General features: G+C 38.7%; 3 protein-coding genes across 9 annotated transcripts; 1 reads left to right on the top strand and 2 right to left on the bottom strand.

Annotated features, from left to right (window-relative positions):
• Positions 1–47,827: 47,827 nt before the first annotated feature.
• HELQ (helicase, POLQ like) lies at positions 47,828–89,113 on the bottom strand. 4 transcript variants are annotated; one of them, XM_029235008.1, is made up of 18 exons: positions 88,794–89,113; positions 87,059–87,776; positions 83,243–83,421; positions 82,488–82,688; positions 81,574–81,646; positions 79,551–79,648; positions 78,316–78,414; positions 76,874–77,019; positions 73,620–73,859; positions 70,312–70,453; positions 69,824–69,928; positions 61,134–61,392; positions 60,096–60,253; positions 58,929–59,027; positions 55,966–56,139; positions 52,997–53,110; positions 52,011–52,145; positions 47,828–48,052 (listed from the first exon to the last, which is right to left on the bottom strand). In XM_029235008.1, exons 1-18 carry the CDS (start codon positions 88,977–88,979, stop codon positions 47,945–47,947), a joined length of 3,234 nt encoding a protein of 1,077 aa, XP_029090841.1. In that variant the 5' UTR covers positions 88,980–89,113; the 3' UTR covers positions 47,828–47,944. The 4 variants fall into 4 exon arrangements, 3 of the variants coding, with proteins under 3 accessions (XP_029090841.1, XP_029090842.1, XP_029090843.1); XM_029235009.1 differs by having other exon boundaries at positions 61,134–61,332; XM_029235010.1 differs by lacking the exons at positions 81,574–81,646; positions 82,488–82,688; positions 83,243–83,421; positions 87,059–87,776; positions 88,794–89,113 and having other exon boundaries at positions 79,538–79,609.
• Positions 89,114–89,208: 95 nt separating this feature from the next.
• MRPS18C (mitochondrial ribosomal protein S18C) lies at positions 89,209–94,265 on the top strand. 2 transcript variants are annotated; one of them, XM_029235006.1, is made up of 6 exons: positions 89,209–89,499; positions 90,261–90,313; positions 92,211–92,294; positions 93,345–93,402; positions 93,942–94,001; positions 94,086–94,206. In XM_029235006.1, exons 1-6 carry the CDS (start codon positions 89,400–89,402, stop codon positions 94,160–94,162), a joined length of 432 nt encoding a protein of 143 aa, XP_029090839.1. In that variant the 5' UTR covers positions 89,209–89,399; the 3' UTR covers positions 94,163–94,206. The 2 variants fall into 2 exon arrangements, with proteins under 2 accessions (XP_029090839.1, XP_029090840.1); XM_029235007.1 differs by lacking the exon at positions 93,345–93,402 and having other exon boundaries at positions 94,086–94,265.
• ABRAXAS1 (abraxas 1, BRCA1 A complex subunit) lies at positions 91,672–114,346 on the bottom strand. 3 transcript variants are annotated; one of them, XR_003795563.1, is made up of 10 exons: positions 114,180–114,346; positions 112,016–112,106; positions 107,510–107,546; positions 103,741–103,807; positions 101,621–101,814; positions 100,738–100,857; positions 99,672–99,756; positions 96,930–97,044; positions 96,018–96,551; positions 91,672–91,700 (listed from the first exon to the last, which is right to left on the bottom strand). XR_003795563.1 is itself a non-coding variant. In XM_029235004.1 (9 exons), exons 1-9 carry the CDS (start codon positions 114,264–114,266, stop codon positions 96,115–96,117), a joined length of 1,233 nt encoding a protein of 410 aa, XP_029090837.1. In that variant the 5' UTR covers positions 114,267–114,346; the 3' UTR covers positions 95,828–96,114. The 3 variants fall into 3 exon arrangements, 2 of the variants coding, with proteins under 2 accessions (XP_029090837.1, XP_029090838.1); XM_029235004.1 differs by lacking the exon at positions 91,672–91,700 and having other exon boundaries at positions 95,828–96,551; XM_029235005.1 differs by lacking the exons at positions 91,672–91,700; positions 114,180–114,346 and adding an exon at positions 113,988–114,056 and having other exon boundaries at positions 96,065–96,551.
• Between the last annotated feature and the right edge of the window lie 23,241 nt (positions 114,347–137,587).

The following is a 137,587-nucleotide window of genomic DNA, read 5'->3' as shown; positions in this document are numbered from 1 at the left end:
GGCTCTAGAGCGCAGGCTCAGTAGTTGTGGTGCACAGGCTTAGTTGTTCCATAGTATGTGGGATCTTCCCAGACCAGGGCTTGAACCCGTGTCCTCTGCATTGGCAGGTGGATTCCCAACCACTGTACCACCAGGGAAGTCCCAGATTTATATTTTAAAAAGTAAACTATAGATGTTCTGTTTCCTCTCTTGTGTGTATGTCTGTTCATAGAACATGGATGTGCATTTCTCTATAGCTCTAGACTGGGTTCCCAGTATTTTTCTATTAAGTTTATGTCTATGTATACCTTATAAATATGTATTTCACTCTGTGTCTGTAGGAAAGTAGGTACTTGGGGCCAGGAAGTGAGCCTGGGGGTGTCAGAGAAAGCAGGAAGTGTCTCTAGAATAAGGATTTATAAATCCCAGTGGTCACACACAGTAACCAGGTAGGTTACTGTGGTGCAGGCTGAAGGATTATTCAAAGATCGCCGGAGGAGAGCTGACAGCTCAATTTTGGTCACCTGTCTCTGGGATGGTGAAGGCCCTGGAAGACCCTGTTAATTATACTTATGCCAAAAAAAGCACAATAAAGTGAGTTAAGTGGACATTATTTATTATTATCTCCAGGTTCTATAAACAGTATAAACAATACAAACATGGGCAAAGAAGGAAATTTCCAGCAAATGCATTGGAAATAAGTAAATGGTTGGGAGATAGGGAGGAGGTGTCCTACCCCCATACTATATGTAAGACAGACTCTCTACTATGTTCTTGACTTGGGTCCAGGCATCAGGTAGTTTGGGGCCCTCTCAAGAAATAAGTGCTATGAAGTGGGGTGAAAGTATTTCCTGCTTTGTTGACTCCAGATAAACAGTTAATAAGGAAGGTGGCCTGTGTAGGAAACTGTCCTTGTGATGGAACTGATTTAGTGCTGGTGACTTAGGCATTGTAATGGCTACTGTTTGCGTCCAGATTGTGGCCAAAGTGCATGTTGGAATGCTCCATGAGCTGGGCGGGCAATGGCTTCTACAACTTCCATTGAATAGTTGGTTAGGGCATGATTGTGCAATTATTTGAATATTGCATTAGATTTTGTCATTATTTTATAAAAAGAATAGAAAATGGAAAATACTATTGCTGAGAAGCATGCATCTCATTAACTTACTTCATTTGCAACCAGGTGGGAAATCGTTAGGTGTGCTGATAGAGAAAAATCTTTTTTTTTTGCATTTTTTTAATTGAAGTATAGTTGATTTACAATGTTATGTTAATTACTGATGTACAACAAAGTGATTCAGTAATGCATATATATTTATATACTTTCTTTTTTTTAATATATTCTTTTCCATTATGGTTTATCATAAGATATTGGATATAGTTCTCTGTGCTATACAGTAGGACCTTGTTATTTATCCATTCTGTATATAAAAGCTTACATCTGCTAAACCCACCCTCCTACTCCATCCCTCCCCCAACCCCCTCCCCTTTGGCAAGTACCAGTCTGTTCCCTATGTCCACAATTCTGTTTCTGTTTCATATATAGGTTCATTTCTGTCATATTTTAGATTCCACATATGAGTGATATTATATGGTATTTGTCTTTCTCTTTCTGACTTACTTCACTTAGTATGATAATCTCTAGTTGTATCCATGTTGCTACAAATGGTATTACTTTGTTCTTTTTTATGGCTGAGTAGTGTTCCATTGTGTATATGTACCACATCTTCTTTATCCATGCATCTGTTGATGGACATTTAAGTTGTTTCCATGTCTTGGCTATTGTGAATAGTGCTGCTATGAACATAGGGGTGCATGTATCTTTTTGAATTATAGTTTTGTCTGGATATATGTCCAGGAGTGGGATTGCTGGATCATATGGTAATTCTATTTCTAGTTTTCTGAGGAATCCCCACACTGTGTCCCACAGGGGCTGCACCTAGATACAAATTTTTATCCTCAATCTGAAGCTCTTCAGACATACTCAGGCCAAATGTGCATTCAGTTCTGAAGGAAAAATTTATATTAAAGACTCTATTCAAAAAATGCTAGAAATAACCTGATTCCAATCCCAACTCAAACAAATAAACTTTGTTTTAAAAAATTTATGAGGCAACTAGGGAAACACAGACTGAATATTTAATGATACAAGACAAGTTATTGTTAATCTTTTTTAAGGTGGGATAATGGCATTGTGGCTGTTTTTCAAGAATCTTTATGTTTTAGAGATATACACTGAAAGTGTTTATGGGTACAGTGATATGACGTTTGGGATTTGCTTCAAAATAAACTCAGCAGGAGGAGGGAAGTGGGTTTGGGTATGGATGAAACAAGAGTGATGGGACTTCCCTGGTGGTTCAGTGGGTAAGACTCTGCACTCCCAATGCAGGGGACCCAGGGTCAAGGATCTAGATCCTGCATGCATGCCACAACTAAGAGTTCGTATGTTGCAACCATGAACCTGCGTGCCACAATTAAGACCCAGTACAGGCAAAATAAATAAATAAATATTTTTAAAAATAAGATAAAATCAAGGACAAAGAATAATAAAAAAAAAAAGATTGTGAGTGAATGATTATTGATGCCGGGTGATGGGTATGTGATTTTATTTTCTAAATATGGAAGTAACAGCATTTCCCAAACCACATATTCTTCTGTAATTTGACCTATCCAACCTCCCATAGAAAGGTGGGGATCTATGTTTCTTCCCTTTGAAAATTAGGCAGGCTTATAATGACTTTGATCAATATGGCATAAGAGGAATGACACAAGGTGACTTCAAAGGCTAGGTCATAAAAGCCGCATGGCTCCCACCTGATTCCCTTGGTACACTTGCTCTGCAGACACTCCCTCTCAGGATGCTCCATCTGGGAACCCAGTTGCCATATTATGAGGAGCCCAAGTCAAATGGAGAGGCTATGTACAGATGCTCCAGTTGACAACCTCACCTAAATTCAGCCTCGAAGTCACCCCAGCACCTGGACGGATCTGTGAGTGAAGAAACCTCCAGATGATTCCATCCTTGGTGATTCAAATCACACCAACCATTCTGTTCTTTTCACTTGAGGCACCAGACATTGTGAAGCAGAAATAAGCCATCTCTGCTGTGTGCTGTCCAAATTCCTGACCTTTAGAATCCATGAACATGGTAAAATGGTTCTTGATTTCTATCATAAAATTTGGGGTTATGCAGCAACAGAGAAATGAAATAGAGGGGCATTTTGTTCTTTATCTTTTGTATATATTTGAAATTGTCCATAATATAAAGTTTTGAAAAGGTTTGTATGGACATTAAAAAAAAGAAAAAAAGAAATACACCATCAGGTTGTCTAAAAGGTGAGATGCAATGAAGGATTTTACAATGGTTTTAGCTCTCTGGGGACAGAATCCCCCTTACGGTACGGTAAACTCTCAGACCCCTTGATCATACACGTGCAGCCTGTGAGAAAGTCAGAGACTGTCTAGATGAGATTTCTTGTATTAAATTGGAGAGGAGAGAGTGTGGGGAGATAGTGGGAAGGGTAGACTCCTGTATTCAGAGTGAAAGGTCAAATTAGAGTAAATTGCAGGTTCTAGGTAGATTTCTTTTTTTTTTTAAGATTTTCTTTTTTTGATGTGGACCATTTTTAAAGTCTTTATTGAATTTGTTACAATATTGTTTTTATGTTTTGGCTTTTTGGCAGCGAGGCATGTGGGATCTTAGTTCCTCGGCCAGGGATCAAACCCACACCCCCTGCACTTGAAGGTGAAGTCTTAACCACTGGACCGCCTGGGAAATCCTAAGCTTCTTCGTAGATTTCTATATTTTATGTGTCGAGAAGCTGTCTAAGCCCTTATTTCTTCTTCATGAATATTGAGATTGTGAAGTAAAGTTCATATTTTATGGCAAGACAAGAAAAATTTAAATATAAAAAATGTTCTCTGCCCTTTGCCCTCTCCTCTCCCCGCACTGTGCACTGTGTATCTGCATTATGCAGTGAGCAAACCTCTCCCGTAGGCAGAAATATCTGCTCAACCATAAAAGAGCAACATTCTCCCAGCACCAATAAGACAACACCTTAAAAGACAACATTCCTTCTTGATCATGTAAGGGGTCACGATGACGCTTAGATCTGGACTGTGTGAACTGTCAATAATATGTCATTTGATGGACAGCCCTTGGTCTCAAAAAACTGATGTAACTCTGCCTTGACTTCTAAAGTTCTCAGAGCTTTCTGAGATGTTTTTCCTGAGTTATAATCCTCAAATTTGGCTCAAATAAAATATTCCATTTCTTGCTTAGATCGACTGCTTAATTTTTCATTGACAAGATTATGGACAATCTTTTCTTTTCCTTCATAGTTGACTAAATTCCCAGGAGTCCTGCACAATAGGCTGATCAGCTAAGTTAAAGACCTTTATACCTCCCTTTCCTTCTCTTTGTTACCTGTGCTTTTCGAGGGACAATGTGTTGTCTTTTTCCAAAATGGATATAGCCTTATTTTATTTCTATTTATAAAGTGAATTCATGTTCTTTAAAAAATTAGTATGTTTAGAAGCAACTCAAATGTCTATTAGTTAATAAATATGTAAACAAATGTGGTATATACATACAATAAAATGTTATTGTCTTAAAAAGGAAGGAAATCCTGTCACATGCTATAACATAGATGAAACTAAGTGATATTATGCTATGTAAAATAAGCCAATCACACACACAAAAACCAAATATTCTATAATTCCACTTATATGAGGTTCCTAAATTAGTCAGATTCATAGGAACAGGAAGTAGAATGGTGGTTGCCAGTGGCTGGGGGCTGGGGGGAACAGGGAGTTTTTGTTTAATGAGTATAGAGTTTCAGATTTGCAAGGTGTAAAATATCTAGAGGTCTGGTTCACAGCAATGTGAATATACTTAGCAGTACTGGACTGTACACTTGAAGAGGTTGAAATGGTGAATTGTATGTTATGTGTTTTTTACCACAGTAAAATGTTTCAAATTAGTATATAAAGAAAAGGAATAAAGAAAATAAATATCTTCATAATCTTATAACCTAGAAATAATTAGCATTAATAGACATGTATCCTTCCATATATTTTTCCCTATGGGTATACACACACACACACACACACACACACATTTATTTTAATTAAATATGGGATCACACCATACCCATTTAACAATAAAGAAGATATCTTTTCATTCAATAGATATGTTTCCATGCTCCATTTCAGTGGTTGCAGAGTTTTCTGTCATACTGGATGTGTGGCAGAATGAAACTTTGGCAGTGGTACTCAAAGTTTTTGCTCGTAGGAACTCTTTACACAATTATAAATTATTGGGGCCTCCCCGCCACGTCTGCCTCCCTCTCCCTCCTACGTGGGCATTGCTGTATCTCCCGTAGAACAATGAAGGGCTACCAAGTTTGCTAAGACTCCCAGGCACATTCTTTGGACTTCTGTGATAGTCTTCAAAATGTTTTGCCACTGACGTTTACAAGAAGCTGTTTTTTTAAAAGCCCTTCCCTTCATGGATTGCTTTGTCTGAAGATTACTCAGGGTGACCATGGCTCAGCACTTTAGCCTCAGAAGGCAGCTAATCAAGAGTGTTTTTGTGTGTGTCTATCTGTTGAGACTTAGGAAACTAGCCACAAATGTTGGTCTCAACAAATTCTCTTTGGGAAAAATTGAAAATCTGACCGAGGCTATTCAGTATCTAGTGCCCAAAATGCAACATCCGGGAGCAAAGTTTCACACTTGGAACTCTGGTCTGAAGTACCAGGTGGAGGCCTCTGCATGCAGCATCCTATGAGCAAGTGAAACTAGATGAAGCACAAAGGAAAACAAACAAACAAACAAAAAGATCTAAGGAAACCAGAGGCTGGAGATGTGGAGTAATTGTCCCAGCTCTCAAGGTGATAGAGTGAACATAAGTGTTTGTATTTCCTGCCTTATGCTCTTCTGGGTATTGTCAGAGCCTAAGAGCTGGATTTAGAAGAGGCAGCAGTTCAAACCCTAGTAACACCACTTCCAAGCTGGGAGACTGGTCTTTGTGCTCTGGCCCAGTGGCAGGCCTGAGCCTCTGAGGTGGGAGAGCCAAGTTCAGCACATTGGTCCACCAGAGATCTCCCAGCCCCTCATAATATCAATCAGCAAGAGCTCTCCCAGAGACCTCCATCTCAATGCTAACACCCAGCTCACTCAACAACCAGCAACCTCCAGTGGTGGACTTCCCATGCCAAACAACTACCAAGACAGGAACACAAACCCACCCACTAGCAGAGGCTGTCTAAAATCATAAGTTCACAGACACCCCAAAACACACCACCAGATGTGGTCCTGCCCACCAGAAAGACAAGATCCAGCCTCATCCACCAGAGCACAGGCACCAGTCCCCTCCACCAGGAAGCCTACACAACACACTGAACCAAACTTGTGCACTGGGGGCAGACACCAAAAAATAAAATGGAAACTATGAACCTGCAGCCTGTGAAAAGGAGACCCCAAACACAGGAAGTTAAGAAAAATAAGAAGACAGAGAAATACACAGCAGATGAAGGAGCAAGGTAAAAACCCACCAGACCAAACAAATGAAGAGGAAATACGCAGTCTACCTGAAAAAGCATTCAGAGTAATGATAGTAAACATGATGCAAAATCTTGGAAATAGAATGAAGAAAATGCAAAAAATGTTTAACAAGGACCTAGAAGAATTAAAGAGCAAACAATGATGAAAAACGAAATAAATGAAATTAAAAATTCTCTGGAGAGGGGGTTCCCTCGTGGCGCAGTGGTTGAGAGTCTGCCTGCCGATGCAGGGGACATGGGTTCATGCCCCAGTCTGGGAGGATCACACATGCCGCGGAGCAGCTAGACCTGTGAGCCATGGCTGCTAAGCCTGCGCGTCCAGAGCCTGTGCTCCGCAGCGGGAGAGGTCACAGCAGTGAGAGGCCTGCAAAACACACACACACACACAAAAATTCTCTAGAGGGAATCAATAGTAGAATAACTGAGGCAGAAGAACGGATAAGTGACCTGGAAGACAAAATGGTGGAAATAACTACTGCAGAGCAGAATAAAGAAAAAAGAATGAAAAGAATTGAGGACAGTCTCAGAGACCTCTGGGACAACATTAAATGCGCCAACATTCGAATTATAGGGGTCCCAGAAGAAGAGAAAAAGAAAGGAACTGAGAAAATATTTGAAGAGATTATAGTTGAAAAATTCCCTAACGTGGAAAAGGAAATAGTCAATCAAGTCCAGAAAGTGCAGAGAGTCCCATACAGGATAAATCCAAGGAGAAACACACCAAGACACATATTAATCAAACTATCAAAAATTAAATTCAAAGAAAAAATATTAAAAGCAGCAAGGGAAAAGCAACAAATAATATACAACGGAATCCACATAAGGTAAACAGCTGACCTTTCAGCAGAAACTCTGCAAGCCAGAAGGGAGTGGCAGGATATATTTAAAGTGATGAAAGGGAAAAACCTAAAACCAAGATTACTCTACCCAGCAAGGATCTCATTCAGATTCAACAGAGAAATTAAAACTTTTACAGACAAGAAAAAGCTAAGAGAATTCAGCACCACCAAACCAGTTTTACAACAAATGCTAAAGGAAATTCTCTAGACAGGAAACACAAGAAAAGGAAAAGACCTATAATAACAAACCCTAATGATTAAGAAAATGGTAATAGGAACATACATATTGATAATTACCTTAAATGTAAATGGATTAAATGCTCCAACCAAAAGACATAGACTGGCTGAATAGATACAAAAACAAGACCCATATATATGCTGTCTACAAGAGAGCCACTTCAGACCTAGGGACACATACAGATTGAAAGTGAGGGGATGAAAAAAGATATTCCATACAAATGGAAATCAAAAGAAAGCTGGAGTAGCTATACTCATATCAGATAAAATAGACTTTAAAATAAAGACTATTACAAGAGACAAAGAAGGACACTACATAATGATCAAGGGATCAATCCAAGAAGAAGATATAACAATTATAAATATATATGCACCCAAATTAGGAGCACCTCAATACAGAAGGCAAATGCTAACAGCCATAAAAGGGGAAATCAACAGGAACACAATCATAGTAGGGGACTTTTAACACCCCACTTTCACCAATGGACTGATCATCTAAAATGAAAATAAATAAGGAAACACAAGCTTTAAATGACACATTAAACAAGATGGACTTAATTGATATTTATAGGACATTCCACCCAAAAACAACAGAATACACTTTCTTCTCAAGTACGCATGGAACATTTTCCAGGATAGATCATATCTTGGGTCACAAATCAAGCCATGGTAAATATAAGAAAACTGAAATTGTATCAAGTATCTTTTCTGACCACAACGCTATGAGACTAGATATCAATTACAGGAAAAAAACTGTAAAAAATACAAACACATGGAGGCTAAACAATACGGTACTAAATAACCAAGTGATCACTGAAGAAATCAAAGAGAAAACCAAAAAATACCTAGAAACAAATGACAATGAAAACACGACCACCCAAAATCTATGGGATGCAGCAAAAGCAGTTCTAAGAAGAAAGTTTATAGCAATACAATACTACCTCAAGAGACAAGAAACAGGGCTTCCCTGGTGGTGCAGTGGTTGAGAGTCCACCTGCCAATGCAGGGGACACAGGTTCGTGCCCTGGTCCAGGAGGATCCCACATGCCGCGGAGTGGCTGGGCCCGTGAGCCATGGCCACTGAACCTGTGTGTCAGGAGCCTGTGCTCTGCAACGGGAGAGGCCACAACAGTGAGAGGCCCATGTACCGCACAAAAAAAAAAAAGAAAGAAACAAGTAACATCTCAAATAAACAACCTAACCTTACACGTAGAGCAATTCCAAATAAGAAAAGAAGTAAAACTGTCACTGTTTGCAGATGACATGATACTATACAAAGATAATCCTAAAGATTCTACCAGAAAACTACTAGAGCTAATCAATGAATTTGGTAAAGTAGTGGGATACAAAATTAATGCACAGAAATCTCTTGCATTCCTATACACTAATGATGAAAAATCTGAAAGAGAAATTAAGGAAACACTCCCATTTACCACTGCAACAAAAAGAATAAAATACTTAGAAATAAACCTACCTAAGGAGACAAAAGTCCTGCATGCAGAAAACTGTAAGACACTGATGAAAGAAATTAAACATGATACAAACAGATGGAGAGATATACTATGTTCTTGGATTGGAAGAATAAACATTGTGAAAAGGACTATATTACCCAAAGCAATCTACAGATTCAGTGCAATCCCTAACAAACTACCAATGGCATTTTTCACAGAACTAGAACAAAATATTTCATAATTTGTATGGAAACACAAAAGATCCCAAATAGCCAAAGCAATCTTGAGAAGGAAAAACGGAGCTGGAGGAATCAGGCTCCCTGACTTCAGACTATACTACAAGGCTACAGTAATCAAAACAGTATGGTATGGGCACAAAAACAGAAATATAGATCAATAGAACAGAATAGAAAGCCCAGGGATAAACCCATGCACCTATGGTCAACTAATCTATGACAAAGGAGGCAAGAATATATAATGGAGAAAAGACAGCCTCTTCAGTAAGTGGTGCTGGGAAAGCTGAACAGCTACATGTAAAAGAATGAATTTAGAACACTCCTTAACACTGTACACAAAAATAAACTCAAAATAGATTAAAGACCTAAATATAAGGCCAGACATTATAAAACTCTTAGAGAAAAAAAAAGACAGAACACTCTATGACATAAATCACAGCAAGATCCTTTTTGACCCGCCTCCTAGAGAAATGGAAATAAAAACAAAAATAAACAAATGGGACCTAATGAAACTTCAAAGCTTTTGCACAGCAAAGGAAACCATAAACAAGACCAAAAGACAACCCTCAGAATGGGAGAAAATATTTGCAAATGAAGCAACTGACAAAGGATTAATCTCCAAAATATACAAGCAGCTCATGCAGCTCAATATCAAAAAAACAAACAACCCAATCCAAAAATGGGCAGAAGACTTAAATAGACATTCCTCCTAAGAAGATATACAGATTGCCAGCAAACACATGAAAAGATGCTCAACATCACTAATCATTAGAGAAATGAAAATCAAAACTACAATGAGGTATCACCTCACACTGTTCAGAATGGCCATCATCAAAAAATCTATAGACAATAAATGCTGGAGAGGGTGTGGAGAAAAGGGAACCCTCTTGCACTGTTGGTGGGAATGTAAATTGATACAGCCACTATGGAGAACAGTATGGAGTTTCCTTAAAAATCTAAAAATAGAACTACCATATGACCCAGCAATCCCACTACTGGGCTCATACCCTGAGAAAACCATAATGCAAAAAGAGTCATGTACCACAATGTTCATTGCAGCACTATTTACAACAGCCAGGACATGGAAGCAACCTAAGTTTCCATTGACAGATGAATGGATAAAGACGATGTGGCACATATATACAATGGAATATTACTCAGCCATGAAAAGAAGCAAAATTGAGTTATTTGTAGCGAGGTGGATGGACATGGAGTCCGTCATACAGAGTGAAATAAGTCAGAAGGAGAAAAACAAATACCGTATGATAACACATATATATGGAATCTAAAAGAAAAAGAAAAAAAGTGTTTCTGAAGAACCTAGGGATAGGACAGGAATAAAGACGCAGACGTAGAGAATGGGCTTGAGGATATGGGGAGGGAGAAGGGTAAGCTGGGACGAAGTGAGAGAGTGGCATGGACATATATACACTACCAAATGTAAAATAGATAGCTAGTGGGAAGCAGCCACATAGCACAGAGAGATCAGCTCGGTGCTTTGTGTCCACATAGAGGGGTGGGATAAGGAGGGTGGGAGGAAGACACAAGAGGGAGGAGATATGGGGATATATGTATGCATATAGGTGATTCACTTTGTTATGCAGCAGAAACTAATGCAACAGTGTAACGCAATTATACTCCAATAAAGATGTCAAAAAAAATGATTAGGATCCCAAATAATTTTTTTGTAGTTATATCTGTGATATATGATGTACTAGATATTAAAACTGAGGAAGTTAAAATATCTATTCATTTAAAAATAACTATAACAAACACATTTTAAATTAATATAAATAACATTATTGTGAAAAATAACTATATTTTCTAAAACGACAATTAGTGAAAAAGGTGGCATTGTTTTACATTTCTGCAAATCCCTTTCATGTCTGGCTTAATAGAAGACGCTGGATTCTCATATCAACTTCTGCAGTCAATCTGTTAGCATATCACATATGTAGCTTCTGGAAAACTGCACTGTTCTCTCATGAGAGAATGAAAATGAAAAGAGCAAATAACATTTTAGTATTGTTATGAAAAGTGCTTTGATCTCACAGACCCCCTGCATGGGTGTCTGAGACCCTTTATGGACTGTGGACTACATTTCAAGAACAGTCTTTTTATACAATAGATATTACCATATGTCCAGTTCAAAAATTTTTTGAAAATTTCAGCTTTATTGAAGTACTATTGCCAAAATTTTAAGACATTTAACGTGTACATGGGGACTTCCCTGGTGGCACAGTGGTAAAGAATCCACCTGCCAATGCAGGGGACACGGGTTCAAGCCCTGGTCTGGGAAGATCCCACATGCCGCGGAGCAACTAAGCCCGTGTGCCACAACTACTGATCCTGTGCTCTAGAGCTCGCGAGCCACAGCTACTGAGTCCCTGAGTGCCACAACTATTGAGGCCTGCGTGCCTAGAGCCTGTGCTCTGCAACAAAAACAAGCCTCCACTATGAGAAGCCCGTGCACCGCAATGAAGAGTAACCTCCGGCTCACCGCAACTAGAGAAAGCCCGTGCACAACAAGAAAGACCCAACACAACCAAAACAATAAATAAATAAATAAATAAATAAATAAATAATATTAAAAAAAAATAAAGTGTATGTCATGGGAATTCCTTGGTTGTCCAGTGGTTAGGATTCCACGCTTTCACTGCCGAGAGTGTGGGTTCAATCCCTGGTTGGGGAACTAAGATCCCGCAAGCTGCACAGCGTGGCCAGAAGTAAAGTGTACATCATAGTGATTTGATACATGTTTGCACTGTGAAAGGATTTCCCACTCTAGTTAATTAATACATCTATCACCTCAGGTATTTATTTTGTGTGTGAGAGAGAGAAAACATTTAATTTCCACTCTCTAAGCAAATTTCAAGTATACCCTACAGTGTTATCAACTATAGTCACCATGTTTTACATTAGATCCTCAGACTTTATTCATCTTATAGTTGAAAGTTTGTACCCTTTTACCACCCTCTATATGTTTTGTTTTGTTTTTTCTTTCTAGTCTTCCCTTTAGAACAAGTAACCAGCCAGGCTCATTGCCCCATGGTAGGGATGTGACAAGGCAAAAAAATAAATAAATAAGAAAGAAAAAAGCTTTCATTTCTAAAAGCATATGCCTAAATCCTCTAAGGAGCTTATATGATGTGCATCAGAGGTAACATGTCACCGTAGTGCAGCTGCCCAACCTCGTACTTGTTTTGACATACACAGGAAACTACAGCATTTGTAGGGCACTCTAGGGAAAGCTAGTGCTTTGGAGGGAATCTATATATACTTGGTGAAAAATCATTCCATTTTGTATATTATATAATTATGATAAGAAAAATAAAATACAGAGCATATGCTTCTTAAATATTTTATTTGTACACAACTTCCAAATACTGTCTCTTCCATTTTCTTAACAAAAGACTTGAGCTTGATTCCACGAACAAAAATTTTTAACATCCAATGTTGTGCTTGAAATGGCTGGCCACCATCTTGGTCAAAAGCTTTAAATGATGATCTCTTCAAATTCTTGAGAAAAACTTTACTCACACAGTATATAATAAAAAAAAACAACTTTTTTTTACTAGTTGTAATTCTATTACAAGAACCTTACAGCAATTCCTTTTCTTTCATGACAAAGATAATGTTGAAATTTCCTGTGATAAAGTGAATAGATTTTTAGATATAATTTAACTTTTCATAGTAAGTATTTCAAAATACTGATGAAGCTGTAATTGGCAGAAAGGGCTTGCTGATGACCAAGAGGCAGATGGGCCAGTAGACGTTCCAGCTGACACCAGAGTGGACGGATGCCCGGAACCTCAGTCCCATCCATCACTTGCCTGCTCCCTCCAAATACCACACCTTGGCACTGTGCAAGCATCCCCAAACTCAGAATAATCCTACAGAAGAGGGAAAATTCTTTTTTTATTTTTCTTTTCCATTATGGTTTATTACAAGATTTTGAATATAGTTCCCTCTGCTATACAATAGGACCTTGTTGTTTATCCATTCTCTATATAATAGTCTGCATCTGCTCGCCCCAAACTCCCTCCCCCTCACCCCACCCCACCCTACCAACTTCAAGTCTGTTTCCTGTGTCTGTGAGTCTGTTTCTGTTTCATAGATATGTTCATTCATGTCATATTTTAGATTCCATGGATAAGTGATATCATATGGTATTTGTCTTCCTCTTTCTGACTTGCTTTGCTTAGTATGATGATCTCTAGGTCCATCCATGTAGCTGCAAATGGCATTATTTCATTCTTTTTATGGCTGAGTAATATTCCACTGTACCACATCTTTTTAAAAAAATGCCATTTATTCTATAAGTATTATTTTTTTGTTTTGTTTTTTGGCCGCGTGGCATGTGGGATATTAGTTCCCTAGCAGGGATGAAACCTGCACCCCCTGCATTGGAAGCATGAGTCTTAACCACTGGACCACTTGGGATGTCCCACTACATCTTTATCCATTCATCTGTCAATGGACATTTAGGTTGCTTCCACGTCTTGGCTGTTGTAAATAGTGCTGCTATGAACATAGGGGTGCATATATTTTTTGAATTATAGTTTTGTTTGGATATATGCGCAGGAGTGGGATTGCTGGATCATATGGTAACTCTATTTTTAGTTTTTCGAGGAATCTCCATACTGTTCTCCATAGCTGCTGCACCAATTTACATTCCCACCAACAGTGTAGGAGGATTCTCTTTTCTCCACACCTGAAGAGGGAAAGTTCTTAATTGACTGAGATTGTGTCTACCCTTCCTATGGAATGGGCTCAAAATAAAAATTAAGTTGTCATAGAAAATGTGTTTAACTCTCATGTTCTTTTTTTAAAATCTTTATTGGGGTATAATTGCTTTACAATGTTGTGTTATTTTCTGATGTATAACAAAGTGAATCAGCTATATGTATGCATATATCCCCATATCCCTCCCTCTTGAGCCTCCCTCCCACCCTCCCTATCCCACCCCTCTAGGTGGTCACAAAGCACCAAGCTGATCTCCTGTGCTATGCGGCTGCTTCCCACTAGCTATGATTTTACATTTGGTAGTGTATATATGTCAGTACTATGTTTAAAGTTTTATACTTAAGGCACACCTCAATTTGTGCTCTGGGATTCATTTCTGTCACAGTATTTGTTTAGGATATTTCCAAGTGTTTTGCTATGATAAACAACACTTTGGGAAACTTCTTTCCACATACATTTTTTTCAGTTAAGATATGATTATTTCCTTAGATTAAGTTGCTGAACAGACTTGCTGGGTCTAAAGTTTGTGGTATCTATCTATCACCTATCATCTATTTATACTCTGTTTTTTTATTTTTTAAAAATGTCCTTGATATATGTTGGTAAAAGCATCTTAAAAGTTGAATAAATTGATCATTTGGGTTTTTTTTCATCATTTTGTTATAAAAGCTGCAAATATACAGAAAAGTTGAAAGAATCATACAGTGAACACTCATAGCCACCACCTAAATTCTACTATTAACATTTTGCTATGTTTGTTCTGTCACGCGTCTATCCATCTAACCATCCCTCTATCCCATCCATCAATCCATTTTATTTTTCTCATTGAGGTACAATTCTCATATTATAAATTCACCCTTTTAAAGTGTACAATTCAGTGGTTTTTTAATATATTCACAATGTTGTGCAACCATCATCACTATCTAATTCCAAAACATTTTCATCACCCCTGAAAGAAATCTTATACCCATGAAGCAGTCACTCTATGTTGCTATCTACTTCCTGTCTCTATGGATTTGCCTATTCTGGACATTTCATACAAAAGGAATCACAATCTGTGGCCTTTTGAGACTGGCTCCTTTCACTTAGCACAGTGTTTCCAAGGTTCTTCATTGTTGTTGCATGACTCAGTATGTTGTTCTTTTTATGGCTGAATGATATTCCATTGTATGGATATATACCACCTGTATTTATCCATTTATTGGTTGACAGACATTTATGTTTTTTCCATTTTTTAACTATTATGTATAGTGCTCCTGTGAACATTCATGTACAAGTTTTTGTATGGACATATGTTTTCAATTTTCTTAAGTATATACCTTAGGAGTGGAATTGCTGAGTCGTATAATAACTCTGTGTTTAATATTTTGAAGAATGTTTTTCCATGGTGACTGTACCACATTACATTTCCAACAGCAATACATGAGGGTTCTAATTTTTCCACATACTTGCAAATACTTGTTATTGTCTGCCTTTTTTTTTCATTATACTTATCCTAGGAGGTGTGAAGTGATATTTTATTGTGGTTTTCATTTGCATTTCCCTATTGAAAAATGATGCTGAACATCTTTTCATGTTCTTATTAGGCACTTGTATATTTTCTTTGAAGAAAAGTCTACTTAAATTCTTTGTCCATCATCTTATTTTTTTTGATATTGCAATGTAAGCTGCAGATAGTATACTTTAAAGACTTCAACATGCATATTATTATCTATAGTTCAATATTTGTTTATGGCTTTTTCATTTTTAGGAAAAATTTACATACCATATGTTAAAAACAACAGTCCCCAAATGGAGTCATTTAGGCTAAAACCCATGTCACTAAACCGAGATAGATATAGTTTCAGCATCTCCCAGAAATGGAATCTTCAACCAGTCAATCAGGAATCACTTGATCAGCACTAGTTAGGTAATCGGCCTGCTAGACCCCTGCCATCCCCTAAAGAAAAGTGATCTTGCTTTTTTGCCTGGTATAACTTCCTTGTTCCCACTCCCTTCTGCCTATAAAAGTCTTTCATTTTGTACAGCTCCTTGGAGCTCCTTTCTGTCTGCTAGATTGGATGCTGCCTGATGCATGAATCATTGAATAAAGCCAATAAGATCTTTAAAATTTACTCAGTTGAATTTTGTTTTTTAACAAGTGAAATGCACTAATTCTAAGTGTAACATTTGATGAGTTTTGACAATGCGTGAACCCAAATCTCTATCACTCCAGAAAGTTCCTTCAAACTCTTCCCCCGTAAATCCCTTCTCCCATCCCCAAAGGCAATCACTGCTCTGACTATATTCATCAAATATTAGTTTAGCCTGCTCTAGAACTAAAAAAAAATCACTAGAATCATACATTATATACTCTTGTGTAATACTCCTTTCACTCAGCATAATGTTTTATAAATTAATTCAGGTTGTTGCATGTATCAGAATTTATTCATTTTTTTTTTCTAAGCAGTTTCTTTTTTTTTTCTTTTCTGTACGCGGGCATCTCAGTGTTGTGGCCTCTCCCGTTGCGGAGCACAGGCTCCGGCGCGCAGGCTCAGCGGCCATGGCTCACGGGCCTAGCCGCTCCGCGGCATGTGGGATCCTCTCGGACCGGGGCACGAACCCGCGTCCCCTGCATCGGCAGGCGGACTCTCAACTACTGCGCCACCAGGGAAGCCCTAAGCAGTTTCTACTGTGAATATACCACAGCTTGTTTATCCATTTTTCTATTGATGGGCATTTTAGGTTGTTGCCTATTTGGGGCTATTATGAGTAAAGCTGCTTAGGACATTATCTTAGTCTTTTTGTGGACATATATTTGCATTTCTCTAGGGTAAATAGCCAGGAGTGAAATTGTTGGGTCATAGGGTCATTATGAAACTGCCAAAACTTTTTTCCCAAGAGACTGTACCATTTCACACTCCCTTAAACAATGTTTGGGAGTCCTGGTTGTTCCATGCCCTCACCAACATTTAGTGTTGTCACTTTAAAAAATTGTACCCATTATATGCCCATACAGGGCGTATAATCCTATCTCACTGTGGTTTCAATTTTCATTTCTCTGATGACTAATGATGTTATTTATGTGCTTATTTGCCATTTGAATAGCTTCCTTTATGAAATGATTGCCCAAAAGTTTGTTAACTGTATAGCGTTTTAATATATGTAAGGGTTGTATGCCCTTCAAGGTAGTAAAATTTTAAAAAGAACACAGAATTCTGAGAATTCAGACACATATATCTAAAGAGCCAAGGAAATGCAAAATGCATTTGGCATGAGGGCCCCATCTAGGTGGGATGTCAGAGTTCTGCAGATTGATTTAAGAATTAGGTCCTGATAGAACTCACACACAGGGAAGTGGGCTAAGTGACTAGAGTGCCATTATGACTTCATAGACTCTGGGCATTTTTGCCTTTATGGAAAAAAGATATTAAAATTTGTATTTTACTACTGGGAATAAAGATGAATATAATCCACGCTTGATTTGATATTATATATTCATTACTGTTATACTAATATTTTTCTTCTGATTTTAAAAGATATTAAAATTAGAATATATTTGTGGGCACCTAAAAGTATTGTAGGTCCTAGACACTGTGCCACTCAGCTTAATGGATAATTCAGCCCTGTTGTTCATCGCCCCTTCCTTAAATTATGGCATAAAACACCACAGTGATTACAGATGGGAACTCAGCCTAGGCTGGGATTGTAAGAAAAGCTGGTCAGGTTACAACTTCTGGTTGATCTGCAACCTCTCAAGCATCTGAGAAGATAATTCCCTAAGAGTGTGGAATGACATCATCTTTTCCTTGGTGGGTAAGCATCTCTCAAGCTCAGAAAGCATTAAGTATAGGAGTTTAGGAAAATCACACCTATACATGAATATCTTTGGGTTAAAGAAATTGTACATATTTGATATTTAAGTGTTTAAGGGAATTTGGCCTCTTTTCTTAGTATTTTAGCTTTGTAACTCCCAGTTAAATGTATAACTGAGCAACTGATTTAGCTCCTGATTTTAAGTTGAGGTGTTATATAAATTTAATTTATTAGATTTTAACTCACCTAAGAACATAGGAGGGTTTTGTTTGTTTAAACAGTACGTGAAAGGTAAATCCAATATGTTAAAAGTATAAATATAGTTGGAAATATTTAAGGGAATCTACTCCCTTTAAAAATCCATCTTTAAGGTGAGTGTTAAAATTGTCTAGAAATATAAAGAGAATTATATGTTTTTAAAAAACTGTGACTTCTTGTGTGGCGAATCGGGAGATTGGGATTGACATATATACGCTAATATGTATAAAATGGATAACTAATAAGAACCTGCTGTATAAATAAATAAATAAAATTCTAAAATTCAAAAACAAACTGTGACTTCTTAAAAGCTTAGGAAATAATCAGGTTTTAAATAAATGAGATACTAATTTTTTAAATGAAAATACCTTTCTGTGCACAGAAACTACCCATGAGGACATTAAAAAAAAAAAACGTGTTGACAATATATATTGCCACAGTGAAGGAAACTTGCTTTAGATGAGCGGTGAGGAGAACAGGTTGTATAAAGCGGGGATGCCAGGAACACAGTGAGAATAAGAGCCTGCTCCCTTTACCCAGATCTCAGACTTGCCATTCTGGGGGCTTAGTCCTAAGCTCAAACATGTATCTATGAAGGCATATGTGCTAGATAATGACACCCCAATATCAAAGCCTCGTATCAATCAATTTGTATGGTCACCCTCCCACAAAACACACTTTAAATCTTTCCATCAGTACCCGAGCTCTCAAATATGACTTCTACCTTGGCCCAGACTGTCTGCTTTTGCTTATTTTTCTGCTTATTTATCTAGCTATTTATTCCACCCAGATTCTTCTTTGTACTCCCTGGGTGCAAATTAGAGCTTTTGGAAGCAGCCTCAAATTTTTCAGTCACTAGGGTCCTATTTACCCTCACTTCTCAGAATAATAATTCCTCAAATGGTGCCCTGGTGGCCTGAATAAATGGAGGCCCCTTCCACATGGCCTAATTTGCATTCTGAGCATGATTTAGCCACCCAGCAACATCTAGGATTCTGTTTCTATTTATCTCATTAGTTAACTTTCTACTTACTTTGATAACTATTCTCAGAGTAGCCATACCACACTGCTTGGATAAGAGAAATATTAAAGCCACAGAGCTAATCTGGGTCATTTTAAGTTGCCGTATGTGAATACACATTCATATGCAAAGAGTATCATTTTTTTAAAGTGAAGCATGATATTCCTATATGTGGGCAGTTTAAGAGTTACATCAATTCCACATTAAAGCTACAAAGTCCTTGTTCCCTGGGACATTGTCATGTACATACGACAGTGTGTTTACCTGCTCTCCATCCTCCAAGAGCTTCTCCTCCCACCCATCCACAGCGTTGATTCTGTGCAGTAAATTTGTCCTGTGTGATGGCCACTGTTTCCCGCCACAGTTGATTGACCAGGGATGGGAATGCAAACTAAACGTGGTCATTCTGGGAAATTAAGACTTAGAGAGCCAGGAAAGTGTCTACTGGTCTGCAGACGAGAGGTCCTAGGAACGAGGTTCTGAAGCTATGGCTGTGGGGCAACCATCCTGCACCACACATCTGTAGAGACCAAGGACTCTGTCTGCAGAGTGAGAGAGAGAGAGAGAGAGAGAGAGATGCAGAAGTGCTGAGCAAAGCAAAGGTAGATATGCGCTAGGCAGCATGGGAGAGACACAGAGCAGCTGTCTGATAGCTTTCTAGCTCCTGGTTCCGACCCTTATGAACCTGAGGGCACATCCTGTCCTTGGAGTCTGCAAAGTGACCCTGCATTTTATAACAACCCCCCCCCATTCACCCTACATTACTCTGCTTGGGTTTCTCTTACTTGTAACACAAAGAACTTTGACTAAGAAATAAAGGCCACTTACTGGGACTTCCTTGGTGGCACAGTGGTTAAGAGTCCATCTGCCAATGCAGGGGACACGGGTTCGAGCCCTAGTGCCAGATCACACATGCCGTGGAGCAACTAAACCCGTGCGCCACAGCTACTGAGCCTATGCTCTAGAGCCCACGAGCCACAACTACTGAGCCCATGAGCCACAACTACTGAGCCTGCGCTCTAGAGCCTGTGCTCCGCAACAAGAGAAGCCACCGCAATGAGAAACCCGTGCACCGCAATGAAGAGTAGTCCCCGCTTGCCGCAACCAAGACCCAACGCAGCCAAAAATAAATAAATAAATAAATAAATAAAAAAGAAAGAAAGAAAAGTCACTTACTAAATAGTAGTCACAGAATCTGAATATCATTGTAAAATTAACTTATTTGGTTAATTCATCTTAAATGAAAGAGGTGTCACGGTTTCAACAGTTTAATTAGGTTCTACTGTGTAAGGATTTCCATTCTCAGCTTAAAGCAAATATGTGTGAATTCTGTAATACACCCTGTTCAACAGCTCAGTTCAGACCTTTAACAGACATTTGATGAGCATATAATAGATTGTGCCAATATTAGGGATACAAGATGAATAAGAATGGTCTTTTGCTTCTAGAGGAGTGTCCAACACAGAGGGACTGTCAATAAATATAAGTTCCCTTCCTTCCCCTTCTCTGCTGTCGGCTCCATGGGGAGGTGGGGCGTGATCAGCAACCCACCTTGGATCAGCTCCAACCATCCTTGGAGTCTGATCCAGCAGAAAAGCATTGAGCAGGACACCGGGTTTCAGGCTGGGCTTTACCAAAACTAACACAGCTCTGTGACACCTTCTCCTAAGCCAGTTTTCCTGTTCATTTTCACAACTGTAAATGGGAAAAGGGAGACTAAGAAAGGGGCTCACGTGGGTAGATCACTCAAGATTCAGTTGTGGGAAACAGACGCCACTCCATGTACACTACGCAGAAAGGGATTTCTAAAAGGTAATTAAGCACTTAAAAGTTGCTGCAGGGGCTATAAGAGAGGACTCCAGGCTGGGCCTCTGCAATGAGTCTCAAAATCATGTTGCAGAATTGGCCCACCAGGGAATCAGAGGCTGAAGCAGGACCCATTGACTTCAAGGACACACTTCCCTTGCCTTAATCCATGACCAACTGCCTCAGGACACCTAGGAAGCTAATGATGGACACCAGACCCAGGCTATAGAAAACCCAGGACAGTACTTGGCAGAAAAAGTCAGCTACATAGCAGGAAGGTGGCCTGCACTGCACTTCCACCTTCAAAATAACCACCACAACAAAGATGATAATACAGCTAACATTTATTGATACTATGTGCCAGACTAAGCAGTTTATAGGATTTAATTCACTAGTTCTCATAACAAACCTAGAGGTAGATGCTGTTATTTCTATTTTAAAGACAAGGAAGCTGAGGCAGAGAGAGTAAGCATCTCCAGGTCACGCAGGTAGTAGTAACAGTAGAGGTGCGCATGCATTTTATGGTGTAACCTCTTTCATGTCTAGGACCCTAGTTGCAAAGAAGTCTAGGAAACAAAGCGTGGTTTTTGTTTTCCCACCTCTGGAGCTTTCACGATCACACTACAAGGCAGTCAGGCTATGCTGCGTTGATGTCCACGACATCCATGCCTGTGAAGCAGCTGCAGACCCAGGGCTGAACTTGGTAAAAATGCTGCAGCAACAGTAATTCAGTGCAAATAGATTCAATACACCTAATCTCTTTGTCATCTGTTACCCTAAGATTAGCTCACCACAAAACCCTAGCAAAGCAATACAGACAGCTTCTAGATTGTGTCTGACATGCATTCCTGTTTGAATAAGGCTTAAATTAGTGTGCTGCTTGTGTTTATTTCACTGATACAAAATTACAGCCTTAAGTTTGGTGCTTCAGATTTACACATTTTTTTGGCAAAATATGAAGTGTTTTTCTTTAAAAACAAGCAGACCAACTCTGAGTAATGATTACAAGCTCATTGGGTGTCAACAATTCCCCTTTATTTTTCAGAACCAAAGTCAAAAGTCATCTCTTTTGTGAGGATTTCCATTCTGGCTTTGCATACTTTTATTAATTGTATTATTTTCTGTAAAATACCTTGTACGTGTATGCGTTAGTTTGCTAGGGCTGTTGTAAAAAAGTACAACAGACTGGGTGGCTTAAACAACAGAAGTATATTTTCTCACTATTCTGGAGGCTGGAAGCCCAAGATCAAGGTGTTGACAGTGATGGCTTCTATTGAGGCCTCTCTCCTTGGCTTGTAGACTGCTGGCTGTCTTCTCCCTGTGCCTTCAGGTGTCCTTCCCTTTGTATGTCTGTGTCCTAATCTCCTCTTCTTATAAAAACACCATTCATGTTGGATGAAGGTCCATCCTAATGGCCTCATTTTACCTTAATTACTTTTTTAAAGACTATATCTCCAAATACAGTCATATTCTGAGGAGGAGTTAGGGCTTCAACATTTGAGTTTAGCGGGACACAATTCAGTCCATAACAAATCCTTTGCCAACTAAACTATTTTGCTCTCAGCATTTTTCATACCAAATACATTTTTTTCCAAATCTAATTTTATTCTTCCATGTAGGGGATAAAACATTTTATGTAGTCAAATATACCCATCTTTCCTCCAATTCTTCAATTACAGTTTATTTTTTGTTCCGTTTATTTATATAACTTTAAAGTATCTTGAGCTTATTCAAGTGAGAACCTAAGTTGTTAGTCCTCTAAATTTTTAACTAATTATCCCACCATCACCTTCTGAATATGCCTTCCTTTACTCAGTTGAGTAATAATAACTAAATAAATAATAATAACAAATGAATAGTAAAATAAATAATAAATAAAGTTGTATTTTTATGTAACTCTGTTGTTTTGCACCCAAGACCTGTATATAGGTTCAAACCTTCACCAGAACAAATGGCAGAATGCTTCTTTATGTTTTCAGTCGGCACATCCCTCAGTCTGTCTGGAGGCGGCTGAGGATGGTCATTTGCCAGTGGCCCTACTTCCCTCCTTGCTCTGGTCTCCTCTGCTGCCCCCCCGGGGTGCAGACTCCACCTCGCTTCACTGCTAGCTGCTGGGGTTGGTGGAACCATTTGCTCTTGGCATCTGAGACAGGTAGGATGGATTTTTTCCCCATTGTCCTGGAGGGCGATGCATCCTTACAACCTTCAGAGATCTGATGGGTACGGAGGCTTGAAATAGCCGTTCTGTTGAGTGCAAGAGGGAGTTGATCAGAGAAATGCAGTGTGATTTCTGGGCAGGGCTGAGACTATTTTAGGTTGGTGATCATGAATTTAGAGTGGAAACCAGCAACTCCATCCTGTGCATCTCTTCAGTGGGGACTGGAGAGTCTGAATTCTTTTGTGTGGGGATTGAAAACAAGCGGAGTGGAGAGGTTGAAATCAGAGGAGAGATGGAGACAGTGGACAAGAGAGAAAATACTTCACCCTCTTTGAGGAGGGAGGAGAGGAAAGGGAGTGTGCGTGTACATGCATGTACGTTTGTGTGTGTGTGTGTGTGTGTGTGTGTGTGTCGGGCAGGGGGCATGTGCAGAAACTGAGGGAGTCCCTGCCTGACATGTCACAGTGCCCTCCTTCTGACAGGGGCAGCGGAAATGGGAGGATACCTCTCTCCCATCCCTTTGCAACCAGGGCCAGGTCATATGTTCCAGGCTCCCTCCATCTGATGCTGACCTGGGACTTTGAATCTGGAACAAGCAGCTATTCTTTGCAACTGCGGTGATGTTCTGCTGAGGTGGCAACAGTGTCTGGTGTCACAGTGTCTCTCCCAACTGTCGTGGCTAAAAGATGACTTTATATACTTCCTTTTTTGTTCCCCAGAGCTGCCTTGGTTCCAGCTAATTCTCCAAGTCTGGTCCTCAGGCCTGAAGCCAATATCGTAACCCCCCACTATCCTTCTGTTATAATAGTCAGTGTCAGTTTCTGTTACCTGCAACCAAGAACCCTGACTGTTGCTTGGGGGTGGGCTTTGGAACTAAGCACAAGTTTTCATCTCAGCCCTGGTACTAGCTTTGCAGCCTTGAGCAAGACACTTAAGCATTCTAAGCCCCAATTTCTCTCATTTTGTAAAATAAGAATATGTATCTTACAGAGTTGTTGTTAGATCAAATGAAACAATAAGTGTAAAATAGCCTCAAAAATACCTACATTTCGGTAAGGCCTTGATGAAGAACAGTTGTTTTTTCACAACGTGCTTTTATGTATGTAATCTCACATGACCTTCATACAAGGCAGGGTAGAAATCCCCATTTCACAGATTTGGAAACTGAGTTTCAGAGGGGCAAGGTGACACCCTCGAGCTCACACAAGGAGTGAGTGAATCTGAAGTTTGAGTCCAGGTTTTCTGATTTGTGGCCCAGCTGTCTAAGAGCCCTGGCTGCAGGCTTGTAGATGGATAGGAGAGTTTCATCGGGTGTTCACGGAGACCTTTGGGCAAAGGTAATTTGGGGCTAGGAATTTGGAACTTAGGACCAGCAAGAGGCATTGTAATCCTACAATTATAGTGAAGAGGGGGAGAGTGAGTTCTATCTGGTGTGCACCAGCTCAGAGGGTAAAGAGTCACAAATAGAAGGTATGGAGTAGCGCGCAGAGAAAAGAATCGGCGTCTTTACAAAGCCTGAGAATAAATAAATAAGACCATGGGACTGCTTGACAGAATCAGGCATTTCAAAGAGGTCAAACAGAATGAGGACTGAGAACAGGCCATTGAACGCAGCTACAGAGACGTCACTGGTGTCCAAAGACTCCTCAATGTTCCCTAGTTTACTCACCAGACTTATCTATATCATCAGATCAACAAACTTTTTTTAAATTGAAGTATAGGTGATTTACAATGTTTCCAGTGTACAGCAAAGTGATTCAGTCATACATGTATATTTACATATTCTTTTTAAATGGACATTTTAAAACATTTGTTTCATTCACAAAAGTAGACAGAAATAAATAGAATAACATCAGTGACATCTTTCATTAAATATACTGTATTATGGTTTTCATTAATTACCATTAATCTTCTAAATATTAATGTTCCCAGAAATGGAAGAATATAATAATAATAATTTCTAAAATCACTCCATTTGCTGATTTTCAGTGCATTTTTCTATTGGTCCCTGGAAAAAAATGAACAGCTTTTCTGATACATGTAAGTGCACAATGAAAACATTTTAAAAAGCCAGCTATACAGGTAATGTAAATCTATCTCCTAATATCTAGAAATAGGAAGTATGTAATACCAATGAGCAGTTTGGATTTTTTTTGCAAGGTTCAGGAATACAAATGAGCGCAGAGACTGACAGGTTCACTCAGCTCTAAAGTCATAAGTTAAAGACTGAGCGCAGTATTTGCAATTGAGTTTGGAGGTCAATCAACACAGACAAGCAAGAGGATGTTAAAAAAAACCCTTCTCTGGTGCTTCGCATTGTCTCCTCTATATCTTCTGGGGATAATAATGACACTGGTTTCTCTTTATCACTATGAAAAAGACATTATTTGGAGAATATAGTGTTATTCTATTTTCTTTTGCTAGTTTTTGAAAATCTATTTTCAAATATATTTTAATATAAAATATAAATATATTTTTACGAGAATGTATTACTCCCATGTTTGCATCATCAAAATTTACTATCTTTGGGCTTTGTTTAAGGCCAAAAGAGACATTGGCTACTTTGACAGCCTTAAAACAGACTCCAGGAAAGCCATCAACATCGCGGCCTTTGAGACCAAACACAGCAACCTAACTTCTTCGTTTTCCTCAATACAGTTCAAGCAGCCATCACTGTTAGGTCTGGTAGAATTTGGCTGTTTGGCTTCAACCCTACTTTTCCCAGCACCTCCAAAGGGCCTGGCTTTCAGGGCTGTGCCAGACGGTTTTCTTGTACTGTTTACCATGCCACTTCTGCTCCTGTGGGTGGCTCAGAGCTTCCTAGCAGTGGGAAGACTGCAACACTGGCCCATCCTGCCAGCACTGCAGGCCTGAGCAAAAAGGCGAGGTAACGCAGGCTCTTTTGTGAATTTGAGGGTAAATATTATAAACACTCAGAAAGGACAGAGAGGGCTTCCCTAGTGGCGCAGTGGTTAAGAATCCGCCTGCCAATGCAGGGGACACGGGTTCGAGCCCTGGTCTGGGAAGATCCCACATGCCGCAGAGCAACTAAGCCCGTGTGTCATAATTACTGAGCCTGCCCTCTAGAGCCCGTGCACCACAACGAAGAGTAGTCCCCGCTCGCCTCAACTAGAGAAAGCTCGCGTGCAGCAACAAAGACGCAATGCAGCCAAAAATAAATAAATAAATAAATAAATTTTAAAAGAAAAGGGATGGAGAAAAAGAAGAAAAGCCCAGGAAGGTTTAGTGTCCAAATGTGATCTTAGTGTGTGTGTGAGTTATCAATTTACTGCCCATCAGCTCGAAAGCTACAGTTATCTGTTCTGTGATAATGGGCTCGACCCTTGCATCACTTCTCGTTTGCAGAGTGCGCATTGTCAGGCTTTGTCAAGAAAAGACACACGGGAAGGACGCGCAGGAGGAAGGGGCTGCTCCTGGTTCTGGTTCTTCCATTTTATTTCCCCCAGTTACACATATTTGCTCACTCAGACAGAAGCTGCCCGGACTGCAAAAGGCTCCCTGTGGTGGAGATGGCTATGGGACCCAGATCCGCTTTGCCATCAGGTGCGCCCGCCCCCTGCTTGCTGGCAGTGGTGGCCGATAACACCCCACACTTGCTGCCTTCACCAGAGCATTGCCCTCGGCCACATAGGGCTGCCTCAGCCTGCCCAGGAGGCTCTGCTATCCTCTCACCTGCCCCTGAGCTGTCCAGTGACTGGCTGATGAAGGAGGGTACAAACGGCCTCAAAACGACGAATTCTGTGTTGCCATCTGTGCTCCCGAGCTGCTCTGTGGGATTAGACTGAGCTAGGCTCCAGTGGAGACCACATGCTTGCCTCGCTTTATTCCCCTCTCCTGCCCAGCTACCCTCACTCTGCCTCTCCTGAGAGCATTCCCCCGATACAGCAATTGAAAGTGAATTCGCAACTGAGGTTCTGCTTCTGGAGAACCCAACAAAAGACCCACCTCCAAAGGGAGGTCAGCCCGATACCATTCACAGCCTGCAAGAGCTGAACAGGATGGAGGCTCCCTGAGGGCAGGATCATGCCAAAGAGGAAACTGAGAGAAGAAAGATGTGGGATCCCAGCCCTGTTCCTTATGCCAAACTCAGCAGGGGGAAGAGTGAGTAAGGGGTGGAGAAGGCAGGAGTATTCAGGAATGTTAGAATTTCAGTGCTCCCTCCTTCCACGGGAAGAGGAGACCAGGTGTGAGGAAGAAGCATCAACACCAACGTCATCAAAATATTATTTATTATTATTATTATTATTGGCCTCGCCAGGCGGTTTGCGAGATTTTAATTCCCTGACCAGGGATTGAACCCCAGCGTGGCATTGAAAGCGCCAAGCCCTAACTCCTGGACCGCCAGGGAATCCCCAAACTATTATTTTTTAAATGTTACACTGTTGTATTCGTTTCCTAGGGCTGCTGTAGCTGAGTACCCCAGACTGCATGTCTTAAACCACCATAAATTTATCCTCTCACAATTCTGGAGGCTAGAAGTCAGAACTCAAGGTGTAGCAGGGCAATCCTTGGATTTCAGACGCATCACTCCAATCTCTGCCTCTGTCACAGCGTTCTCCCCCTGTGTCTTCACATCGTCTTCTTATGAGGACATCAGTGATACTGGACTTAGGGCCCAGCCTTCTCCACTATGACCCCGTCTTAACTAGTTACTTCTGCAATAACCTATTTCCAGATGAGGTCACATTCTGAGGTACTGCAGTTAGGACTTTAGCATATCTTTTTGCAGGACACAGTTCAACCCGTAACAACTGTATAGGTCAAATAAGATGCACATGAGGGCCAGATTCAGCCAGAAGGCTGTCAGCCAGCTGACAGGTACAGGTGTTCCTCCTCCGTGTTACTACAGCACCTGCCTGTGTGTGCAGTGTACCTGTCTCTAGCACAGCACCTGGTACACTGTACAATAATCTTCACTCTGCTTTGATTTCCTCTTACACTGCAATGCCTTGAAGGCAGGAATAATTTATTATTTTCATCCTCAGCACCAGTATGAAACCTGCCACATAGGATTCACTCACCAAATGTTTGTTGAATAGAAGAAGAATGGTTCTAAGACCCTCTAATATTACACTTTGGCTCAGATCATTGGGCCCATTACTTAACTTCTCTTAGTCTCTAGTTTGCTATTTTGTAAAATGGGATTAATCAAATCCAACCCGGTAGAACTTCTGTGAGTAAAGAACCCAGCCCAGTGCCATGATTCAGAAAGGGTTGGCGTACATCCTTTTGCTGCTTTTCCATTTCTGAAGGTGTGGGGACCCACTCAGAATGCTCAGAGTTGTTCTAAAGGTTATTTTAGGCTGAAGACATTTGAGATTTAACAGATGTAGAAAGAAGCCTTCTCCAAGCCTCCCCTTATCTGACTAAAAGTAGAAATTTCTGAGAAATGAGGCTGCCCTAAAATCTCTCTTTGGCTGCATAAACAAACAGCACAAACTTTCTTATCTCCCATTTGATTTTTCTCCTAAAAATCCATTTGTCTGTCCTAAAGAAATATATTTGTTCTTCCCATAGAAGCTGTTAGATATACAAGCCTCTAACTTTAACCATTTAACTAGCCAGCTGCTTCTTTTATGGGCTTCTGTGTGTATACCAATAAACCTTTTTTCTCCTGTTAATTGTCTGTCAGTTTAATTCACAAGCCCCAGGCACTAAACATAAGAGGGTAGTGAAAAAAACTTTTTCCTTCCCTATAAAGGCTTTGGAACAGAGCTATTTTTTCATTTGTGGCTGTGTGGCTTGACTATGTATAAATGCAAACATCCCAGCATATTATCTTAACAAGGATGGACGATTCTGCCAAAATAAGTGTGATCATTATTACTCTCATCAGCTTCTAGCAACTGCAAGATCATGTCTGTTTTTTTTTTAACATCTTTATTGGAGTATAATTGCTTTAAAATGGTGCGTTAGTTTCTACTTTATAACAAAGTGAATCAGCTATACATATATGTATATCCCCATATCTCCTCCCTCTTGCGTCTCCCTCCCACCCTCCCTATCCCACCCCTCTAGGTGGTCGCAAAGCACCGAGCTGATCTCCCTGTGCTATGCGGCTGCTTCCCACTAGCTATCTATTTTACATTTGGTAGTGTATATATGTCCATGCCACTCTCTCACTTCGTCCCAGCTTACCCTTCCCCCTCACCATGTCCTCAAGTCCATTCTCTACGTCTGCGTCTTTATTCCTGTCCTGCCCCTAGCTTCTTCAGAACCATTTTTTTTTCTTTTTCTTTTAGATTCCATATATATGTGTTAGCATACAGCATTTGTTTTTCCCTTTCTGACTTACTTCACTCTGTACGACAGACTCTAGGTCCATCCACCTCACTACAAATAACTCAATTTTGTTTCTTTTTAATGGCTGAGTAATATTGCATTGTATATATGTGCCACATCTTCTTTATCCATTCATCTGTCGATGGACACTTAGGTTGCTTCCATGTCCTGGCCATTGTAAATAGAGCTGCAATGAACATTGTGGTACATGACTCTTTTCGCATTATGGTTTTCTCAGGGTATATGCCCAGTAGTGGGATTGCTGGGTCGTATGGTAGTTCTATTTTTAGTTTTTTAAGGAAACTCCATACTGTTCTCCATAGTGGCTGTATCAATTTACATTCCCACCAACAGTGCAAGAGGGTTCCCTTTTCTCCACACCCTCTCCAGCATTTATTGTTTCTAGATTTTTTGATGATGGGCTGGACCATGTCTGAACCACAGATGTCCACAGTGACACCTCTCTCCCTTACACAGGACTAACAGGCAGCACATTCACTAACAGTGTTAAAATGTAGATGCTTGCAAGGGAAAAAGAAAAGAATACATACCAGCATGAGTTATTTCTGGATGAGACCATTTTTAAATTTCCTTTTTTGGGCTTTATTTTCTAAATTTTCAGCAATGAATATTAGTATTATAATTTTAAAAAGCTATTTTCTCCACAATAAATATTTAAAAAACAAAAGTAAGTGATCGGGACTACCCTGGTGGGCCAGTGGTTAAGACTCCGTGATTCCACTGTAGGGGGCACGGGTTCGATCCATGGTCAGGGAACTAAGATCCCACATGCTTCATGATGCAGCCAAAAAAAAAAAAAAAAAAGATAGTAAAATTTTATAAATAAATAAAAACAAAAATAAATGATTAAACATGTAAGATAGGCAATGTCCTCTAGATCACTCTTGTTTGCTGGTTTTTTGTTGTTGTTTTGTTTTGTTTTTGTTTTACCTTCTACCCAGATTTGACATTGTTTTTTAAGCATTTACTGCATATTCAGCACTCCTCACTCTTTGGATAGTTACATTAGTAGTAGAAGGTAAAGTCATTTCCTCTGGGATTTTGCAGTCTATGCAGAGGTTCAACATTTGCCTCCCAAATATGAAACTAGAGCTCATTTAACTTTATTTTATTTTATTTTTGCAAAAAAATACGCCAGCTAATCACTACTTCTTTCTAGAGCTCAGCTATGGGAATTATTTTTATTAAGTATAGTTCCTATTAATAAAGAAAAGGAGAAATTTTGAAAAGAAATGAGTAGAATGATTTCTTGGAAAGGAATATGAAACAGTAAAACTTCCTTTTGAAACAAAGGTGATTGTAAGACCACATATAAGTTATTTGAAAATAATACTAACATTATAATTCGGTTAAGGACAGCTTATAAGAACATTTAAACAACAGAGAACTTAATCTTGAATTGAATCAAGATGAAAAGAAAATCACAATGAATTGGTGTGAAATATCCTTATCAGAAAACCACGGAGAAATGTGTACGTCCACATGTCTGAGTTTTAAAGAGTTTGCCCTTTAATCTCACTAATCAATTGGCATTTATTGGGGAAATATAATTAAAAACAAAATATCTTCACAGCCCAGAAAATCTGTCTACAAAGAAAAGAAAGAAAACAATTGTTATTATTGAATAAGCATCAACCAGAATGCGATTCACATGTCGGGCCATCTGCTAAGAGATGGTGGAGACCGAAAGTCACCTCACACTCACAGCAGAGGGTGAAGCCCATGGTGTTAGGTTGAGTTTGCAATTTGCAGTCGGGGACAGCTGACGTTAGGCCCACCTCCTCCTGGGAAAGTGGGAGATGGGGTGATATCTTCCTTGATGCAACTTTCTTACATATGGCTCCCAGGTTCTTGGGAAATACTCCCGAGTTGTGAGACCAAGAAGAGGTTTATCTAGCCATTAAAAGGATTTACATACAAAGTGTAGTGGAAAAACTGAGGACATGGAAAGGAGACGTGACCCATAGGCCAGAACCCCTCTGCAAAGCAAGGGGCTGGCACCCCTCGGCAAACCGAGGGCTAGCCAATAGACCAGAACCCCTCTGCAAGGCAAGGGGCTGGCACCCCTCGGCAAACCGAGGGCGGGCGAATAAGCCAGGACTGCAGGCAGTCCTGGATACTTTGGGCACTGATCCATGAAATGACCTCAGTATAATCAGAATACAAGGAAACGTCCGTGTGCTACTTTAGTATAATCAGAATGATGGGAACACAAGGAGATGTCCTTGTGCTGCTTATGAGCTCAAGGTCGAAGCACCGGCATGTCTTCAAGAAAGCCCATTGTTGCTTGTATAATAAATAAAAGCATATGTTGCTGCTTTGGCATTTCTGGAATGTTAAGAAAACTAAGTCTTAAGATGTAAACATAGATAATGCTTAAATAAAAGCTACCACAGCAGGACAGATGGCGCTGTTTTGCCTGAGCGAGCGGCAGCCCTCTACTGCTGTGCTTCGGCACAATTCATCTCGAGTGATGAGCTTGCTTTCGGAAACCCTGTCATAAGATAAACTGCAACAACAAAGCAAGACATTTTTAAAGAAAAGGGAAAAGTAGGGGGGTCTTTCCAGCAAGAATTAAGCCTCTTATTTGCCCTCACACATACTATGGGGTAATTTACCAACTCAATTTACATCCAGTAATGAGCAAAAATAAATAAATAAATAATTCAGTAATTCTGGTTTATAGTTTTTCCTTTTTTGGCAAAACAGAAGAAATACACTCTTTTCTGATTGCCCGGACCAGGGTTTTTAAAGTGTGGCACTATTAACATTTGGGGGCCAGATAATTTTTTGTGGTAGGAACTGTCCTGTGCACTCTAGAATGTTTAGCAGCATCCGTGGCCTCCACCCACTGGATGCCAGTAGGACATCCCCTCCCCCCAACCTATGACAACTAAAAATGTCTCCAGACAGTGGCAAATGTCCCAGGTGGCGTGGGGATGAAAACCATCCTCCATTGAAAAGTCCTGGCCTAGACAAATTATCAAGACACACAGCCCAGATAGTTGAGCCCAGACTGGGCTGGGATGCCAATTGAAGCCTTCTGCTCTCACTCCATGAGCCACACCTGTCTGATTCATGTTGCAGTAATGTTTGCTGTGGGCTGAGCACTGCAATTCTTAGAGGAACTTAGTCAGTCCTCTTAGTGGAAGACATCTCTGACCAGCCCAGAGTCAACCTCTTTTTTTTTTTTATTAAAGTAAAACAACACCTTAATTGTCTTTCTCAGTTAGTCCAGGGAGGGAGGTTATGACCCAAACCATTGTAGCTTTAGGGGTTGTCTCGTATCCAAGGCCTAGTCAATTGCTTATCCTTCTAGCCACCATGAAAAAGTGTGAAAGAGGAATTCTTTTTCTTAGCTGTGAGGATGAGCCTGACTGAGAATGGAAGCAATTCAGGGGAAAGCAGGATTAAGATAAAAGGAGACAGTATCCTGGGGAGAAAATTTGAGTCCTGGATCTAGCCATGCCTAAAGGCATCTTCTGAATTGTTTGTTTATGTGAGCCATCAAAGACATGGATGCAGTAAGCCAGTGGCACACAGCACTCACAGACTCTCCATGCTTTCCTCTTTTCCCAAATGAATCAGGGAGGTGGAGGTGGAAGAGCTTGGGTTCTTAACATCCTCTTCTAATCTAGCTCAGAATTGTGCTTCTATCTCTGCTCTGAAGTTCCTCTCCTAATCACTTTTGTTATAGTTATTTACACGGATGGCTTCTCTCTGCTACTGAGCTACATGTTTCTTAAGGACCAGATCCTATCAGATTCACCTTTATATCCCCTGCAGCACACAGCTGCCCCTCAGTAGAAAGTACAGATTGTGTAAAGCAACTTCAGCAGGTACCAAACTCTGTGATCAACATGTATCTTAAATTGATGCCCTTCTGGTTTCCACAGTAAGATTAGAGGGAAATTTTCAGCAGTGTTCAGATTCCGGAAGCTGGGCCTGTTTATTCCCCCTTAGCCCTCTGGACTCCATCTTTCCTTTCTGTCTGTCTTCCTTACTCATAGTTATGGACAGACACAATGGCCAAACAGCTCAGTTGTCACTTTCTTTGCCAGCCAGTCATGTTTCTTTGCATTTGAGAGACCTCCACCATGCATGAAAACTATCAATATAATTTTATGTTGGTTTATAAGTAACACCAAATTGACGTGCTTAAATACCCAAATAACACTTGGAAGCCTCTTAACTCACAGTATGGATGTGACAAGTGGCCCCAGAAAAAAGGAATAGAGCTCATTCTTTTCCAAACAATTTGAGTTACCTATGGAACTGTCACCAACCAGGGTTCTTGGCCTTCCCCAATCAATAGAAATTGATAAGAGGCTGGACAAGACGTACAGGCGAGGCTTAAGTGGGGTCCCTGCTGCAGCAGTGGGGAGCGAGAACAAACAACAGTTTCCCTTGCTTGCTAGCTCCCTGGGGGAGGGGTGAGGCAAGCTTGTTTCTTATATGGGGTGTGGGTAGGGGTGTGTCCAGGGGTCAGGCCAGAGGGGTGGCTTAGGTGTTTTGCCCACCCCTTAGGTGGTGTTGTGTGCAGGGGGCATGAGAAGTACCTTGCTTTTGCTCCCAACACCCTGTTTTTGCTCCAGGCTCTTCAAAAGCGGCAGTTGGGTTTTTTGGTCTCTTTGCATTTTTTGGGTCCAGAATTTGGCATGCACGCAGTTACTTTTAGTCCCATAGAGTTTCTTTGTATTTTGTTGCTCAAGGAGAGGTGTGTCCAGGTCCAAGCACTGCAGCACTGCAGCAAAGGGTCCCAGGTCCCAGGCTGTCTCAGAATCATTTCCCTACAGTTCCAGCAGAGGCCAGTCAGGGCACCTGTTTCCAAGAGTAGAATTCAAGCTTCTCATTCAACAGACATCACTGAAGTTCACTGTGGAGAAGCAGAAATCTGGGATGGGATGCCTTGATCTTAGCCTGCTTGGTGGCCTGCCTCAGACACAGGAACTCAATTGACACTGTGTATGAATGAAACCACTAACCATTATGAATCAGGAACATGCCAAGTATGCATTTGGAATAAATAATGGGAAAGATGCTTTCTCTCTGCTGAATTGACAAGAAAGAGGTTTCAGCAGCATCTGCTAGAATCTGCTCATTTCGCAGGAAAAGATAACAAAAAGGTCACCTCACAAGTCAGCCTCCACCGGAAGTATGCACTGCCCTTGGTAACAGAAGGGCAGACGCAGCCACAGCCGAGCTTGTTCTTCTGCATGTGGGACCATTTGGTGAGGCAGCACATCATGCTCACCTTTTTCTATGTGTGGATTCATGTCCTCCTTATGTGCTTCTCTCAAGAACTTTCAGCTTCTCCTGCAAGAACACGTGTTCCTTCAGTGAACATCTTGGCAAAGGTGAGTCTTTTTGGCAGCGGGGCCATTAACGATAGTAGGTGCCGGCGTAAATCTAGGAAGCCAGGGCACAGGGGAAGGCTGTGACCCAATTACTGACAGCTGTTAGAGCCTCGTTTCTCTGCATTTTAGTTTCCCCAGCAGAGTGGCACAGACACCACCATCATTAACATTTAATTTTGATTTAGTACGTCTGCACAGGCTGGAACAACTAAAGTGCAGCCTGTTGCCTATAAAAGTTCAAGCCCCCTTGAGGTCATTCTGGACCGCACGTGCTCAAACCCAAGTGGTTGGCAGACAAAGCTTTTCAAGGTCACTCCAGTTTCTGAAGGCTTCCTTCTGCTGCAGGAGTTCTGAAAGGTGAACTTAAGAGCTATGTGAAGAGCTGGAATAACTCATGCAAAACCCCCTTCCTACTCCCCTGTGATCACGCTGAGAAAAAGAACCAAGAACTAATATTAAAGACCAAGGTCTAGGTTTCATAACGTAGATTGAAGGAAACCAAATATCAATCTTAGTGATGGCATGTTTTAAAGTGAGCTAAGTGGTGCATGTGGAACAAACCTTGGAAAGTGACAAAGATTCTCTTCTTGACCAAACTTTAAATGGGCTCCTCTGAGCCCTCTTTTCGACCAGGCCTTAACTCTGGCCTAGAAAAACTGCAGCCTCTCAGCACAAATGATTCCGTCCCCCCACTCCCCGCCCAGTCCCAAGCCCCCACTAAAAGATTTGAACAAACACTAACATAGCTCCTAACAGCTCAAGGCTGCACCCCTAGGATGACTCTACTCCCCCCTTAAACTGTCTGCCTGAGAAAACTGCCAGGAGGATTACTGTTTGTTCCAGCCCAAACCTGGTAATAGACAGGCCCCTGCACGGCCCCCATTCCTGTTTAGTAGGCTCTGGGGGGCTTGCTCTGACTTACACCACTACCTCCTGTCATACAGATACTAGAAGCTTGCTTCTCCTCTGGATAAGCACCAATCAATAAACCCAGTCTCTGCTGGAGGGCCCGCTCTTTCCCCTCCTGTCCCCCATTCTTCCTTGAAAACGCCCATCACCTCTGCACTTAGTACTGAATAAATTCTATCCTTAACGCTTTACCTAGTGTCCAGCTTATGTTTGACAAAGCTCAGATCTACATTTTCTATCTGTCCTCGGCAGCAAGGACTAGACAGACAGATCACAGTGCTAACAAGGCCAAGCTTATGAACTTGATCTCCATATGGCTCTGTCCATATTGTGGTCACACGTGTCCACCCGTCAGGTGTTTCACCAGGGCCTTTCATTGATCACAAGGTGAACCAGATGAGCACGCAGAGATGGCTCAGCACAAATCATTTGCTGCTGCTTTTTTGGTTCCTCATTACTGCTTTAAGAGTGCAAATATACAGATGGTGCTTGCAGCCTTCACTCTGTATAGCTCAGCTAGAAGAGAACCTTCCTGTTGTCGATCATGTTCTCCCCTCTCCCACCCACCCTTCTCCCTCTGTCTCAGACATTCCCATCACCTCCCACTTCTGTCTCTAGTGCCTATAAGCATTTATCTCTTGTACACTGTGCTTCATGATGTAACCATCAGTGGCTCATGGTTCATGTATTTATGCTTTACTGCGCCTAAAAGCAACAAGAACCAAATATTCCCTCTTGTTTTCCACCAGCGTCTAGCATCAGGCTAAGCACATCAAAACTATTCACTAAAATGCATGTAAATATTTTCATTGAGCTTTCAGATGACTTTGACAAATTTCAGCAAAATGATATTGAATTCCTTCATCATTTCTAGGATGGGCAGTAGACTCTCAAAGTGCTTACACATTTATAAAGTAAACTAGTGTTATTGTACTTCATGTAGAGTGAGTAGTCTGTAGATTTTTTCCAATTTTATGTGTGATCATACAGTAATACTATATTTAACTACAAAGAAGGATCGTTTAGCATGCAGCATTACAATAGCTAGTTCTTTATACTTACATTGCAGTTAGCCTACATTTTCCTAGTTTTATACATATCTCTTTATCATGATAACATACTTTTATGCCCCTTTGAAGACAGAAAACAAGGTCTGGGGAAATATCATAGACTAGATGGCTCATAAAACTCCTCAGAAGTTAGGGATTCAAACTTCCAATCTCTGTGGTAATTGGATCTTTTTTGTTGTCATTTTGTTTTAGTCAACTAGGGATAGGACTTTTTTACTTAAGTTGTTGAAGGGAAAAATAAAAAGAAATCTTTTCACTGGAGAAAATGCAATTAATAAAAATGGTAGGGGTACTTTCCCTGGTGGTGTAGTAGTTAAGAATCCACCTGCCAATGCAGGGGACACAGGTTCGAGCCCTGGTCCGGGAAGATCCCACATGCTGCGGAGCAGCTAAGCCCGTGCGCCACAACTACTGAGCCTGCACTCTAGAGCCCACGAGCCACAACTACTGAGCCTGAGCTCTAGAGCCTTCGTGCCACAACTACTGAAGCCTGCACACCTAGAGCCCGTGCTCTGCAACAAGAGAAGCCACCACAATGAGAAGCCCATGCACCGCAACAAAGAGTAGCCCCTGCTCGCCGCAACTAGAGAAAGCCCGCACACAGCACCGGAGACCCAACGCAGCCAAAAATAAACAATAAATATATTTATTAAAAAAAAACGCAGGCATTCACCAGTTAATTTCTATAGTTTTCAGGAACACAAAATAATCCTGTCAATGGGCCTAACACATTTAACTGAGATTGCTCATATGCTAAGATCCAGAAGGGGTCCTGCAGAATGGTAGCTCCCCAATTGTGTTCCAGGCTATTTTCAGATGTGTTCGTTTCCTATTGCTGCTGTGACAAAGTATCACACATTTAGTGGTTAAAAGCAACACAAATTTATGTTACAGTTCTGGAGATCAGAAGTCTCAAAGGGTCTCAACGGGCTAACAGCTGGTGTCAGCAGAGCTGAGTTCCTTTCTGGAGGCTCTAGGAGAGAATCTGTTCCCTTGCCTTTCTCAGGTTCCAGAGGCTGCCTGCATGCCTTGGCTTGAGGCCCCTTCCATCAGTGTATTAACTTGTGCCGCCAGGTTCACATGTTTTAGTGCAGCCCTTAGACTAAAGCTTCTACTGCCCTCTCTGTGCATATGGATCATTTTGGGGAGGTTTAATCATCTAATACGTTTGGTTCAGCTGGAGCAAAATCACTCATTTCCTCTAGAGTGGTAGTTTTAATTCTAATAGCAAATTTTTTATACATTACAAACATCCTGAAAGAGATGTATGTAATTCTCCTGAAAGAGAATTATCACATCTTTAAGTTTTACTCCAAGTGACCACATATCACTTGGGTAACCACTTACTGAAGAAAAGGATCAAAAGACTATTTTAAAAATGAAAAATGAAGCATGCTAATTCATCACATCAAATTTGTATTTTTAATCACTTCATAGGATTTTAGGCAGGACGAGGGGCTATTATATTGATATATGCTGTCTGCCATCTTGATCAACTCCTTTCCAAACACACATAGGGTAGCTTATAATGCAAATAAACACAATCAAAGAAAGAATTATCAGCATGACCTAGGTGTGACCTAGGCTCTGTCTCTTATTAATGGAGTGATCCTGGGCAAGCCACACTTTCTTCATTTGTAACATAGGGTAAAAAACAACATGTACCTCAGATGGCTGTAAGGAAAACAGTGTGGAATTAAAAAGCTGTAGTATTCTTGTGTGGGAAGGTTCTTACGAATGGAAGCAGAAAGCCCAGGAGAGTCTTACATTAGTCCTTCCTGAAAGGACTGAAGAAATATCAGTTTTGATATTTGTTGAGAGGATAGCTGGGTTTGAAACGCTTAAACTTGACCCAAAATTTGATGTACCCAATAGAAAAAAAAAAATCCTTTTTTCTTTTTTGGTGGTGGTTATTTAAGCTTATAATGCAAATCCAAAGAAGCCAGGACATTATAAAGATCTTGGTGAAATTAAACATTCTGGAAATGGGCAAGTTTGAAAAAAATACAAAAAGGAAAATTTTTTTCCTTTTTCCTGGACTTGCTGAAATTTTAATGTCTTGAAGCTTGATACAAAGGAACTGTGGGTACACTCCTTGATGCTTCATGCAGTCAGATGATACCATCAAAAAGTCCACATTCAAATCTTTTCATTTACCTAGAATTTAACTTGGTTTAGGAACATAGGTAGAGATTCAGCTTAATATTTTCCTAAAGCATGAGATAACCACTGTTTGAATTCCATTCACTGAGTTATCCATCTTCTCCACTGTGACTCAAGTGTCACCTGTAGTAGCTACTGATTTCTATGCCTACCACCCCTCCCCTCCAGCTTCTGAAAAAACTAACACAAAACAAAAACTCTACACCCTGGCCACAGAGGTGGGCAAAGGACCAATTAGACCAATGAGAATCCCTCCCAGAAGCTTCTCTACCTGGAATGGCAGCAGAGAGCTCATTTTGCTTTGATCTTGAAGCTCTTGAGTCAGTCTAGAGTTGCCTGACAAAGAAGAGGTGGCAAGTCCTGAGGTGCTGAGTCTCTGGCTCCAGTTGCTCCAAGGCCAGTTCTATGGCTGCTATGGTTTGAGAATGTGGCTACTAAATTTTCTTTTTTGTTTAAGCTAGATATACCTGAGTTTCTATCAATCAAAACTGAAAAACCATGTTTATTATATATTATATATAAGTTCTTAAATGTTTTTGAATCTATTTTTACTCTCCACTCTGTTCCCACTAATCTACTTTTCTCTTCTTCTCCTCTACAGCTGAACTGTTTCAATTTCTTTACATTTTAATATCTTTCAGGGCTAATCGCCCATCGTTACCCTTGGTTACAGCCTTTCAGTTGGATTGACCTAGAGAGACACTGATTGGGGGAGGGGGAGATGGTCCCAGACTGCAGGTACAAGTTTTCTAGTTTCCGTAAAGGTACCCCTCCAACTTGCCATCTCGAATCTTAAATTAATAAGTTGGGATTATTGATCAGTCTCTTATAAATTGGTTAGCAAGAATCAGTGCTCACTTAGAGACTTGCTCACTTGAGCAAACTAACCATACTGGAGTTTCTAGATTTTAAAACACCGAAGGCTTAACTATGGACCTCTGGGGCACACCTCAGTGGCTGTACCCAAGCAGCCAGTAGGTGGGCCAGCTGCTCTTTTACAATCTTTTTAATTGCAATAAACGGAATATGTGCAGTACAGCCCAGGATTCTACCAGGACATTAGGATGCCATACTGTGCCTCATATGGAGGGGTGAGGTGTGACAATGTGATGTAATGCTAGGGACAAAATCAAGCAAGGTGAAAGGGACATTCAGGAAGGACAAAATGGGAAAAATTCTACGAAAACAATACTGTATATTGGTTAAGTAAAGAGACTTTAGATTGGGATTGGCTGGGTCTGAATCCCTGCTCTGCCACTAACAGTACGTGACCTTGGGCAAGTTACTCTAATTTTATCGGCACCACTTTTCCAACAGCATTTGCTCACTTTGTGTCTTTATGTCACATTTTGGTAATTCTAACAATATTTCAAACTTTTTCATTATTATTATATTTGTTATGATGATCTGTGATCAGTGATCTTTGATGTTACTACTGCAAAAAGATTACAACTCACTAAAGGCTCAGATGACGGTTAGCACTTTTTAGCAATAAAGTATTTTTTATTAAGATATATACATTGTTTTATTTTACACATAATGCTACTGCAGACCTAACAGGCTACAGTAGAGTATAAACATAACTTTATATGCATGGGAAAACCAAAAAATTCATGTGACTTGCTTTACTGCAATAATTGCTTTTCTGTGGTGGTCTGGAACCGAACCCACAATATTTCTGAGGTGTGCCCATATCATAATGGTCTATAATGGTAAGGCACAAAGAACTTAGACTGTGGATCTATTTGCAAAGTTTCCAATGGATGTCTCTCAGATAGGTGAGGAAAACTTTAACTAAACCAGTTCAGTACTTATAAATATTGCTAGTTATTACTTTTTTTCTAGTTTAACCTGTCATCTACATTTGAACTATTAATCTGAAAAGGGAGGGGGGAGAGCCAATATTTAAGTTGTGTTTAAAGAGAATCTTTAAATTATTAATTTGAGTAGAATTCCGTTTTCACAGAGGTTCTTACTCTGTGCAATAAACTGGGATAGGTGCTGTGTGGATACAAAGATGGTAACAAAGGTCTTGGCCCTCCAGGAGATTTCAAACTAGTCACATTAAAAAAGACATGGGGAAGGAGGAACCAAGACGGTGGAGAAGAAGGACGTGCTCTCACTCCCTCTTGCGAGAACACCAGAATCACAGCTAGCTGCTGGACAATCATCGACAGGAAGACACTGGAACTCACCAAAAAAGACACCCCACATCCAAAGACAAAGGAGAAGCCACAATGAGACGGTAGGAGGGGCGCAATCACAGTAAAATCAAATCCCATAACTGCTGGGTGGGTGACTCACAGACTGGAGAACACTTATACCACAGAAGTCCACACACTGGAGTGAAGGTTCTGAGCCCCACGTCAGGCTTCCCAACCTGGGGGTCTGGCAATAGGAGGAGGAATTCCTAGAGAATCAGACTTTGAAGCCTAGTGGGAATTGATTGCAGGACTTCGACAGGACTGGGGGAAACAGAGACTCCACTCTTGGAGGGCACACACAAAGTAGTGTGCACATCAGGACCCGGGGGGGAGGAGCAGTGACCCCATAGGAGACTGAACCAGACCTACCTGCTAGTGTTGGAGGGTCTCTTGCAGAGGCAGGGGGTGGCTCTGTTTCACCGTGGGGACAAGGACACTGGCAGCAGAAGTTCTGGGAAGTACTCCTTGGCGTGAGCCCTCCCAGAGTCTGTCATTAGCCCCAGCAAGGAGCCCAGGTAGGCTCCAGTGTTGGGTTGCCTCAGGCCAAACAACCAACAGGGAGAGAACCCAGCCCCACCCATCAACAGTAAAGTGGATTAAAGTTTTACTGAGCTCTGCCCACCAGAGCAACAGTCAGCTCCACCCACCACCAGTCCCTCCCATCAGGAAACTTGCATAAGCCTCATAGATAGCCTCATCCACCAGAAGGCACACAGCAGAAGCAAGAAGAACTACAATCCTGCAGCCTGTGGAACAAAAACCATATTCACAGAAAGACAGACAAGATGAAAAGGCAGAGCTATGTACCAGATGAAGGAACAAGATAAAACCCCAGAGAAACAACTAAATGAAGTGGAGATAGGCAACCTTCCAGAAAAAGAATTCAGAATAATGAGAGTGAAGATGATCCAGGACCTCGGAAAAAGAATGGAGGCAAAGATAGAGGAGATGCAAGAAATGTTTAACAAAGACCTAGAAGAATTAAAGAATAAACAAACAGAGATGAGCAATACAATAACTGAAATAAAAACTACACTAGAAGGAATCAATAGCAGAATAACTGAGGCAGAAGAACGGATAAGTGACTGGGAAGACAGAATGGTGGAATTCACTGCTGCAGAACAGACTAAAGAAAAAAGAATGAAAAGAAATGAAGACAGCCTAAGAGACCTCTGGGAAAACATTAAACGCAACAACATTCGCATTATAGGGGTCCCAGAGTTGAAGAGAGAGAGAAAGGACCAGAGAAAATATTTGAAAAGATTATAGTTGAAAACTTAACTTAATGAAAACATGGGAAAAGAAATAGCCACCCAAGTCCAGGAAGAACAGCGAGTCCCATACAGGATAAACCCAAGGAGAAACACGCCGAGACACACAGTAATCAAATTGGCAAAAATTAAAGACAAAGAAAAATTATTGAAAGCAGCAAGGGAAAAATGACAAATAACATACAAGGGAACTCCCATAAGGTTAACAGCTGATTTCTCAGCAGAAACTCTACAAGACAGAAGGGAGTGGCATGATATACTCAAAGTGATGAAATGGAAGAAACTACCACCAAGATTACTCTACCCAGCAAAGATCTCATTCAGATTCGATGGAGAAATCAAAAGCTTTACAGACAAGCAAAAGCTAAGAGAATTCAGCACCACCAAACCAGCTCTACAACAAATGCTAAAGGAACTTCTCTAAGTGGGAAACATAAGAGAGGAAAACCCAAAACAATTAAGAAAATGGTCATAGGAACATACATATCGATAATTACCTTAAATGTGAATGGATTAAATGCTCCAACCAAAAGATACAGGCTTGCTGAATGGACACAAAAACAAGACCCATATATATGCTGTCTACAAGAGACCCACTTCAGCCTTAGGGACACATACAGACTGAAAGTGAGGGGATGCAAAACAATATTCCATGCAAATGGAAATCAAAAGAAAGCTGGAGTAGCTATACTCATATCAGATAAAATAGACTTTAAAAAAAAAGAATGTTACAAGAAAAAAGGAAGGACACTACATAATGATCAAGGGATCAATCCAAGAAGATATAACAATTATAAATATATATGCACCCAACATAGGAGCACCTCAATACATAAGGCAACTGCTAACAGCTATAAAAGAGGAAATCGACAGTAACACAATAATAGTGGGGGACTTTAACACCTCACTTACACCAATGGACAGATCATCCAAAATGAAAATAAATAAGGAAACAGAAGCTTTAAATGACACAACAGACCAGATGGATTTAATTGATATTTATAGGACATTCCATCCAAAAACAGAAGATTACACTCCCTTCTCAAGTGCGCACGGAACATTCTCCAGGATAGATTACATCTTGGGTCACAAATCAAGCCTCAGTAAATTTAAGAAAATTGAAATCATATCAAGCATCTTTTGTGACCAAAACACTATGAGATTAGAAATGAATTACAGGGAAAAAAACGTAAAAAACACAAACATATGGTGGCTAAACCATACGTTACTAAATAACCAAGACATCACTGAAGAAATCAAAGAGGAAGTCAGAAAATACCTAGAGACAAATGAAAATGAAAACATGACAACCCAAAACCTATGGGATGCAGCAAAAGCAGTTCTAAGAAGGAAGTTTATAGCTATACAAGCCTACCTCAAGAAACAGGAAGAATGTCAAATAAACCATCTAACCTTACACCTAAAGGAACTAGAGAAAGAAGAACGAACAAAACCCAAAGTTAGCAGAAGGAAAGAAATCATCAAGATCAGAGCAGAAATAAATGAAATAGAAACAAAGAAAACAATAGCAAAGATCAATAAAACTAAAAGCTGGTTCTTTGAGAAGATAAACAAAATTGATAAACCATTAGCCAGACTCATCAAGAAAAAGAGAGGACTCAAATCAATAAAATTAGAAATGAAAAAGGAGAAGTTACAACATATACCACAGAAATACAAAGCATCCTAAGAGACTACTACAAGCAGCTCTATGCCAATAAAATGGACAACCTGGAAGAAATGGACACATTCTTAGAAAGGTATAACCTTCCAAGACTGAACCAGGAAGAAATAGAAAATATGAACAGACCAATCACAAGTCATGAAATTGAAACTGTGATTAAAAATCTTCCAACAAAAAAAAGTCCAGGACCAGATGGCTTCACAGGTGAATTTCATCAAACCTTTAGAGAAGAGCTAACACCCATCCTTCTCAAACTCTTCCAAAAAATTGCAGAGGAAGGAACATTCCCAAACTCATTCTATGAGGCCACCATCACCCTGATACCAAAAGCAGACAAAGATACTACAAAAAAAGAAAATTACAGACCAATATTACTGATGAATATAAATGCAAAAATCCTCTACAAAATACTAGCAAACAGAATTCAACAACACATTAAAAGGATCATACACCACAATCAAGCGGGATTTATCCCAGGGATGCAAGAATTCTTCAATATACGCAAATCAATCAACGTGATACACCATATTAACAAATTGAAGAATAAAAACCATATGATGATCTCAATAGATGCAGCAAAAGCTTTTGACAAAATTCAACACCCATTTATGATAAAACCTCTCCAGAAAGTTGGCAGAGAGGGAACCTACCTCAACATAACAAAGGCCATATACGACAAACCCACAGCAAACATCATTCTCAATGGTGAAAAACTGAAAGCATTTCCTCTAAGATCAGGAATGCGACAAGGCTGTCCACTCTCACCACTGTTATTCAACATAGTTTTGGAAGTCCTAGCCACGGCAATCAGCAAAGAAAAAGAAATACAAATTGGAAAAGAAGAAGTGAAACTGTCACTGTTTGCAGATGACATGATACTGTACATAGAGAATCCTAAAAATGCCACCAGAAAACTACTAGAGCTAATCAATGAATCTGGTAAAGTTGCAGGATACAAAATTAATGCACAGAAATCTCTTGCATTCCTATACATTAATGATGAAAAATATGAAAGAGAAATTATGGAAACACTCCCATTTACCATTACAACACAAGGAATAAAATACCTAGGAATAAATCTACCTAGGGAGACAAAAGATCTATATGCAGAAAACTATAAGATACTGATGAAAGAAATTAAAGATGATACCAACAGATGGAGAGATATACCATATTCTTGGATTGGAAGAATCAATACTGTGAAAATGACTATACTACCCAAAGCAATCTACAGATTCAATGCAATCCGTATCAAATTATCAATGGCATTTTTTACGGAACTAGAACAAAAAATCTTAAAATCTGTATGGAGACACAAAAGACCCCAATTAGCCAAAGCAGTCTTGAGGGAAAAAAAATGGAGCTGGAGGCATCAGACTCTCTGACTTCAGACTATAGTACAAAGGTACAATAATCAAGACAATATGGTACTGGCACAAAACCAGAAACATAGATCAATGGAACAAGATAGAAAGCCCAGAGATAAACCCACGCACCTATGGTCAACTAATCTATGACAAAGGAGGCAAAGATATACAATGGAGAAAAGACAGTCTCTTCAATAAGTGGTGCTGGGAAAACTGTACAGCTACATGTAAAAGAATGAAATTAGAACACTCCCTGTCACCATACACAAAAATAAACTCAGAATGGATTAGAGAACTAAATGTAAGACTGGACACTATAAAACTCTTAGAGGAAAACATAGGAAGAACACTCTTTGACATAAATCACAGCAAGATCTTTTTTGATCCACCTCCTAGAGTAATGGAAATAAAAACAAAAATAAACAAATGGGACCTAATGAAACTTCAAAGCTTTTGCACAGCAAAGGAAACCATAAACAAGACAAAAAGACAACCCTCAGAATGGGAGAAAGTATTTGCAAACGAATCAACGGACAAAGGATTAATCTCCAAAATATATAAACAGCTCATGCAGCTCAATATTAAAGATACAAACAACCCAATCCAAAAATGGGCAGAAGACCTAAATTGACATTTCTCCAAAGAAGATATACAGATGGCCAAGAAGCACATGAAAAGCTGCTCAACGTCACTAATTATTAGAGAAATGCAACTCAAAACTACAATGAGGTATCACCTCACACCAGTTAGAATGGGCATCATCAGAAAATCTACAAACAACAAATGCTGGAGAGGGTGCAGAGAAAAGGGAACCCTCTTGCACTGTTGGTGGGAATGTAAATGGATACAGCCACTATGGAGAACAGTATGGAGTTCCTTAAAAATCTAAAAATAGAATTACCATATCATCCAGCAATCCCACTACTGGGCATATACCCAGGGAAAACCATAATTCAAAAAGACACATGCACCCCAATATTCACTGCAGCACTATTTACAATAGCCAGGTCATGGAAGCAACCTAAATGCCCATCGACAGATGAATGGATAAAGAAGTGTGGTACATATATACAATGGAGTATTACTCAGCCATAAAAAGGAATGAAATTGAGTCATTTGTTGAGATGTGGATGGATCTAGAGACTGTCATACATAGTGAAGTAAGTCAGAAAGAGAAAAACAAATATCGTATATTAACGCATGTATGTGGAACCTAAAAAATGGTACAGATGAACTGATTTGCAGGGCAGAAGTTGATACACAGATGTAGAGAACAAACGTATGGACGCCAAGGGGGGAAAACCGCGGTGGGGTGGGGATGGTGGTGTGCTGAATTGGGCGATTGGGATTGACATGTATACACTGATGTGTATAAAACTGATGACTAATAAGAACCTGCACTATAAACAAACAAACAAAAAAACAACTAATACTAAACTTTCTTTGGGTTATTTGTATGGAAATATGTTAATATAAATGTTTCAGACAGTACATGAAATTTCTAAAAATCTTATATGTTCTGGTATAATAAGTCATAATTCTAGTTATTACTTTAAAATGTACATCTCAGAAATAACTAAATTTCCTTGTCAGTTGCATTATTATGAACTTTCATCAAATCTTTAACCGTGGTCATTTTTAAGTCTTTTGTCATTTACAGACAGTTCTGGGTGTACTCTGATGCTTTTGCAAAAATGTTCCTATAAAAGGGTTTCATGTTCAAGGAATTCATGGAAAAGACTCTGACAAGTACAGGTTTCTGGTAACTGACTATACTGCTGAGCTGAATGAATAAGCATTTTCAGAACTCTAATGGAAAGCTGATGAATTCATAAAAGTGCTAACAAAATATCAAGATGAAAAAGAAATTAATTACATGGGACTGAGTGAACTGATGATGATTATAATTTTTGTGACTTTCTGTTTGAATAAAAAAAAATGGGGATTAAAAGAAAATAAAAATAAAAAAGACATGGGCATAAATGAGGGACTCACAATACTTATAGGAGGGTAAGAACCCATGTATGGGGTGGGGAGGAGGTTGAACTTGGACAATTTCTTAGAGAAGATAGTATTCTAGCATTCTTAGTTGAAACTTGAAGTATTTAGTACATTTTAAATATAATTTCCCATGCATGGGGAATAGCATAAAGCAGTTAGGAAAGAGAGAGTCTGGAAATCCCAGGGAAAATTCTGGGATTTTAAATAGTCCAGTTTGATGAAAGAAATGGGTAAGAGGATAATGAAAGATCTGGCTACAAGGGTAGGCTGGGGATATGTTGAGAAAGTTGGATTTCATTTTGTGGTAAACCCCAGATTTTTGAGCAGAGAAATAATGCATAATTATGTATGCAATTATGGGTGACAGGAATATTCAAACATCATCCACAGTTCTTAATATATAATTAAAATATATTTTTTTCACTCATAAATTACAGGGAATCTTTAATAAAACATATGTACAATAAATAATTCACACTTAAAAATGTTTCATGTGACAGTTTCATGCCTTTTCAACAGAAGAGGCCACAATACCAGGAAAATCAGAAGGCAGTCTCAATAACTCTTCTACTTCTTCTTGCAAAGCCTCTGCTTTCTCATGCAACAGCAACTACAATAAAAAATCAAGACATGAGGCAAAAACACCAATTTCTAGAGAACTGCTATCATTTTACCACCATCTGTTTGACACCTGAATCCTTACATACCACCAAACTAGACATTAAAACTAATAATGAGATTGAAAAATGGCCACTTAAGAACAAGTGATTACAATTAATGAAGCTGAGACATTTAGTTAAAGCCATTTTAGCTGATCACTGCATTTGGTATACCAAAAATAAGGGAGCTTTAATACTCTCAAAGATTTGTTTTACTGAAGACTCAGCCACTTAAAAATTAACTTTTAATCTATAAAATTTAAGACAATTTTGCAAAAATTTAATTAGTTCTTAAAAATGTTATCCTTTATATATGGATTTTACTATTCCTCAAAGTTTAGTATGCCATCTTTTAAAAGCTTATCAGTGTTTCAAAGAAAAGTTTTATTCAAACTCCTAAAATTAATATGGCTAATTTCAAAAGAAGCATAATGAGCAAAGAAAGTATTTCTAAACCCAGTGCATAGTGGATGTCAATGAATATTTGCTGAATAACGATTTCTCCCCTTTCTTTAAAAAAGCCAGAAATAAAATATTCATATTTGTTGCATCTGGGTTTTGAGTATATTGGTGTGAAATATTTGCACTATTTCTCTTATAACATTTTTATGATAAAAAGGTCAGCAAAATCACACAGAGGAAAAAAACCACTCTCTACCAATTTGATATAAAGCATAGCATTATTTAGCACTATATAAAGGAGTCTAAAATGTAATTAGGATGTATATGTATAACTGACACTTTGCTGTATAGCAGAAATGAACACAACATTGTAAATCAACTATACTCCAATAAAAATTAATTAAAAAAAGAAATTTCAAATATGAAAAAAAATAAAGCAATGAAGTCAAGGAAAAAAAAATGTAATTAGGTAAGCTTTCCAGTAACTGAGGTAATGGTGACCCTGCAAAATGAATCTACCAACACATCCTGTAAGCACTCTACAGATCACAAAGGACAGTAAGTAAACCATACAAAACTCACATGTCAACATTACTAGAATACGGAGAACACCACGAACATCAAATGACTTGAAGTGTTCTGTTTACCCTTTAGAGGCCAACTAGTAACCTCTGTTACTAATTCTTTTTTTTTTTTAATTTATTTTATTTTCATTTTTGGCTGTGTTGAGTCTTCATTGCTGACTAATTCTTTATATTAAGCTTTCCTGTTCAAATTACTGGGTGGTTTCTGTTCCTAATGATTAGACCCTGACAGATACAACCAGAAAGTAAGAAAGTACACCAATAATGATGGGGACACGCCAAAAAGACACAGGAGCCAGTCTGCAGGGGCTCTTCCTGGCCAACTCTGAGACCATTTGAGTATCAAAATAAGTATGAACCCATCATTCACTCTGATATAAATAAATGAATTAAAAGATAAATGAGGAAGGAATAACTTTTCCTCATAGTAAAATGCCAATAAAAAATATAGAGGGAACAATGGAGCTAGAAAATCACCACTTGACAAACATCATAGAAATAACTGAGGCAAAAATCATCAATGAATGCTAAAACAAGTGTGTGAAAGTTTAATGAAGAATAGGATATCTACATAGTCTCAAAGTATCCACTCCAAAAATACTAATAAAAAGGGAAAAATAATAATTTTACAGTGGAAAAGCTTGCCAGATGACATTTCCTTAACCAAATGATCAAAGTCATTATCAGTAATGTGATAAAGTGACATCCTGTGGCTCCTGATCCGATGTACTAAGGACATACAACTTTTTTGTGGCATTCCTGCAAAAACCTATTTAACCTCAGTATAATCCTAACTGTTTTCCTTACTTCCATCCCCTATTTGCAACCTCTAACCCACTCTTCTACTCAAAATCCTGCAAGGAATATCCATTTTACTCTTTCAAGCTTACTGGAAAAGCAGAAGGGATGGTGGGAAGGAGAGCGTGTACCTCAGTCCATAAGATGGAAGCTATATATTAAGACTGGCTGAGCAATTAGACAGGGGCAGTATGGATCCTTGGACACACAACTGATTCCTCATATCAGCTGCGAACACTAATAAACCTTTAACATTTAAAGTCGCTTATTTTGGCCATCGTTACCGCAGCTCCATTTGTATCCTTAATAACATATAGTGTAACTCTATAGTCCTGCTCTACTACTTACTGACTAGCTGTGTTTCCTTGGGTAAATCAATTTCTTTAAATCTTATTTATTTATTAATAGATTTAATTAATTAATTTATTTATTTTTGGTTGCGCTGGGTCTTCGTTGCTATGCACGGGCTTTCTCTAGTTGCTGAGAGTGGGCGCTACTCTTTGATGTGGTGCGAAGCCTTCTCATTGCGGTGGTTTCTCTTGTTGCCAAGCATGGGCACTAGGTGCGCGGGCTTCAGTAGTTGTGGCTCGCGGGCTCAGTAGCTGTGGCTTGTGGGCTCTAGAGTGTAGGCTCAGTAGTTGTGGCGCACAGGCTTAGATGCTCTGTGGCATGCGGTATCTTCCCGGATCAGGGCTCAAACCTGTGTCCCCTGCATTGGCAGGCAGATTCTTAATGACTGCGCCACCAGGGAAGCCCCAATTTTATTTATTTATTCAAGTATTTGCTAAATATCTACTATAGGCTGAATACTGTGCTAGGTGCTACAGAAATGGAAATAACTATAACTTCATTCCTATCAACCCAAAGAACTCCTAATCTAATGGAACAAGTTTTAGTGTCTTCATTTGTAAATTGAATGTAACACCAACTCTGCCCACCTCAGAGGATTGTTGTAAAGATCAATCAAAGCAATACAAACAATGTGAGCACTATTCACAAAGTAAGATGTAAATTTACTTTTCAGCCATTTCTGATCTATATATGACAATAGTATAACGATGAAGTTAAAAAACAAAAACAAAAAACTATGAGATTTCAGACCACAAGGATAGAACTATAGTTGAGATCAAGAAGGAAATAATCCCAAACTGTTGTGTAATGGATTTACCCACATGGAGCAGGAGGGTAATGACAAACTGGATTGCATCTAGCAAAGGGTGACCAGTATAGTGAATAGCCTAGAACTAGGTTATTTACTACAGGTGAAAGAAACAGAAAAGATAAGCCCTTGGAGGCAAGAAGAGCCATTTTCAAGTATGTGAAAAGCTACCAAATGAACAAAGCAACAGTCTAGTTCCACAGGGTAGTACTCTATGATGCCATAGTAGACATTTTAACACAGCCTCATTATATTGGGATGCTCTTTGTAACACTAGGGGTCCAAAAACAGAACTACTTAATTTTTGAGGTTGTAGGTTCCTTGTCAGTGAAGGTGTTGGGGATGCTGAGGAAAGGACTTCTGTGCCAAGAGTAGCGGGAAGCAGAGTTCAGCGAGTTCCAGAGTTCCTCGTACTTCAATGAACTCTTGAAAGTGTCTTTATTTTTTAGGAGATCCTTTTCCTCCTTTTAGCAAACCTTGTATCATAACACGTGTATTATTTTTATCCACATATTGTGAGTATAAACTTTTGCATATATAGTTAAACGTTTTTGCTTTTATATTCTAAAGTATAAGGAGATTACACTACAAAATATCATAAAGATTGGGCTTCCCTGGTGGCGCAGTCGTTAAGAATCTGCCTGCTAATGCAGGTGACGCGGGTTTGAGCCCTGGTCCATGAAGATCCCACATGCTGTGGAGCAACTAAGCCTGTGCGCCACAACTATTGAGCCTGCGCTCTAGAGCCCACGAGCCACAACTACTGAAGCCCATGTGCCTAGAGCCCGTGCTCCACAACAAGAGAAGCCACCGCAATGAGAAGCCCGCGCACTGCAAAGAAGAGTAGCCCCCACTCGCCGCAACTAGAGAAAGCCTGTGCACAGCAACAAAGACCCAACACAGCCAAAAATTAATTAATTAAAGAAATATATATATATCATAAAGATTAAAAAATAGTTTGCTTACCTTGGCTGATGAAACAATTTGCTTGGCCTGGCGTCTTGATAAATGATCAATTGTTTTTATCAGCACTTCAGGATTTGCATTAGCTAAGTGCATTAGACTTTTATAACCTGCATTGTATAACTGTCTTGCTCGACCCTGAAAAGTATTACAAAAATCATTAGGATCAGAATTTGGGATTAGGAAAAAGTAATTAAGTGTCTTACTGAAGGGAAAAAATTCACTTGCAGAGACAGGAATAAACTAAGATAATAAATATGAAGAGATAACACATCAGAATCCCAAGGAATTTTAAAAGATGCATTTGGGTCGTTCCAATCTGACTGCAAGATAGCTAGTTTTCTGTGCAGCTTAAGTGAGCTGATGTGTGCTGCAATCAGAAATAAGAAACCCATTAGGGCACTTAGGCTAGGGGCATCCCCAACCAAATGTTTTAGTCCAGTATCCCTAAAATGTTCTTACCATCTACTCAGGGGACCTCTGAGGTAGGGGTGTGTGTCTGCATTCCCAAACAGAACTCCTCTGATTTAAGAACTGAATAACAGAGGATAAACTGAAATCAAGGGTTGGTCATAAATAGAAAGCTAAGAAACCAGCTGAGGGTACTTTCTCCTCACTCCCTTAGAAAATGTAAATGACCCTCACTGCCACCAAGTCACCACCACCTTCAACAAGCACTGTTTAAACTGACAGAAGGTGATTCTTCACTGGAGTAGAGGAAGGAAGGGATGTTAAGAATGACACATATACCTGGGAAGAGTCACCCCATCCCTACTGTTATTTTTTCCCATGAATGTGATTTTTCATCAGAACTTTTTCCAGATAAACAGGGATTTCTGGGAGACCATGGCAGCAATTAATTAAAAAAAAAAGATACCCATGATAAATGAACAATAAGGCTACTGTCACTTACCCTGTGACATGACAGTAAAACCTGATTTTTCTGTTAGTTGAAATCATCTCAGGTGGGAAACTGGGAGGCTACTAACCTCTAAAACTCCAGTCACTTCCATGAGAGGGATTAGCTCTGCCTTTACACAGTAAGTCAACTTCTTGGTAAGTTCTACCAAAAGGGCTCTATAAACCCAGAACTCCTCAAGTTCCTGCAGAACACAAAGAAATATGCAGAATTTAAATCTGTTAAGTTATTTCAAAATCTAGTTTGCATGGTAGAGGGCTCAGAGAGGACTCTCCCTTCTGTAAATTCTGGAAGTTGGGTTAAGCCAGAGATGAACAATGACTCCAAGCAAAATTATTACAAGGAAACATGGCAGAGACTGAGGAATTTGATGGAATGGTTTTAGGATGAGGAAAAAGATTGAAAATTGAAAAATAAACAACTATACCCCAATTAAAAAAGAAAAAAGAAAAAGAAGTCAATAAGAAGAGTTCTATTCATCTTTATCAAAACATCAGCAAGTGATTGCACAGTTTTTCTTTCCCAAATGATTGAAAACAATTCCTACCTCTGGAAATTTATCCTGAAGACAAAATACTGAATATGGAAGGATTCAAATACAAGATGATGCTCAGTGTAGCAATATTTAAAATAGTATTAGAAACCATGAGTTGGTAATTCTTAAAGCTGGGTGGGTAAATGGGTATTCATTACATTACCTTGTCTTTTTAAATATAGGGTTGAAATTTTCTGTAATAGTAGTTTGGTTTTTTTTTTTTTTTAAGTTTCCTTTCTAACCTTTGGGTATCACTGTGAGCATTTGTGATGCATGGAACAACATTAGCTAGCTACTTTGTGACCTACTACTTTCCTACTATTAGGAAAGTAGTCAATGCACTAGCATGGCAGCAAAAAAAGAAGACAAGAAAACCTTGAATAGAACTACTGAATCAATCAATCCTAAACTGCCTTAGCTCTGGCTTTCCTGCTACATAAGATATTTATTTTTCCTTATTTAAATTTCTATGGAATTTTTCTGTTACTTGCAGTTAAAAGTATCTTAACTAATATGATCGGTATACTATTTTATTCCACTTACATAACTTTTTTTGTTGTTGTTTTTATTTATTTATTTTTGGCTGTGTTGGGTCTTTGTTGCTACACGTGGGTTTTCTCTAGTTGCAGCGAGCAGGGGCTACTCTTCACTACAGTGCATGGGCTTCTCAGTGTGGTGGCTTCTACTGTTGCCGAGCACGGGCTCTAGGTGCACGGGCTTCAGTATTTGCAGCACGCAGGCTCAGGAGTTGTGGCTTGTGGGCTCTAGAGCACAGGCTCAGTAGTTGTGGTACACAGGCTTAGTTGCTCCATGGCATGTGGGATCTTCCCAGACCAGGGATTGAACTCATGTCCCCTGCATTGGCAGACAGATTCTCAACCACTGAGCCACCAGGGAAGTCCTACATAACTTTTTATAAAGAAAAAAATGCTTTAAAATATTGAAAATACATTCATGAGAGTTGTCGGGTAGACTGACCCTAGGATCAACCATCAAATTATAGTTGCTTTTGAAGTTCAACCTATAGATTCTTTCACTTGAACAATTCTGTAAGGCTCACATCCTTATAGTTCTATGTAAAACAAAGGGATAGAATTATCAGGGAACACCTTTTTAAATATGAAGAACAAACACAGTAAACTTAAGAAAATACATTTTAAAGGCCAGCTTCTCCTTATTATCCATAATGTTTGTGTACTGATTAGCTACCACGTAATTAGGGAATATAAGCTAAAATTTAAAAATCAGCATAAATTAAAGGTATTTAAAAGGTAAATTTGCTAAAATAATTATCATTTAATCCAAAGCCAAGTAGTTTTGGATTATTTACTCCATTAACATATATGATAGAACTAATTGCCCTATACACACACAGAATATGGAGGCTTAAGATAGTGCAAATGAAGTAGATTTTAAGTTTAAAAGTAGAATTCATTGTGGAAAAAATAAAAAAAAATAAGTACAGAAAAAAAAAGTACAGAAACAAATATTACTATGCCACCCCAAAATAATAAATTTCAATGCAGCAAAAATGGCTTATCTTATAAACTCATCAAAAAACTGTCTGGGTAGAAAACTCTGGTAAGCTTTGTTGTGTTATTTAAGGAAATTCTGAAAGCTTCTTTTAGTAAAGTCTTAAATATATCGATCTCAAATGCATATGGCCAAAATTAAGTTTTCTTCTTTATTTTATAAAACACACATTTGATGTAGAAACTGACATAGCTGCTTGACACTGGAAGCAAAAATGGGAAATTACTGTGGTAATCAAAAGAACATGGTACTGAGTAGTCAGGTATCTGCTGGAGTATTGGTAACATACCAATCAAACACTTTACACAGTTGCCACTCATGAGAAAGACACTCACACAGAATCTACATCAATGGAGAAAAGTTATTTTAAGAGTTGATTCCAGGGACTTCCCTGGTGGTCCAGTGGTTGGGAATCCACCTTTCAATGCAGGCAACGCGGGTTTGATCCCTGATTGAAGAGCTAAGATCCCACATGCCACAGGGCAACTAAGCCCTCATGCCGCAACTACTGAGCCCTCATGCCACAACTAGAGAGAAGCCTGTGTGCCACAACAAAGAGCCCACGTACTGAAATGAAAGATCCCTCATGGTGCAACTAAGACCCAATGCAACCAAAAATAAAGAAAGAAAGAAAAGAAAAAACAACAACAACAAAAAGAAAGAGTAGAAAAAAAAAGAGTTGATTCCAAATACTTGAAACTATTAATGATAGTTCTAAAAGTAGGGATAACTAAGGACTTCCTACTTGTTCATTATGTTTTAGTTGATTCTGTCATTCTGTAATACCTTTATTACATGCATGTATATAGTATTTTTGTAAGTGGATAAAAACAAAGATATTTTAAACAAATTTTGAGTGCTTTGTAATAACAGAAGAAACAAGAGAACATATTGACTAACTGGTTTTTGAGTTCAGTAACAGTTAAAACAGAAGATGCACACAGCATATATCATCTATTTAATGGAATTACCTCACAGAAGTGTAACACACAAGAGGAGAATGCGGCAGCTCCAGAGAGAAGGTTTTGTATATATCCTCGAGGCATATTGAATTTTTCAGACACACTCCAAATGTTGGTCTCTTTGAGCAAGGTATAAAGAACGAAAGACAGGTATAGTCTGTTGACAATATTCTTGTCCACCTTCTAGAAAGACACAAGTAAGTTTATGTATTGGACCTGCTAAAAAATGTACATTACATTCAAAATGGACAAAAGGTAAAGAGCATGAAGTTGTACCACCGGAGAGCAAGGACAGAATGGTTCCACAGAAATAAATCTAAGTTCTAACAAATGTACTTTAGATTAGTTCAAATTACCATTTTTCTGAGTGTAAAAAAAGAGATATACCAAATTGTTCCCAATTTAAAGTTCCTTCTATAGGGAGTGTAGTGAGTTGAATTGTTCCCCAAAAAAGATATGCTCAAGTCTTAACCCCTGGTACCTTTGAATGTGACCTTGTTTGGAAATAGGATCTCTGCAGATGTAATTACTTAAGGATCTTGAGATGAAATCATCCTGGATATACAGGAGGCCCTTAAGGGCCCATTATTCAATGACTGTCATCCCTTACAAGAGAGACGACACAGAATGACACAGAGTAGGCAATGTGAAAATGGAGGCAGACTTTGGAGGGATGCATCTACAAGGATTGCCTGCAACCACCAAAAGCTAGGAGAGAGGCAAGATGGTTTCTTCCTCAGAGCCTCCAGAAGGAACAGCCCTGCCAGCGTCTTGATTTCAGATCTCTGGCCTCCTGAACTGTGCCAGAATACATTTCTGTTGTTTTAAGACACCTGGTTTGTGCTAATTTGTTATGGTAGCCTTAGGAAAGAATACAGGAAGGAAAGGAATTGGGGAAACCTTTACATTTACTGTAGTATTTATAGGTGGTATATATATGTGTGACTGTGATTATAAATTAGACAAGCTCATTTGTTTAGATAAATATGTTAGTAAGTCTACAAAGTAAACACTAGATTCTATGATTTCCACATGGTCATGGTAAATAATTAATGTTTCCAAAGTTAAAACACTGAAAGAAAAATGCTTCCTGTAGTTGACTATTTCTATTCTGTTATTTGCTTTTGCCTGTGGTGCCTAGTGATTATTTTTTGGGTAAAGCATTTCATAGTTAATATTAAGCTAACTCAGAAACTGAGTAACTCATGCTTAAAATCAGAGGAAAAAAAGATGAATTTTAAAGAGAAAAAGTAGGTTTAAAATATAAAATTATATCCTTTACTACAGTAAAAGAATGTTTAAGATGAGAACTTAGGGTGGCACATTGAAGGATATAAGAATTACAGATTCTGCATGTTGTACTGGATCACCCTTTTAAAAAGCATTAAGCTGAAAAAGCATGATAGCTGAAAAACAAGTAGGAAAAGATTACCTTTTAATTTCCCAATTTTAGTGCATCTTCATTATTAACTATAAATTGAGTCAATGTAGATTTTGCTTAGAATGTATTTTCTAAGCCAAGAAAAACGATGTGATTATATTACATGGCAAGATAAGCCACATCATGCCAATTTCAAGATTTTTACAAAAAATGTTTAAAGGTCTTTTTCAATGTGAAGACATCAATTAGATTCTAAGTAAACATCATGTTCTGCAGAAGTTTTTTAAAAAGACACTTCTAAAGCACTGAAATAGTAACTAACCCATTTGTAATTAAGACAAATCCATGCCCATACTATTTAAAATATTTAATTATCAATTGAACAAACATTTATTGACTATATTTCATAAAGTGTAACAAAAATAAATTTTGATTCAAGTTTTAAAAGATACATTATTCTAATAAGGTTTTATAAATGTTTATTATTTGGTAATGAGTTGCAAACTAATATAATTTTGTTTTTATTTTATATTTTAGAGTTTGATACAAAAGGCTTGTTTTAAGAAATATCTTTAGTCAACATTTTGAAGGCCTAAACAACATAGCCATTTCTGAGGTAAAAGACCCAATTTAAATATTGACAACACGAATACTGAAGTGATATATATTTATAATTTTATGATACATCAATACAGGGGACAGCTGCACAATTCAATTCAAATATAAGTAAACACCACCTTCCATTTTTCAAAATGAAATCAGTAAAATCTATATAAATTTTAAAGATATAGGGGAAATGGTAGGTAAGATAATTAGGTTTCAAGGAAGATTAGATTACCAAAGAAAATGAAAAATGAAAAAAAGTGTATTATGAGGTGGAAGATTATATGAACTTAAGGATTTTGAATGCATGTTTGCCACAGAATTATTTCCACTTCTCTTAAGGTTAGTGTGTACATTCAACACTTGCTTCATGTTTGTTGACTAAACTTTAAAACACAAAAATATAAGATATCACACAAGAGTACTGACTTTTCCACTTCAACCTTCTAAAATGCTTTATGTACTTCAAGTACATTGGGAGTTCTTTGGGACAACAGCAACAACAAAAACAAAAATCCCAAACTCGTCCTATCTTAGAATCCCTGATACCAAGTAGAATGCTTAATAAAAAGTTTCTAGAAGATTTTTTTCTCCCTTTAACTGCACTTATTTCAGGATTCCATAATACTGTGAAAACATTTTACAAATATTTTACAATTTATATAATTTAAGCCATAATAAGTAGCCTAAGAAAAATAGATAAAATAAGGTTTACCTTTTCCTATGATAAAGACTTACATATGCATGACTATTTTAGAAATACAAAGGTACACAAAAATAGGGCCATCACACCACCCAGAAATAAATACTGTTTAAAAAAAATACCTAAATTTCTGGTCCTCAGATGTTTTAAATAGTAAAATGGGAATTATATTAAAGAGAAAAAAAGTGAACCAAAAGTATCAAGTCAACAAAGGAGATGATACAACAGCATTAATTTTGTTTTATGAACTTAAGTTATTTAGGAAGGAGAAAAAGACTATGGTACCTTCCTGATAGCTTGACCTGATGCTTTCTTCCCAATAAAGTTCTCAGAGACTCCAACCAGAACAGCCACATTTTGTTCTGCTGGGCTGAGCTGGCTGAACTACAGAGAAAAAGAGCATAAATATACAGAAAAATTAAATTGTAACTTTAAAAAGTCTGCCATTAATCAAATCCAGTATATAGTCATATCACACTTTCATTATTATAAAAGATATGAAAAACCCACATATTTTGTTTACAAATATTGCAAGCTTAAAAGATATAGTATTAAAATATTTGGGTTGGCCAAAAAGTTCGTTCGGGTTTTCCCGTAAGCTGTTACAGAAAAACCTGAACGAACTTTTGGGCCAACCCAATATAACAAACTTTAGTAGAATGACTTAAAGACACGGCCACAAATACTGTGACCATGGACTATGATTTCCATGGACTATGGGCTCATGTTTAATATGGGAGATGTCTGTGGGAAGAGAGAAGAGGGAAAGCTTTTGAAAGTAACTGCATTGTATAATACCACTTAGAAAAACTTAGAGTAACAATTTTAAAAAACGACATTAAAAAGAAAGTTAATTTCCTGCAATTAAAAGCTGCATATTGCTTCTGCCTAATATGTGTTCATGCATCTAGCCTGTTCACAGTAAAATCATAATAGACTGTACTCTACCACTTGGTTTTGTAACAAGTATGGCCAGTTCCACCTTGCTACTGTTGATAAAGATGATATTCCTTCTCAGGTATTAACATCACCTGGTTTGGTGTGACATGATGTGACATCATGTGTGACTGTAATAGAGCTTTCATGTAATTAAACTATCAATCATCAGGGATGGCTTTCATGGTTTTCTTTATATTCCAGGCATTATAAAATGTAGTGGTCACCAAATCATACGAGTAAACTACCTTTGGGGAAATGGGACCAGGGATGATCTTTTTTTCTTTTCTGCACCTTTCTTTATTTTTTTGATAATGAACATGTTTATATTTAACAGAAAATATTTAAGTGAAACAAACAAAAAATGTTATTGCCATATTACTACTTTAAAAATTCAAAGACAAAGGGCCCAATTTCAAATATATTTTAATAAAGAAAAAATGTGAATAATCACTTGACAAAAATCAAATCCTGATTCATTACTGTAGCCTGTATTGCAGAATCTTATTGTCTCACCTGCCTGAAGTATATCATCCAATCAGGGTGACACTGAGAAGCCATATCATAGGGAGTTGTTAGGTAAATTAGATGAAGAAGGCTTTCAAGCACAAGTCCTTCAAGACCTTTCTTCAAGTCTCTGTAGAGACTGTCACAATAAGCCAAATCTATAGCTCCTAAAAGAAAGACACAAATAGTTCATCTTTCATAATCACCAAAGGGGGAAAGAGGTGACTTTAAAGTAAGTCTAGTTTAGGAGTTAACTACAAAAGTCTTTAAAATCTCTTAATATGTAACTTAACACAACTATTTTGGAGGTCATTTTGATAGTATCCATCAGCATTTAATAAGTATATACCTTCTGACCCAACCCCTCTATTCTTGGGAATCTAACCCAGAGAAACATTTCCAAACATATCCAAAAATACATGAGCAGAGATGCCCAAGCAGCCTTGTTTATAATGGAGAAAAATCAGGAACACAGTAAATGTCCATCAATAGGGGAGTGGTGAAATAAATTATGGTATCCACACTATGGATGACTATTGTAGCAAAAGAAAAATGAGGTAGATTTAAAGGGATTAACATGTGAAGATGCTCATGATATTTTATAAGTGAGAAAAGCAAGCTCTGTGTGTGTGTGTATATATATATACATATATATATGTATATGTATATATACACACATATACACGTACACACAAAAATGTTTGGAAGGATATATGTATCAAATTGTTATGAAATTTACAGATAATGTCTGCAAAAATATATACCAAATTGTTATTCTTGGTAAGATATTATGCTTTTATGACTGCTGAGGGAGGGGAGCATGAAGGAGGGATGACCACCCTTTTCTCCATATACCTCTACAGTACTCTAAATTACTTGTTTCAAAACACTTTTCAACTTTTTAAAGTTGAAGTAGTCCAATAGTTTGTACGATAAGATTAATATTATTAATATGAAATTACAAGTCCAACTTAATATTACATAATAATTTCTATTTTTTCCAATGCATTTCCTCAGATTAGTAATGAGATTTAGGTAAACTCTTACCCTTAAAAGAAGCTCGTCCCAACTTTGTAATGTGAAAACTATATTGGAACTCTTCTTCCGACCCATGAATAGTGTCTTTTTGTAGAAGTCCTTTTTCTGTCAAAATAGTATCGTTTTGTAGGAGTCCTTTTTCTGTCAAGTATCTAAGTGATTCGACAGTTATTTCCCAGAGACTTCTTTCTTTCAACAAAATCTTCTGCTGAACACCAAAAAATGTACCACTCATAAAGTGATATATGTCACCGAGATTTGCTGCAATCTGAAACAATTCAGGACATCATCAGAGCATCTTCCCTAATTCAAGGCAACATTTTGAATGAATAATTAATCAAGATGATGACTCACTTCCATACCGCAAAGCTATTTAAATAAAAAACTATTATAAAATCTACATAGTTGCATAAAGGTAATTTTATAACAACATTTTAAAATCAAAAGAAGAAAACAATTTAAGGGAGAAGATAGTTATCATATTCCTATTTTTTTTTTTTTTTTTTTAATTTGTGGTACGCGGGCCTCTCACTGCTGTGGCCTCTCCCGTTGCGGAGCACAGGCTCCGGACGCGCAGGTGCAGCGGCCATGGCTCACGGGCCCAGCCGCTCCGCGGCATGTGGGATCTTCCCGGACCGGGGCACAAACCCGTGTCCCCTGCATTGGCAGGCGGACTCTCAACCACTGAGCCACCAGGGAAGCCCCATATTCATACTTTTAATAAAAACATCTACACATTTCTCATTCAAAAACCCCTTAGGGGAACACTCTCGCACTGCTGGTGGGAATGTGAATTGGTTCAGCCACTATGGAGAACAGTATGGAGGTTCCTTAAAAAACTACAAATAGAATTACCATATGACCCAGCAATCCCACTACTGGGCATATACCCTGAGAAAACCGAAATTCAAAAAGAGTCATGTACCAAAATGTTCATTGCAGCTCTATTTACGATAGCCCGGAGATGGAAACAACCTAAGCGCCCATCATCGGATGAATGGATAAAGAAAATGTGGCACATATATACAATGGAATATTACTCAGCCTTAAAAAGAAATGAAATTGAGCTATTTGTAATGAGATGGATAGACCTAGAGTCTGTCACACAGAGTGAAGTAAGTCAGAAAGAAAAAGACAAATACCGTATGCTAACACATATATATGGAATTTAAGGGAAAAAAATGTCATGAAGAACCTAGGGGTAAGACAGGAATAAAGACGCAGACCTACTGGAGAACGGACTTGAGGATATGGGGAGGGGGAAGGGTGAGCTTTGACAGGGCGAGAGAGAGTCATGGACATATACACACTAACAAACGTAGTAAGGTAGATAGCTAGGGGGAAGCAGCCGCAAGGCACAGGGATATTAGCTCGGTGCTTTGTGACAGCCTGGAGAGGTGGGATAGGGAGAGTGGGAGGGAGGGAGACGCAAGAGGGAAGACATATGGGAACATATGTATATGTATAACTGATTCACTTTGTTATAAAGCAGAAACTAACACACCATTGTAAAGCAATTATACCCCAATAAAGATGTTTAAAAAAAATAAATAAATGCTTTTAAAAAAAAAAAAAAAACCCCTTAGGTTTTTGAATAATTTTTCACAATACCTCCACAGCTGTGCTCTCTGTTTACTCCTCAATTATCACTAATTCCCACTTAGCCTCCTTCAGAAATCCTTCCTCCACCCCTTTCCAGCCACATGTGAAAACATTCTTTAGCTTTAAAAATTGTATTAAAAAAACAAACAAACACGGAAAACACGACTGAAAGCCTCCACTAAAACAGGATCAGGCAATACTTTCCCTGACATACTACCTAAAAATAGACAGCAGTTTTTTACTGCTTTTTGTCTCTCTCATTCCCATCTCCTTTTCCTGTTCTTTTGCTGCCTTTTTTTTCCTCCCCACTTACTCACTATTTAAAACTTATAATGGCAATCATAAGTAATACTTAACTCATCACTTGGTATTCAGATGTAGAGCTGTCTCTGAATTAGAATAATTTATATTAGCCAATTTCAATGAAATCAGCAAGTTATACTAAAATATAGTCAATCAATAAGCATATTTTTCTCTCTCACAACTCTGACGATATTTCAACTGGAAAACTTAACTAGTAATTTCATATTAAACCATTATAAGCGATAACAGAAAATAAAACGGAGCACAGACATTTCCTATTGTTTCTCCTTTTAATAAAAATCATTCTTAATATAGTATTCATTCAGGCCAAATTGTACTTTTAAGATACTCAGTTTGTAAATTATCAACATACTTAGTTTCTATATTGTTTTTTGGTTGGCCGATTACAGTTAACCGTGGGAGTAAACAAACAAACAAAATCCTCTACTTGATCCTTCTGGCGACCAACAGGTTACCTTTCTAGCCCTCTGTGAAAACTTTTAGACATAGTGGTTTAAACCCACTGGTAGAGCCTCTGCTTCTGGCTTCTCAAAGCTGGGTTCTTCACTGTTGCCCCAACCTGCAAGTTCAGCCATGACCAACTCCAAAGTCAACCCATTCATTAATTCAAGTGTTTACCAAGTGCCAACCACATGCCAGGCACTGTGCTAGTCACTGGGATTCAGTGATAAATGAGAATACATGTGGATCCTGCTGTCACAGGGCTTACATTCCACTGGGGTAAAGTTATTAGCCAAATAATGGCACTAACAAGAATACGACTACAAACTGATAGGTGCTATTAAAGGAAAGAATGTGTTTCTACAAAGCATACAATAGACTGACTGGACTCAGTGGCAAAGGAAGGCTTCCCTGAGGAAGTGGTGGTGAAGTGAAAGTCTCACCGTTAAGTGGGAGTGGGTGAGGGTGAAACTGGAGACGGGGAGGTAAGAAGGGCGAGTCCCAGGCTTACGGAACACTGCAGTAGGAGCAAGTATAGAATGTTTGAGAAATGTAATAGAAGGCCAGTATGTCTGGAGTACAGAGTATATGAAGGCTGGTGAGAGATGAGGATGAAGAGACAGGCAGAGGCCAAATCTACCACAGTAGACCATGATAAGGAATTTGGGCTCTATCCTAACAGCAACGGGAAACAACCAGTGACAAATTTTAAGCAGAAGGGGGTGACACATTCGGATTTTATATTTTGCGAAGATCAGTCTATTGAAGAATTACTTGGAGGGGATGTGGGAAGGCAGGGCAGACAGAGTGAATGCAAAGAGACCAACTGGGAGACCATTACAGTGATCCAGCCAAGACCACAGTAGTATGCACCAGAGTGTGCAAGCAGCCTACATAACCTACCTTTTTGCCTTGGATTCTTTTTTTGTGAAAGCACAGTTATATTACTTTATTCAAAGGTATGCAAAGATCAGAGATAAAACATATAAAGTGTCTAGCAGAGCATCTGAAACATAGTTGTGAGAAACAATAATTGGAGGCTCCCTGTATCCCATGGCCCAACAACTGTTATGATCTCTTATTAATTCCTGGAGTTTCCATCTCTTCCATCAAACCCTGGACCTAGTCTCTCCAGGGATGCCCACCTCTACCTCCTGCCTCCTGACCTCACACTGCCCTTCTTGCCTCTCACCCCTATCCCACCTGGTTGTTCCTGTTCAGAGGACTTGACTTCTGCTTCAGTTCTAACTCTAAAGATTTTTCCACTTCTCCACCCGGTCTGTAATTCCGGCCTCCTTCCACAACTAGAGCCCTGTTGTGAAGCCCTACCCCAAGGAGTAGGAGGAACCCTGATGGCCTGTCCTCCTCAGGACGGGGCCCCGTAGTCTCCTATGGGCAGGCTTGAAACAACAGCTGCCTATAGGCTAATCTCCTGAGCTGACTCTGCCTGGACTTCTTGCTGCTGTACTTCAATTGTTAAAACAGAATACAACGGTTGCATTGCCAGGCCCATAAAACCAGACTTTTGGGGCCAAGTCAGTTCCCCCAGGATTCCTGTACCTGAGTGCACTGGTCTCAGTGCACAGGGAGTGCACTGAAGTCCCAATTCCCTCCTAATTCCACTGCCTTTTGTGGATTCCTCACTCATGACATACTCATATTTGTCAGATGTATAAACATTTTCCTCCGCCTTTTCATTTGTTAAGCAGGGTCTTTTGAAGAGAATTTTAAAATAATGATGAAGCCTATTAAATTGATTTTTTTCTTTCATGGTTTACGGTTTTTGTTTCCCACGTAAGAAATCTTTGCCTACCCCAAGGTAACGAAATTTTTTTCCTAGATTTTCTTCTAGAAGTTTTATTTTAGCTTTTAGGTCTAGGTCTACGATCCATTTTGAGTTAATTTTTTTGGACAGTGGGAGGTAAGAGTTGGGGTTAATTTGTCTGTGGTTGTTCCATATTGGTATCTACTTGTTTCAGCACCATTTATTGAAAAAAAAATCCTTTCTCCATTTAAATACCTTGGCACCTTTGTTGAAAATGAATTGATCATATATGGGTCTAATTCTGGACTTACTGATCTATTGGTCTATATGTTAATCTTTGCACCAATATCACACTGTTTTTATTATTGAAGCTTTACAGTAAAGTCTTGAAGTCAAGTTCTTTTACAAAACTATTTTTGGCTATTCTATTCCTTTGCATTTCCAAATAAATTCTAGTATCAGTGTGAAATTTCTACAAAAAAACCTGTTGAGATTTTGATTGGGATTGCACTGAATTTATAGGCCAATTTGGGAAGAAGTAACATCTGAACAAAAGTGAGTGTTCCAATTCATGAACATGCTATCTCTCTCCATTTATTTAGGCCTTCTTTAATTTCTCTCAGCAGTGTTTTATAGTTTTCAGTGTATAGGTCTGACACATATTAGTTAAATTTATCCCTAAGTATTTCATGCTTTTTTTTAATTTACTGTAAATGGAATTGTTTTTCCAATTATTTGCAGTGAGTATATAAAAATATAATTGAGTTTTGTACATTGACCTTGTATCCTGTGACACCACTAATTACACTCTGGTTTTTTGGACATTCCTTTGGATTTTTCTTGAATTCAATGCCATCAGCAAATAAGATAGTTTTAGTCTTCCTTTCTAAACTGTTTGCTTTATTTTTTCTTCCTGTCTTATTGTATTGGCTACAAGTTCTGATATATGTTGATTAGTAGGGTGAGAGCAGATTTCTTTTCCTGATCTTAGGGGAAAAAACATTTAGTTTTTCTCCATTAAGTGTGATGTTACCTGTAGTTTCTTTTTTTTTTAAATAAACAACCTTTATCAGATTGAAGAAGTTCTTTTCTACTCCTAGTATGTTGAGTTTTTATCATGAATGCTGAGTTCTGTCAAATGGATAATTATCAATACACTGATGAACTTTGAATGTTAAACCAACTTTGCATTATTGGAATAAATTCTGATTGATCATGGTATATTGTTCTAACAATGTATTGTTGTATTACTAGTACTTTGATATGGGTTTTTTTTTTTTTTTTTTTTTTGCAGTACGTGGGCCTCTCACTGCTGTGGCCTCTCCCGCCGCGGAGCACAGGCTCCGGACGCGCAGGCCCAGCGGCTACGGCCCACGGGCCCAGCCACTCCGCGGCATGTGGGATCCTCCCGGACCGGGGCATGAACCCGCGCCCCCTGCATCGGCAGGCGGACTCAACCACTGCGCCACTAGGTAAGCCCTGATATGGGTTTTTATATGTATGTTTACCAGAGACATTGGCTTGTAGTTTTCTCTTCTTGTAATATCTTCATCTGGTTTTGGTATCAGCATAATGCTGGTCTCATAAGATAAGATGAGCAGTGTTCCATCTTCCTCTACTTTCTGAAAGAATGTGTGTATGACTGATATTATTTCTCCTTTAAATGTTTGTTAGAACTCACCAGTGAAGTCAGTTGGGCCTAGAGTTTTCTTTGTGGGAAAGTTCTAAATTATAAATTCAATTTCTTTAATAAATATAGGACTATTCAGATTTTTTATTTCTTCAGTCAATTTCGGGAATTGTGTCTTTCAAGAATTTTCCCCACTGGACTTCCCTGGTGTTGCAGTGGTTAAGAATCTGCCTGCCAATGCAGGGGACATGGGTTCAAGCCCTGGTTCTGGGAAGATCCCACATGCTGTAGAGCAACTAAGCCTGTGCGCCACAACTACTGAGCCTGTGCTCTAGAGCCCGTGAGCCACAACTACTGAACCCGCATGCCACAAATACTGAAGCACGCATGCCTAGAGCCCGTGCTCCACAAGAGAAGCCACAGCAATGAGAAGCCTGAGCACCTCAATGAAGAGTAGCCTCTGCTCGCCGCAACTAGAGAAAGCCCGCGCACAGCAACGAAGACCCAACACAGCCAAAATTAAATAAATAAAATAAGTAAAAAAAAAAAAGAATTTCCCCCATTTCATCCAAGTTGTTGAATTCATTTTTCAGTATTCAAGGATACAGCTATTCAAGGGTAATTCCTTACTACCTTTACTATCTCTGGGATATCCAGTGACGACCTTCCTTTCATTCCTGATATTGGTAATTTATGCAACTCTCTTTTCCTTCTGATCAATTCAATCAATAATCTTACTGATCTTTTCAAAGAACTAGCTTATGGTTTCATTAATATTTTCTCTTGTCTATTTTTTGTCATTGATTTCTGCTTTTATCTGTTATCATTTCCTTCCTTCTACTTACTTTGGGGCTTTTTGTTTTGTTTTGTTTTAGCTTCCTAAGGTGAAACTTAGATCACTGACTTTGGATCTTCCTTGAATTTTAATAAGCATTTAAAGCTATAAATGTCCCCTTAAGCACTTCTTTAGCTGCCTGCCACTAATTTTGATATATCTGTTTTCATCTTCATTCCATTCAAGATATTTTCTAATTTCCCTTGTGATTTCTACTTTGACCATAAAAGTATGCTGTTTAATTTCCAAATATTTGGGTATTTTCCTGATACCTTTCTATTATTTATTCATTTTTAAATATTTATTTATTTATTTGGCTGCATCGGGTCTCAGTTGCAGCACGAGGGCTTAGATGCCCTGAGGCATGTGGGATCTTAGTTTCCCGACCAGGGATCGAACCTGTGTCCCTTGCACTGGAAGGTGGATTCTTAACCACTGGACCACCAGAGAAATCCCTACCTCTCTATTATTGATGTATACTATAATTCTGTTGTCATTAGATACCATTCTTTATAGGATTTCAATCCTTTAACTTTACTGATACTTATTTTATGGCCCAGAATATGGCCTATTTTGGTGAGTTTTCAAGTGCACTTAGTGAATGTTCCACATTCACAATGGCATACTGGAAAGAGTACAGGCCAGCAAGGCAGGAACCTGAATTATAATCTCATCTAAACAGAACACACTGAATGACCTTAAACCAATCACGAATTCTCTGTTACCTTATTCAATATATAAATGTAATAAGACTCAATGATCTTCATGATCTCTTTCCCTTCTTTATTAATTCCTTGGCAACCCTCCAATTGCAGGTCTTTATTACATTATACATGGATTACTACAGTTGCTTCCAAACTAGCCTTGCAATACTTCTGCATACTATTATTCCCATTTTACAGATAAGGCAACTGAGTGAGGTTTAAGAGAGCGTTAGTAATTTACACAGGATAACAAGAGACAGAGCTGTGACCCAGACACAGATATGTGTGATATCAGAGCCCGTGCTCGAAACTACCACAGAACACTTTGACTATTACTCCACTGATAAGTGACTGTGTCACAACTCTTGAGTCTACTATTTAAGCACTCTCTCCTGTCTTCCCCAATCTACAGCACACACTCTGCCCCAACTTTTTCCACCCAACCTTCTACTCTTTGGTATCTTCAGCCCTACTCTACAGCTATAATATCTATTGACTGTTACCCCACATCATCTTAAAGTTTCTCATCTTTCATTCTATTTTAAGTACTGGGAATGGCTCATTCCTTCCCTCTGCTTATCTAAAACCTCTATCTCCTTCAATACCCAGCATTAATTCCTTTTCTTTCTTGTAGACTTTCACTCTTGTAAATGGCCAGGGGATACTGCAACGTTACACCATTCATCTGCAAGGTAATCAAAACCTGTCTCATATCTTTTATTTATCAATTAAATTTTGGATTTTCCCTTAAACCATTCAGGTTGATGAAGAGAAACTACATGATAGGTTAAGAACATTGGTTTTATCATTAAAGAAAGCTGAATTCAAACCCTGGCTTTGCCACTTTCAGGCTGAGTGATTTGGGCACAAAGTTAAAATTTACTTAAGGATAACCCTAAAAAAAAAGGTTTAGCTCAAGAGATATCCTAAAAAAGAGCACCAATTTCTAATCTTAGGAAAAAAAGAGTGTTTTCCCATTATGCCCCACCCAACTATTTTTTTTTTAAATTTTCTGCCTGATAAAGGCTATACTGATCTGACAAATGTTTATGGTCACAGGACTACAATGAACCTTATTCTTAACAATGGCAGAGATGCAGGATTATCCCACATCAGGACCCATGTCTTTAGAGCTCCTTCTATCCCCCACAGTATACACCAAAGTTTCTTACTTGTAATGGATGCCCAGTTATGATTTGCTGATTTTTCACATTCTTTATAATTCAAAGGATTAAAAATGCACATATAAATCCAGACTCAGATTTATCATGTCACAGACTGTTCTTTTCCACATTAGATTAGACGTTAACATTTTTTTCACACTTTGTAGTTTTCAAAACTTTTTAATTTCCATTATCTCAGGTAACAGCAATAAGATATAAAAATATTAAAAAATACCTTCAAACCAATCAAAGAGAGAAACAAAGTTTGGATTCCCTTGGTGAATTCTTGAACAAGTTGGCTATAACAGTTTTCCAATGGTCTGCTTATTAACTCCAATACCTACAAGAGTTAAAGCGTTATTATAAAAAATAAATTTATGTTTTGCATTACTATAAAAAATAAATGGTGTTCCATATAAATTTTATATTTTGCATAGATTGTGTGAAGGCTGGGGGAGATAAAAAACATAAAGACAAAAAAATAAGAATTTAGCAGGTGTTCTCATGAAAATGGAAGAAGATAAATAAGGAAAATACTTTTCATTGTTTGCCTGAAATACAAAAGTATTTGAACTACTCTTTCTAATTCTTAATCATGGGAGAGAAGGAAACATTATTTAAAGGAATATTAATAATTAATTTTTAAAAGACAGTCTCATAAAAAGGCTAGACCAAAGTCCCAGAAAAGACAACAAAATGACCAACCATCCACCAGATTATTACCTGTTGCTTGTCTTTTTCTTGCAATATAAGAATACTCTCCCCAGTAGAATCTATTCCAGCACGGCCAGCCCTGCCAATCATCTGTTTATATTGATTCTTCTTTAAAAATTCTTTAGCAACATAGGGGGCTCTTAAAATAACTCTATGGAATTGATAAAATTAATTAAAAGTGGTACTCCATCTATAGCAATAGCTTCTATTTTTTAAAGTTTTCATTATATTTATGTGATATTAAATTTAGTAACATATTAACTCAAAATAATAGGCAACTACTGTTTACCAAGAATCTATGATGTCCTAGGCTCTTTACGTACATTATTTATAATCTTACAAAACTCTTGGTGATAACATTCTTTCTTACTTATTTACAAAGGAGCTAACTAAAGCATATATATACATGTTAAGTCATTTAGCGAAACTCACAAAATTAGTAATTACCAGAACCATAACTTGAACTTAAGTCTGCTTAGCTGTAAAACATACGGTCAATCCACTAGAGCAATAATCTCAAAATAGTTTTGATTTGATACTCCATAAATGAAAAATCTGACCATGGACCACCAACATATGCATATTCATTTATGAGCTTACAATACTGTCAACATAAAATTGTAGATTTCATCTGATTCTGACCTATAAACATGGTGATTTCAATCCTGTTCACATATACAGAAGTTTGTAGCCAGCTTTCCTATTCAAAGGTGAGAGAAAACCTGTCATTTACCTAAAACAATCCGCCTACCTCTTTATTTATAAATCTCAATGGACAGCCAAGATTACCAAATACACGAAGAAAACTAATGACATAAAAGAAAAACAATGCGAACATACAGAAAAAATGTCTGACAGAAGCAGATAATATGCAGAACAGAAAACAACTTTAAAAAATTCTAATTAGTATCCACAGAAAATTCTAAAGGGTACTGTATTCACACTATGAGAGCAGACTGTTATAAAGAAAGGACAATAAAAGAGAGTTCTTAGAAATAAAAAAAAATTAATTAATTTAAACAATTTAATAGAACTGAATAATGAATGAAACACAGTTAACGGAATACAGTTAAAAACTGATTTTGTTACATAGAAAGTAAAGATGGGCTTCCCTGGTGACGCAGTGGTTGGGAGTCCGCCTGCCAATGCAGGGGACGCGGGTTCGTGTCCCGGTCTGGGAGGATCCCACATGCCGCGGAGCGGCTGGGCCCGTGGGCCATGGCCGCTGGGCCTGTGCGTCCAGAGCCTGTGCTCTGCAGCGGAAGGGACCGCAGCGGTGAGGGGCCCGCATACCGCCAAAAAAAAAAAAAAAAAAGAAAAATGTGTAAGAACAATTAAGAGATGCAAGCTCAATTTAAGAGGTTTTGACTGTCTAACTGAAGTTACAAAAGCAGAGAACAGAGAAAACAGAAGAAAAGAAATAATAAAATAACTGAAAAAAAATTACTCTAAGATGAATAAAGGCATAAAACTTTAGATTGAAAGCATGGACCAAAGGGCTAAGCCCTATGAATAAGAAGTAGCTAAACTGGGAGAGTTAGGATTGCAGAATTAGATTTCTCAGTTTCTTCAGTTTCAAACCTTGGCTTTGAAACTCATTTGTTGGCCGTGAAGTTGGGTAAGTTACTTCATTATTCAGTGCCTCAGTTTTCTCTTCTATAAAATGTGGATAGCAAAATACGACCTTCCTCACAGAGCTGTTGTGAGGATCTATTAAGTCAACGCATGTAAAGCTGTTATGACATAGTGAGGGCGTGTAATAACTGTAATTATTATTATACACTATGACAAAATGTTAAGGTTAAAGAGAAAAGTCTAAAAGCTTCTGGAAAGGGAAAAACAGCAAGCCTATGCAAAAGCAAAAATGACCAACACTAGCTCCTAAAAGACATGGAAGAATACTACAAGGGCCCCAAAGAAAAAAAACTGAACCTAGAATTCTGTTCTTAGCAAGGTGTTCAAGTGTGAGGCTAAAATAAAGACATCTTCAGCTACGCAAAGATTCAAAAATTTTTACTCCCAATGCAGCATTTAAAAAATAATTACCCAAGGATGGCAAAATAAAAAATGGATCATAGAAGGAAGATGTGAGACACAAGAGGCAGTGGTAGGCACACTCACAAAAAAAAGTATAATTTACAGGTAAGTTTAAAGAACTATTGATTATAAGATGAAAGAAAATTTAAAATCTAGAACTAAAATTCCAGGTAAATGCAACAATACATGAGGCAGTGTAGAAAAATACACAAATGCTAAGACTCTTGTTATGTTCAGCAGAGGATATAGTTATTGATTAATTCTAAAATGACAGAAAAACACAGTTGCGTTTTTTAACAGTTTTACAACTGTTAAAAAATTTAAGAGTAACCATTGAAATAAGAGAAATAGGGTACATAACTTCATTTTTTATTTTAACAATTGTCTGAAAAAACAGAAAACTTAACCAGTGACAGAGTTTGAAAATAAAAGAATAGAAAAAAATATACTTGGCAAAAAATGTAGTCCCAGTATTCAAAATAAAATCACTAAATGAGGAAAACAAGGATGTATTCTATTCATAAAAGGTATAATTCAGCAATAAGATATTTGCAGTAAACCTTTATATACCTAGTTTTGAAATACAAAGCAAGAACTTTTATAAATGTAAAAAGGAGAAGTTGACAACTCCATAATTACAGTGGGAGACTCTGAAACTGACAAATCAAAGAATCACAAAGAAAAAGGAGGAGCTGATGACTAATAACTGTTATACACTGAGCTATATGAAACTACATACTCAACAGAAAATACATATTTTTTTAAATCTCATGGATGATTTATAAAAACTGACCATTTATTTGACCATTTATTTGAAAAAATATCACAAATGACAAAGAGTAGAAATCAATTATACTGGTAATAACCAAAAAGATAATCAAGGATCTACTCTTTTAAAAAAGATACTAGACTCAAAAGTCTTTATGGATGAGTTCTCTAAAGTTTCAAGGAAATCTGTTAAATAAACTCTTTCAGATCATAAAACATGGTCAAAAGCTTGCCAACTGTTTCTACACAACCAGGATAATAAACCATAACATCAAAACCAGATAGGGAGAGTAACAAAGAAAGAAGGAATTCTAACAGCAAGAAATCTACTAGTGTTATTTTTCATTAAAATAGTAAAGTAAATAAACCAAACAATCAACTAAGCAAATGCTGAAAAAAACATTTGGTAAATTCTCACCCACTACTGAGAAAGAATAAAACAAAAAAAAAAACTGTTGGCAAGCTAGGAACTGGAAAGTTTTGAGACCGGCCAACAATGACTTATATCTTACCTTCGAGCTGGTAGGTTAACACCTGCTGCTAGGGTGGATGTGCAGGTAAAAAGGCAGAGAACTCCTGCGGAGTAGGCCTCCTCCAAGAGCTTCCTTTCATCACCCGTTAAACCACCATGGTGATAAGCAACTCCAAATGGGATGGTGTGCTTTAAAACAGGACACAGGTTGCCATTGCTGATATTCTTCAAGTTCTTAATCACCTCATGTTTTTCTTTCTCTTTGTGTTTCAGATATTCCCTGGGAAAAAGATGTTAGATGTGAACCCTTGATCTTATAGTGACAAAGTACCTAAAATTTTAATTTCAGTAGGTGCATGTAAACATTCTTTTTTTAAAAGAACTTATTACTTTTATTGATATAAATACATAGAATGTTCTTAGAATTTTGATTTGACTTCATTAGCTATTAGGCAGTTTCTCTGAACCTTTTTGTGGATCACAGAGCCCTGTGAAAATCTGCTTAAAACTAAGGAAAAAAATATTCACATAAACACAACACTTTGCATATAATTTCAAGGATTCATGGACTTCCTGAAGTTCAATCCTGTACCTCCTATGAATACATGAACTCCAGGTGTAGACCCCTGCTCTAGATGTTACAATTATTTTTTCACAAGAACATATATCTTTAGTGAAGATGATTTGTTTTAAGTCACAAATTTTCTTCTCTGAAGATGAAAACATATATTATTAAATCATATGAATTATATGGAAAACTGTCTAAACTCTAGCATTTTAGAAGCCTCAGTAATATCCTACAATGTCTTCTTACCTAGAAGCACCTATTATTTTAAATTCCCTTCTAGAAAAGAAAAAAAGGAAAGAAAGACTAAGTACAACTAACTACTAACTGACTACAAAGCAACAACTTCTGAATACCAGTAGCAAACAAATATAGTCCAAAATATAAATATAATACACACAGCCCTATGTTGTTTTAGCATGCTTCATGGAAAGCATAGAGAGCTCTGGCTGGTGCTAACTGCACAAGGACAGTCATTTCGCACGAAGTTGAGAAATGGGAGGCCAGGAGACAGTGAAGAATTGGGAAGAAAGTGGTCAGGATTCATCAGTGCAAGAACTAGAAGTGGCCGCTGAGTAGGGAGCAGCAGACTTTATGTTACTACTTTCCGGCCAGTGTTTGAGGTCCTGAAAGGGACAAATCCTTCTCAAGGAATTAAGACTTATGGATAATCACCTTATAATTTTAGAGAAGGGAGATATTATTTGTAACTGACCAGATAAGACATAATTATATGGAGAAGGGTTTTGTGGGAGAAGTTGAGATGTGAGCTGGGCCTTGAAGAACAGGTGTTAGAGAGGCAGCAATGAGGGGGCAGGAAAGTGCAGTGTTGGCAGAGGGTAAAGCAGGATTGTAGGCATGGAAATGGGAAGTTCAAGAATAAACAAAGAAGACAAGTAGTTCAGTCTGGATGAAGTGCAGGGTGGATAAAGAAAGGAAGAAATAAGGATGGAAAAGTAAGTTGAGTCATTATCTTAGCATGAATTCTAGGCTAAGAAGCACTGTGGTATCATTTTCAGGGACATTTTTAGGGAAAGTGATATGACCAGAGCTCTGGCAGTTGTCAGCAAATAGTGTTTAAAAGACATCCTTAACTTAGAAGTCAAAGGTGGTAATAGCTATAAAAAAGATAATTTTCCTTGAGATTGAGACAATCACTTGGGAAAAAATCTGCTTCAGTCTTTGCACTTAGACATACAAGCATATTCTAGGTGATTTTACTATACCTGCTTCACATGAAATGTCTGATTAGGAGGCAAATCATTAAGACATAGGCTGATATTCCAGGACTCTCATGAAATTACGTTTTAAGGACAATACTGAGATCAGAAACCATTTAGCCCCAGATTTTACTTCATCTACATGTAAACTATAGAATAATATAAAAAAGTATGCTCTAAACATGACATTTTAGCCAACAGCCACCAAAAAAGGGGGCTAAGCTATACTCAGAACATTCACCTTATGAAAGCAGCAAGTAATATGGAAAATGTATTTTAGAGGAAGTTTTCCTTCAGAAAGAGTTTAAGAAAGTATCAAGTGTCCATAATAATTCATTAACTAAGGGTTCTGGAGAACCAAATTTTTAAGTAATTCAATATTAAACATCAACATTTATGACCCAAATAAACTGTTATCACCAAAAAGCAAAATAAGTCAAGGATATAACTTGACTAATAATAAACCTCACATCTCCCAGTCAAAAGTTTGTCTCTAAATTTCCCCATCACTTAGTGCTACACTACCTTATTCTAAGAAAACAACTGATTTACTGAGAATATCTCAATGATAATTTAATTTCCTTAGGTTTTTATAGTCTACATCACCACTGTAAAGGCAGACTCTGTTACTGAAATGGGAAACTCCTGAGCTTTATATCCTGAACATCTGCATCTCTGTACTAGTCAATGAATTTAACTCTATATTAGATCAATCCATGATGACAGCAGGATTGGGAAGGGAGGTGGAGGATGGCTAGATTAGAATCCATAGTACTGGTCTGTGAACAGTGAGATAGCACTGGCTCAGGGGCCAAAAAGAAGTCTGAAAAATATGATAAAAGTACACATGGGACAAAAAGGTACAGAAAAAACTAAACTGTTCATACTTAAGTTCATTTTATACTTATCTCTATGACATAACAGAACCAACATTAAAATTTTATAGTATAAAATTACAAACGAATACATTTCTTAATTATTTAGGAAATTCAATTCAAATGTCCACACAACCTAAGTGTGAAGTTTACTAAGAAAACAAAGGCAACAGTACTTAATTAAAAAGATAGTTAAGCTGAAGATATGATCCATCCACACAGTGATTAGTGATCAGCCCTCTGATCATGTAGGCCAGCAGCTGACCTTGGCTGCATGTTGGACTCTGCCTAGGAGCTTTACAAAATAATGGTGCCTGGGTCCCACTGCCATATATTCTGATTTGTCTTGGATGTAGCTTGGGCACTGAAATTTTAAAAAGGCTCCAAGACGATTCACTGTGCAGCCAAGCCATTATATTAGTCAGCGTTCTCTTACAGGTAGAATTTTTCTCTGGCCATTTCACATATGTGAATTTCACAGTCCAACTTTCTTCAAGGTCAGGGCCTTTAGAATCTATTATAACAACTTAGTATAATGTTCTGCAAGAAGTAATTAGTGCTTGCGGAATAAACAGAACATACAGCATGTAAATCATAATAAAAATGAAACCATATTTTTAAAAGAGTAACATACTTGCTTAAAATTTTGCATATCATTTCTGCTACATTTTCACAGTTCTTCTTAGTGGGACAAAAAACTAAGCAGGAATAATTGGGAATAACTTCTGTCACCAATGCTATCAAGTGATCAGGATCCATCTTTTTCAGAGTATCAGAATACTGCACAACAAGATTTAGGAACAAAGTAGTTAGCAACCATGAAAGCCTTTCATTTTACCAGTGTAAAAGGTAAGTAAAAAGGTAAGCTTTGAAAGGTAAGTAAACCAACCATAATTTTGAACTTCTCATTTAAAATATGATAATTTAAAAGAAAAGATACAACCTATATTAAACAGCAAAATGTTAAGTCCCACTTTTCTCTTGGGTTATTAGGGTTTTGTTAGGTGTATTTAGTTTTAAATAAAGGAAGTGAAAATAGTTAATGTTATTAATAGCCCCACTGCACACCCATCTCCACTGAAGCAGAAAAAGTCCACAGAGAGAAACACAGATTGATCCTAATAATAGTCAAAGAACTGCATAAATAAGCTAAACCTCCTGCTTTACTAACAGTTTTCAAAAGCATAGATTCAATCATACTACAGGACATATTTTCAGAAATAAAAAATATATTTATCAAGCAGATGCAAAGAACTCAAAGAACATGAAGAAAAATGTATTTAAAATCTCACTTCCTTCGACTTTACTGAAAACTAATTAAGACACAAATTTAGAATAATATACCTTTATAGAATTCTAAAACTGTTGTAAAATCCCTTTCTTCCTCTTTTAATGTCCTTCACATAAATCACAGAACATTAACATAGTATACATTAACATTTTCATACACCAGTATCTGAGCTATACAGCCCACAAATATTTCTTCTTGTTTTGCTGTTGTTGCTGAATGAATAAACATTTATGGGAGAGGTCTCCAAACGTTCTTGGTTCCTGGAGCCCCAAGGTCAAAAGGAATAACTAACAGTTCTGATTCTTAGGTAGTTAGGTCCAAACAACTTAATAAGTATGTATTTCCTCACAAATTAGTAGCCATCTATATAAATAATACACATCAACTGAATAAAATTTTTTTTATTTCATTCTTAAATAACCATCAGAGCCCACTAACAGGATGTGCACACAACTGGGCCCTGCAGTCTTTCAAATCTTAGAAATCCTCATTTCCTGTCCCACATTGATTTTCACATGGTATTTGCTTACAGTAAGTGCAAAAACAACCCCCAACTTCACAAAGATACAATATCGTAGAAAGTAATGTAGTGTGATCTAATGTTGACATAGGAAACTGCCTATCTTGAACCAGTAGTTTGTGTGGTGTCCAAGAGTTGTGAAGCATCAGCTGTTTCTCTGAAACAACTAAACTACCCCATGGTACCCATGCAACTCTTTTGTGGTGCCCCAGGGAAGCTGGGCACAAAGTCTGGGAACCTCACCTTTAGGGATTATCAAGGTTACCTTATAGTTAAGGAGACGTGAAAAAGTCATGCCATTCTCAGCTTTGCTGTCAACCTCATATATTGTGTCCTTTATTTTCAGATATTCTTTTAATTCAACCTCGAATTAAAAGGACATTTGCAATTAATATCACATGTAAATTCCTTTTTCCAGAGTATCAAATTTTGTAAAATATGTTGTAAAAAGGAAAGATATACAAAAATTTTAGCTTTTCTAAGGTATGTAGAATGCTTCAACTTAAAAGTTACTTGTTTCCCATCTAAGTTTATTTTTCCCTTTAAATCAAAACAGGGATTAATATCCTTGAAGAAATACTTATGAATTGAATAGCCACATACCTAAAAGAAAATCAGATACTTGTATGTGTCACAAGAGGAAGTATAAATGAGTCAAGTGTTCACACTCTATCTTTTATTAAGGAGTTATTTATGGTATTCCTCAAGATTTAAAGCTTCATTAGTCATCAGTTTTAATCTAAAAATGACCAAATTATTAATTTAACTATTTGTAGACAAAAAAAGCTTGTAAATACAGCTCATTGAATTTTTAAAAGAACAGCATCTAATTTGACAATTAAGGTCAGAAAATGTCTCTTGAAAATTCTCATATTTGGTGCAAATGTAAAAACACTAAATTTCAAATTAAAATTTGGTGATTCTAAAAAAATTATTTTCTGAAAACCTATTTAGACACAGAAACTTCAAACAGAGTATATGTACATTATAAGTTACTTTCGAATAACTATGAACTACATTTATTTACTTTCTTTCTTTTAGGAATACTATTATTGGGGAGTTTAAATTTAAATCCATGTGAAGTCTTAACTTATTTTAAAAAAGCATTAAAACTACCAAAGCATAAATATTTGAAAATATTTTAACTTTTAAGATAAATTTTTTTATGTGCCAATAACTTGAAACATGAGTCACTAAATTCTCACTGAATGAAAAAATTTACCTTACAGAATATAAAGTAGAAAAGCAGAATGGGTCTGAAAAACTCCATTCAATAAATATTCATTGAAGGCCCATGGGTCACGCACTGTTCCAGGTGTTCCCCATACAGTACTGACCCAAGCCAAGATCCCTGACCTCTACACACAAACTTGCTACCATTTAGCCATGGTGAGTGGCATTATGTTCCTTCACTACTCTTAGAATTTTTATACAGTACATTTGCTACCCTTCTTTCTAAATAGAAGATGATACACAACAAACCAAACCTTAGGTACATACTGGTCTAAACTGACTCGTGTAATATTCTGCTTGCAGGAACTCTTGTAGGTCTTCAACATTGTTTAATGTTGCACTCATACCGATAATTTGAGTTGTTTCTAAAAAAAAAAAAACCCAAAGTATTGAGGAAAATGTGTTACTTAGTATATCATAACAATAATTTTAGCAACCTTTTAGTGTTCTTATTCTTCCTGAGTGATTTGAGAAAGAGGGGGCAGGTAAGAAAACTACCAACACAGTTGACCCTTGAACAACACGAGGGTTAGGGGTACCAACCTGCTTCGCAGTCGAAAATCCGTGTAAAACTTATAGTCGGTCCTCCATATCCTCAGTTCTGCATCCCTGCCTTCAACCAACCACAGATCATGTGGTACTGTAGTACTTACTATTGAAAAAAACCCACATATAAGTGGACCCATGCAGTTCAAAGCTGTGTTGTTCAATGGTCAACTGTATAATACCAGAGTATTAATCTGGCAGATGATATTACTCAGAAGAGAGGTATAAGCTGGTAACACAGATTGGGAGCCATCAAACACAAGGAGCCCTTGAAGTCATGAGTATGGATGAGAATTAGCAGAAATTGTATGAAGTAAGAAACAAGAGAAGAGTCTAAGATGAATCTATGGTAACACCAATGTACATGATGAATACGCTTAGAAAGCAGTGTCACAAAGGAGAACAAAAGGAGAAACTAAAGAGATTCCTTTCATTCAAATATCTATTAAGTGTAAGGCACTGGTGACAGAAGGACAAATAAGTATACAGCAGTAGCAAACACATGTCCATTATGTGCAGGTACTATGCTAGATGCTGTACAAAGACTGACTCGTGCTATCTTCACAGCAATTCAGTGAGGAAGGTTCTATTACTATCATCCATTTTTGATGCATAAGGAAAAAGAGGCACAGTTACTATAACTTGCCCAAGGTCACAGACGAAGTTAAAAGTGAGCCAGGATTTGAATCCAGCTCCAGACTCTGCCCTTAGCCATTATGCTATGCTATCTCTCAATGCTAACACATGATCAGTCTTACAGACAGACAGTAGGGAAACCAAGACAGAATGATGTTTCAGCATCCAAAGGAAAAATGAATGATAAATAATCAAATGCTGAAGAGAAATTAAGACAAGGACAGTCAGTGTACACTGGATTTGACAAGTAGATGATCATTTTCCCCTCTTCCTCTGCTTTATATTTTTCCATAGAACTTGTCACCATCTGACACACCGTATGTTTTCTTGTTTATCTGCTTATTATCTGTTCACTTTCACTAAAATATAGGTTTGATAAAGGCAGGGCCTGATGCACAGGGGGTACTAAATAAATATTTTTTTAATAAATAATTATAAAGTGCTACAACCTGCCTAAATACCACTGTTATCAAAAATTTTTAAATAATTCTTAAGATCTGACCTTTATGATTAATAATTTTCCATGTATAAACTATTAACAATATACAACAACTAATAAGCTATTGCAATAGTATATCAAAAAATAATAGAGAAGATATTTAGAATATTTCATATACATTTAAAGACTATCTGATGTTGTAAAATAGCTCCTTAAAGTGACTATTTATATACAATGTTTTCTTGGTATGATGATCATACTGATGGTGGCAACAACAGCAAACCCTTATTGTGCTACGTGCTAGGCATGGCTACACGTGTTAACTCATATAATCCTCACAATAATCCCATCTGGTTGGTACCATTATTATCCCCATTTTACAGATGAAGAAAGAGAGGTTGAGTCACATGCCTAAGCACACATAGCTAGTAAGTGGAGGATACTGATAGGGGACATCCTCAAATGTTAACTTCATTTATCTTCACAATTCTACTCACTCATCCATTCTTCCAACAAAAATTTATAAGCTTACTTTAGACATAAAAAACTAAGGCAGAAAGCTTAAGTACCTTACTCTAGGTTACATAATCTAGCTAGTGACAGAATGAAGTCTTTTATAGGTCTCTTGATTATAAATCAACTAGTGACCACATCTGAAAGAATACTTACTGCTAGTGTAGAGGATTTTTGCTAGAGTCATTTCCAGTATAGCCCCACGGCTTCCTTCACCAATCATGTGCAACTTCGAGATTTAAAAAAAAAAAGGGAGAAAAGTAAATCTGCATAAAATACCTAAACAAAACAAGCATACATTGGATGAAATGAAGAAGCAATCTTTGCTTTATAACTCAAGCATTTTCGTTATGGCAACCAGAGTACATATACATTATTTCACTGGTATTTTAAGTTAATGAGGTTGTCCCGAGTACAACATTCTGGCATCTGGAATTCATAAATACTATTATAAAACTGAACATATATACATATATTCACTCTTCAAGAAACACTTGACACAAAACTGAATTTAAGACTACCATGCATGGGGGCTTCCCCGGTGGCGCAGTGGTTAAGAATACACCTGCCAATGCAGGGGACACAGGTTCGAGCCCTGGTCCAGGAAGATCCCACATGCCGCAGAGCAACTATGCCTGTGCACCACAACTACTGAGCCTGCGCTCTAGAGCCCACGAGCCACAACTACTGAGCCCGCGAGCCACAACTACTGAGCCCACATGCCACAACTACTGAAACCCGCGCACCTAGAGCCCGTGCTCCACAACAAGCGAAACCACAGCAATGAGAAGCCCGTGCACCACAATGAAGAGTAGCCCCTACTCGCCGCAAATAGAGAAAGCCCACACGCAGCAACGAAGACCCAATGCAGCCAAAAATAAATAAAACAGATACAACATTAAAGAAATAAAAAATGTTAAAAAAGATTACCATGCATGAAATGTCTTTATCTGTGTTATCTATATATTAAAATAAATTACTTATTTTCATAAAGGTATTAAGCAGATCCGCATAATAATAAATGTTAGTATAATAAAAATGTTGATAAATTAATAAATGGAGTAACCAACCTCATCTACAACAACCAGACCCAGACTGTTAATCCTTTCGGTTTCAATCAAGGAGTTCACCAGACTATGTCCTTTTTCAATAGTGGCAATATATAGTGATTTCTTTTCCCTTCTTTTAATTGGAGGAAATTTTCCTTTGCTTCCAGCATATTCTTCAACAAAGAAACCCAGTTCTACACCAAAACTTGACAAACCTGAAATCTAGAATATTAGTTAAAATAAACAAAAAAAATCAGATAAGAACCCTAATTGTTAAGTGTTCACAGGGATTTAAAAAATCTAAAATAGTGTTTAATACTGACAATGGGAACAAGGTCACAGATAATACATACCTACATATATATAAGAAATGTCATAATTAATGTATTAATCTTTGCAAATAAATGCCACTTTTAAACTAGATAATTTTAAGTGTCTCCTCTGCTGTTAAAAAAATCAGAATAACTCATTTATTTTGATAAAATAATTGGTTAGTTTCTGCTTGAAAAAGCAGGCTAAATATCAATACAACATGTAAAATGGAGTTTAATCCACAGGTTTAGAAAAAAATAAAACCGCTTCTGAAACAGGTAATTAGAAGAGATTTTCGATTAAGTACTCCACACTGTATGTGCACATCCTAAAAATAATAATTCTCCATCATTAATAGAGATACCTCTTCTCAGTCAATAAAAAGTTGTTACATTTATGCTAGTTTTTATATCTGAATGTCGAAATTACATTAGCAAATACCACTTGTTAAAAAAAAATCACACCTTTTCTTGAACAATTGCCACATATGGTAGGATCATTAAAACATCTTTTCGCCGGCAAAGCAGTTCTTGCAGCATTAAAATCTCAGCCACGAGGGTTTTTCCACCACTTGTTGGCAAGGAATATATTAAATTTTTTCTTTCTTGCACAGAATTCAATGTTAAGCAAGCATGTTGCCATTCTGTGGAATTGAAAAAAAAAAGCCTTGTTTTCCCCTTCTACAATCTCAAAAGTTTTCTAAGAAGATAGAATCAAATCTTACCCTGTGTAGCATCTTCTCATAGTGATAAATGTAACTATATATCAATGTTAATTGTCAAAATCCCCAATGCATGGTGTGCATTCTAGTTCAGGCCTGGTCAGTGAGGTGGGCAACTAGCCCACCTATTTGCCAGCTGCAGGCTGAGGTCTAAGATTCCACAGGGCAGACAGCACCTGCTGGACAAGAGATGTCACCTGGGACATGGAGGGGCTAACGGGCACTTCAAGGATCTGTGTGAATTCTAAGGCCTTCCTCTTATGTTCTGCAAGGATACTGTGTGAGCTTCCCTTCCTCATTCACCCAAATACCATCTTAGAGAGAAACAGGGCGAGGAGGAATAAAATTTATGAGGTTTTACACAAAGTAAGAAAGACTATTCAACCAGCTCTCACAGGGAGCTGAAGTTTGAATGGCCTGAATACCACCTTAAACTGATTGATGAGACTGTTTAAACCATAAAAGACTAGGATTATTAACTAGGACATCCAGGATTTCTACAACTTAGCAAGGTGGAATGTATGAAAAGGATCACATCAGATCCGAAACAATGTGAAAACTAGTATAACTACTCTGTAGGAAAATTTGACAATGTGGATCATCAAAAGTCTTCAAACTATGCATCATTTTTATCCCTAGAAAACTGGGCAAAAGATATGACAAGACATTCACACCAGGTAGAAATGCAAATGGCTAATAAATACACGAAAAGATGCTCTATTGTTAACTATTAGGTTGGCAAAATAAAAAATGTTAAACAGCTACCAAAAAAAAAGCCCCCACACATAAAATCCAGAGTTTACTAGAGTGGACATGAACAGGCATTTCTGTGTGTGGTTGACGAAAGCATAAACTGCTACAATCTTTTTGGAAAGCAATCTAGCAGCATCAAAAATAAAACTGCACACTGCCTTTGATCTAGCAGTATTGCTTGTAGAACTCTACACCTACAGAAATAAAAGCAAGGGTATATGTGCAAGATGTTCACCATAGCATTGTTTATATATAACAAAGAGCCATCAAGGGGTAAAGACTGAATTATTGCACAATCATATGATGTAATTCTTTGCAGCCTGAAATATTTGCAAATGACTATGTATTTTTACTTTAAAAGTATCTCAATATTTTACAGCACAAGAAAATACAGCCATTATATTGTAATAACTTTATTTACTTATTTTTTTATCTTTTGGTTGTGCTGTGCTGCATGTGGGATCTTAGTTCCCTGACCAGGGATCGAACCTGTGCCCCCTACAGTGGAAGCATGGAGTCTTAACTACTGGACTGCCAGGGAAGTCCCCTGTAATAACTTTAAATGGAGTATAATCTATAAAAATACTGAATCACTATGTTGTACACCTGAAACTAATATTATAAATCAACTATGCTTAAATAAAAAATTTTCAAAAATATTTAAATAAATTGAATGTTTAATACTTAAATATTAAAAAATACTTCAGACTAGTATCACCCACTAGTTATCAAACTGCAGATGTTTGTGTGAAAATACAACTTGACCATATCCACATTTTATCCAACTCAGACTTTTAAAGTATAAAATGACCAAAATAATGAATATTTAGGAATAACATCTATCTTCACACACTAAAAAAAAAAAAAAATGACATTAACTTAGTTCCCAACATTTCTATAAAACAAATTAAGCATAATTCTACACTTAAGAAGCAAAAATAAGTTTAAGGTTGAAGTTCTCTAGCTCAGTAGCTCTCAAACGTTCCACACATCAGAATAACCTGGAGGACTTACTAAAGCAGATTGCTAGGTCCCACCCCAAGGTTCTGATTCAGGAGGGCTAGGGTGGAGCCTGGAAATGTGCATTTCAACAAATTTCCAGGTGATGCTGCAGTAGGAACTGCACTTTGAGAAGCATTGTTTTAGCTCAATGAAAAGTAGCACACATATTTATGCTTTAACTTGGTCATCCTTAAGCCAGATTTACAAATAAAAAGAGATTTTAAAAAGTTATTTACTGGGACTTCCCTGGTGATCCAGTGGTTAAGAATCCGCCTTCCAATGCAGGGGACGCGGGTTCGATCCCTGGTCCGGAACTAAGATTCCACATGCCACAGGGCAAACTAGGCCCGCGTGCTGCAACTAGAGAGAAGCCCACATGCCACAACGAAAGATCCTGCATGCTGCAACGAAGATCCTGAGTGCCGCAGATTAAGACCCAATGCAGCCAAAAAAAAAAATAGTTATTTACTGAAGTTCTCACTTAGAAGCAATCAATATAACTACTGACAGTCATTACCAACGTCTGATTTGGCATGTCCTTGACACAGAACTGGAAAAACAACTATTATTATTATCCCTTTTTAACAGAGCAGGAACTAAGGCTCAGAGTGCAAAACCTGTGTTTAAGTGACATGGCCAGAATTCATAACTAGGCTGACAAACCCCAGCAGTTGAGAATCTACCAGAGTGTACCAGGCACAGTGCTAGTCACATAAGAAAAAGATGAGTTAGATAGAGACCTGTCCTCAGGGTACTCATTCTGGCAGGAGATGCAGATTAGACAAAAAACAAGGTGCTAGGAGAAAAGCAGAGGGAAAAAAGTTAACATCTACTTCAAGGGCAATATACACCTGTAGCTCTTAAACTGCAAACCTTGCAATTTAGAATTTGTTACTCTTGTAGAGCCTTATATTAGACTTTGTTTCCTGTAGTCCTATTTCTCCAACCTGATTGTCTTCTCCCGAGATGCAAACTCATGTTTTCATGTGGTTCATAAGATACTAACTTAGGAGTTTCAGAAATAATTTTGAAGTAATTGGATGATAGGCTGCTCTTCAGGGATGGAAGCAAGTGTCCCTTCTGTCTAAAATGACACATATTTGAAATATATGCAAGGACCCAGGATTTTTGAAAAACGTTACAAGACAAATGAATTATTATTAATACTATTTCTTTGCACTTAAATCCTAATGTTAGCTGTCCTTAAAAATGTTTAGTTTTAATCAAACTAAACAGTTCAGTCAGTTTTACAAATACTGACTTCTTTCACTCAACACATATTAGTAGTCAATGGAATTTCAGCAACTAAGTTTTGGTAGTAAAGTAAGAGCCAGCTAAGGAAGCATTAGCTAAGAAAACTGAGCAGCAGCTAGACAACCAGAGGAAAAAAAACCAAGAGTGGAATGTCAAGAAGTCAAGAAATGGGTGTTTCAAGAAGAGTTTGGTCAATTTTGTCAGGTAAGCAACTGTCAAAGAAGGTAAGAACTAAAAGTATCACTGAGTTGTGACACCCTAGTCATTATATCTTAAGTGACAGCACAGAACCCAGAGTTGGAGTGGACTGGGAATTATCTGAAGTGAGGAAAGGGAGGCAGCAAGGATAACATGTTGGAGAAGTGTGACCACGAAGGGAAGGAAAGAAGTTCAATAGTAGCAGGATAGGAATGGAAGGCTCAGAGAGGACTGATGTTTTGATTTGTTTTAAGGGGAGAAATATGACGATGGAAGCATCGGTTTTCTTTTGATTTGCATCAATATTACAGTGATGATGGTAAATTTTTTTCATTCCAGCAAAAAACATTACCATATAATTTTTCAATTCCCTTGAACTGAACATAAAGGTCTCTCACTTTGCTGGGTAATGAATAAAAAGGACCAAGGTCATCTAATGATGACTCAATTGTTTTCTTAGCAACATTAATTTCTTCAGATAGAAGAGTCTCTTTGAGCTGTTTAGTCCTAGAAAATACTGGTGTTTGAGCCTTGGCATTTCCAGTCATGGTATTTTTTAGATGATCTTTAAGACTTTTTCTCCTATTCGCATCTGAACTAGTTCTGACTTTAGAAGAGGATTCATCAGTTTGCTGTGGTTGCTCTACGTTATTAATGGGCAATTCCTCGTTCACAGTCTTGTGAGAGGATGAGTTCCAATCCCTCTCTTCAGTAGATGGATCACCCAAATCATTTGAAGAGCTATATAAATTTTCAAAGAATAAAACCTGTGAAGAAGGTATATCATACAAAACATCAGCTTCAGGATCAACAGAGACATCTTCATGCCCACTCTGGTTCTTCGTGTGCTCATCTATTTTTAATTCAGTATAGTCGCCTACAGCAGTAATGCTGAGTGTGTTGTGTTTAATGCTTTCTGAACAAAGATCTTCAGTGGCATGGTCTGTAGCATGTTTCCTATGTTCAGGAAGTTGCAAATATTTTTGTTCCAGGTCATCAACTTGAGCTAAAAAAGAGTTTTCAGCAAAGCTATCATAGTCACCAAACATGTCCTCTTCACTGTCAATATTCTGGAAAGAAGACAAAAAGATTTATGGTCAATTCTAGCTTCATTAAGAATAAAAGTTCCAGCTGAGGGCTCTATCAAGCATATAATTATATGGTCACTTATGGATCACAGACCTAAATGTAAATCAGCCTATAAAATAGATACTATCATCCCATTTCACAGATCAAGAAATGGAGGCCCAGAGAGGTTAAGTGACTGGCATAAACTGTCCTCCTAGTGATGCTGGGATCCTAATTCTTAAGCTAGTGCTAAATCCTTTAAAATGGCAGCAAGACCGATAACCATCTACTGGAAGGGGAGAAGTTTCTGATAACCGCAGTGCCGTTTCACCTCCAATACTCCATTCTGCAGAGACTGGCCTGTAATAAAATCATGCTTGTACCACTGGACACTCCAAGTAGATTGTTCTTAGAAATCTGGAATTGAAAGGGAGTGTCTGACTTGGTATGGTCTATAAACAAAAGAGATGGAATTTGGAGGTAGCAATATAGGGGAGTGATTAAGAACCCAAGATTTGGAGTAGGAAATGTAGTTTCTTAACTTCTCAGGGCCAGATTTCTGTTGTAAAATCTAGATAACGTAAATAGTTTAACAAAGTACTCAGCACATAATAGGTCTGCAATAAATGGTAGATTTTTAGTACAAGGAGCAGCAGAAACTTGGAAGTCTAGGTTTGCGTCTGGTCATGCCACTTACTTGCTGCATGTACAACTTCTGTCTCGGGGTTTCGTAACCATATAATAATGGGGCTAACAGTGCAACACCTCACAGGTGAGGATTAACAGCGATAACAAAGACGAGGTAAGCCCACGAAGGCTAGTAGATAATTGGTCAATTGTTTGCATCTGTGAAGGGAACTGCCAAACTTCTTGGCGTTCCAATCACGCCTTCTTCAGCTGGTCTCCCGCGCCTCTTTCAGTGAGCATGCGCAGTGGGAGACCTGGATTTGTATCATCAACACCCAGGTAGGAAATGGAACGTGGAACTCAGGGGAATTTGAGAGGTGACGGGGTTGTACCTCGACCGGCTGCACGTCCATGGTTTTTCGCCGCCGGCTCCCAGCCACCGTCTCCTCGTCCTCCTTCTCCTCATCGCCGGGCTTAAGCTCGGCCGCGGTGAGGGCGGCAAAAACGCTCTCCAAGCTACGACGGTTCCTTTTGCGGACCGACACCCGCCGGCGGATGCGGGAACAACCTTCATCCATGGCAGGGGCTGGGGGCCCTGCCTGGATGTCGTTCCGCGTGACCCAGCTGCCAAACCCCAGTGAAGGGGTGCGCGCAGCAACAGGGGGAGGGTAGCAACAGGCGGAAACTGCTCTCGCCTCTCCATCCACCTTTGGGAAGGATCACAAACCAATTGTCAGGGCTTTGAACCGGAAGCGGAAGCACAGACGTAGGAGCCCGCCTTCTCTTCGTCCAATCTTGCGGCGCGGCAAGAGGGAGAGGAGGAGAACGGGAAGGTACTGCGCAGGTGCATAGAAATCCCCACCTGCTCTTTCCTTGGATTCCCAGCGCTCGCCTTCGGAACCTTTGAACCGAGTGCTTGGGCTAACAGGGGAAGCATACCGAAAGTGGCTTGTCCATCCGATTTGGCAAAAGGAAAGGAAGAGGAGGAGCAACGAACCATGGCAGCTATGGTAGCCCTTTGCAGTGGGCTAGGAAGGAGAGCGTTAACGCACTTCGTAACGGCTGCTGGCTGCCTCACAGATTCTGGGGCTCATGCAGGTAAAGTCTCTATATCCTAGGTTCCTTTATAGCGTTGCAGCCGTTTGGCTTAGCCCTTATTAGGTCGGTGGAGTCGTCACTGTTAGCTAAAGGACTCCGGTGTCTAGGCAGTTTTCTCCAAGGTAAATGGGAATCTGTAGTGGCCCGTGACTAGTATTTTAAAGCTGAAGAGGGCGTGAAATATAGCCCAGTACTTTTTTTTTTTTAAACGTACGAGGAGAGTGATGGGGTGATTCTTAAAAAGAGGCAGGGACTTGCCCAAGATCTTCGGGTAGACTTGGTAAGGCAGGAGCATTTTCAGTCACCTAGCAGCAAATTCCAGATGTCTGAGGGCCCAGATCTGGGCGAAATTGTGACATGGGCCCTGGAATCTATCATTTCTGCACTTTTATCTACTTTGTGCTTGTCTGTAAAAATCTTTTCATTTTCCTTTGGTATGACAGTGCCTTTCAGTTTGCATTAAAATCTGTCTCTTCCCATGGAGAGAAGGGAATATAAATTTCCGGAACAGGGAGGTTGTATGGGTGGAGATATATATGCCCTTTTCCCAAAGCCCCAGAAAGCACATTTATCCTAAGTCTAACTCTGCCTCAAATCTGAAGACTTTTAACCTTCATTTAACCTTGTTAGTATAATGAATATAAAACCTTTCTTTTCTGTTAGGTCCCTTAATTCATCTCGCCTCCACAGAAGCAAAATCTTTCCTTAGCTGCTCAGCTAACGAAAATAATTAGTTCGTTGCTGTTTCTGTTTAATTGCAGTGCTGTGGAGAAGTTGTTCACAATATAAACAGGTAACCAGCAATGAGGACCTGGTAAGAATTTTTTTCTTACTTGTAATAAAGCATTTGCAAATACGACCAAGTTCTTATGTCTTTGCTATTTGAATAGAGTTCAGCTGAAGGACAAAAACAATTAAGATGATAATCATTAGTCTGTGTTGGAAAATTATAATTTATTGAGTAGTTACTTAAGTGAATTTTGAAGTAAGAGAATCCCTAGCTTCCTAGCAAGAAGCATGGCTTCTGTAACACCATATTTTGCTTCCTAGATATGTGCTTTGGGAATTTAAAAAGGTAGTTTTGGTGCATGCAGTAATTGCAGAAAACCTAACAAAGGGATTGTACAAAGTTTACATATACCTTGGCTCTCTTCCTCATTTCAAATTCAATTTTGTCTTCCTCCTATTCATCACTTTGGCTAGGTGGCGGCTGCTTTAATAAATGCGGGATCAAAATTAAAGTTTTATACCAGAACATTAAGTACAGTCTCTTCTAAACTGTAGATGTATTTTTATGGGTTTCAAGTACTATCATTGGGCTTGGGCAGTATAGGTTTTCTTGCTACATGCAGAGATAATTTGACACTAATCAGACCATATAAAGCATTTTGCACAGTGTAGAGAAGGAACACAGTCATTACAGGTAAGCTGAATGTAAATTGGATTAAGAACATTTGAGGAGTTGGAAAAAAACAGAAGAACCCCTCTAGTCCCTCTGAGCATCCATCTCGGTCATCTAATTCACACCATAGTCAAGAGAGTAAAGGAAATTACTAGAGCTCCTCTTTAGGTCATTAAACCCACTAAGACTAATGAAAGCTATGGGCTCTCCCAGAAAAAGGCACACAGTCCCATTTATTTGAAAATTTGCATACAACTACAGCGGTTCAGGGACTTCCATAGCCATTTCTACATTAAGAATCTATACTGGAGACACCTAAACTGATTTTAGGAGGGAGGCCTTGTGATAGAAGCATTAGAGGCAGTAGTGAACAAAGAAAAACGAAAAATGCTGACAGAAACTTACAAAACAGTCTGGGGCCATAAAATTGTAGTCAAAGAACCTGATAGTATTACGCTAAGCCTTGTCTTTTTTTATCTTAATTTATTTATTATTTTTGGCTGCGTTGGCTTTTTTTGTTGTTGTGCGCAGGCTTTCTGTAGTTGCTGCAAGCGGGGTCTACTCTTTGTTGTGGTGTGCGGGCTTCTCATTGTGGTGGCTTCTCTTGTTGCGGAGCACGGGCACGCGGGCTCAGTAGTTGTGGCTCGCAGGCTCTAGAGCGCAGGCTCAGTAGTTGTGGCGCACGGGGTAGTTGCTCCACGGCACGTGGGATCTTTCCTGGACCAGGGCTCGAATCCGTGTCCCCTGCGTTGGCAGGCAGATTCTTAACCACTGTGCCACCAGGGAAGTCCTGCATTGTCTTTTTACAAGAAAAATAGCGATAAAACATCTAGAGAAATATGGGGATGGATTTAGGGATTATAATTTAAGAATTTCATATGGTATCTGTTGTGCTTAAGTTTTTCTTGATTTAAATCTGAGAGTTTTTAGTCACCTACAGTCTGGACAAAGCATTTGAGGAGAGAATCATTTATCGAAGATTTGAATTTTTTTCCCCCCTCCCATAAGCCCTTTTTTCTCCAAAGATTATATTTTATCCCAGAATCCTCCTCCATGACTTAATTCCTCCTTAGCCAAACTTAAGACACTTGCACAAAATATGTTTGAGTACGCTGAAACCTTTAAAATAGTGAATCTTTTTCTGAAATACTCGATTTTTCCTTTACAAGCCTAGCTGTTGTATCCTCTTTCACAGTAAGAAAGGTACAACTAATCCCTTGGAGAGATTTAAATGTGGTAACCTAAGATTTTAAGTTTTTTCGATTCAAAGTTAATACAAACTATATTATCATATATTTTTTTCCTTTAGCCTGTTCCAATGGAAAATCCTTATAAGGAGCCTCTGAAAAAATGTATCTTGTGTGGAAAACGTGTAGATTATAAGAATGTACAGGTGAGATCTGGTTTTACTTCACTATGATACTTGATTTTGGGATTTTGGCTCCTTTATTAATACAATAGAGAAGCAAGTCAGTTTTTATAACAGGCTTTGTGTAGGGTGACTGTTTTAGCGACTTCATAATTTCAGATCTCGTTATACTTCTATGTATTGATACAAGGCATCTCTTTTATTCAAATAAGAGCCCCTTGGCTGTCCCTCATTTACTGTTAATTCAGCTTAGCATTCCTCTTTTTTCTTTGCCCAAAATGTCTTTACAGTAGCTCGCTGTGGCAGTGATTCTCAGTTGGTGGAGTTCAGTAGTTTGGGAAAAGCTCCTCTGGTGAAGTTGATCTCTGTACCTCACCACCAATATCGCTATTTCAAATGTAATTTTATCTGTTGTCGAGCACTCAGCAAATTAAAAGTGGCAAATTTAGGGGAGAGAATGGTGCTGGAGCTAAGTATACTGACAGTAGTATAAAGTGATAGCTGCCTTGGTGGGAGAAAAGCCAAGGAATTTTAAAATGCAACGTATTAGGATTATGCATAGTGCCTAGAATGATGCCTGGTACATAGAAAGTGCTAAAGAATTTAAATTAATAAAACCTAAATAACAGCAAACGGCCTGATGTACCTGTGCATCTTGAAGACCTCATTGTAGTCTGATATTATGTGATAGCCTATCATGATAGATGAAGTGTTTTGTACCTTGTTATAAAAGCAACAGTATTTGAGAAAAGTTATCTGTGGAAAAGTCAAGAGAACAGCTTTAGCACTGAAAGAATACGCTCATTAATCTGTTGTATAGATTTTTTGACACACTGGATAAGAGATGTCAACTTTGGTGATTACTTTAGTTATTTAAAAAGATGACCTATTAATAGAATGAACATAATTCAGTGTTTTTATTCATATTTTTGAAGTTTGTCTGAAATGTATTAATAAACCTTTACATAACTTGAAGGTGTGGCATAAGGTTTTTTTTTTAAATTTACCATTCAAGATTGAATAACAAGTGTATTAATGTAAATTTTTTTCCTTTTCAAATATAACTCAAAACAGCTTTTATCCCAGTTTATTTCTCCATTTACTGGATGCATTTATGGAAGGCACATAACAGGTATTTTGTTTTCTATATATTATAGCAACTTAAATGTAGGTAAGACTTATATAAAGCTACTTCTGTTATTTAAGGAAACTGGCAGATTTTCAAATAGTGCTACAAATTACTATGACACCAGATACTATGGCTAGTTTGAGAAAGCCTCTTCTTAGGCCAAAGGATAATTATTTTGCATGTCTTCTTATACTCAGTTAACTATAGGCTGACAATATGTAGAAAACTTGGGCTTAAAAAAAATTGCTTTGCTGTTTGGGAGTATACTATAATCATCCCCAGGCTATTATTTAAACCAGGGGCCTGTTGCCTATAGGCCAAATCGGATCTGCCACTTGTTTTTGTAAATAGCTTAGTTTCCAGTGTCTGAGCTACAACAGCAGAATTGAGTAATGATGATAGAGACTGTATGGCCCACAAAGCCTAAGATAGTTACTATCTGGCTCTTTACAGGTTTTCCAATCCTTCCATGACATAGACATTTGTTATGCATTTTGATTACTGGCATTTTTTTACGAATAAGAAAGCAATTTCTTTTATAGGTCTCTGTGGGAAGAAACAAAAAGAAATCACAAAAGCAATTAAGAGAGCTCAGATAATGGGTAAGAGCATCTGAAAAACTGAATTATGCTAACCAAAATTTTGCTCATTATCTTTTGTGAAGAACTTTCATTATCTCTTTACAGGGTTTATGCCAGTTACATACAAGGATCCTGCATATCTCAAAGACCCTAAAGTTTGTAACATCAAATACAGGGAATAAATTCTATAAAGTTATCATCAATAAATTTATTTTACAGTTGTGTGGTATTAATACTGGCTCAAACTGTAAGATTTAATAACCTTTGAGTAGAGAACTGATAGGCTAAATCTTATCAAACTATAAAGTATTATGTTTTTAATTCTTAATAATTTGAAATTATATGAGGAAAAAGTGTCTCAAGTGTGAAGTTTCCTCTCCATATCAGAATGTTCATTAAGTAAATCAGATTATTTAAAATGTTAATACTTGTTATATTTTACATACATATGAATTAAAAAAAGGTACTATGGGATTTTCACTTATATCTGGCCCCCAAATAGCTCATACAGCATACCACTGATAATGAGATGTTAAACATGGAAGGGATGACTTGTATTGGGATTTTACTTTAGGCCCAGATTCTGTGTTGTAAATAGTATTGTAGGGATATGGGTGCGGGAAAGTGGAATGCTTATATAATGTACAAATCCCACATGACAGAGTGTGGATTTGAAATTGCTAAGGAAGATTTTCTAACACGTAAATAATTATGCCTGGCTAGGACTATGGGTCTTCCCTCTGTAGAGATGTTATGTGGGGATGAACAGTGGTGCTGTCTGTCACAGGACCTAACATTTACTCCTGGACTAGTCTATCATGAACTGGTAGTGTACTGTAAATAAACCGATCCATAGGCAATCTGTTGTATCATCTTCTCTTACTCCAGTGATACAAACTGATCGCCAAAAGATGGAGAATAACTAACTGAGAAAAAATGTCCTACAAGGATTCTTTTCCTCCTTTTCATTTAGTACCCTGAAAGTTGGGACATCAAACTTAATTATTTTAACATTAGGGTTCAGAATGAACCCCATTTCCTCTCCTGCCCTGTGCTTCTTATGTAACTAGTAAAGCAATCCCAACAGCAACTCATTATTTGCACAAATCATCCCTGGTATTATGTGGGCTTCATAAACACCCCATGGTAACTAATGCATGTTAACACATAGATAAAAGATGATAGTTTTTGATACTAGCTATGAATTTGCTCTATCATTTAGGAAATAAGTGATGCAAGAGCAGTGGTCAACATGTGGGTTCAGCATTTCACCCAGTGAGTAAAGCATGAAGGCGTCATGTGATGTGTATGCTTCATGGGAAATTCTGTTATGGAAAGGATAAATAGAAAAAACAAACAGTAAAAGCTCTCTTAACCAACCTCCACTTAACCAACTCACTGGATTAAACAGGGGCTTTACATCCTCCTTAAAAATCACACGGAAGCCCATGACTCTTAACCTGTTGAGTTCTACATTACCAAGAGTCATCTATTTTGTTCCCAGACCTTATCAGTTGTATTTTTGTAGTGATGAATATGAGCATTAAAAATAAAGTTTCAGTTGCAGTGAAAACCAAGTAAATGCTCTGAGAAGACTTGATAAAGATAACTAGCTTTTTAAAAAAAATAGTTGTCAAATTAGGTGTGGTTAGGACAAATAAGATTGGGAATGGAAAATGAAAAAACCTAGTAGCATTTTGTACTTAGGTTGCTTTGCAAATTTCTTTAAAGAAACTAAAATTGGGGATTATATAGGGTAAGTAATGGGTTTGATTTACATAGGAACTCCAACACATTCGTAAAGTTTCTGGCCCTGCAACAAAAGTTTGACGAATGTACACTTATGCTTTATGTTAAAGTGAAATCTCTGATAGACACCTTATTTATGTATCATTTGAGTCCCACTTAACTGGCCTTTTCACCTAACTAACCAACTGCTGATCCCAAACATATTGCATTACCAGGCTTTGTTCTGTACTCAAATTCTGAACTGACTCAATTTAAAGTACTTTATAAGATAAATGAACTAGAACTTACCTATGTGTTATTGCAAAGAGCTGAACATAGTAAAAACAATAGCCATGTTTGGCTTTACCCTTCATCTGATGAAAAATCTCCTTTCAGCCTAAAAGAATCAAAAGGTAGGAGACTGTGGATATTCACCAGAACCGTTCATTTTCTCAATCTCTTCATCTGTTTCTGGGCTGCTCACTGTGGATGCCTTTTCTTGGTTACTGCTATCAGTATCTGTTTTAGATGGTTGGTTCTGTATCTCTAACAGCCGTGACTTCTTGAATTGCCATCCACCATCTGTACCTGAAGCTTTACGCTTAATCATTTGCAGTGCACTACCAGCTGGACTAGCTTCAGGAATGTCAGTATATTCCACCATTAGGGTCAGGTTGTCTACCACATTGAGATGGTGGTTGGTATTACAACAACTTTTAGAAATGTGTCTATTTTTCAAGGAGATAACACATGAATGAAGAAATTCACAATCGGGAAAAAAGGTCTGTAAAGCTTGACAAAGAAAAATGTTCTCCTGAGGGTCTTTCTGGACATTCTTCTCTCCTAAAGAAACAAACAAATATTTCAACATACAGTATTTATACTACAAAGGTTTTATAGTTATCTATTTGTTAGTAAAGTCAGAGACTTTAAAGAATCATATCAAATTATCTAAATTAAGAGAAATGATAATCCCAAATTTATATGCCACAATATCCTCAGAGAAAATTAAAGTTGTTATATTTTTTAACATCAAGGTAGTATATCTATAGTAGTACCATGTTCTCTGTTCAGTGGGATTTAAGAGTATTAATGAAAGTTATTTTTAATCCTAAAGTGAACAAATTGATCAGTTAGTGCAAGCAGCTCATCCATTATTCCAATCAGTGAGAATTTTTCTTCAAAGCACAGAAAGTAGTGATATGTGAACTTTTTACTTACGTGTTGCTTGAATCTGTGCTTGCTTTCTTTTTTTAATTTCTCGTTTTAATCTGTTTATATCCTTTAGTAGTTTCTCTACTGCTCTCTCACTGTGTTCTACTTTACTGCATATACTCTGGAAAATAAAGTAATTTAAGAGCATAGATAAAGTTCCAAATTGTAATACTACAATCTACGTTCACAAATAATATAAAATCCTTCATGGTGTATAACATCAAATATTTTCCTTTATAAAAATTTTATTTTATTTTGCTATTTTCTGGAGGAACTCACCAACAAGCATTTCTATGGTGCTTCATAGGTTACAAAATGCTTTCCAGATATATTAACTTCCTATTTATACAAAGTTTTATCATTCAAGTTATTTCCTAGATAATACACAGAAATAAAAAACAAAAATATTTAACTGCTTCAAAACAAAAAATACTGTACTATTTTGAGATGCATACTTATTGCAAACATTTAAGAAACTGCCAATAACAAAGTGACTTTCACTATTACAAAAGAAAACTACTGAAGATTTTAATTCCCGTAAAACTACTTTTGAAAAGCAGAATGGCCTTATGTGTCATCAGTTTTTAAGTACTAATATCCTTTGACTCAGTGATTTCATTTGGGGAATATATCTTGAATCAGTAACAAAAATTTATATAAGATGATGTTTCTTAGAATAGTGTCAAATCAAAAGTAACTAATTTCCAATTATAGTGTAATGGGTTGTTAGAGCCAGTTTTAGTGGATACTTCATGGAACATCTGCCCAGCTTACTTCTCATGAACTTGTTCATCCTGCCATAAGAGTTCACCAGTAACCCTTTCACCAACTTTCACCCTAGCTGACCCAAGCAGAGTTAATTACAATAGCCAATAGGCAAATCCTAATCTCTTGAATAGAAGAGATTAAATGCAGAAGCAATAGGTTAGCTCTTTGGTCAGCCAGTGGGTGAATAAACAGCAAGATCTGTAAATACTATGAAGGAAACCAACAGGCAGACACAAAGGGAGAGAGTTAGTTTTTTTGTTTGTTTGTTTTTTGGCCACTTGGTGCGGCTTGTGGGATCTTAGTTCCCTGACCAGGGATTGAACCCTGGCCATGGCAGTGAAAGCGCCAAATCCTAACCACCACCAGGGAACTCCCAGGAGTTAAAGTTCTGATGGCATTCAAGCTCCTGGTTCCAATTCCTTCCTAGAGCTCAGTGGCCTTCTGCCCACAGTTCCTTTCACATACCTCTACATTCCCTAATTTAGCCCAAGTTGGTACTTTTTTTTAAAGTTAATTTATTTATTTTTGGCTGCGTTGGGTCTTCATTACTGCGTGCAGGCTTTCTCTAGTTGCGGTGAGCAGGGGCTACTCTTTGTTGCAGAGCACGGGCCCTAGGTGTGCAGGCTTCAGTAGTTGTGACACGCAGGCGAACTAGTTTTGGCTCACGGGCTCTAGAGCGCAGGCTCAGTAGTTGTGGTACACAGGCTTATCTGCTCTGCAGCATGTGGGATCTTCCTGGACCAGGACTCGAACCCATGTCCCCTGCACTGGCAGTCAGATTCTTAACCACTGTGCCACCAGGAAAGTCCCCAAGTTGGTACTTTTCACATTAGAGTTCTAATATACTGCTCTAAGAAATATACTGCTATTAAAAAGAACTAAAATGTGGAAAGTGTTTAATTGTACATCAAATAAAAATCATGACACAAATTTCTATGTCCCCATCACTGTCAACAATGTAAAAGCATGTATACATTAGGGGGAAACTGGAGAAAACTGGAAAGTGCAAAGAGTTAAGTTACAATGGTAGGATTCTGGATGTTTTCCTATTTTCTAAAATTCCTGTATTATATTAAAAAACAATGTGCAATATTATCAGTGTGTAAAATGCATTAACCCCATTTCTCTTAGTGTGCTCTATTGGTGAGTATTGTGGCCATGGAATATACTACTCAGATCTCCATTTGCAGGAAGCAGAGTTGACTGACAGTTCCAGGTGCCATCTTTTTGGGTCCACTACTGTGCTTGTGCTTAGGTCATGCTTCCCCTAGGTTGCTCTTAGCCACCGACTGAGCACAGTGAGGACATCGGTATAATTCTATTCCTGTAGGATGCCTTTGCTCAAAGACTCTCCATCAGGCTGGCTGAAATTTTTCAGGCCTTGCAGTCTAAAGCTCTTCCTACCCAATCATTCTCCTTTCCCTGTCTCCTTCCTCAGGTGTCAAACTTACATTGCAAGTCTCCCTGCCACTCCTGCTCCCTCCCCTCAAGGGACCTGAATGGACACAATGAGGTAGAACTTAGTACTGTTGTAGACTTTTTTGTTCCCAAATATTTGCTCCCTTTTTTATCCTGTAAAAGGGTTATATCTCCCTGCCTATTGCCATGACATCCTCTGGCCAATGAAATGTGAGTGGAAGTGACAGGCCAGCTCTGAGCAGAAATTCTAAGAGCTGTTGTGAATTTCCACCAGCTTTCCTGCTCTTTCCCTTTGTCATGAGAAGAGCATGTCCCACAGGTGGGCTGGATCCTAGAATGAACATGACATTTAGAACAGGAGCAGAGCTGCAGCCAAGATATAATGTGAGTGAGACAAAACTTTTGTTTTCATAGCCCACCAAGATGGAGGCCTTTGTTACTGAAGCTAAACTAATACAAAAATTTATGTCTAATCAACTGTCAGGTTATCCATAAACATATATTCAGTGAGCAATGTGATATGAACTCTATAGGTGATCTTTAAATGTTTTTTTAACTTACCTTTAATTCCTCTTGTAAAGAAGCATACAGTTCATTTATCTTATGTACCTCCTTTAAAGATCCATCTTCTTTAAAAAATTTAGAGCTGTAAAATATTACCATTTCTTCAGGCAAATGTACAGAACTCATTTAATAATACAATGAAAAATTTATTCGTAGTTGAGGAACAATAGATGATTCTTTTTACTGGCTTTGTAGGGACAATAATTTTGTCAACCTACTTATTTACAGAATAAGTAAAACCAACCAGAAAACCTAGTTATCTGTCTTCACCTCAGCAAACTTTTTAGCCTCCTAAGTACTATTTCCAGGACTCAGAAAAGAGGTTCAGTGAAAACAGATAAAGACTGAAGGGGGGGTAGTTCTTTCTGGGCAATAGGATCAGTCAATTATTTTACTGAGTTTAAGTCATCATTGATTGAAAGAGGCAACATTATTTTATATACCACGAAGAAAAAAGAAAAACAATTCTAAGGCATGTTTTGTAAAAATCCCAATTTGAGATAAATGTAAAACTGTGTCTTAGTATCAATGAAATGTGGTATTCAATTTCTATAAGACACTGTTAAGCACTGTGGGAACACAAAAATAAATGAAATCTAGTCCATCATTCTCATAAAGTTTACACTTAGTAAGTATCCTGTAGTACCAGTGTTGTTATTTCTGACATTAATTATTCCCTTATTGCCCACAAAAAAGTTATAGCTCAGCAGTCTACAGTGTAAGTCTTGGCTAAAGCCTCATTTTTTGTCTTTATTTCCTATCCAATCTAATTTCTTGCCTTTAATCTGAACTGTGCCTTAGAAAATTATTATTTTGAGGCTAGCTCCTTATTCTTAGAATAAATATGTTAAAATATGTAGGCTATATAACAATGCCCCTCTCTTTTGTATTTTATAAATGGACAGGTGCTAGAAGGAAATACTGAGAAATTAAAAGTCTGGTTTACTTGAGTAATGTCATTAGTTAGTTTTCCTTTCATTTTTATTCTTGTGTAATAAAAAAAATTAACTTCAAAAAATGAATAGGAGTTAAGTTTAGTGGGGAAGCAGTTGAGGAATCTCACCTGTGTGTTTTTACTGCTCGACTAAAACCAGTGGACATACAGGAATCAGATACAGTTTTATAACCCAGTTGTTCAGACATGCCCAAATTGGCCACCACTAAAGGTATCCTATGAAAAAGCCTGAAGAAATAAAATTTTTAAAAGTAAATTTAAAATAAAGTGAAAGATTAGCATCTACTTATTAGTATATAGACTACCTTTCCCCTACAAGATTAAAAAACAAAACCCCATTCCTTGCTACTTATCCATGACAGAATTTACTGACTTGAGGCAAATAGCTTTTAAAAACTGTGAAATGTGCATAGTGTAAGATGACTGTGAAAAAATACTTTAATGGTTATTTTAACTGATCACCACATGTAAAAATAAAGGCAGTATTGTTGCGATTCATCCTATCTTTCGTGAATGATAAAACTACTCTTCCTTGGTACTCTTTTAACTTCATTCTCATACTCCATGAAAATGTTGTCTATATAACCTGCGGGGAGTCCTATTAACTCATTTTGGTGGATCCTCAAGAACCACCCTGCTTCCTGGCAGAGGTTAGAGAAAAGCTGCTCAGGTATGCAGGCTTCAGTTCTACATTATATTCCTTAGCAACCAATACCTAAAGCATGCATATTTTTTCCACCTTATGGTAAATAAGAGCAAATCCTCAATGCCAGAAACACAAGTCATCATTCCATACTAGGCTTCTAATTTCCTTATCTGACATTCATTCTCCCATATAAAGAACCGATGGTAAGAAAGGCTAAAAAGGGTTACTGTGACAATCTAATGCAACAATATACGAAAATAGTTGGTAAGCCATAAAAAGTACAATAAAAATATTGAGTACATTTTTCTGTTAGCTGAAAACAGCCAGTGACTGGCCAACATTTACCCTTTCTGAGGTTTATATAAGGCATGCTCCAGCCGATGAGTAGAGCAGCTTTCTGTTATTATACTTGGTGTTAATAACAGAAAAACAAGTTCCTGGCTTGAAAGATGCTGCTGTAAGTTTTTGTGAAGCAGTCTCTCTCTGAATGTCATGATCTGGTCTGAATGACGTCGGAATTTATACCAACCAACCACATCCTGAAAGAAAATATAGAAAAACATCAGGCGAATACCTTAATGGTTACAGTTATTATGTATCTTACTGTCATAATCAAGCAGTAAAACTGGCAACCTTAAAAATGACTTTCTTGGGCTTCCCTGGTGGCGCAGTGGTTGAGAGTCCGCCTGCAAAGCAGGGGACACGGGTTCGTGCCCCGGTCCGGGAAGATCCCACATGCCGCGGAGCAGCTGGGCCCGTGAGCCATGGCTGCTGAGCCTGCACGTCCAGAGCCTGTGCTCCGCAATGGGAGAGGTCACAACAGTGAGAGGCCTGCGTACCGCAAAAAAATAATAAAATAAATAAATAAACTTAAAAAAAAATGGCTTTCTTGGGACTTCCCTGGTGGCACAGTGGTTGGGAATCTGCCTGCCATTGCAGGGGACGGGTTCGAGCCCTGGCCTGGGAAGATCCCACATGCCGTGGAGCAGCTAAGCCTGTGCGCCACAACTACTGAGCCTGTGCTCTAGAGCCCAGGAGCCACAACTACTGAGCCCACGTGCCACAAATACTGAAGCCTACGCACCTAGAGCCCACGCTCCTCAACAAGAGAAGCCACCGCAATGAGAAGCCCGCACACTGCAATGAAGAGTAGCCTCCGCTCGCCTCAGCTAGAGAAAGCCCCCGCGCAGCGATGAAGACCCAAGCAGCCAAAAATAAATAAAAAATAAAATTTTTTAAAAAATGGCTTTCTTAATATTTACCAAGATTTGGGGCCTATATTAAACAAAATGTACACTTAAGAATACACTTTACCTTTTATAAAGCATGCAAACTGACTTGCAGTTAAATTACTTTCCATTTACTTACCAGGCTACAATTTTATTCAGCACAGATTAAAGAAAATAAATTCTTAACTTCCTCTAGTTTCTCTTAATGGCATTTACTGTCTTAACATTTTTAACCCTTAGTCAAAATTTAAATGAAGAAAACACCAATGAAAACTAGTTAACTTCCTGTATGGATACTTGGTTTGCTAAGTAAGTAAACTGAACCCAATAGCTTTTAATTGAAATTTATATGGGAATGTTATCACCTACCCCACAGAGCTGGTTCCAAGATTAAGATTATATTAAAGGGTTTTGTAAACTATAACACGCTAAACAAATGTGTTGTATTTTTTATTTATCTTTGGCTGCATTGGGTTTTTGTTGCTGCGCGTGGGCTTTCTCTAGTTGCGGCGAGCGGGGGCTACTCTTCGTTAGGGTGCGCGGGCTTCTCATTGCAGTGGCTTCTCTTGTTGCGGAGCACGGGCTCTAGGCACGCGGGCTTCAGTAGTTGCAGCACACGGGCTCAGTAGTTGTGGCTCGTGGGCTCTACAGCACAGGCTCAGTAGTTGTGGCGCATGGGCTTAGTTGCCCTGCGGCATGTGGGATCTTCCCGGGCCAGGGCTCGAACCCATGTCCCCAGCATTGGCAGGCAGATTCTTAACCACTGCGCCACCAGGGAAGTCCCTCAAAAAGTTTTAAGAGGAAAAAAGTACCAAGAAAAAATGTATTTGGAAAAAAAAAACTATTTTGATCATTCAGCAAGTTTTAACTGAACACCAAGTGGGCTACAGAGGATCCAAATTAGGTGCTGTATAGGAAATCATCCCTGCACTAGGAAAAATAGTAACTTGTAGCTAAGTAAAAGAACAGCAATGGATTAAGTCCTAGAGTACGTGAGATCAATGTAAATCAGAGTAGTCAAGAGGATGAGAACAAGATGAAGATTTTTAATGACTAGCTTTGCTTTCAGGGAAACCCCTTTGAGTTTCTAGAAAGAACAAGCCTTTCCTCACCTGCTTTACATAGGACATTGTGAAGACAAATGCTGCTTTAAAGTTCTGTCAAAGTATTACATGTTTTTACAAGCTGAAAATAATACATATAATACGAAAAAAAGAAAGGTAAATCAGGGAATACCTTTTTGACACTTGATAATATTTTCTTCAGCGCTCGCTCATTTACTTCACCAGAAGAATTATAAAAGCTGTAAAAGCCAAAATTAAAGGCATTTCAAATAAGCTAAAAATATGAATGATTTTATTAGCACTTTTAATTGTAGTTACTCCTAGCCTAACTACCCAACCAAAATCCATATACTTATTGCCTGTTAGATGAAGTTCTAAATTAAATAGGAGAGAAAGTTCTCAAATTAACAGACTTAAAGTGCTAGAAATATGCGGTCCATAAGCAATGAAAAAGGAAAGAGTGGAGGAACTTTAAAGGATAAGTTTGCGTAACACTTTTTTTTTAACCTAAAACAAAACAAACTCTCCATTAAATACAGGTATTTGTTAAGTTCACATAGCTAGTTCACAATTTATTCATTAAAACTTTTTTTTACAATAATGGTACATACAAAAGAATGTAATGTGAGTAATGAAGCAGCACAATACCATAAAGACAATTTATTCATTGCTAATTCCAAAAGCTATCCTTTTCTTTTATACATTTATTCTATGATTTTATTTATTGTTTCTGGCTGCGTTGAGTCTTCATTGCTGCACGCGGTCTTTCTCTAGTTGCGGCGAGTGGGGGCTACTCTTCGTTGCAGTGCACAGGCTTCTCATTGCAGTGGCTTCTCTTGTTGTGGAGCATGGGGTCTAGGCGCGTGGGCTTCAGTAGTTGTGGCATGTGGGCTCAGTAGTTGTGGTTCGTGGGCTCTAGAGCGCAGGCTCAGTAGTTGTGGCTCATGGGCTTAGCTGCTCCGCGGCATGTGGGATCTTCCCGGACCAGGGCTCGAACCCGTGTCCCCTGCATTGGCAGGCGGATTCTCAACCACTGCGCCACCAGGGAAGCCCTCCAAAAGCTATTCTTAAATTAAGAGAAGTGCTTTAGGAGTTGGGGTTTTTTTGTTTTGGGGGGCTGGGGGGGTGGAGGATAGGTATTGGTTTAGTTTAGTGACTTCTGTAGTTGGAATGTCAAAGATTTAGGGAGAATTGAAAAATAATTCTAAAAGATTCTAAAGCATTTACTTTCAGCTTTCTTTCCCCTCCAGGGATTACAAATAATATTCTCCTCTTTTTAACATTCATCAAAATCAACAATATTCTTTTCTATGATGTAATATCTATTATGCAAAATCTTTGACAAATACTATTATAATAGGTTTTTACTGGTAATTCTAATCTACACACTGAAAAAATTTAGTTACATAAAACTGGAAAAAACATATCCTAATAGGCAATATATTCTTTCTTTTTAACTTACAAAGTGTTCCACCTACCAAAGGGGGATAATTCAGCTCATCGAACAGATCCTTCCATCTTACCTATTTATTCCAACATGAAAAATCTAAATACAAGAGTTTATTCCTGTGTTTCTCTAGGATGGTCCACTCCTGAGCTCCTCAAACTGGGACATAATGCAATACACCAGGGTATATAAAACAACAGGATAAAAGTGTACGTCTTCTGTGCAAGCACTGATTTTTATGTGAAGCTTCTGGGAAGGGGGGCAGTTTTTTTTTTTTTGTAGAAATAGATATACTGTACAGTAGAATTCATGTTAAACTGTGCAATTTTTTTAAAGTGACTTTAAGTTTTAGGCTTCAATGGGCTGTTTTCCAAATTCCCCCTAGATTTCTGAGATAAGGGAAACAGTGTATTTCAGTGGCAAACTTTGCAACCAATGTATCAGAGCAGGATTGACAAACTTTTTCTATAAAGGGCCAGATAGTAAATATCTTAGGTTTTGCTGGACAGTCTCTGTTACATATTCCTCCATTGTTCTTTTTTTTTTAACTCTTAAAAAATATATTAACTATTCATAGAGGTCCATATAAAAACAGGCCATGGGGCTGTACTCTGCCACCTCTGTATCAGAAACATAAAACTGGTTATTAAAGCTTATCCAGCTCGGATTCCATGAAGTATGGTATCAGAAGACTTTGTTTTTAACATGTTCCATCTACATCATTTAAAAGAGTTGCCCCTAACCTTTTTGGCACCAGGGACGGGTTTCGTGGAAGATGGTTTTTCCATGGATGGGGGTGGGGGGTGATGGTTCAGGTGGTAATGCGAGCGATGGGGACCGGCAGATGAAGCTCTGTTCACTCACCCGCCGCGCACCGGTACCAGTCCAGGGCCCAGGGGTTGGGGACCCCTGATTTAAAACAAGAAAGAAACAGCATAGTATGCTGTTGGATTAGAGCTCAAGAAATCCGGATTCTTCTAATTTTGCCCTACCACTAACCAGTTCTTCCCCCCATCCCCTAATTTTGTAAAGCTAAAAGGCTGAGGGACTTCCCTCAGCAGTGCAGTAGTTAAGAATCCACCTGCCAGTGCAGGGGACACAGGTTCGATCCCTGGTCCGGGAAGATCCCACATGCCGCGGAGCAACTAAGCCCGTGAGCCACACTACTGAGCCTGCTCTCTAGAGCCCGCGAGCCACAACTGCTGAAGCCTGCGTGCCACAACTACTGAGCCTGTGCACCCTAGAGGCCGCTCACCACAACTACTGAGCCCATGTGCCACAACTACTGAAGCCCGTGTGCCTAGAGCCCGTGCTCTGCAACAAGAGAAGCTGCCGCAGTGAGAAGCTCACGCACTACAATGAAGAGTAGCCCCCACTCACTGCAACTAGAGAAAGCCCATGTGCAGCAACGAAGACCCAATGCAGCCAATAAATAAATAAATAAAAGGCCTAGGTATGGGTTTCTCATCACTGGATCAGATGGCTTCCTCGGCTCTAAGACTCATATTAAGTTGGTCTAATTATTTAAGGTAGTTGCCAGAAGGTATTGAATCACCTTTTTTTTTTACTTTCCCTCCTTAATCCATTGCTGGCCCAGAGTCCCTCAAGAAAGTACTATTTATGAGTCTCCACCAAGAGTCCCTCATTCAAAAGATATTTTTTATACGCATTGTCTATTAGGCAATATAGGAGCTGTGCCCCTTTCTGGTACAGCAGTTTAAGACCACACTAAGCCTTCTGTCACACCTACCAATGGTGTTTCTCACCTTAACACTATGTTCCATGGCAACTCTTACACAACCTTAGAAATGGTACATACAGTGTGACTGTAAGACAGTAATGCTGATTTTTCATGTATGGTTTATATAAATCATAAAGCTATTTCACCAAAACTACACCGTGTTGTTTATGGTTACAGTTGTTTGCTTTATGAAACATCATTGATTTATATACTTTTCTATGTAAATACCTCAATTAAAAGTTTTTAACAATATCATAGCCTATCAGGGCTAAGAGTACTACTACTATCTGTAGGACTATGAGTACAAGTTTCCACCCTGGAAAAGTAATAGGAAGCGGGTTAGATAAAGAACCTAACCAGTTAATAGACAAAAGATAATATTAAAAAATATAAGTGAAGAAACAGATGATAAAATAAACTGGAATAAAAAGAAAAAAGGGCTGCTGTTAATGTATGAGAACATGTTGCTGAGTTTATAATATGCGATGAAGTGACTGGGTGGGAGAAGGAAAAGCAATCCTCAAGGTAAACTGGTACCTGGGAGAGGCAGTGAAGACCAGCTAAAGGAAGCAGATAAATACAGAGAAAGAACTATTAGGGTTGAAATGAACAGGTGAATTTCAGGTACTTAAAAAGAGTCTTTACATTTTAATCTGTACCACCAGGTGTAACTAAGATACTTTGTTAGTTTCAAAAATTCACTTGCAGAGAATAATTTTCACAATGGATCATTTACTTGCTCTTACTACTCACCTAAAAAGCTGATAGCATGAAACATACTTCTGAATGTCTGGAAAAAAAGAATTTTTAGTTATGATTACATTAAGTATCATTTGAATAACATATATTGAGCACTTAATGCCAGGATGTACTTTACCATTATCTCGTTTATTCCTCACAACAAGCCTATGAGACAGATGTTATCACTCCTTCCACTTTAAAGATGAAGTAACAGGCAGAGAGATTAAGTTGGTGGAGGCAAAATTCAAACCCAGAACCTCACTCATAACTACTGATAGAATGCTATATGCTATACTCCTTCTAAATAGGTTTAGTAATGGCCACACAAAAGATGAAGTCACACTTGCTATAGTCATTGAGTTCTGAAATTGTGATGCTGTAATTATACCCAACTGATAAAAAACAGCTGCTAAAGGAATTCTTTTGTTATTCCAACTGGTTCTTTCATAAAGGATATGTCAATGTTAATTGTAGACTAAAGAAAAGAAGTCCAACATCTCTGAAGAGGTGAGTTTTATTCTCCTGTCAATAGAAATAATACATTTAAATACATCTAACTTCTGGTTGCTACAGGTGCTGTGCAAACAGATTAAATTCTATCACAAGACATCATTACAAATCATGAAAGTATCAAGATGAATATAATGTTTCCTCTATCATCCCAAACTTTCAGATCCCTCAAGATTCAGTAGGGACGGCTTCCCTGGTGGCGCAGTGGTTGAGAGTCCGCCTGCCGATGCAGGGGACACAGGTTCGTGCCCCGGTCCCGGAGGATCCCACATGCCGCGGAGCAGCTGGGCCCGTGAGCCACGGCCGCTGGGCCTGCACGTCCAGAGCCTGTGGTCTGCAACGGGAGAGGCCACAGCAGTGAGAGGCCCACGTACCGCCAAAAAAAAAAAAAAAAAGTCATTTATGGGCTTCCCTGGTGGCGCAGTAGTTGAAAGTCCGCCTGCCAATGCAGGGGACGCGGGTTCGTGCCCCGGTCCGGGAAGATCCCACATGCCGCGGAGCGGCTGGGCCCATGAGCCATGGCCGCTGAGCCTGCACGTCCGGAGCCTGTGCTTTGCAAAGGGAGAGGCTACAACAGTGAGAGGCCCGCGTATCGCAAAAAAAAAAAAGATTCAGTAGGGAACAGTGAAAGGAGTGAGACATTCACACAGAAAGTCATCAAGACAATACATATTCTTCTAGGCAGCCCATCTTTATGTGTCCCTGTGTCAACAATCAAATTTTGTCAGATACCATTTACAGGGTCACTCTAGCAGTAATCACCTATTTCAGATAATTCCTGTGACTATGATGTTCTCTTCCTTGGGGAGATCCTACCCAGAGTACTAGCAATTTCACTTGTCACCTAAATCAAAGACATCAGTTTGATTATGGAGTATCTGTGAATCTTCATCTAGGTGAGGAAACCCAATATCAAACTGCTGTTGAAGAATCTTTTCAAGTAAACATCTGAAGAATGCAGACATCTCTGCATCTTTGTACATGCAAAGGCTATCTTTAAGGAGGAAACTACATGAAGTCACCATTTCAATAACTTGATAAGTATGTAAAGTTATTGACATTATACTATTATATATATATACACACTACTATAAAAGTAATTCAGGCTATTACAAAAAGTGGAAAAGTTATCATCCTCTTCAGATATTTTCCTTCCAGCAAACATATGTTACCCTCAGATAAATCCCTCTGAACAGAAACAGTCTGTAACTGATAACCGGCCAAACATAATCTGGTGTAGATAAGGCACAGTATAATAAAATGATGAAAATCTCATTAACCAAAGCAATGTAGTAATTTGTAGATCTTGCCACCTGTTTTAAAGTAATCCAACATTTTAAAATAATTTAAGCAAATACTTGAGTGCAACTACAGCACTTGCCAGATACCTTGAAGCTTAGCACTGCTCCTAGCACAGTGGAGTTGCTTGATAAATGGTTGCTTATTTAAACTCCTAAAATATGTCAGATACTTTGGGCAGCACACCAATTACAATTAGGGAAAAAAGACTTCCTAAGGGCTGGCTTTTTAAGCTCGTGTGAACAGAAAGAAAAACATTAAGAAAATAAAATTATAAACAATATAAACATGTGTAACATGACAAAAGGCCAATTTCCTTAAGTTATGATATAGCATTACAAATCAATAAGAAAAAGCAAAATAGCCTAGCAGAAATATAGTCAAAGCATGGAACAGGCTTGTTCTTTTCAAATAAAAAGGTCTCCCCAAAAGTCAAACACATAACCTCATTTGTAATTTAAAAATGCAAATTAGAAAGGGGGAGGGGCAAGATGGGGCAGGGGATTAAAAGGTACAAACTACTATACATAAAGTAAATAAGCTACAAGGATATATTGTACAGCACAGGGAATATAGTCAATATTTTATAACTTTAAATGAAGTATAATCCATAAAGATATTGAATCACTATGCTGTATACTTGAAACTAATATAATACTGTAAATCAACTATACTTCAAAAAAAAAGAAATACAAATTAAAATTTTTTTTCTTCACTTATCAAGTTGGCAAAGTTTAAAAGATTTGATAATACCCAATGGTGATAAGGGTAGGGGGACCCTGGCACTTTCACATATTGCAGAGGAGTCTTAAGATGACATGACTCTTCCAAAAGGTAATGGCCTACCTCTAGGAATTCTGCTTTCAGATATACTCAAAGGCACAAAGATATATGCACCATAAAATGTGCATTGTTACATTGTTTTGTATTAATAAAAAAATAAAAAGTCATCCATAGCTGGTTAAGTACGTTATGGTACATTCATACAACGGGAATACGAAGACATCAGAAAGAATGACAAACTATACACATTCATACTACTCTGCACTAATGATATCTTGGAGATATTTATCCATGTATATAGTATGATCCCACTTATGAATATAAAAATACACATACATTTATATGTGTGTATTATGTGTAGTATTAATGAGTGAAAAAATACTCATGAAACCAAGTCATTGCCACAGAGGTGACTTTAATGAGTGAGTTTAAATTTATATGTTTACTTTATACATATGTACTAAATTTACATATATACTTCAATTTTTACCTTTTTAAAGTAGCAAACAAAAAGTACAGTATGAGTATAAACTGATATAATCTTTCTGGAAAGCAATTTGCTAATACAGATCAAGAACCTTAAAAATGTTCACACCCTTTGACACTGTAACACCATTTCCAGAAATCTACCTATAATAGGTGTAGAATATTTATGTACCAAAATGTTCCCTGTAGTATAATTTATGATAATGAAAAACTGGAAACTCTGATTATAATTTATTTATTTAAAGGACAACTAAAATCACATACAGTCATAAGAGTAACACCATAGAGAATAGAATGCAGTTATAAGAAATAATATTTAGAGGATTATTTACTATGAGAAAATGGTCATGACGCCAAATTTTTTATAAAGTATACCACCAATTTTGTTTTAAAAAAATATATATATATATGCTTAGGAAAAAAATGCATATGTTAGAGAATCAGAAAACTCCCTATGTATTTTAAAGCTCCGTTTCCCTTTTTTTCTGAAAGAACAGCTGCCACCAGCTGCAGTTGCTTCACCACCCACTTCTCAAACCCTCTGCAGTCTGGCTTTTTCCCCATTACACTTCTGAAATTACGTAAGGTTTCCAATTATTTAATCACTGAGTTTTTTCAGTTCTCATCTTCCAACTTTTCTGCAACATTTTACATTTCTGTTGAACCTGTTTTATCTTTTTTCTTGGTCTTGCTTATTGGTTCTTTCTTTTGCTGGATCACCTTTCTGCCACTCACATATACACAGGAGCTATTTCATCCTTCTTTCCCCACAGTAATCTTAATCTGCTTCCTATGTCTCATATTGTTTCTTGCTTTAGACTAGGGCATAGCCATAACTTTAACTGAGAAATGACTGCAATATATTCCTTTTAAAATTTGATTTCTGGGACTTCCCTTGTGGCGCAATGGTTAAGAATCCGTCTGCCAATGCAGGGGACATGGGTTCGAGCCCTGGTCCGGGAAGATCCCACATGCCGCAGAGCAACTAAGCCCACGTGCCACAGCTACTGAAGCCGGCGCGCCTAGAGCCCGTGCTCCTCAACAAGAGAAGCCACCGCAATGAGAGGGCCATGCACACCAACGAAGAGTAGCCCCTGCTGGCTGCAACTAGAGAAAGCCCACATGCAGTCACGAAGACCCAATGCAGCCAAAAATAAATAAATAAATAAAATTAAAAAGTTGATTTAAAAAATTCATGCCTATTTCTGGTGTTTTTGTTTCTTTGTTTGTTTTAGTTTTTGGCCGCACCACGCGGCACGTGGGATCCTTAGTTCCCTGACCAGGGATGGAACCCGCACCCCCTGCAGTGGAAGCGCAGAGTCTTAACGCTGGACCCAGGGAAGTCCTGATATCTATTTCTTAATAATTTAAAAAGTAACTTATACTGACCCCTTTCAGCATAAACTATCAAAATAGAAGACACAGAAATAAGTGACTCACCAATTGTATAAATAACTTCAAAATCATCCATTTGAGAATCAGTTATGCTGTTCTTCGCTTCACCTTTCACTTCCCCAAGGAGAAAACCTTCCTATAAGGATAAAAATAAGCAGTATATGGAATACACTGATAGAATTTCCAAGTTCAGTCACTTAACTAACCAGTATTTCCCAAGAATTTTACAACACGTACAAGCGTGTGTTACCAGCTGGAGCACACACAAAAGAAAGACTAGGTGCATTCCAGTTTACCTGGGCAACATAACCAGGTTAAAATACACAAGTAGAAGGGATTGTAAATACCACTGTGACTTTAGCACTCTTGGAAGTATAAAAGGCTTAAAGGCAGAAATGAGAACACAATGTTCAAGGAACAAGGAGTAGAGCAGTTAGCCTGAGAATAGAAGCCTCCCATCTGTAACGAAATCTTAGGTTGCTATGAACAGCACCAATAATGGACCATCCTGAATGACTGGCCAAGGAGTCTGGATTAACAGCACATGCTTCTGGGAGTCAGTGGAGGCTTCTGAGCTATGAAATGACACAGGATGGGCTTTTAGATTAAGCATGTGCACAATATCAAAGACCTGTAATTCAATATTAGAGTCTGCTGTATAAAAGAGGAGCTGTGAGCCCTGGTTCTTTTTAAAATGCAGGCATTTTGCCACCATAGCAGTGATCTGAGTTTCAGAAAATTCACTTATTTCTCCTGGCACATTTAGAAACCCAATGAGCTTGACGATGAATTTTTTACCGTCTTTATAACTTCTTTAGTTAAAAATGCTTTAAAAAATGTGTTTTTTTCATTAAAAGAAAAACACAAAAGTAATGTTTCCACAATGTGAGTCTTTGCTAGAATCAAAGGGGAACAATACGGAACTCTACTCTCTAGCGTTCTATACAAACCCCTGGAAAAGAGACAATGCAAGTACAGCTCTCCATCAAACCACCTTTTAAGGACTTTAGGAAAAAGATCTAAGGAACAGAGTCCTCTCTAACACTACAGTACTTTGCAAGTGCTAATCCTTTAAGCTACAGAGGACTTACAGTCCCACTCTGGTTATGTTTACACTAAGGTATTCCACAGTAATTTCTACAGCCACACACATTTTAAATCATCATATATTTGCTCTTTGCTACGTGTTAATCTACAAGTGTATTTAGAATTGCATACATGAAAGATAGCAATTCCAGCCTTATTAGGACTACGCCAAAAAACTATTTTGGATAAGGCAAGCCTTTATTATAAAGTGAGGGCACAAAATTTAGCAGAAATCACTAGGTTTTATTCAGTATGGTATTCTCTAAACCGTATTAGCAAGTTACTACACACTTACTCTAGGACACTACTTCTCAGACTCAAAGTTTTACAGTGTTTTTTAATTTCATAAAAATGAAAGTTTTTAAAAATAGGTACTGTATATTTTTTTTAAAAAACGACTTCACCTAGAGGTTTTGAACCTAGGCGAAAGTGTGAAATAAGCATTTAAATATGTAATATTTCAGGATAAACTTAAATGTTTAAATTACAACCGAAAGCATCCGACAAGGAACTAGCTCAGGCCTTAGAACCTAATAAATTTGATACCAATGCAAACAAAAGTCAGCTATCCAATATACGAAATTAATCTTCATCTATTAAGATTCCCCCCAAAATAGCCACTGGATGCATCATTTCTCATTCCTTTACAAGCCTTCCATTTCAACAAACGTGCACAGTAGCTGCTCTGAAGGGGAAAATTGAGTTGTCTGCGAAAACCACTGTCGGTAGTTAGTTGAAAGTTAACCGGCAACCTTCCCAGCGAGCGGTAGCGGGAGAGCGCTACGTGAACCTTCTATTCCTTCACAACCAAAATGAACCAGAAAAGGGGGACTACTGAAAGAGAGAAATGCGGGTGTGCGAGACACTCCGAGCGGGGCGCGGAAATAAACACTGGTTGCGAGAGGGAGGGCTAACTCTGGAAAAGGCTCACCACCGGAGGCAACCTCTGGGGCCGCCCGGGAGCGGGAGAAGGCAGCCCCGACTGCACAGAGCCGGCGCGGCGGCGGCGTCGGGAGCCCGCGTGCGGGACCCGGGCAGCGGCGGCCGGGACGGCGCCCGCGCGCCCGTGCGCGCGGGTCCTTTTTTGAGGTGACGCCAGAGCCCGCCCCGGTCCTCGGCTCACCGTGTCCGAGTCGGTGTTGAGGTGCTGGAAGACGAGCGCGCCCAGCACAAAGCCAGAGAGCACCGCCGACGTGCTCTCACCCTCCATGCTTCCGCCGCCGCCGCCGCCGCCGCCGTGCTGCTCTAGCTGACAGGGCTCGGCGCGGGCCGCACCGGGCGGGGTCCTCGGCGGCGCGTCGGCGAGGCGGGGCCGAGAGAGGAGGCGGGATCTGCGCCGGCGCACTGGCCGCGGCGCGCTCCCCCGAGGGGCGGGTTTGGTGGGTAGTCGCTGGGGCTCTCTGGTGCGGAGCTGGCGGCTCTGACGAGGGCTCTGGTTCGTCCCTCTCGGTGTTGGGCACCTCTGCCCAGCGCCAGGCCACGGACAGCGCTTTTGGTGGCTAGCTGCTACTGAGGGACCCTGGCATATGTGCAAAACTGGAATAAATGAACACTTCTGACAGAATAGAGGCATTGCCTAGTGGCATAATATCACAATGGAAATGTCACGTTTGGAGTTTTCAGAGTGTCAGATGCTGCCCCATTACCCATTGAAACTTCTGGAATACTAACGACTGTTTCAGAGAATGTCTTTTCTAGATCTCTCCAGCGATGTCCCGTCCCATGCAGTGGGGAGGAGGGGAACGGGTTTCTTTGAGAGTTTGCAGTGGGGAGGAGGGGAACGGGTTTCTTTGAGAGTTTGCTTGCTTTTAGAAAATTGAGGACTCAGTTCAAAGAATATACAGACTTTTTAACATTGTTCTGACAATTTAATGATAGGTATAAACGTACTGTGATGGATCATTTGATATAAAAGTAAGGGGAGCAGGAAGACCAGGGCTTGCCAATTTTCCACACACTGTATATAAAACTATGGTTTTTAAATGAAAGCCAGCAAAATATCAGACTGAATTGAATTGATATTACATATTTCTGGGTTTTGTTGTGTAGCAGCCATATTTCACTAACACACTGAAGACATGTGTAGAATTAAAGATTATGTGTTTATTCCCTAAAATTGTTTCGTGCTGTCGTTTCAGCATAATCACTGTTAATATGAAGAGATTTTCACGTAATTTGTTTTATGGATAGTAATGATCTAAAGGATTAAAAAATAAAAAACGTTAGTCCAAGAGAGTGGAAGTAAACCCTCACATGTAAGGTCAAAAGTTTTTTTTGTTTTTTTTTTTTTTTGCGGTACGTGGGCCTGTCACTGTTGTGTCCTCTCCCTTTGCGGAGCACAGGCTCCGGACGCGCAGGCCCAGCGGCCATGGCTCATCAGACCAGCCGCTCCGCGGCATGTGGGATCCTCCCGGACTGGGGCACGAACCTGTGTCCCCTGCATCGGCAGGCGGACCCTCAACCACTGTGCCACCAGGGAAGCCCAGGTCAAAAGATTTTTGACATGGTTGCCAAGACAATTCACTGGGGAAGGACAGGCTTTTCAACAAATGCAAAAGAATGAAGTTAGATCCTTAACTTATGCCATATATAACAATCAGCTCAAAATGGATAAAAGAGCTAAATGTAAGACCTAAAACGATAACATTCTTAGAAGAAAACACTGGGGAAAACTTCATGACACTGGATTTGGCAATGATTTCTTGCATGTGACACCAAAAGCAAAGACAAAGGAAAAAATAGACAAATTCTACTTCATCAAATTAAAAACTTTTGTCCATCACAGGACACTATCAAGAGAGTGAAAAGGCAACCTACAGAATGGGAGAAATATTTGCAAACCATATATCTGATAAGGAATTAATATCCAAAATATATATAAAGAGCTACAACTCAATGACAACAGAAAAAAAACAGTTAAAAAATGAAAAAACATCTTCTTGAATAGACATTTCTCTAAAGAAGCTATACAGAAGGCCAATAAGTACATGAAAAGATATCAATACTTAACATCACTAATCACTAGGGAAATGCAAATCAAACCATAATGGCATACCACTTCACACCCATTAGGATAGCAATGGTATAATAAAAAATATATTTGGTCTCTGTTCCTGCATCCAGGAACAGAGTTCCTAAAACCCTTAGAGTCTCCAGAGCGATAATTATGTCTTCTGTATGCTAACGTGACTGTTGGGGAGGGAGGGTGGTGGACTAGATAGCTTAAGGATGGGAATTAGTTTCCGGAAAGACCAAGCCTTGATCAGAGGACTGAAACTTTTAGCCCCACTCCTGACCTCTTAGGTGAGAGGGGCTGGAGATTGAGTTTAAATTGTTGCCAAAATCTCAGCTTCTCTGTGTACCGATGTGGAACAGAAATACGGAGACAGAGGTTTTGGAGGAAGAGAGAGATGGCTTTATTTTTCTGCCAGGCAGAAGGGAAGACACAGCAGGCTAGAGCCTCAAGGACTGTGCCCCCCACCTTAGGGAACTGGAGAAGATTTGTATATGTGGGGCTCACAGTCCAGGGTATATGATAAGGATCAAAGTAGTGAAGGTCTTACATTCTTCTTCTTCCTGCATTATTTCAGAACAGTTGCAGATGGCTTCGGGCAGCCCGGTAATTGGTAATTGGGTCCGTTTGTCTCTGGGTTATAAAGGCCTGCTACCTTTTTTCTGAAATGCAAATGCTACAAGGGGTGATTTGCTACAAGGGAGTGCAGGATGTAATTCACATAGTGTTAAAGAGTAATAGGTTAGTTTTGTGAAGTACAAATCTAGTTACAGACACTATAGATTAGTGACAGTTAAAAAAAAAACAAACAGCAAACCTAGGAGTGATTAACTCTTTCAGGCCAGGTTATGTTTCTTCTCTAGCCTGTTCACTGTTCCCTTTATTTTCCTTGTTCTCAGGAGAGGGAAAACTTCATTTCTATATTTGCTGCAACCAAATCACTGACGGCCAGTGATTTAATCAACCGTGCCTAAGTAATGAAACCTCCATTAAAACCACTAAAGAATAGGGTTCCAGATTAAAGACTTGAATGTAAGACCTGAAATCATTAAACTCATAGAAGAAAACATAAGCAGTGCACTCTTTGACATCAATCTTAGCAATATTTTTCTAGATGGTCTCCTTTGGCAAGGGAAACAAGAGCAAAAATAAACAAATGGGACTACGTCAAACTAAAAAGTTCTGCACAGCAAAGGAAAACATCAACAAAATGAAAAGACAGCCTATCAAATGGGAAAAAAAATTTGCAAATGATATATCTAATAAGGGGTTAATATCCAAAATATATAAAGAACTCACACAACTCAACAACAAAAAAACCCGAACCATCCAATTAAAAAATGGGCAAAGGAGCTAAATAGAAAAATTTCCGAAGAAGAAATACAGACAGCTAACAGGCACATGAAAAGATGTTCAACATCACTAATTAGTAGGGAAATGCAAATCAAAACCACAATGAGATACCACCTCACACCTGTTAGAATGTCTATTATAAAAAACGCAAGAAATGGGGACTTCCCTCGTGGCACAGTGGTTAAGAATCCGCCTGCCAGTGCAGGGGACACGCGTTCGAGCCCTAGTCCGGGAAGATCCCACACGCCGCGGAGCAACTAAGCCTGTGTGCCACAACTACTGAGCCTGTGCTCTAGAGCCCGCAAGCCACAAATACTGAGCCCAAGTACCACAACTACTGAAGCCCACGTGCCTAGAGCCCGAGCTCCACAACAAAGAGAAGCCACCGCAATGAGAAGCCTGCACACCGCAACGAAGAGTAGCCCCTGCTCGCCGTAACTAGAGGAAGCCCGCGCACAGCAACAAAGACCCAATGCAGCCAAAAATATAAATAAATTTTTAAAAATAATAAAATAAAATGCACCAAACAAGTCTGCTCTATTTACCCCAGTTTGGAAGAATTTTTTAAAAGCTGGAAAGCAAAGAATACAATGAGAAACCTGAACTGGCATGGCCTGGGGCAAGAGTCAAGCATACAAATCAAGATGAAGATTGACTAAACGGGGCCCCTTGACTGAGGACCCAAAATCTAACGCACAAGAGGAGGTAAAACGTGTCTGGGGATGAGGAAGTCTCTGAGATACCTTGACACAGAAGCCTCATGCACTGTGGCACCAACACCACTTGGTGAAGCCCTAACATGGGCTGCAATTAGATTGAAAGAATACTGTATAGAAATGGAAGAGTTGATATCTTCTTGTTTATATCTTACTGACTTAAAAGTACTTATATGTTAAAGATATTGACCTTATGTCTGTCAAATATTGAAAGTGTTTGCTTTTCCCCAGATGGCTTTTAAATTTTACATGCATTTAAGGTAAATTACTTTTAATACAGAAGCTTTAAAATTTTGTATTTAAAGCTTCTATTCATGCCCTTAATCTTTCTAATGTATCGTGTTTAGGAAGACTTCCCTGTCTTATGATTAGTAACAATTATTTTTGAATTAGCAGGGGACATGTGTTTGAGCCCTGGTCCGGGAAGATCCCACATGCTGCGGAGCAACTAAGCCCATGCGCCACAACTACTGAGCCTGTGCTCTAGAGCCCGTGAGCCACAACTACTGAGCCTGCAAGCCACAACTACTGAAGCCCATGTGCCTAGAGCCCGTGCTCCACAGCAAGAGAAGCCACTGCAATGAGAAGCCCGCGCACCGCAACTAAGAGTAGCCCCCGCTCGCCACAACTAGAGAAAGCCTGCGCGCGGCCACGGAGACCCAAAGCAGCCAAAAATAAATAAATAATTTTTCTTAAAAAAAGAGGCAATTACTAATTAAGACTAATGCCATTTGTGGAATGGAACCTTAACGGAGATCATTTACCAAAAGTCTAAACACCGGATCCATACAAACAATAGAATTGCTTTAAAATTGTTTTTTTAATGGTAATTTGTTTCTTTCTTCACTAAAAGGAACTAGTACTCCTTAGAGAAAAGGCTGATTTTGAAAGCTGGAGCAAGAGAAAATACAAGATGAGCCTGAAATATTTATTTGGTGTTGGAAAATAAAGATGGACTCAAAAAATGAGGTAAACATGTCACCCTGACATAAGAGTCAGGTGGAAAGGGCTGATACTGACGAAATCTGAGGCAAAATATCAAAATAAATAACAATAGTAATAAATGATGTCCCATTGAATAGAGTAAAAATCTTTGAGTCCATAGAGATACAAATGAGAGGATGAATAAATAAATGGGGTAAAAGAAAGCTCTTCCTTACAGTTGAATACCAACTAATAAATGTAGAAGGAATCACAAAATTAGAAATTCCCTTTTGGCACCTCCCATCATCATCATCATAATTGATACGGGCAACAGGTACTAAAACTAAAGGGTAAAGTTTGAGTAACAGCCTATTTATGTAGTGTCCAAGTATTTCCACCAAAGATATTTATGAATGACAGGAGGAAAGGTAACTTTACAAACCCCACCTTAATGAAATAATGAAAGTTAACATCACCAGTAAAGAGGCAAATCAACATCAGATGGCTCCTGGTATGAAGCTCTGAGAAGACAACATCAGTTCAGCCATATTCTTGCTAAAAGTGAATTTTCTCATGAGGAAACACCAAACTCAAACCGAAGAACATTTTATAAAATAACTGACCTGTACTTTTTATAAATGTCAATGGCATGAAACACAAAGGCTGAGAAAATGTTCTAGATTAAAGAAAACCAGGGGACTTCTGTGGTGGGCAGTTGTTAAGAATCAGCCTGCCAATGCAGGGGACATAGGTTTGATCCCTGGTCTGGGAAGATCCCACATGCCGCGGAGCAACTAAGGCTGTGCCCTACAACTGAGCCTGCGCTCTAGAGCCCACGAGCCACAACTACTGAGCCCACACACCACAACTACTGAAGCCCGCATGCCTAGAGCCCATGCTTCGCAACAAGAGAAGCCACTGCAATGACAAACCTCACACCGCAACAAAGAGTAGCCCCCGCTCACAGCAACTAGAGAAAGCCCACACGCAGCAATGAAGACCCAACACAGCCATAAATAAATAAATTTATAAAAAATAAAAAAATAAAGAAAACCAAAGAAACAGGTAACCAAATGCTGCAAGGAATAACCCAAAATGACAGGGACAAATTGGATCAATTGGTGAAAATAATTTTACTAGATTTTATTTTGCCTTCTCTATAATTAACATATGATAACATATGATAACTCAGGAAAACCTGAGTAATAGAGCACCTCTGAAATCTCCACTTCAAGAACTATTTTTAAAAGTTACGAATAGATTTCCTCCAGTTACCCAAATTGCTTAGCTTTGAATACGTTTGAATAAGAGTTTGTAAATTTTCTGGCCAGACTGAAACTTTCCCTGCCATACTCGAAATTTTGCTAAAAAAAAAAGCATGGATTTTATTTTTCCAATCTGAGGATTCCTTTAATACATTCTATTAATTTAAAAAAAACACCTCATTTTACAGGTGAAATACTTAAAGAACTATACAAGATACTTTCATGAATCAGTGATGTCATTATCCATGTCATTCTGAGTCCCCAAACTCAGAAGATAAGGTGAGATAATCTATTATAAAATCCAAATAGTTTAAAATTTCTAGAAAGCATAATCTCCCTTCAGCCCAAGTTTTACCCCAACATAATGATAATACAATCTTTACCTCAAAATCCCCATAAAGTCCCACCATACGAAATTCTTATAGGAAGGCTCATAAAGCTTGGCATGACTCCTACTATGATTGATTCCTCCTACAGTATTCCAATCTTACCAAGTATTTTCAAAGTATCATTTCCACAGTAGATGTCCAACAGGTACAAGATATGTTTCCAAAAAGAACATTATCAGACATACCCTTCCTTGATGTACCACCAGGAGATCTAAGAAAACACACCAAGAGAAGTCAGCCTTAGAACATACTAGAAAAGAACATTTTAGATCCTAATTATGTTTCCTAGCACCAATGCATACTCTTGTGGGAATATGCTTCCCAACTGTATTAGTTTGCTAGGGCTACCATAACAAAATGCCACAGACTGGGGGGCTTAAACAACAGAAATTATTTCCGGTTCTGGAGGCTAACAGTCCAAGATCAAGGTGCCAGCAGGATTATTTTTTTTTTCTGAGGTCTCTCTCCTTAGCTTCCAGATGGAGGCCTTCTTGCTGTGTCTTCTCATGGTCCTTCTTCAGTGCACAAACATCTCTCATGTATCCAAACTTTCTCTTCTTTTCTAAAAACATGTTTTTAAATTTATTTATTAATTATTTATTTATTTATTTTTGGCTGTGTTGGGTCTTCATTGCTGCACACGGGCTTTCTCTAGTTGCAGCGAGCGGGGGCTACTCTTCATTACAGCACGTGGGCTTCTCATTGTGGTGGCTTCTCTTGTTGCGGAGCATGGTCTCTATGTCCGTGGGTTTCAGTAGTTGTGGCGCGTGGGCTCAGCAGTTGTGGCTTGCGGGCTCTAGAGCGCAGGCTCAGTAGTTGTGGCGCATGGGCTTAGTTGCTCCGCTGCATGTGGGATCTTCCCGGACTAGGGCTCGAACGCGTGTCCCTTGCATTGGCAGGCGGATTCTTAATCACTGCGCCACCAGGGAAGTCCAAACTTTCTCTTCTTGTAAGGACATCAGTCATTTAGATTAGGGCTCACCCTAATGAACTCATTTTAACTTAATTATCTCTTTAAAGACCCTACCTCCAAATAAGGTCACAGTTTGAGGTACTGTTCGTTAGGGCTTCAACATAAGCATTTGGGGGGACACAATTCAATCCATACCGCTAGCCTAATGCAGTTAGAGTTCCAGATATCTAGTTCACTGGAGATCTGATCCTGACGTTCATTAAATGGTCTCCATAAACAGATGACTTCCAGAAGTAGAAAGCTTTCTCCTGTAAAAAATGAGTAAACAGAAACCTCAATTAAATAAAATTGGGAGACCAGAAGGGGGCGCTCTCACACCCTGAGCCGGCAGCAGAGCTCAGCAAGAAGAAAGACCATTCTTTGCTGGCAAGGATTCAGCAAATGAAAAGCCATGGATGCTTTGTTTACTATCGTCCTCCCAATTTCCATTTCCTCTCTATAAAAGTGTGCTACTTCCCTTGTTGTTTTGGAACTTGCATGTGGCTTGCCATGGCTGCAGACCACCAAATTGTATTTCTCTGCCGATCCCAAATAAACCCATCTTTGCTGGAGAAATACCTGGCAGTCTGTTTCAGGTCTACATGCCAAACATTTTATGTATCAAGAAGATGGCATCGGATATTGTCAAAGATAAACAAAGTTGGATATTAGTTAAAGTGGTTAAAAAAAAAGATTTTATTTAGTAACTACTACCATAGGAGAAAGAGCTGAGCTCCACTCCAATTTGTGCAGAGGTGACTGGGCATTTTCAAGGAAGAATGAGGGAGTAGGAAGGGGGAGTGAGTGGAGGCTTGAGCAGAAACAGGGAGGTGAAAAATTACCAGAAAAGAGTAAGAGAGTTGGTCAATGTAAATATGATTAAACCTAGACCGTCTGTGCCTGCTAATTGGCATCTCTTCTAGGCTTCTACCCTTCCAAAGAGACTGGGAGACAGAGACCCTATCCCTCCCAATGATTACATTTCAAAGGAATAGTTTTCAGGTCCTTGAGAAAGACACTCTTGGAAAAGGGACAAAGGAAGGATTTATAATTGTAAGCCCTTTTTAGTAAATGTTCTAAGAAAGGGAAGTCAGGGGCCTATCATCCGGTATTGGCTGGAACAAGCAGCAAATTCTTTTGGCAGTCTTCAGCTTTTCAAGACAGAAATTCAACGGGCAGCAGGGTCATCCCAGGGACATGACCTTAATCTGCTAGAAGCCATTTAGTTTGATCAAGTCTCTTAGTGCATGGGTTTGGATGGAGTCTTTTGTGCCAAGAGTTTTTGCAGTTCTCAGTACAAACATCTTTCTCCCACAACCTTTGGATCAAGATCTATGATCTGATGATGGACTTTAAAATCCCTAAATATGATTTTCAAACAATCAAAGTGACTGCAAATCTTTCTAAGGATTGGACTTTCCAACCATTGGACTTTGCAACTATTGGATTAACTGACCCTGGAACCCTCTGGAATATTATCAACTGCAACATATCTACATGGTCAAGTGTGCTCTAGGCCTCCAATAATTAGCTGCTATTACTATTATCTTCCAGAGCCTTAAAGAAACCCAAGAGACATCAAGAATAGAAAGAGACAAGGGAGTAATAATGGAAGCTGTTATCTAATTATTTTCTCATCAAGGCATATAGAAACGATTATGTGACTTATTTAATACAATTCAGGGCATTTGTCCTCCACAATCAGACCAACAAAATTCAGACAGCAACTGATACTTTAAACTGTACATTTTTGTCTCCTGAATGAGAGAATCCCTGGGACAGTTCTTCCTGTGATTACCTCATCAAAATGCAACTTGTAATTTAGACATGATTCTGGTGAACAAGATTTACTGTTTCAGCTGCCAAGGTTTCTCTTAGCTCCAGGAAGCTACCTTGTCCAAGGACCTGCCCCTTCTAGAGTGGCTGACATCTAACTGATCGTGCAGGGGTATAAAGGCCTGGCCATTTTGGCCCAATGAGGGACAACTCTTGTGAGTCATATATGTCCCAGAGCTTCCTATGGGTTTGGTTTGGCTGAGGCTTTGCCAGGCTTGCATGACTCTTGGATTTCACCTTCTGCCTAATCCTATTCCCCCACACCACTCCCCAGCCTCCCAGGTGTTGGTGTTACTGAACCAAACTTGAGTCCCCTTACCTGACATGCAGTAAATTTAATCTACTGACACTGGCTTATGGTGAAGGAAGGTGCAGCATTTTTTGCAGGGCACCAAGCAGGGATAATGGAAAGCCAGTGTTCAAAAGACCCAAGCTCCCCGATGGCATTTAGGAAAGATTGTTTTTTTTAAAATTTATTTGTTTATTTTTGACTGTGTCGGGTCTTAGTTGCGGCACGTGGGCTATTTCCTTGTGGAGTTCAGGCTTCTCTCTAGTTGTGGCGTGAGGGCTCAGTAGTTGCGGTGCATGGACTTAGTTGCCCCGTGGCACCTTAGTTCCCCGACCAGGGATCGAACCCACGTCCCCTGCATTGGAAGGCAGATTCTTAACCACTGGACCACCAGGGAAGTCCCAGGAAAGGATTTTTAAAGGCAACAATGGGTCACAGGGTATCTGATCAGCTGTGGGCATTCTTCTGATTAATTTGTGGTGATGTTTTGGGAATCTTAACCATTAATCTTCTGCTTTCCACCGGTCTGTGGTCTACGTGCTTGTGGTCAGCTTGTAGTCACCATCCTCCACAGGGTGGGGGGGTCTTATTTTCTGCAGAACAACTCAAAGATATGCCTCAGATTATTATGTCTGTCCCTTCAGGAGGAACTAGGAGTCCTGTGACTCTGCTTTATGACTGAATTGTTGTTTCTTGACTGCTTTTCCTTTGTTTCTGTATTTCCTTGCTTCTCTAATTATTAACTGCTTGAGTCTGCTCTTTGGAACTTGGGGAAGTCCTAGGAGGCTAAAAGTTTTCTACAAACAAAAAGTGGGGCACATGGAGGGGCTTTTGTACCCAAGAAGGCCCCGCAGGGTCCTGCTCGGTTTCATTGGTCCTTAATAAATGCCCTACAGGCAAAATTCCATCTCAGCGGCGGCTTTCAAAGAACACAACATGCACCAGTGGTCAGTTGTACTTTCCAAATATTCAAAATAAACCCATCAGTTGCTCATATTTTATTAAGATGATAAATTACCAGGGGAGGTCTAAGACGCTGCATGTCACTGGTTTGTGCAAGGATTTTTGACCTGACTACAAGTTCTTGAACAAAAATCTGTGATACATAATTTAACCCTGACTATGATCCAAATTGGCTAGTCCTAGGCTGGCTAAAGAATTGGATATAAAAATAGGTTCAGAATATTTCTTATGATATTGGTGATTGTCACTGCACTTTTTGCCTTTCTCCATTGTTTGACATTCAGGCACTTAATGTTGCTATGAAGTCGTTATCCCAAGGCAATTCCAATTAAAAATACTGTGTCAAAAAAGCAGCCCTGGGCTTCGCTGGTGGCGCAGTGGTTGGGAGTCCGCCTGCCGATGCAGGGGACGTGGGTTCGTGCCCCGGTCCGGGAGGGTCCCACATGCCGCGGAGCGGCTGGGCCCGTGAGCCATGGCCGCTGAGCCTGCGTGTCCGGAGCCTGTGCTCCGCAACGGGAGAAGCCACAACAGTGAGAGGCCCACGTACGGCAAAAAAAAAAAAAAAAAAAAAAAAAAAAAAGCAGCCCTGGGACTTCCCTGGAGGTCCAGTGGTTAAGAATCTGCCTTCCAATGCAGGGGATGCAGGTTATATCCCTGGTCGGGGAACTAAGATCCCACATGCCACGGGGCAACTAAGCCAGTGCACTGCAACTACTGAGCACGTGAGCCACAGCTAGAGCCTGCGTGCCGCAACTACAGAGCCCACACACTCTGGAGTCCGCTTGCCACAGCTACTGAGCCCGCGCCACAACGAAGAGCCCGTGCACCGCGAAGAAGATCCCACGGGCCGCAACTAAGACCGACGCAGCCAAAAATAAAATAAGTAAATAAATATTAAAAAAAAAAAAAAGCAGCCGTTATGGGCAACTTGGTTCATTTAGGAGCCGACATTGACCAAAAGGGTGGAACTGAGAATCTCTGGTGAGGAAAGGGGTATAATCCTGGTTTAACAAAGATAGAGGTGCCAACAGAAGAACAAAGGCAGACATTACACACTACAGATAACACTCTCATGACTTTTCAGAGCAATCATTCTCCTAACGTGATTCCTGGAGCAGCAGCATCTGGGAAGCTGTTAGATATGCAAATTCTCCAGCTCCACCCCAAACCTAAGAAATCGGAAATTCAGGTGGTGGAGCACAGCACTCAGTGTCTCAACAACCTCTCCAAGTGCCTGCCCTAACATTTGAGAGCTGCTATTCAAGACAATCTGCAAGTAACTGAAATTGTTTTCCCTCAGGACTCAGTCAGCATGCCCCAGGGTGGACTCCTAGACAGGCCCTCAAGGATGATTTCCAGTCAATCAGATGACTTAAGTAAAAAAAAATAGAGCCCACTATTCCTAGACTATCTTTCTTCCTCCCATCTTGTCTCCTCCTTTATATATTCTCTTTTTACCTTTGTTTAATTGTAACCAAGAGTAAACTCCTAATATGCTACTTAAGTGAAAGGTCTCTGAATTAGTCCCAAGAAAAGCCAATTATTTCTTAATTTTTCTTAAAGTACCATTTTGAGTCTGAGAGAGCTAAACTGGGATTGCCAGGCTGATGATATAATCTGGACCAGCATGCAAACTCCCAATGGTGAGTCTAGTGTAACTGACATCTGGAGCAAGGATGTTGTTTTTTTTTTTAACATTCCTTCCTCTATACAACAAAATTATTATCAGTAATAATCACAAAATGAAGTAAATAATGATAAAGTCCAGAAAAGAATTGCAAACATTGAAACTTTTTTAAAAATTGAACTGTATGTATAATTATTCTAGGAAAAATAAGTAAATAAACATCAAATTAATAATAAAATAAATATTAGAGTACAGAAAAAGACAAAATAGTAGATTAATACTTTTTAATTCCACTGATGTATTATTATTTTTTTTTTGCAATGGGAGAAACTCATATCTACACATTGGTCTATGTAATAATCAATAGTAATATTACAGTTTTTCCACCAGGGACATAAGTAATGAGGTATAGTCTCATTCTGTTTGGAATTCCTATGAAACCCAGGGATTTATGTTCACTACAATATAACAATTTTAGGAACAATGTAAGTTATTGACCTAGTAGTCAAATAAAGCCAGCACAAAGAATAACAATAAAAATAGGGAGACACTTTAGCTGTGTTATTAGAATCATGTTAGTTATAGGTTTGATGCTTCAGAGGTATGTGCTTGCTTGCTTAAATTGGGATCCAATAGTATTCATCTCTGTTAAATATCTGTGGCATTTTAAATAGATGAGTTAATGAAAACTCAAATCATTTCAGGGAAAGACTGCATTTTTTTACCTTTCTATTTGCATTTTTAGACATCTATTTTTCTCATAGCAGGATCATAGCAGGAATATGGAAAGCAATGATTGCACTTGTGACATCAAATTTTGAACAAATATGCATAAAAATAAATGAGTATCATAAAGGAAAAAATAAGTTATCTTAACAGCATATCATTATTTATATAGTTTCTTCAAAATGAATGGAGTGTGTGATGGCCATAGATGTGCTCCAGTCAGGTCTTCTTCAAGAGAACCCACTGCGGGAGTACAGTTGGTGGAAAGCCTCCACCTGCAGCCCCTGTGGATTCTGTGGCCATCCTGCCCCCACCCCCATCCTGACTGCTTCGAATCAATCCATGAGATGTTGGAGGAACTAATGTAGGCCCATTCTTAAGAGATACCAGAGTCCTTCAACAGGGGATTGTGGCTCAAGGACTCCCCGTCAGCCTGGTAGAGATTTTCTTAGCTTGCCCTGCAGCCTGAGACTCCTCCTCCACTGTCTTCTTTCCTTCCGTTTCTCTTTCCCAGGTGTCAGAGAGCTGGCATTCTGAAGCCTCTGCCCGCTTACTCTCACTCTCTCTCCCCATTTATCTTTCACGGGCATTTTCCCCAATGTGTCTCTTACACATTTAATCCTATCTTTGTGTCTGCTTCTCAGCAGAAGGACCCACAAGGACAGAGTACCTGTGTTTTCATACACCTATGAAGGTTTTTCTGAGCCATAAAGATCACAGTTTCAAATTTGTGCCAGTTTAAAAAATAATCTCCAATCACTGATCCAACATGAATATTCATGTTGATCATTTTACAGGTCGAAACAAAATCATTCTCAGGTTTTTTTTTCCAGCTTTATTGAAGTATAATTTAAAAACAAAATTATATAAATTTAAGGTGTACAATGTGATGATTTCATATATATATATATATATATAGTGAAATGATTACCACAATAAAGTTAGTTAATACGTCCATCACCTCACATAGTTGTCATTTTGTGTGTGTGGGGTGAGAACATTTAAGGTTTTCTCTCCTACCAATTTCAAGTATACAATACAGTATTATTAACTATAGTTACCATGTTGTACATTAGATCCCCACACTTATTCATCTTGTAACTCAAAATTTGTACCCTTTGACAAACATCTCCCCATTTTCTCCACCCCTCAACCCTTGAAAACCACCATTCTACTCTCTGTTTCTGAGTTCAACTTTTTTAGATTCTACATATAAAATTCTATATATAAGATCATACGGTATTTGTCTTTCTCTGGAACAAACAGTAAATCTTTTGGCAGCCTTGAACTTTTTTATATAGTAACTCAGTAGGGGCCTGGATGGCCTCAGGAGTGGGCTTAGGCTGCTAGAAGCTGTGTAAAAGTTTGGTGGTGTTTCCTACTGCAGGGGATTGAATGGAGTATTCAAGCCAAGAGTTTTTTCAGTTCTCAAAAGTTTTAGTCAACCAAGTCCTTATTTCCTAGAGACGCAATGTTGTAAATTGGAATTTCATTCCTGGGAACCCATTTCATACTACAAATATATCAGAACTGAGGAAGAAATGAAGTAGGGAGAAAACAAATGTAAATCTTTGCTTTTATCAACATGAATTAACTAAATACAATATATGATTCATAACCACAGAAAATGTTTTGAAGCACTTATGAGTGAGGTGTACTGCTAATAGGTTCCCACATCAGTGGCTCTCAAATCACTTAAGAATCACCTAAGATTTATATTTATTGTCAAAAGAGTGCCATGTAAAGAGACAGATATGCACACAGGGAGAATGCCCTGTGAACATGAAGGCAGGAATGGGGTGATGCAAATACAGGCCAAATAATGTCAGGTTGCAGGCAAACCACTGTTACAGGAATGGGGACCCCTTCCAGGGCCCGAGAGTGGGCTCTTGTCTAACACTCAGAAATAAATTGTCCGAGGAGACACGCGTACTGACAAAGCAAGAGACGTTATTGGGAAGGGGACCCCAGGCGGAGAGCAGCAGGGTAAGGGAACCCAGGAGAACTGCACTGCCACGTGGCTCACAGTCTCGGGTTTTATGGGAATGGGATTAGTTTCTGGGTTGTCTCTGGCCAATCAGTCTGAGTCAGGGTCCTTCTTGGTGGTGCACGCATGGCTCAGCCAACATGGATCCCAGCAGGGAGGGTTCTGGGAGGTTGGTAGGACATATGGACTGGCGTCTCTTCTCTCCTTTTGGCCTTTTCCGAATTCTTCTGGCTGGTGGTAGCTTGTTAGCTCCGCGTTCCTTACCAGGACCTCCTGTTCTAAGAGAACTCACGTAAGTGGTTACTATTGGGCCTGGCCAGGGCGGGCAGTTTCCGTCAGCGTTTCCCCTGACACCACCAGAAGCCAGGAAAGGGGCACAGGACAGAGTCTCCCTCCTGGCTCTCAGAAGGAACCAGCCCTGCCCTGCTGAGTTTGCACTTTTAGCCTCCAGAACTGTGAGACAGTGAGTTTCTGGTATCTAAGCCAACTGGTTTGAGGTAATTTGTTAAGGCAGTCCTAGCATATTAATTCATTTCCTAAAGCAGAAGATTATTCTGCTGTTTAAAAGCCTCACTGTGTAATACACCTAATCTTCTACCACCCTAAACCACAACCTCTTCTCCACTCTCCACCAAGATCATGCCCTTTCTCTATAACATTATTTTCTTATATCCCTGCTTTAGTCTGTTTAGGCTGCTGTAACAAAAATACAATAAACTAGGGAGTTTATTAACAACATTTATTTCTTACAGTTCCAGAGGCTGGGAAGTCCAAGATTATAGTGCCAGCAGATTTGGTGTCTGATGAGGGCTTCTTCTCACTGTACCCTCCCATGGCAGAAGAGATGTGTTGCCTTTCTGGGGTCTCTTTTGTAAGGACACTAATCTCAGTCTTGAGGGCTCTGCTCTCCTGACTCAATCAGCTCCCAAAATCCCCAATTCTAGTACCATCACCTGGGGGTTAGGACTAAAACTATGAGTGGTGGGGGGACACACACACAAACATTCAGGCCACAGCAATCCCTTTCATGTCTTCTCGCTTTTCTATAAATCTACGTTCCACCTATTGGCGTTCTAGTTTCTCCATTGTAGAAAGTTATTTTTGCTCCTATAGATTTTTTTTTATCAATATCAACCATTTTTCTAAAATGTGAACGTCATACAAATAGAGATTATTTATCTCTCCCCAAACTCCCACTTTATTTTCAATCCCTAGAATAGGCCCAGATCAAAGTTGACACTAAATAAATATTTGAGGAATGAGTACAATCTGGTTCTTAATTATTGACTGTTGGGCTAGTTAGGTGTTTCTTGGATTTTTTTCTTCCTTCAGAAAGATTCTAAGTTCTTTGAGGGCAAGAATCTTGCCTTATGCTTTCTTTGTATTCATGAATTCACTCCTAATGAATACCTGCTTTAAATCAGGTACCCTGCTAGCTACTGAAGGTACATTGAATAATAAAATAGACATGGTGTCTGCTCCAATGTAATTTATAATCTAGCTGGAGACGGAAACATTATAGACATAATCTTATATGATGACATAATTACAATTCTGATCAACACTTTGTAGGAAAAATATAGAAAGCTAGAGGCAAGGATAGCTAAGGTACCTACTCCCCCTAGTGTTGGGATCAGGAAAAGTCTTCTCAAGGACCTAAAAGTTTGGAAGGAAAGGGGCCGGGGAAAGAACCAGTGCTCAGGCAAAGGAACGTCAGGGGTGTGGAAGTCCTGACCAAAACTTGGCGAAAGGGCTACCTGAGTTGAGAGAGAAAACTAATATATATTTTGGAATCTTATTTTGACTCAACTGTGAAATGTTTCTTTATTCTGGGATATCACCTGAATGAACCCTTTGATTACACAAATGTAAAGCAAGTACTTACCCTTTGCTTTTAGGAGAGAACTGAAAGAAAAACAAGGACGTAGATGTTTTAGACGGAAGTCTTAGTCAGTGCTTGGACTCTAAATAGTTGTAGATAGTTGAATCATTACTGCATACTGAGACTCATCTGCTTCTGTGGTGAGAAATGTTTCTTGATTTTATTTATACCTAGAGTTGATGGTTACAGCAAAGGGGGCTTACCCTTGAGGAGGTGGGTGTGGGCTTATTCAAGAATTGTTTGCAGAAGATCCAGAGCTTTTGTCCCAGGGCCAAAGAGCCAGAGCCTTCACCTTATGCTAGAGGAGACAGTAATGGGGAAGAGGCCTGGACTTAGTACAACCTTATCTGTGCTGGAATGCTGATACCATACACACGACTCTAAGACTGCATAACCCCAAATATGCTGATGACTGCTTTCAAAATGACTGCTCCAATAGCAGAGCGGAGCCCACATGCCACAGCTACTGAAACCTGCATGCCTAGGGCCCATGCTCCGCAAGGACAAGCCACCGTAATGAGAAGCCCGCGCACCACAACAAAGAGTAGCCCTCGCTCGCCGCAGCTAGAGAAAGCCCGCAGCAATGAAGACCCAACGCTGCCAAAAATAAATACATAAATAAATTAATTTAAAAAAAAAAGTGGATGGCCACTACTTACTCACAGAGGACTTATGGACCCCTGAGAATATGTCTGTGTCCCCTGTGGGTTCCAGGGACTCCATTTTGAGAAGCACTGGGGAGATGATGGTTTTCACCTGATTGTTTACTCATGGACAAAGTTGGGTGACCAGTTTTCTTTGCATTTAGGTTGAAGTTCTGCCCAATGTGTTGTTAGTCTTTTAATGAGAGCAATATGTGACAGACTAAAATGTAAATAAAACAAAAACGTTTTGGTTTGTTAAAATAACAATAAGAATTGTGGAGATTATTGAAGCCTAGAAATCAATCAGGAAGTGCTTGGCACCGTTATCTCTATCAAGTGTTGCTCAACTAAACTCTGATTTGATAAGGGTCGTGTTTTTCTTCAGGACCCCAGGGAGGGGACAGATAAAGAGTAGTGGGTGAAGCATTATAAATAATCAGACTGTTATAACAGTCATCATGGTAGTTGAAAAGATTTTATTTTTAACAGAGGCCAGAGTGCATTGAAGCTATTAGTTAGTCAGCAGGTTGTTTTCTTTTTTATTGTCTTTGTCAGCCAGTTGCTCTCTGCTCAAAATGCAGAGGTGAACTTTAGCACTATATATTACAGGGTGGTGACAGCCATCCATTAATTAAAGGAAACGTTCCTGATTTGAAAAGGTTTTAACTTATGAACATGCAGAATGGAAGACTCCAAGACTAATTCTGGGATAAGATTGACTGTTTAACTACTAACCTACTTATTTTTATTCTGCCTTAGTGAAGGGAAGGTATGTTCCTGAATAATATTTAAAATACTAGTTTCCATTTATTACCACTTGCCCAAATATATAATTCAGAGCTGCCTTTGGTCTTTTAAATTTTTTATTTTTAAAAGTTTTAAAAATTTTCCCTGACATGTGAATACTTTAAGGAAAGAGACAGAAAATCAATCTCTATGACAAGTTTTCCAGTCATGAATGAATTTCAGTGTGGGATTGATTAGACCATTAGAGAATTATACATCATGAAACCATGCCTGGAATCACCAAACAAGCAAGACCTATGTACATGCATATATGTGTGTGCATGTAGATACGGTGCAATACTTTCAACAGAGAGATGAGTACTTTACCCACTCTCTCTAGAGAGTAGCTAGATGATGTATCAGCATCTGAGCAAAATGTTGTTATTATCCAGAAAATTCAAATATAAAGCCAATTAAAAAATCTGTTAAAGGTTTTAGTGGTTATTATAATAATGTAATGATCCTTACAAAATTGGAGCCATATTTTGGGAAGATTGATAAGTTATGGATACTACTGGGGATAAAAGTGATTACAACTGTCTGAGGAAGAAGACCCTCCCTAAGTGAACCATTTCTTAATGGAAAATTTTGCCAACATTCTTATTATCCTCCACTTTTATTTTCCTTTGTTATCATCTCTCTCCCCTTCCCCAGAGGTGCCAAAATCTATGGTGAGGTCTTCTGTCTTAATATTGTTCTGGAGACACAGGGCACTTGGCCATCAAACTCCTTCTCTAATCTTTCTAACAAAAAATAAAATAAGAAAGAAAGGAAGAAAGAAGAGAAAAGAAAAACAAATAATGAAATCTAAATAATCATGAATAATGAAATCTAAATAATGATGAATACTGAAATCTAAATAATGGAATCTAAAGCTTTGGTGGTGATGGGGTAATAGAATTCCTGGTGGAAGAAATTCTGTCTAATCAGGACTAGCTGAAATTTAACTATATTCAAATTTAAATAACTACTGAAAGAAGCTGGGCAGGTAATGAAAATGAGGAAGTAGGCTGGGATTAAGAAAAATTTTGATGAGTACTTAAGTAAAAAGTACATGTCATTTTCTCCTTAAGTCCACTCTACTATAAGAAATACATCAGTGCCATGGTGATGACAAAAGACCACAAGGGGGATGGACATAGAGTACACAGGAGAGGTTATGTCCTATAGGAATGGGAGCTCAGTGCTGCCTGATTCTAAGAGAATCCAGAAATTCTAATCTTAGTGTGAATATTTTAATATGTGGGCAATCAATTCAAATTTTCTAAAAAACATTGTATGGATCATTGTAAAGGCCCTCTGGTTTCTGACTGCTGATTTACATATAACCAGTGAATAAATGGATTGGGAAGAGGAGAGCCTGGGCTTTCTTGTCAGAGACTTTTTTCTGTCAGTGTACATAATCCTTGAAGCCACACTCTTGCCCTTTTGGGGCATTCTGTTCAATTTAGCAAGTGTGCATTGAGTATATCACTATATCATAACAGTGTGCCCTGGGATGAAACATTTTCGTCATTGGTTCTTACTTTGGAGACTTGATCTGAACATTTGTAGGTTCAGATATCACGTCCTATCACAGTGGTTCCCAATCAGACTGTAGATTAGAATTCAGAGGGTCACATCCTGGATCCAAGAATTAGGTTCTAAGGCCATCCATAAAGAAAAAGTTGGGTATGTCAAAATTATCCTTGAAAAGTTACCTGGGAATGCTCCATCATGGAGACTGATAGACTCTATCACCGTGTCAGTTTTTCCTTCAGTACTGGAATAGGTTCATTGTTTCCTGGACTGAGCACAGATGAACTAGTTGCTTGACTTTCAGGGCTAAGCTCTTAAAAACATGCACTCTAGCATTAAACACCAGAATCACAGTCAGTGGAGGAAATGTTCACACTTTTAGAGACCTCCCAGGAACTGAGAACTTCAGAAGGAAAAGCAGATTTATGTTCCTCATCTGAACATGTTACCTACTATTCAATTTTGGCTCTTCTCATTATTTTAGTCATAAAATTTAATTCAAATAAATTAAATGAGACATAAAGTACGGCAAGAGGTATTAGGCAGCTTCACTTTAAGTAATGTGCCTCCATGCACTGTCATGTTTTTGTTGGAGAAATACTTTTATGTAGGTCAGTAATTCTCAAAGGATAGCTCAGGGACTCCGGAAGTCCTTGAACCCCTACAGGGCATGAAGTCACAACTGCTTTTATAGTAATATTTAGAGGTTATTTTACTTTTTTACTCTTATTTTCTCACATGTGTGATTGACGGTCTTTTTGATGTGTACACCTGGTCAGGCTCCTCAGTTACTTAATCAAACACTAATCAAGGTGCTGCTGTGACATTATTTTTTATAAGTGATTAAAGTACATAGCTGACTTTAAGTAGGCGAGATTATCCTAGATAACCTGGGTGGGCCTGGTTAAAGAAGAACAGAATCTCAAGAATGAGTTTTCTGGAGTTCATTTTCTAATTTAACTAGACTTAAAGACACTAATGCCTCTATTTTCAGTGCTAGAAAGGGCACTGGTAGTCCATTTCATAATATGTAAGAGATACCCAAAATATGGCCATTGGATACTTCTAATCAATAGCAGGAGAAGGCAAAGTTCTGGGTGACCATGTATTAGCTATTTTAGAACATTTTAGTCAAACTGAGGAATATGATGAAATTGGCTAGTTGCTCCTAACTGCCCTTCAGCAGGGAAGAGAAAAAGCCTTCAAATTCTCAGGTTGAACTTCACATAAATGGTCTGAAAGCTTCTATATCTGCCCAGAAGGAAATCCTTATCTCCTATAGATACTGGCCAAGATTTCTGAAAACCAAACCTAGAGTCTCATCCTTCAGTGGCTGAACTACAACACAAAAGTGAGGGCATTGATTGGGAAGAAACAGGATCCTGAAAATTGGCATGGGGACATCTATGGGCAGATCTTGATGAAGCTAGGAACACAGAACTCCTCCCCTAAATTCTGCTGAGTCATCTTTGCCAGTAGAAGCAGCTTTCTACCTCTGTCCAAAGAACCTGTAATGGCCTCCCCTGAAGTACTTGCCCTGCAAGACACTGCTGATCCTCCTCAGGACCTAACTCTGTCACTCTTTGCTTCTAGAACTGTAATTAAACTCAAGTCCCGGCAGGCCCTGAAAGGTGAGGTACAAAGTATGAGGTACCTCCATGAGAAGGTGAGCTATGCTCCAAAAGAACTGAATGATTTTTCCAGTTTATACAGGCAGAAATCTAGGGACTCTGCATGGAAATGGATATTAAGGGTGTGAGAGCATGGTGGGAGGAATAGAAAGTTGGATCAGGTGGAATTTATTGAGATGGACCCACTAAGCAGAAATTCTAGATTTCGTGTTTTAGCTCAAGGGGTTAGAAAGAACTCTAACAGTTTGATTTGTTATTGAAACATGGATCCATAAGTGGTCTACACTGAATAAGTTCAAATGCCAGAATTGTGTTGGTATACTGTAGAGGAAGCATCCAAAGGCTTAGGGAGATGGAATGTTAGAGTGGGTTTATCATGTAAGACCTGATCATTCACCCTGGGAAGGCCCAAAGACATACCTTTTACCTCAGCTTTGAGAAACGTGTTTGTGAGAGGAGCCCCAGAATCTTTGAAGAGCTCGGGGGTTGCTCTTCTCTGTAGGTCAGAATTTACAGTGGGAACTGCTACTATTCAACTAGTGTCCCTAAATACAATGAGGATAACAGGACTCCAAGAAGCCAGGTACCAAGTGGCTGTATTTGATTACCAAAGACAAAGTGAGTACGATTGTAATGGGCAGCAGAGTCAAAGTATAGAGTAATCAGAATAGTCTGACTCAAAGAAACCTGTGGCGTTGAATAACTGATCAAAAGAAATAGATGGCAATCAACTAAATTCTCAGTTGTATAAGTGGAAAAGTTCTAGGTTAGTCAACAGATGTCTAACTCAAATCCCCAAAGAGTCACAATCTCTTGATTAATTCACAAACTTTAGCCAGTTTACAGACCCAGAACCACTTGAAAGAAGGGGAGGCCGGGTCCCCTTGAAGACTGCCAAAGTTTTATAATGTTATTCTGTTTCCCAGTCTTCTACAAAGGGACCTAAGGCCATTTATCAGGGTGACTGCTCTTTGAAGAAAGGGAAATAATCAGACTTTTCAGGGATTACAGGACACTATTTCTGAAGTGACACTAACTGCTAGAGACCCAAAATGTCACTCTGGTCTATCAGTGAAAATAGGAGCTTGTGGATGTCAGGTGAACAATGGTGTTTTAGCTCAGGTGCATCTAACACTGGGCCCAATGAATTCCCGAATCCATCCTGTGGCTATTTCCCCAGTTCTGGGATGCATAATTGGAATAGACATACTCAGTAACAGGCAGGATCCCCATGTTGGATCCCAAACTTGTGGAGTGAGAGATTTGGATGAGAGGTCAGGAGAGTGGTGTGCAAAAGGCAGGGTGTGGGAGGATGAGAGTGGGGCTGGGGCACTGTGATGTGATCAAGCAACCAGATAAGAAGCTCTGCAGAAACCAGGGGAAGGTGAGAAAGGTTTTGCTGGAATGTCAGGGAGTTAAAGTTGGAGTGCTTTAAGATCCAGCCTAAGATATTTGATATATTTGGACTTTAATTTGTGACCATTAGGGAGTCACTGCTGGCTTTGAACAAGAGTGTGGCATGAAGTAAAACTCTGTGCAGGTGGAAGGGGCAGAAGAGTGGGAAGGAGCTACAGATAAATGACACAGTTCCTGGTATTAAGCAGTTTACAGTGGGATGATGAAGCAAATACACAAATCAAGGTGGGGTATGATGAAGTCTCAAGAAAGGTGTGAAATGAGAGAAAAGACAGGTCTCACACAGAGACTGCAGACAAGAAATGCAAGACTTGTCTGTTCAAAAAATGCTTCAGCAATCTGCTACACCCCCAGATTTCTCCTTTGCCAGTGCGGATTCCTCCTTCTTAAATTAAATCAATATCTGCCATTTGGCTCCAACTATGACATCTTATTTGCCATAGGCATCTATTCATGAGAGTATTGACATTTGCTCAAAGCTTTGTAGCCTAAACTCCTCTGTTCACAATTGCTGTCAAAGCAGGGGTATGGAAAAAGATGCAGATAATACAACAAGTCCTCAGGTAAGGAGGAGCTCTTCAGAATCAATTCTTCTTGCGTTGGCTCCTGGAGAA

This window comes from Monodon monoceros, unplaced genomic scaffold, assembly GCF_005190385.1.
Source record: "Monodon monoceros isolate NGI ecotype Baffin Bay Population unplaced genomic scaffold, NGI_Narwhal_1 Super_Scaffold_20, whole genome shotgun sequence".
Classification (NCBI taxonomy): domain Eukaryota; kingdom Metazoa; phylum Chordata; class Mammalia; order Artiodactyla; family Monodontidae; genus Monodon; species Monodon monoceros.
Note: the sequence above shows the minus strand (reverse complement) of the source record. Positions and strands in the feature narration are given on the sequence as shown.

Excerpts from the sequence above, each read along its gene's own strand:
- MRPS18C (XM_029235006.1), top strand. The coding sequence starts at position 89,400 with ATGGCAGCTATGGTAGCCCTTTGCAGTGGGCTAGGAAGGAGAGCGTTA. Across the intron at positions 90,314-92,210 it reads TAACCAGCAATGAGGACCTG|CCTGTTCCAATGGAAAATCC; the intron begins GTAAGAATTTTT and ends TTTTTCCTTTAG. Across the intron at positions 94,002-94,085 it reads TAAGAGAGCTCAGATAATGG|GGTTTATGCCAGTTACATAC; the intron begins GTAAGAGCATCT and ends ATCTCTTTACAG.
- ABRAXAS1 (XM_029235004.1), bottom strand. The coding sequence starts at position 114,266 with ATGGAGGGTGAGAGCACGTCGGCGGTGCTCTCTGGCTTTGTGCTGGGC. Across the intron at positions 100,858-101,620 it reads TTATATAAACCTCAGAAAGG|GCTTTTTCATAGGATACCTT; the intron begins GTAAATGTTGGC and ends TTATTTCTTCAG. Across the intron at positions 99,757-100,737 it reads CGAGCAGTAAAAACACACAG|CTCTAAATTTTTTAAAGAAG; the intron begins GTGAGATTCCTC and ends AATATTTTACAG.
- HELQ (XM_029235008.1), bottom strand. The coding sequence starts at position 88,979 with ATGGATGAAGGTTGTTCCCGCATCCGCCGGCGGGTGTCGGTCCGCAAA. Across the intron at positions 81,647-82,487 it reads GTCTGGTTGTTGTAGATGAG|TTGCACATGATTGGTGAAGG; the intron begins GTTGGTTACTCC and ends TAAATCTCGAAG. Across the intron at positions 69,929-70,311 it reads AAGAAAAAGACAAGCAACAG|GTATTGGAGTTAATAAGCAG; the intron begins GTAATAATCTGG and ends TAACTCTTGTAG.